A 131393-nucleotide genomic window follows, 5' to 3' on the forward strand; every position below is an offset into this window, starting at 1 on the left:
TGAACCATCTGATGAAAGATGTTCCCATCTGTGTATCTGTCTTCCCAATAAAAACACATCTTTAAAAAAAATATGCTTCTTTAGGCCCAATGCAATGGCCTAGCAGCTGAAGTCCTCACCTTGAATGCACCAGGATCCCATAAGGGCACCGGTTCTAATCCCAGAGGCCCTGATTCCCATCCAACTCCCTGCTTGTGGCCTGGGAAAGCAGTGGACAGCACAAAACCTTGGGACCCTGCACCTACATGGGAAACCCGGAAGAGGCTCCTGGCTTCTGGCTTGGCACAATTCCAGCTATTGGGGCCATTTGGAAAGTAAATCATTAGATGGAAAATCTTCCTCTGTCTCTCCCTCTCTGTATATCTGACTTTGCAATAAAAATAAATGAATGCTAAGACTAAAACGCTTCTTTAAAAGAAAATGTATAACCTTGAAGCTTCCCATCCAGCTCCGTTTGTGGCCTAGAAAAGCAGAACAGCCCAAAGCCTCCTAGGTCTTTACCGGCACAGCTCCATCTATTGCAGCCAACAGGAAGTGAATCAGTGGACAAAAGATCTTCCTCTCTCTCTCCTCTCTCTACATCTGCCTTTCTAACAAAAATAATTAAATCTTTAAAAAAATTAAAAGGAGGGGGAGGGCAAGCATGAGGATACACAAGAAGAAATTGTTCATCACCATTCAGTCATTATTTCTGGATAATTCAAAAAATTCTTTTGAGCATCTTTTCACTAGGATAGAAATGTCAGAAACAAAAAAGGCCCTTCCCAGTTGTATCCTTAGGATTCTCTATGTGTTGTTTTCTAAACATTCTGTACAAAATAAGGCATGGGAAGAATATATAGTGCAGAACTTCAGGAAATGACAAAAGGCAGTTTTATAATATTTTATTATCAATAACAAACAGCTGCTTCACTGTGTCTGTCCTGCAGCTGTTAGAGCATGGGTAGGACACCCTTAACCCTGACAAGGAAAACTCAAATTCAGCCTTTATGTACAAGCAAATTCAGAGCTCTTTTAAATGTCCAAAGCTGTTAGTTTAATTGAGCCATTAAGCTAATTCTGAATTAACATAGGTGAGAATAACCAGGAACTAAAATGTTCAAATTTTTTCTAGTACAAAAAATTAAATTTGCTTTAGTTATAAAAGAGCTCTGTCAATATACACAAACTATATACTTCAGACAGTCACAAAAATGTGAGCAGAAAGCTTATCAAAAGACATTTAATACAATTAGTTTTCAACAACCCCTCAGTGGTCCACATCTACAAAGATATCCAGCCCAACCCAACCCCCTCCAAAGCCCACCCCACAGAAAAGCACATACTTACCAGAATTTTTAGCAAGTATGGTTTGGGAATTTGTTTTTTTTTATAAAAGGCCCCCTGGGCAAGTTATTTACAGTTTAGTTGCCACTGTCAACTGATCTGGACCTGGACCTGGATCGAGACCGGGACCGGGACCTCTGGCGGTCCACAGATGCTGGAGACTTAGATCTACTTGAAGAACCACGTTTCTGGCTCTTCTCAGGCGCAGGAGACCTACTAACAGAACGAGACTTGCTCCGGCTCCGGCTCCGGCTCCGGCTCCTGCTTCTTGAACGGCTGTAAGACTTGCGACTGCGGGAACGGGAACGGGATCGGCTACGAGACCTAGAGGAACTCCTGGTCCGGGACCGAGACCTGCTTCTTGACCTACTATGAAGAGGAAGGAAAGAAAATCAAGAGCCACAACGTGACAAACTGTACAAATCCATTACAGGAAACTTTCGACTTAAAATCATTAAAGATACCTGTGCCTTTTGCTGCCTTCAATTAGCTTTATTTTTCTCCCATTTATTTCCTTTCCAGAAAGTTTTTCAATAGCATTCTTTAAGTCACCATAAGAGGCAAACTCAACTACCCTAAAATGAAGGGGAAAAGAGAAAAAAACCATTTTCAAAATGTATAATCCCACTGTCTTGCAAACTCTACAGCAATCTCAATGAATTGATTCTAGTTCACTATTGCTTTTCAAGCCTTATTTCTGCTGGACAGCCTTAACACTCATCAGAGTCAGGTTCCGGGACCAGGCAATTCTTTCTTGTGGGTTAATGGTTCTGCAGTGTGGGGTGTTGAACCACATGCTGGTTTCTGCTTGCTGCAAGCCAGCTTCTCCAGACACTGCCTCATGTTCTGAGTAGCAAAACTGGCCGCCCATGAAGAACCACTACATTCCAATGACAAATCTTCAGTCCTCAGAATGTTTCAAGTAAAATGCTTAGGGCATCTTAACAAGGGTTTCACCAACTCCAGCACTCACTCACCCTTCATTTAGTTTAGGTCGATGTGCATCCGCAAAGGTTACTTCCCCAGCTTGTCTCATGAAATCTTTGAGATCCTTAACACAAGATAATTGTGTTACGCGGAGCAGAGGAAAGGTGACACACAAACAACCACATGGTATAAAAACAAGACTACTGAAAGAGAAGATGTTAGATAAAGTACAAACATGGCATTTACCACACTTGTAGTCTATCAGAATTCAAAAATTATCTATGTCAGGGCACGAAATAAGCAAATAGCATATTGCTTTTAAGCAAAATGCTAAGGAAATTCATATTTTAACATTAAAGTAGTATTAGTCTATACTGAGTTCAGTACAAAGGGGAAAAAAACAAACAAAAAACAAACAAAAAAAACAAAAAGAAACAATACATTTTTAAAGACTAAAGCAGATTTATATTAAAAAAAAAAAAAAAACAGAACATTTACAAGACACCAGTTATTTTGTGCCCCAATGGATGTCATTAAAAAAGTTTACATTACCTTTATTAATATTTCCCTAGGCTAGTCAGGCAGCAAACCATTTATCGGTCGGAGAAACCTTCATGACATAGGCCCGACTGGCTCTTCGCCACCCACTCGAAGGATACTACCCACTCGATGGAAGCCTTTAATCGCACAGCCCTCCCTATCAGCGGACTATGGCGGATGCAGACATGTTCTACTCTTGAGCAGTTACCAAGGACCACTTTACTGCGATCAGGATTCCAACGAACACCTAAGTGCGTATCTTTCGACCAGGACCTCAGGACCTCTTATGCGGAAGCGTTACAGGAAGGCAGCTCTCAACTTAGGGATCAGATCACGTAACCAACGCTCTGGGATCGATCGCTGCAACCTGGCACTTCAAGCAAGTGCCCCGATTACGTCTAGACCGGCAAACACAGATCTAGAGCTGGCCAATTGATCACTGTAGGGGCTGACTGGCAAAGTCAACCAGGCCCAACCAAGAGTGACCAACACAACGATTAGGATAACCCACAGGCACTCCTCGTCAGAAGGCCAACGACACAGATAGGCTGGCAAATAAAGGGTTTAATATTTGGTTAAAATGGATGTTTAAAAAACAAGAAAAAATATCCTCAAAACATTTACATTTTATCAGTAATAATAAAATGTGAAATAGTCCCCCAATTACAATTAATTTAATTTTAAAATTACAATTTAATTAAAATAAGTTCATTTAATTAAAGATAAAGCTACTTTTAATTTTAAAATATCAATACAACATTAGCTACCCATTAACTTTAAAAAAACAAAATCCACAATAAAATAACGCAAAACTGCGTTTCAACAAACCTGCCAGCTGACTCTGGAGGATAAATTCTCAACTATAAGTCGATTTTCTGTTCTTACAGGTGGAGCATTTCTGAGGAAGAAAATGAGCATTCACAATGCAAGAAAGGGAGTGCCGGGCACATGTCTCGTGCTCAGCCCTGGACAAAACCTCGTAATGAGATGTGACAAGTCATCACGTGACCGTCAGCCACAGTTCTGTTATCGTCTGTGACTCGGTAACAGTGTGCTAACACACCAACCTAAGAGTCAACCCCAGAATCACTGCGCGGCTTATGCTTCCTCAGGCTTAAATCCTGCCCCGGCAGCCCCCCGCCCATCACCTACCGTCTATCACTGCGAGGTCTGCGACTACTGAAACGGTCAGAGTATCGTCCTCTACCCCGGCCTCCTCGAGACCGAGCCCGAGCATGCTCAATAGTCACTCTGCAGAAACACAGAAACAACCTCCTTTAGACACCTCCACTCCACAGGAGAGCTGCTGGGGAAAGTGCCCTCCCTGGGTCTACGTCACTTTGCGGAGTTAACCAGCCACAAAATGGAGATACTCACCTCTCACTGCAAAGTTCTTTCCCATCAAGTTCATATACAGCGTCATCTGCATCCCTGGGATCCTCAAATTCCTAAAACGCAAACATTGAGATGCTTAACACACGCTGGCCATGTGAATGCCACATACCGGGAAGCGAAGACACTTGCCGTTACGTGTCTACTCCCGAATAACAGGAGTCCCAATCGGTTAAGCACACCTTGGCAACAGGAGACTAGACTGTCTACCATTACTTATACCTACAATGCCATGACACACTTAGATTTGTAACTGTTGCTCAAGGACTACACTACTGTGATAATGGGGGGAAAGCAGAAAACGAGGAAAAGGAGGGGGATCCTTACATCCACAAAACCTTACCACGCAAAGCAATAATTAACAATTTAAAAAAAGTCTATGCTATAAGAGATTTCGGGCAGTAAAAACACCAGACAAGAATGGAAGCAGCACATCCTAGAGAAGTTTCCATACAGACACACCCGACCAAAGAGGGGGGCTGGCAGTGTGATCCAGTGAACGCATTCACTGGCCTACCCTCTCTGAAGACCATTAAAAAAAAAAAAAAAAAAGGATTGTACCTGGACACAATGCTGTTCATGCAAAGCTTAACCTACTCAACAACAGAGCGATGCACCTGCTTCTCAATGCTTACCACGAAACCAAACCCTCGTTTCAGATCAATATCCCTTATCCGTCCATAGCCCTTGAAGAACCTCTCCACGTCCTTCTCCCTGGCCGCTGGGTTTAGCCTCCCGATGAACACTCGACAGCCGCTCATGGCGTCGGGCTAGCGCGTCCTGTCGGAGGGGGTGGGGGTGCGGGGAGCAAACAACAACAAAAAAATTCAACCAGGGGAAGACGGTGAAGAAGGGCGCAGGGAGAGGCGACGGGGGACACCGTCCAGGACTTTTACCCCAGCCGCCGCCCGCCCAGGCCGGCCAGCGCACGACCCCCGCAGCCCGCAGCCACCGCAACGCCCACTGCCACCGCCCGCCACTGCGCAGCCGCGCGCCGCCGCCCCTCCCGTCTGCCGCAGTTCGGAAAGGCCGAGAAGCGCGGGTGGATCGCGGGTGGATCGCGGGTGGATCGCGGGTGGAGCCCGGCCCTGGGACCCCGCAGCCCTGCAGCCCCGCAGCCCCGCAGCCCCGCACGGCCGCCGCGTCAGCGCGGGGCACGGCGGCCGCAAGATGGCGGCGGGGCCCTCCAGGGCCTCCACGGCCGGCCTCCCCGGCCCTCCCGCCTCCGCGGGCTCCCGCACACGCCCCGGCTCACGGTTCCGAGGGGGCAGGCAGGGGCGCCCGCACCCCGGGGTTCACCAACGACCCACAGCCCCATCGCCCAGCTCGAGCCGACGCCGTCCTCCGCGAAGGGAGCGGCCCCGATCCCCCGCGCGCCGTGGAGAAGCCTCAAAGCGAAGCCACTCACCTACCGGACAGCAAGCTTGCGCAGCTGAGCCTCACGGAGGTCCGGAGTCTGCCGCCGAGTCGTCCAGCTGCCCACACACCCACAACTCCTCTCAGCCTCTCGACAACTGACGCACTTCGGAGCTCTGGCGTTCCACAAAATGGAGGGCGCGTCCTCGCGTCATTTCCGGACCCGCCTTCCCTGGGCCCCTGCAGGGTCACCCCGTTGGACCTGGAACCGGAAGTCTCCCTGAGTCAGGGCAGGGGTCCTTCCGTCCGCGACCCTGCGGGCGAGCCTCGGTCTGCAGGGCTGGGTGGGCCGGTGGCAGGCCGGGAGCAGCCGTTGGAGACGTTTGCATTCTGCCAGGGCGTGGAGTTCGCCTCATTGTCTTCCCTTTCGACCCGTTTCTAGATCCAGAGTTTTCTTTGGCTTACCCAGGAAGAGTAACAGAAATTCGAGCTCTGCAGTTTGGCGTAGCCCATAAGGTCGCACTCTGCGCAAGGGTGCTGGTTGCTCCTCAGGGACGAATGGTTTAGTTGTAGTGAGAAAATCAAAGGAGCAGAATCATTTTTCTTTTCTAACGGAAGGGGGTTTTTTGAATAATGATGTCTTTACATGGGCAGCAACGTGAAGAAAGCTTTTAATTGAGTTCGGAATCTAGTTTTCTGCCACTCTGCAACTGAAGCGCCTTGGAGAGCTTTCCGGCTGCTTTTCAAGCCCAGTGGCATTTGCTTAATCCTCCCTGTTGAGGTTTTTGGGATGAAACGCGAAAGCCGACAGATTTTCCGCGACACAGTTCATGTTCTGCATTTAAAGTGAGTGTACAAGATGGCACTCCACGTGTGTTAGCCCCAGCGATTTCCCAGTAAGGTTGATAGGCTTAGGTGTGAAGAAATCTTTTATTCAATCCCTTTAGGTGGAAACCAAGGCATTCCATTTTTTGAGAAAGGCATCTACTTGGGGAGTGAACCAGCAGATGGAAGATCTTTCTGTCCCTCCTTCTCTCCATCAATCTGCCTTTCCAATAAAAATAAATAAATCTTACACACACACACACACACACACACACACACAGCTAGCCCTGCCTCTCACTTTTGGGGTCCTCAGGAAATTGGGATGAGAGCATGGAGAATTTGTATGGGGCCAGCTCTTCAATTCACAGTTATATGTGGAGATTAAAGAATCTCATGGGGGATACAGCGGTGTTAGGAAGTAACATATGCTATCAGATATTAAGGATAGATTTCAAGATACATTTTTTAAAAATCCTGTTGCCATTCAACCAATATTGGCGTTTTGAAGTGTGCTTGTTACCTATGGTGCTGGTTTGCACAATACGTAGACCACCACCCCTGATGCCAGCATTGCATGTGGTTGCCAGTTCTAGTCCCAGCTGCTCCATTTCCAATCCAGCTTCATTCTGATCAGCTGAGAGAGCAGCAGATGATGGCCCAAGCTTGAGCCCCTGCCACTCAGAGAGGATGGACTTCTAGACTCTTGGCTTCCCACAGAGATATGCTGCTGTTGCAGTCATTTGTACAGCAAACCATCAAATGAAAGAATGATGTCTCTTTCCCTCCTTCTGTCCAAGTCTGGCTTTCAAATCTATAAAAACAAAAATAGGTGTGCCCTAAATTGGTTCCTTTTGGATTTGCATGGTTTCTGCATATAAAAAAGAAATTGACGTTTCAATTATTTTCTAAATTTTATAGTGGAAACCACCGGTCATCATTTGTGTTGCAACCAGTCATGTGAACAAGATTTATTGGAAAACAAGAGAGACAATGTACATCATTCAAAAAAGTTGTTACCCTCAACTTGCAGTAGTGTACTATTTTTCAGGACTAATTTTCTATAAACCCTTGTCAATAGAGTCATTTACTGTTTTGTGTTTTTTTTTTTTAAGATTTATTTTTATTGGAAAGGCAGATATACAGAGAAGAGAGAGAGAGAGGAAGATCCTCCGTCCGATGATTCACTCCCCAAGTGAGCACAACGGCCGATGCTATGCCGATCTGAAGCCAGGAGCCTCTTCCGGGTCTCCCACACGGGTGCAGGGTCCCAAAGCTTTGGGCCGTCCTCGACTGCTTTCCCGGGCCACAGGCAGGGAGCTGGAAGGGAAGCGGGGCTGCCGGGATTAGAACCGGCGCCCATATGGGATCCCAGGCATGCAAGGCGAGGACCTTAACCACTGCACCACCGTGCCGGGTCCCATTTACTGTTTAAAAAAAATATATTTTTTGGTGAGTTCCACAGAAGTAATTTCGCCATAATTGTGTTTAGTGATGCAATTTTAAAATAGTTGCCTTCTCTGATAGCTGTTGTTTCCTTCACTGCCTAATGTCTTGTCCCCAGCCTAGAGTGTTGCTTCCCGCTTTCTCCCATAAACGCAGTCATCATCACTCAGCAGAATTACTCTGCCTCTTATGTGATTCTACAATATTTATTCTCTCTCATCAATCCCTAATCTGTTTTATGTAAAAAAGTAACATTCATCTTTGCCATAAATACCAATAGTAGGGAAAAATAGATAATTTAGATTTATTTATTTTATTGGAAAGACAGATTTACAGAAAAACTCTTTTGTCAACTAATTCACTCGCCAGGTGGCCACAATGACCAGAGCTGAGCTGAATTGAAGCCGGGAGCCAGGAGCTTCTTTGGGTCTCCCACGTGGGTGCAGGGTCCCCAAAGCTTTGGACCATCCACATTGCTTTCCCAGGCCATGAGCAGAGAGCTGAATGGGAAGTGGAACAAAAAGGACACGAACTGGCACCCATGTGGGATCCCGGTGTGTGCAAGGCAAGGAGTTAGCCACTGGGCCCGAAAAAAATTTTTTTATAGATCTGGGTTTGCATAACCATTCTTTTCTCCAGGTCATTCTTTCTGACATTAAAGCTTCAGGAAAATGACTTGACCTCCTTTTCCTAAAGCATCCAAGTGAATAGCAAAACTTAAGGAAAAGAAGATACAGAGGAATCAAATTTTAAAATAAACACAAATGGACTGATCATCTCTGTCGGGGACTTTTAGCATAATTGTGATATGTTTCACTCACTAAAGTCCTGATTTCCTCTGACAAATTATGACCTACGTACCTCATCCAGCCTCTGTTAAGGGTATTTTTCTGGCCTGAGAAGGAGGAAGATCAAAAGAGGAAAAGTGCTTGGTGACACATGGAAATTATATAAAACCCAAAGAGCCGTATCCATAAATAAGGTTTTTGGTTAACAAACCCCCTCCTATTCATTTACTTATCCTCTATATATGTTGCATTATATACAAAGTGGGAGAGGGGTGGGGTTAACCTGATTGGGTCAGTCATGGGGAAGCATTTGAGACACCTTTATGAAGTTAAATTTAGAGCACCTAAGCTTTTTCTCCTTTCCATTCTTTTTTGCATTACTGAATACATAGCTTGAATATTTGTCCAGCCATTTTGTTCCCCTTAAGCCTCTAAACTCTTAGGTTAATGTTTCTAAGAGGATGGATGTTTTTAATCCAATTGTGATGCTTAGAGTTGCAACCTTTTGGGTACCCATTAGCATGGATTAGATCTTGAGGGTGGAGCCCTCATGATGTATTCCTGGTGGCTTTCTAAGGTACAAGCATCCTCACTGTTGGCATGGGAGGTCCTGCACCTCCTCTAGACTTTGCCGACAAGAATGCTAACACCAGAAATTTAACCAACAGGACTTGCCCAATCGTGGACTGCAAACCTCCAGAACCATTAGTCAGAATCCCTATTCTTTATAAATTAAGCTGCTTTAAATATTTCTGTGCCACCAGTTATGCCAATCACCAGTATAAATCCTTCCATGAAGGTATTAGCAAGTTTCTTAAGTGAGAAAATTGAGAACTAAAACTTGGAAAGACTATCTCTTTCTGCCCAAGCTATCCCCACTTTCTGATTTTCTCAAGTTCTCACTCACAGATATGCACATGGCTTTCCTGTGATGTCCACAGTGGCCTCCAGAAACCCCTAGGAGCAGGGGCTGACATTGCAGCAGAGCAGGTAAAGCCACCACCTGCAACACTGGCATCCCATGCAGGTCCTGGTTCATGCCCCTTCTGCTCCACTTTTTTTTTTTCTTAAAGAATTATTTTTATTGGAAAGACAGATTTACAGAGAGAAGGTGAGACAGAAAGATCTTCCATCCTCTGGTTCACACCCCAAGTGGCTGCAACAGCTAGACTTGTTGATCAGGAGCCGGGAGCTTCTTCAAGGTCTCCCACGTGGGTGCAGAGTCCCAAGGCTTTGGGCTATCTTCAACTGCTTTCCCAGGCCACAAGCAGGGAGCTGGCTGGGAAGAGGGGCTGTAAGGATTAGAACTAGTGCCCATGTGAGATTCCAGCATGTTCAAGGTGAGGACTTTTAGCTGCTAGACCATCACGCCGGGCCCAAGCTCTATCATCTTTCTTCTACTCTAAGCGGTGTTTCATGCTTCCAACCCAGAGCTTTCTCCACTAGATGCTTATCGCTCCAGAGCATGGTCACTCCTTACAACTCAAGCAAATTCAGACTTTCGCTGGGGTCGAGGTGGGGGGAGGTAACTTGCTGATTGTCTTGAAAACATAAGACTGTAGCACAAGCCAAAGGACATTACACGCAGAAAGAAATTCAAAAGACAGGAGAATGTCTGTGAGTGAGATGGAGTGACGTTGGTTTCAGGGCTGATTCAGACATTTTAATGATTCCACTGCTGAATCAATAGTTCCTTTTAAATACAAAAAGGCTTCTCCTTACAACTCCTTAACAGTTACTCTTTTTCAGTTCTGTGCAATGCTTCCCCACCCTGGAAACCCTGCTGCGTGACTTTCAAGTGAGTTATACAAAGAGGGGGAAAAAAAATCTCCCCTTCGCAAATGCAGAGCCAACAATTTCATCTTTGTACACACACAGTTTAGACTCACACACGAGATCCTCCCAGACAACTTTCTCACATTAGGCCTGCTCTCTGCTCCTCCCCAGCATCTTACCAGAACACTCCACTACTAAATTATGCACCACTTGGACGTGGAATGTCATAAATTTGCTGTCTGATAAATACAGCTGTGTGGGAGTAACTTTTCTGAAAGAGAGAGGCAACAACCGAAGAGCCGACTTGAGGCTCAGCCTTTGGGCTTCTGCATACTTGTAAGTAGGCAGGTATTTTTAAAGGGATGTCGCCCTTGTAGAGGAATTCAATATCTAGCTGCTTGATGTGGATCACTCAAATTCCCTTAGGAAAAAGTACCTATGAATTTTGATTTTAAAAGGGCTGACGGAAGTACTCCTTGCTGAAGCTGCTTGTCTTCACTGGCTATCGGGGTTGAGAACTTTATCACGTACTCAAGATCAAAGACAAGGGCATACAAGTTCATCAGCAGTTGTGTTCGTAAGGCCCATACTACTCGTACGAACGAAGTGATCATCAAACCAGATGTTGGACTTTCTCCTTAACAATGCCAGTATGTGCTAGCAAGGAACCACAAATGAGATCGAGCCATTTTAACATAAAATATTGGGAGGAGACCTGATGATAGAGGAGTCTGGGGAACTCGTTTTTCAGGATGCAGTCCTTGCAGATGAGTGCAAGAGCCAAGGTAAGGAGCAGCCCAGACCAGGCCAGGTTACATTATCCACCAGCTTACATATGGGTCAGATCTAGGGGCAGCCCAGACTGAGTCAGTTCGTAACATCCACTGGCAGACCTGAGAACCAGGATGGGGTGCAGGAGGGGCTGGATCAGGCCACAACATCAGCCAGTTCACATTAGGGCTGGGACTGGGGGCTGCTGGGCCTGGCTGGGCCGTAGCATCCACCAACATGAAATGGAACTGGGGGTAGGCTGGACTGAGTCAGGCTGCAGCACCCGCTGGTGGATGCTGAGGTGAGACAAGCCATGTCGGTCTGGGGGAGGAGGGTGCTGAGTCCATGAACCCCAGGGCCCGAGTTGCTTGGTGCAGGTCCCTGGCCTGCCTGTGCAGAGGGCACCAGGTCTGTGAATCTGGAAGCAGGAGGGTCAGGCAGGGCCTAGGTCTCCAGGCTTGGGTTTTTGGCCCGCATGCAAGAACTGGTCCTCCTCAGTGGAAAAGATGGAGTAGTGGACAGTGGACCTGATCCACGTGGAGGACATGGCAGCCCACTGAGGCCTGCAGAGGACATCTGTACCATGCCAGAGGAAGGAGGGCAGAACAAATTGGACAAGTTCTCCAGCCAAACTATGACAGCAAAGATCTGGGCAAATGGAGACTCTAAGGCCAACTGTGTCAGCCAATGGGCGTTGAGAGGATCCCCTCATCCTTGGATTGGCAAGATTGACATTTCAGGGGCCTGGCGCAGTGGCGCAAGTGGTTAAGGTCCTCGCCTTGCACGCCTGGGATCCCATATGGGTGCCGGTTCTATCCCGGCAGCCCTGCTTCCCTTCCAGCTCCCTGCCTGTGGCCTGGGAAAGCAGTCGAGGACAGCCCAAAGCTTTGGAACCCTGCACCCGCGTGGGAGACTCGGAAGAGGCTCCTGGCTTCGGATCGGCATAGTATCGGCCGTTGTGCTCACTTGGGGAGTGAATCATTGGACGGAAGATCTTCCTCTCTGTCTCTCCTCTCTCTGTATATCTGCCTTTCCAATAAAATAATAATAATAATAAATCTTAAAAAAAAAAAAGTTTGACATTTCAGAACTATTGAAACCACCTGAGCAGAACCGTCAGCTTGGGCGCCACGTTGAGGACCCTGGATTGACATCAGGTGGCTGTTCCCCATCCCTGGGTACTGGCGGTGGTTTGAAGGCCGTGTATGGCTTCTCCCTTTATCCCCCTATTTCTCCCCCAAGAAACAGGAAGACAGAAAATTTGGAAACAATGATCACACTTGCTTTTTCCTAACCTTTGCTACTTCCCACCCTGATCAACTTGTTAAAATCATCTAAAATTAAAAAAAAGTTCACATTAAAAATGTTCAACGTGCAAAAAGAAAAAAAAAAAACCTAGGCAAATAAGGGGAATGGAATTGGGCCTAACAAATATAGCATTTTCTTTTTTAAAATATTTATTTCTCATTGGAAAGGTAGAGTTACAGAGCGAAGGAGAGACAGAAAGATCTTCCATCCACTGGCTCACTTTCCAGGTGGCAGCAAAGGCTAGAGCTGAGTTAATCCGAAGCCAGGAGCTGGGGACGGGGGCAGTTTAAGCAATCGAGCCATTATGCCAGACCCACAAATACAGCATTTTCATCCAGGCTACACCACATACATTTTCACACGGTAAATTGCTGTACAGATTTGCCCTGTTTCACATCCTCTTCCATGTTTGCTAGCAGCCTGACTCCTGTAGCAGTCGATGGTGCCGAGGAGGGTGGAATGCCAAGGAAAGCCCCCTGGGACAGAAGCAGGCTCCTGGGTTGGAGCTGGCTTTTCCAGGACTGAGAAGTAGAACCTGCAGTGACGTTTGAGGGGTCACGCTTGGCCGGCCGCGGACGTCAGAACCCTGAATTAGAACTGCTAACTGCAGGAATAAACCTTCAGGGCTGTGGCACCAAGGAGATGCTCCCTTCTCAAGGGAGCGTTTGCAAGGAGCGACACTTTGCTGAGTTTGTGGTTTCAGAGAACGAGGCTTCGCAGCACTATGTCCCCGACGCTACGCGATGGAAGTGGCAGTTACAGCTCATGGGCAAGACAAGAGCGAGGTGGCCAGAATATACAGAAAATGCTGGCTCCACTGAAAGGGGAAGGCTGCTTGCTCTTGGTAGAACTGCCATTAGCATCAGTATGATTGTACTGGCTGGCCATGCCTTCCCTCGTGCTGCATGGGCTGTACTTGTGGGCCAGTTCCAAGTATATATATAGAGAGAGAAATATACTTGTATGTATTATATATTAAATATATATAATATATATTTCAAAATCAGTTGCAGCAAGAAAGAAACAGAGAAAGAAAGAGATCTTTCATACACCGGCTCACTCTTTAAATGATCACAACAGCCCAAGCTGAACTGGACAGGTCCAAAGCTGGGAACCAGGAGCTTTCTTTTTTTTTGGTCCCATGTGGGTGACAGGGACCCAGTCCCTCAAGCCATCATTTGCCCCCCAGGATCTGCACAGGCAGCAAACATGAGCTGGGGATAAAACTGAGAATCAGATCCTGGTACTCCACAATGAGACGCCAGTGTCTTCACTGCCAGGGCAAAGGTCGACTCTGGCAAAGCCACTCGAAAGCGAGTTGTCTTAACAGTAATGCTCCACGCCTACTCTCTTTAGCATGCTTCTTCCAAATAGAAAGGATGCTGTCCTGCACAACCACACCATCATCATCATCACATGCAAGAACATTAAAAACCATCCCTAGAGCAAGTGCTGGAGCAACAGCCAAGAGGAATGCCTGGATTCCAGTCCCGACCGCAGTGCCGGTTCCATGCGGTCAACCCTGACAGGTAGCAGATCAGTGACTTGGGTCTGGACCACTGTGTGGGAGACCTGGCTTCGACCTGGCTTACCCCTGGTTCTTCTGTGCATTTAGGAGTTGGAGCAGCAGATAAAAGACCTCTGCTTGCCAGATATAGAAAAATAAATCTAAATTACCAGCTATTCCAGAAACATCACCTTGTACCAGTCATATTCAATGTCTTCCTTTCCTCCACAAAATATCTGCTAGAATTGTTCTGCCCTGGGATCCGGGGGTCAACGAAGTGTCATGCATTATGCATGTTAAGTTTCTGTTAGCTGCTCCCTTGAAGAAGCCTCAGGGTTCAAGGCTTTCCAGTTCCTTCGCCGCCACACACACACACACACACACACACACACACACACACACCAGAATGTGCCTTCCTTATTTGTTATGGCTGCTGTAGACTTCTGAAGTCTTAAACATATTGACAAATAAGTGAATGTAAAACCTCTATCCAAAAGCACCTGGTAAAGATGTGGCACAGTCTAAGATTTCCCTCTCATCTCCAGGGGATCTGATTTTCAACTAGCTGCTATTTCTAACAAGAGATGTGACCTGGGTAAGTCCTTGGTGACATTCAGTAAACCCCGGATGGATGGTGTGACACAGACAGATGGGTGAATGGACAGAAGAATCAAAACTTATGTAACAGACCACACCTTCGCCTGTGGCACCAGCATCCCAAATGGATCTGGTTCAAGTCCCGGTTGCTCCACTTCCAATCCAACTCCCTGCCAATGTGTCTGGGAAAGCAACAGAAGACAGCCCGAGTTCCACATGGGAGACCTGGAAGACGCGCCTTGCCTCAGACCAGCCTAGCTCTGGCTGTCGTTGCCATCTGGGCAGTGAACCAGCAGATGGAAGATCTCTTCTCCCTCTTTTTCTCCTTTTTCTCTCTGTTGTAATTTTGCCTTTCAAATGAATTAAGTACAATTTTAAAAAACGTTTCGCCATTCTGGATTGACATTTCCATTTAAAAGAAAAGGAGAGACACGTCTGAGGTTCCGTGCCAATTCCTTCATGCTGTTACAGTCTTAGCCTTGGAGCACACACATTGTACTGAACCATTTTCCTTGACAATCCCTCAGCGCCTGGAATCTTATCAGGTGGCAGTCAGTGCTGTGTGCTTGGGGTGCCACCTGGTGGAAGAGCGGCGCGTTGCACGTCTCCATTACCACCAGAGTGGAGCACTTCCAATGTCCTCCACACAAGTGCCGCCCGTTCTGGCCAGTTCCATCTGCAGTGCCCAAGCACCACTTCGCTGTATTTCTTCAATGTTTTCGCTTGAAAGAAAACTAGATTCCTAAGCCACCCAGATGGGGCAAATGAGAACAAAGATTGAAAATAAAATGCACCAGGGCTGGCATGGTGCCCTCGCAGTTTAAAGCCGCCACCTGCAAGGTTGGCATGTCACATGCACACTGGTTGAGTAATGACTGATCCACTTTCTATGCATCTGCCTGATGATGCACCTGGCAGAGGCAACAGGAGATGGCCAAGTGTTCAGGCCCCCGCATGTGGCAGACCCAGGGGAAGCCCCCCATGCCTGGCTCAGCCCTGAGCGAACCAGTGGGTGCAACATCTCTCTTTCTCCTCTCCCCAAGACTCTGACTTTCAAATAAACATATAAATCTTTTCATGATGAAAGAAAATTCAAGCACACCAACACCTGACACGCTGTAGCATAAAGCTGGCGAGTCAGCCACTGCAACTTGAAGTATCCGTTCAGTCTGCTGCGGCCCGGCAGGGATGTCCCAAAGCAATAGAAATAAAATATATAAGGCTGAGCGAACAGCTACATAAATGCGCCGTACACATGGGGGAGAGAGGATGTATATTCTTTTTCAGAGGAGCAATATTTAAAACAATACAGGAAGAGGTAGATTTTTTTAAAAAAAGATTCTTTTTTTTTTTTAATTTGAAAGGCAGATTTACAGAAAGAGCTTCTATCCACTCCGCAGTTGGCCACAATGGTTAGAACTGAGATGATCCAAAGTCAGGAGCCAGGGGTTTTTTCCAGGTCTCCCACGTGGGTGCAGAGACCCAAGGACTTGAGCCAGCCTCCGCTGCTTTCCTGGTTCATGTAGCAGGGAGCTGGATCAGAACTGGAGCAGCGGGGACTAGAACTGGAGCCTGTAGGGGATGCTGGCACTGTAGGCAGAGGATTCATCTGCTGAGCCACCTTGCCAAATCCCAGGGGCATTTGTTTAACTTTATGATTGAGATATCCATGTCTCCAATCAGAGTGCCTGGGCTCGTTTCCCAGATGAATACCTGACTCCAGCTTCCTGCCAGTGCAGACTCAGAGGCAGCAGAGATGGTGTGAGTTCCTGCCATCCAGGTGGGACACCTGCACTGAGTCCCCACCCCCTGGCTTTGGTTCTGGCCCAGCCCTAGCCCTGTGGACATTTGGGAAGTGAACCAGCACATGGGAGCTGTGTGTGCATATAACTTACATGCTAAAAAGATGACCATATTTGATTTTGTTTTATAACTTTTCATCTAAGGGAATGTATAAAAGCTGCATGTTAGAGGTTGTCATATCCAGATGTGAAGATACAATGCAGTCTGCATCTCTACTTCCAAATCAAAGATGGATTCCCAATGAAATTGTTAAATATATCTTGACAATAGGATGCTGGACTCTTTGTCATTGTGTGTACCTACCATGTCAGGATACACTTACATAGCAGAAAGATGGACTTATGACTAATTATGAAGGACTGTACCTATTGTAATGATATAGGGGAAATCGGTTGCGGAGGGAGGGAACTTTGGAGGGGAGGAAAGGAAACCCCAGAGCCTATGGAACTGTAACAATAAATAAAAAAATAAACAAATAAATAAATCCAAAACTAATGAGATTGGTCAAGAATGAAGAATCAGGGGCGAGCACCACAGCACAGAGGGTTAAGCCATAGCTGGGGATGCCTGGATCCCATGCAAGTCCAGGAGCTCTGTACTTCCATTCCTGGCTCTTTGCTCCCTCCTCCAAGTCTGTCGCCTCCTTCCCAGACACACCTAACTCCCCCAGACCCCTTCAAACCCACCACCACTCCCCAACTAGCCAACAGCCATGCTGTCACCTCGGCCTAGAAAGGCTCGGGTCCCCCCCTCCATTGCCCATCTACAAAACCCACTCTCTGCACACCTTCCTAGCGTGGGCTCCCTCCTCGTCACTCCTGCGGTCCTCTCCCTTCTTCCTCTCCCAGGTCACCAACCCAGGAAGACTCTGGGCTCATCAGGACCCTGTTCAAGTACCAGAGAGAAGCCCAGCGGTGCACAGACAGCTCTGTGGGCCCATCCCAGCACAAGCTGGCCCTTTGCAGAGGACAAGGGACCCTCTGGTTAAATCATAGCCTGGGACCTGAGCTTGCCGACTTAGGGCACAGGCAGATGTGATGGAACAAAGATGAGCTCGGACTGCATTGGACGGGCCCTAATCCCGTAACTGGAGTCCTAACAGAAAGAGGGAAATTCCAGCCTAGGTCAACATAACAGGGTGCTTCCCAAAGTTTATGGGAAAGGGCTTAAACAAATTTTGGTGTGTAAACATTTGGAATTTATGCATAGCTTTTTCTCTAAACTCTTTGAAAACCCCTTATACTCCTTATATGCCCAACTTTTTTTAATTGCACCAAAGCATTTCTATTAATCTGATTTTCCATTGACTTTTTGTAGTCCTTTTACACAGTTTCTATAAAAAATTTTTTTAAGGGACTCATACTAACTCCCACATAGGATACGGTGTAGGTGGCAGCAGTATCCACCAGGACACCAAGTTTGGCCCCATCTGTGAACTTTGTAAAATCCCCTTGCGATGGAATTAAAGGGTAAGTTTCACCACCACCATCACCCCAACACACACAGCCAAGGACCAACCACCTGCTAGGCCAGTCTTAGAGGGGAGCTCCTCAAGGGACCCATTCCCGTGTAGACACTAGATGGCGCTAGCGGGCTGAGTCAGTCGGGCTGTGGGACTGCAGGTGGGTGAATACTGGACCAAACGCAGAACTCCAACTTTCTATGGCACTTTTCTGGGAAAGCGGCTTTTATAAGGGAATCGGGTAGTCCAGCGTGGCGTGGCGGCTCAGGGTCTGGGCTGCCCGCAGAGAGCGCATTCCATCTCGCGCTCCATGGCAGGAGCCCCTGTGTGCGGGACTCCACCGCCACTGCTCTGCCAAGTGTGCCAGCAGCACCTGGGAGTTTGCACAGCGCCTGACAGAGTGCATGGCTGTACACAGGCCTTCCAGCTTCCTCTTAAGGCTCGTCCGGGGAGGCAGCAGCCATGGCTCAAGTATTTGGGAAACACAGGTTAAGTTCTTCCAGCTCTTGTCTGATCCCAGCCCTGGCTATTGCGGGCATCTGGGGGGTGAACCAACAGATGCGAGTGAGCATGCTCTCGCTCTCTTTCAAACAAATAAATGTTTCTCAAAGCACAAGAAACGCAGAATCTCAGGCTACGGTAAACTCCCCGATAACTCCCTGCGCTTAGGCAGGGTCCAACTCCCTGGGCACCCGCTCTCCAGAATCTGCTCATTCTTCCCCTGTGGCCACTCGCTGCTTCCTACCACAGGGGTCCCGGGGAGCTGGACCTGTGCACTTTCATGTTTCTATTTCCATGTTATCCGAACGGAGACAGAGAGAGAAATGTTCGAGTTGCAGCAGTCAGGGCTGGACCAGGTGGAAGCCAGCACTCAGGAATTCCATCTGAGTCCTCCACATGGGTGACAGGGTCCCCAGCGACCAGAGCCATCCCACTGCCTCCCAGGGTGCATATTCGCAGAAAGCTGGAGGAAGGAGCAGAGCCAGGACTTGAACACAGGCCCGTTGATGTGGGATGCAGTTGTCCCAGGCAGCAGCCCAGCTGCGGAAGCAAACGCTGGGCCCCAAAGCATCAGTTTATTAAGGCAGCTGACAGCGGGAGATGCAGAGCCAAGATTTCACCACACAAGTGGCAACCTTGGCTTTGGACTTGTCAGCATCCACAGCAGTGAGAAATACTTTCCAGTTGTTTATAAAGTTCCTAAGATATCGTGTTAGGGCAGCAGAAAATGAATTCAGACAAAGAACTTTTCGAGTACATTGCCATATTGTTTTAAGTGGAGTAAAAAAATCTGCATTTAGAAATCATCTCAAACTTATAGGACATTTCCTGAATCATCTGATAAATTGTCCAATCCACTCCAAATATTTTAATAAATGTCATATATAAACCAGGGCATTCTCCTGTACATCCATGAGGTAATTATCTAATTGACAAATTAACATGGGACAGGTGCAAGGGGTGCGGGGGGGGCGGGTGGAGCACAACATTGTGGAACACCGAGTTAAGCTGCTACCTCTGACACCGGCATTGCATATGGGCATTGGTTCAAGACCCCAGTGCTCCACTTCTGATCCAGCTCCCTGCTAATGCGCCTAGGAAAGCAGCAGACAGCCCAAATTCTTGAGCTCCTGCGCGCATGTGGTAGACCTGGAAGAAACTACTGGCTCTTGGCTTTGCCCTGGTCCCTTTCTGACTATTTTGATCATTTGGGGAGTGAATCAACAGATGGAAGATCTCTCTCTCTCTCTCGTCTCCTTCTTCCCTCTTCCTGTCTCTCTTGTAACACTTTCAAATAAAGAAATAAATCTTTTTTTTAAAGATTTATTTTATTTTTTTCGGAAAGGCGGATATACAGAGAGGAGGAGAGACAGAGAGGAACCTTCCAAACATATCAGCTCCTCCTTCCCCCCAATAGCACCAGGCCTTTCTTTCTTTTTTAAGATTTATTATTTATTTTTATTGGAAAGGCAGATGTACAGAGAGAAGATCTTCTATCCACTGGTTCACTCCCCAGTTGACTGCAACAGCCAGAGCTGAGCCAATCCAAAGCCAGGAGCTTCTTCCGGGTCTCACATGCAGGTGCAGGGTCCCAAGGCTTTGGGCTGTCCTCTAGTGCTTTCCTAAGCCATAAGCAGGGAGCTGGAAGGAAAGTGGAGCAGCCGGGACAGGAACCGATGCTCACGTGGGATCCTGGTGTATGCAAGATGAGGATTTACCACTAGGCCGTCACGCTGGGCCCTGGCCCTGGGCCCTTCGATGAGGTGTCACAGCCTTGCTGAGACAGAACTGAGTGCTTGGCACAACAAGGGTTCCTCTAAACCACTTGGGGTCCTGGTTTTGAACATGCACAAATGTGGTTCCTGGCCAGTGCAGCACGTGTGGTAAGAGCAGGTGTGAGGCCAAAGGCAGTCCAGGGAGGAACTCTGGGGAGTAGAAGAGGTGAACTTGGGTGTAGGGGTGAAGTGTCAAGGCGAGCACAGCTGGGTTCGAATCCCAGCTCAACTGATCATTCATGACGTGCGTGATCTTGGTCCGCTCTCACTGAGACTTACCTGCCCTGGAGCAATGGGCAGTGGGTGCTCAGGGGGAAGATGGAGGCTAGGTTGGAACCAGGCTTGGAAGCCTGGCTGAGTGTGGTGAGATGGGGGCACATACACATTAGATCTGGGAAGGGGCCCAGGATTTCAACCCAGCCCAGGTCAACCAGTCATATGGCTCTGGAAAAAATCAACACGTAGCCTGCATGGCACTGGTTCAAGCTCCAGCTATTTCCAGCCCAGTGTCCTGCCAATGTGCTTAGGGTGAGAGTAGGAGACGGCCCTTGGGTCCCTACCACCTGTGTGGGAGATCTGGATGGAGCATACAAAGCAGTGACTTCATCCGAAAAACGGGATGTTTGTAGGGAATGGCCACTGAGAGTCTATGGCTTCTTTCCTGCTCTAACAGTCGGTCTCCTGGGGAAGGCCCTGAAGTCACCAGCAGGCCCAAGGTGTGCCAGGTGCTGTGGTCTCTGTTCCTCGAACGGAAGCAGGCTGAGTGCTGGCGGCAGAGGTGTTCTTCAAGGCAGACGTGAAGACACAGTCATCTGTGAATCCCAGTTCTCTTCATTTCAGAGCTGCGTGGCTTCCTAATGAAGTTTCACTTCACAATTTTGAGCCTGGCTCCCCATCCTGGTCCCCACAGGGCACCGGAGGACCGCAGGAGGCAGTGCAGGCCAACAGCGTGGGAAAGCAAGCACGAGACAGATACTGCTGTCACCCATGTGACCGAGGCACACTTGCACAGTAAGCAGGCCAGCCCTGACTTTGCCCTTCCCTAAAAGCCTTGCACTCTGTTCCCACCTGCCCGTTGCAATGCTTCTACCCACAGTGCCCACAAGTACATGGTTCTCCCAAGTAAGGAACATGCTTCTCTCATTGGAACTCAGCCCTCCTTCTTCCTAAGTGGGTTCTCAGAGCTCTCAGCCCTGCCCTCTCGCTCCAAGATCTCTTTCCTTTCCAGGAATACCATCCAAAGCCTTGCTTTTGTGGGCTCAGTTGAAAGTTCCTCTTACTAACCCTGAGATGTTGTGGCTTTCTGCCCAGTTTCCCTCCACTCTTGCGCCCTTCCTTGCCCAGCCACCCACACTCCACCCACACACATCCACTTCGGCCTGGGCGAGCACATCTCTTGTTTTCCAAATCGACTTCATTGTGTGGAGAAAATGTCTCAAGGCAGGAGCGAATGCTTTCTTCGTGCAGAACACGTGCTGCTTTGATCAAGTCAGAATGGAAATCTAGCAGGAAAACTTTGTTAGCAATTGGGTTCCAAGTTTCCCAGGGGTGGTAGGGGGCAGGGGACAGCTTCCTGATTCCTAAGAGGTTTCCAAGTTTCATTACACACTCATGTATATTTATGGGTGTGTGGCATGTACACAGGCTCCTTTGAAAAGGATGTGGAAAATGGAATTAAAAGTTAAGCTTACTTTGATGCAAATTTTTAAAAATCTGCACAACACTTGTATGCATGGATTTCAAAAATTATTTTAACAACATTTTGATATTTTTAAAAAGGTGTGTGTATTTATTTAAAAGGCAGAGTGAAGCCAGGCTAAAGGCAGGAGCCTGGAAAGCCATGATATCTTACACGGGCAGCAGGGACTCGTACTTGGATGATTATCGGCTGCCTGCCAGATGTGTCAGCAAGGAGCTGGATCAGAAGCTCGGAGTAGTTAGGGCTTACACCAGGCAATCTGGCTTGGGATACGGCAGTCCCAAGCAGCACATCATCGGCTGGCTGCCCCACATAGCCACTCTCCAAATGAATGTCCTTCAATGGCATTGAACGTGAGCTGTTTGAAGTATCCTCGTCGATTCTTGAGTTTGGAGCAGAAATGACTCTTTTCAGTTCTCACACATAAGGCTTTGGGATTTTCAAGATGCCTTGATTACAAAGACTAAACAGATTTTTTAAAAAAAGATTTAATTTATTTTTTATTGCAAAATCAGACATACAGAGAGGAGGAGAGACAGAGAGGAAGATCTTCCTTCCAATGATTCATTCCCCAAGTGGTCCCAACGACCAGAGCTGCTCCCATCCAAAGCCAGGAGCCCAGAGCCTCTTCCAGGTCTCCTATGTGGGTGCAGGGTCCCAAGGCTTTGGGCCGTCCTGCTTTCCCAGGCCACAAGCAGGGAGCTGGCTGGGAAGTGGAGCTGCCGGGATTAGAACTGGCGCCTATTTGGGATCCTGACGCATTCAAGGTGAGGACTTTAGCTGCTAGGCCACCATGCCTGGCCCAACTAAACCAATTTTTAAACTCAACTTCAGAAACAATGAAACAAATGTGGATGAAACATGGGGGGTGCGGGGCACAGGCACTTAATAAGACAGTTCAGATGTCACTTGGGCTATCTGCCTCCCATATCTCAATACTCTGGCTCTCCCGCCATGAAGAGCAGATGATGGCTCCTTGCCATCGTATGGGAGACACGAGTTGACTTCCAGCCCTGGCTGCTGCAGGCGTTTAGAGAGTAAACCAATGAGTTCGCTCCGTTATTCTCTTTCAAACCAATAAAGTAATTAAACATCTTAAGGATATCATGTTCTTACAACCGGCATTTTTGTGGCAAATAACAGTCCTAGTGATGGCAAGGTTGTGAGTGTAAGAGCATGATTTGCCCGTATTTCTTTTGGCCCACTAGTTTTATTTCTCGTACTTTATCCTAAGGAGAAAATTAAAAATGCTACCAAAGCATTCATCGTACATGTTTAAAGCCCACGTCTCGTTTTGAAGTGCCTGGGATCAAGTTCCATTTCTCTTTTCCTATCCAGCTTCCTGCTAATGCACTTGGAAAGACAACAGGCCCAATGACTTAGACGTTTGCCACCCCCATGGAGTTCCGGGCTCCTGGCTCAGCCTGGGCTGCCTTGGCCGTTACGGCCGCAAGAGGGGAGAACCAGCCGGTGAAAGGCATCCTTCTTTCTTCTCTGTCTCACTTTGCATTTCAAATACATTTTTTTTAAAAAAAAAAAAAAGTAAAATTAATATCGGTAAAAGCTAAGCTTATTTTGGTGCAAAAAAAAAAAAAAAAAAACCCTGAAATTGGTGTAGGTTTTTTGTAGTGTGATTTTTCCTGAACTTTTTGAAGGGTCCATATAATTTATGGATTTTGAAATCTGTACCAAAAGCAGCTTATGTTTTAGTTCCAATTTTCATGAATACTTTAGTGCTGTTAAAAAAAAATGATCTTTTCGAAGAGGAAGCTGTACTCAGGCAGGAATTGGTTTTAGGGTAACGTTAATCTTCTAGATGGCTTTGCGCGTAGGCACTTGGCAGCAGTTAGGTTGCTTCTTGTAGGAGCCCTGCATCCTAAAGGAGAATGCCTAGTTGTCACTCTGCTTCTAATCCAGCTTCTGGCTCACATGCACGCTTGGAGGCGACAGACAAAGGCCCAAGTACTTGGGTTCTTGCCTCTCACGTGGGAGACTCAGATCGGGTTCCAGGTTCCTGACTTTAGCTGGGCCCAAACCTGGCTTTCATAGACATTTAAGGCGTGAACTAGCAGATACAATCTCTCCATTTTTTTCCCTTTCTCTCTCTGCCTTTCAAATAAAACACGACCATGAGAGATTTCTAGTAGCAAGGAAGGCCCACCTGACAGCAAGTTCCTGTTGTAGCTGTTGTCTGAGGGATCGCAGCTTTCCACAGCGGGACTTGCAGCCAAGCCAGGCGTGCCTGTTCATGGTGCACACCTTTCCCACCTGGGGTGCCAGCTGCAGACAGTTATTTCCGCAGCGGCTGGCTGGTTGTATAGGTTTTGCCATCTTTATGCTGCCTCACCTACCACCAAGAGAAAAGCAACAACCCTTGAGTGACCCCACCTGGATATTCGTTGCTCATGTCCCATGGGGCCAGGCAGTCCTTACCTGTGGCAGGCGTGTGCAAGGATCACATCTCCCACAACCGCCTTCATAAGAACTTTTTATTATTATTATTTAGAAATGCAGTTATATACATAGAACAATTAAAATTAAATTAAACTTTGTACAAATATTAAAATACTATCTTCACACCCACCGCAATGTACAGGATACCAAAAAAATATATATATAGAATAAAATAAAGCAAACCCAAACTGATTGAGTGACATCCTGCACAGTCTGCAACCATTACGAGTACCATTCTGCAAAGGGTGCCTCAGTGGTGTCATAACCTTAAGAAGCCAGGGTAGGTGTGGGAGCTGCCATGCAACCTGGGTCCCTCCTCCTCCCTGCTTAGCAATCTGAGCGTTCCAACTCTGCATTCTCTCCAGTTTGCCTGGCTACTTGGCTGAGGGTTCAACACTGGGGGTGGGGGGGGGGTTCTCCTTCAAAGCTCCACCAGACTTCTACTGGAAATTAAGACTCATTTCCCAGAAGAGCTGAGCCTGCCACCTTCCCCTCTCTGGGGAATCAGCATTACTCAGCACCAACATCTTCCAAGCAAAATATTCCCCAAGCCCCTTCCTAGGGCCCCATGGATGCCTGTCCTCAGGCTGACCACAAGGAGACCCGGCAGGTCCCATAAGAGGGGCTCCCAGCCTCACCATGGTCCTTGGCCAGCACATCTGGAATTAAGCTGTAGCATCTGGCTGCCACTTCCCTTCTAGGTCTTTTGTGCCGGGGGTGGGGAGGGTGAGGTTATAGAAATGTTTGCAGCATATTCCATTCTCTACACAAGGATGTTCCTGGAAACAGGCCACATTGTCATGTGAGAAGCAAGTGGTAGGCCACTCCACTGGGACGGGGATGGGCAGGCCGAGGCCAAGTGCTGCCCATCCCTGGCCCACCACCATTGAAGCAGGAAGAGTATACCTTTGTCTCACCAGTGGCTTCTCCACACAACCTTAAAGCTGGGGGTGGTAGGAGGAGGGCTGGGTGAATCGGGAAAGGCAATCCTGAAGTTCTGTCTGCAAATGGAGTGCTTATCGGACATGCACTGAAATGCCTTATAAAACCAAACTCACAAAGTTGGCCAGGGCTTGGCCCATGTCACAGTTCGCACCCAGTGAAACCGCACAGGAAAGCACAGAAGTGGCAAAAGACAGAGCCTACCTGCTAAACTAAGGCATGAAGGGGATGGAGTTTTGAAGTGATTTTCATTGGATTCTGGCCCTGGAAATGCTGCGAGGATACGACTACGGCACAAGTGTGCAAAGAGAAACACCTAAACCCTCGTATCCAAGTCTTTCAGCACTGGCCACTGCTCTGGGACCAGGCTTCTGCCTGACTCTCCTGGAGGCGAACTCATGAAGGCAGGGCTCTGGGGATCGGTCCCTTCTACCTGCTCCAGGTGGCCTCCTGCCTAAGAGTGCCCTAGGCTCTCAGCCAGGCCCCATTTCAAGGCGGCAGTGGAGACCCTAATCCTTCAGCCAGCCACAGCTCAAGAAGCAGAACACAAGGCCCATAGTAAAGAAGTGGCGGGGGTCAGGGAGGGGGCTGCCACAGGGGTCAGCAGGAATGTGAGCCCAGTGCCTGCACCCACAGCCCTGGAGCCTCCAGGGGAACCCTGTTAAAGCCAGCGATGGGAGCGGGGCAAGGGAGCAGGGGTACACGCTGGTTCTGACTTTTCTCTCTTGCTCTCCAGGTGGGCAAGCTCGGGCATGTGGCCCGGCCACTTCCACGGCAGGAAGTGGAAAGCAGCTTCTCTGGAAGGCCAGCCTTTCATTTCATCAAGTGCTGAGCCAGCCAGTCACCCAAGAGGTTGAACAAACCCCCAAACAACCAGAGCAGTCTCTCCCAGTGGGGTGTCGGGGGGAACCCCAGAGGACAGAAATGGGAGAGACTTATGTTTAAAAAATAAGATAGGATAGAACTGGGGTTCCGGAGGACATACCCAGGCACCGCCCATTAGTCCGGGCTGTTTTTCTCCTCCCGGGGTTGGGGAGCTAGGCAAGGAGGGGAGGCCAGGTGCTGTTGCAGGCTGTGGTGTCTGTGTGCACTAAGGCAGTTGGGCCCGCCACACTCCCCCACCTTCAGCTCCTTGTCCAGTGGTGCCTCTGGTTGGACCACTCTGGCTGTGTAGGGGGAGGTATGGGGGGGGGGAGTTCTAGGGGCATAGCAGGTGCTGCCCTTACCCTGAGAGGAGGGGAAGACCAGCGAGTAAAGTGCGTGAATGTGAGTGGAGGCGGCAGGGCAGCGGGCTGGCAGAAGGCTGTTGCTCTCATCCTGAAGCGTCTGCCCATGCCTGCAGCTAACTCCATCAGCTCAGGCACATCTGTCTGTGGGGTTTTATGGATTTTCCCATCCCAAGCAGGAGAGAGGCTTGGGGCAGGAGCGGAGCGGGAGCACCGGGTCAGCTTCCAAGTTTCCCAGCCTCAGTGCTTTAGAGATTTCACCAAAAAAAAAAAAAAAAAAAAAAAAAAGGAAAGTCAACATTCCTTAATGCCACATCTATCTTCTGAAGATGGCTTGGGCTGGGCGGGGCCTTTCCACCTAGCCTCGTTAGCATTCGATGCAGGGCACAGGGCAAAGCGAGAGGCTCCCCTTGAAGAGCCCTGCACCCACCCCCTTCACCCCCAGGGTATCAGGGAAGCAAGGGGCCACCTGCCAGCCATGACATGCAGAGGGCTGGTAAGGAAGTGCAGGAGGAAAAGCAGCCGGCAGCAAGCCACTTCCTGGGCAGTTACTAAGGCACATGACCATGATGAGGAGCCTCAGGACTGGGCTGGAGCCGCCTGCAGCCACCCAGACACTTGGCGTGTGCCATTGCTCCATCACCATGAACCCAAGAGGGACAACCTGCCAGACTACCCGTGGCCAGGCAGTCCTCCTGAGGCCACTCGGCAACTCTTCCGCTGGAGGCCCTGTGGGCGGCAAGGAAGCCAGGGTGCCTGGGGATGGAGCCCAGGAGGTAGCCTCCCCTTACACTCCAGGGAAATGGAGAAAACCCAGGCCAGGAAGCTTGCTGTCCGAAGCAAGAAATAAGAATTTGCATATTCGGAAGACAATTGGTATCAGCCACCTTCCTTTCCACCCTCAGGATCTCCTGGGTGCTTCTTGGAATCTCTCTACTCAAATGGGACCACAGCCTGCATCTCTGAGCTGGGCAGCTGGTGCTGGGGAAAATTTAACATGATTCTCCAAGTTCTGCAGCCTCAGCCAGGGGGACTACACCACAGGAGTCAACCCAGGGCCAGCCCAGGGACCCACTCCTGCCCCAGTGGGAGCCACATGGCACTGGGAGAGCTTTCCCTCTTGGATCTGCTCCTGTCAAGGGCGGCGCCAGCCCTCGCAGGAGACACACCAGAGCCAGGCCTGGTCTCCTGGGGCAGGAGCAGTGGTGCAGCCACTAAGGCTTGTTGAGAGCAACAAGCCTGCACAGCAGGGGAACCGGAGAGGGATGGGGAAGGCACAAGTAAACATGGCGGCTCTCGGGCCCATGTGAGCTGTTGGGGCTGCCACCCCGGAGCTGGCTGGAGGGGGCTTAGAGGCTGGGGGGATGGGGGCGGGTGGGGGGTTTGGGGGGAGTGGCAGGGAGAGGGTGGGTTTGAGCCAGCACATTCAAATTATGTCCCCACAGGTGGCAGGGCTGGGCCAGGCAAAGGGCCTATTCCCCCAGTTGTGCAGCAGGCAGACAGCTGAGAGAGATCTTCCTGGAGTTTTCAGCAAGGTGGCCGCAGGCCCTCAGAGATACACAGGTGGCACTCAGCTATCCGAGCGGGGTGGCTGGAGAGTACGGAGTGCTCAAACCCACAGGACGGTGCTGGGGAGGGCAGGAAGGACCCTCGCAGTGGAGAGAGAGCTGGCAACCCTCACGCTTCTTTCAACAGTGGAATATCTGCAGCAAGACAGGGACGGGAAGCATATGGTTAGCTCAGGAGGCAACCTAGGTCGCTCCTGACCCACTCCCACTGCAGCTGACATGCAGCTTCAAGAAATCCTGCAACTTCCTTGCCATACACCTCTAAGAGGCCAGATGCAGCCTGCCTCTTTTCTGGGTCTTCCTGGCTCATCTTTCTCAATGTATGCACAGTGAGATGAGATGGCTCAGCCTGCTATTCCAACTCCTGGGGTTCCCACCAGGTTCCCTCCTCTCTGGCCAGCTCGCTTCCCCTTCTTTCCTCATTCTGCTTTTTCTGGGCTACAGAGCTGAGCTCCTGTCCCACCTCCTCCTGAGAGCTGTCCACCTGCTGTTTGCCCTCTCTGGATTCTAGTGTCTTCATGTCGGCGGCCTTATGCCTGACATTCCTGCCTCCCTGTGGTCCTGTGGCTCCCAGGCAGCTCAGCCATGTCCCACGAACCACTAACCTACATGGACTAACCTTCTGGACCCCTCTGAACTTTGGCACTGACCCTACAATTCCAAGTCCCACAATTTCTAGGGGACATCCCCCCTGCCCTCTGCTCCCGCCTTCTCCAACTTCCTAACCCACTAATGCTTCATGCATCAGAGACCATGTTTCCTATTTTCTCATCCTGGAAACCTAAAGAGCATCAGGCACAAAATGGGCTTGCCAAAAATGTTTGTTCAACACACGGAACAAAGCAAGGCTGCAAGGAAAAGCAGCGGAGTGGGAGGAGAAGGGCCGTGGACTGCACTGAGAAGCATCTTGCAGTGTGTGGTCAACGGTCCAGTGTGACGATCTCTAACACTGCAAACCCTCAAACCTCACAGCCTGCGGTGCTGCGCCCGACGGGGAGCTCACAGCCCTCCCTGGGACTTCAGGGGTCAAAGCTTGTTTTGTGGGCTACTACCCTTTGCCAAAAACACAGCAACGATTAGAGAGGCTCTTGATCTTTCCTCACCCACCAAGGGCCCCTTACCACTCACGGTCTGCTCAGCCCACCTACCATCTGTGTACTCCTCTGACGTGAGGGATAAAAGGCTTTGTATGTCGCTGTTTTCAGAATCCACGGCTTCTTTGTGTGCCAGTCGGCTGTTCCCTGAGCCGGCCACCCAGGAGGAGGTGGTCGCCTGGTGCACCATCACTGTCTCTGAGCCTCGGGAGCCCCGGGCTTCACACAGTCCAGACTGGCCTGGGGCCTCGTCCTCTCCACCTGAAGAGGAACAGGCCCCCTGGTCCTGCAGCTGATGCTCTCTCGGTGTGCTCCTCCCACTGGGCCCAGACCCTTCAGACAGCACAATCTGCACTCTGGGATCAGCCGGTGGCACGCAGTGGCCAGAGCTGCCGTACACGGCCTCCTCATACGACGGCAATGCAACTGGGACTCCATCCACCATGATGGAGACCTGTTCCCCGGAGACACCCTGGTCACGCCTGATGCAGGAGGAAAAGACAAAGGAAGAATTAAACACTCATACAGAAATATCACGGCCCGGTAGCAGCCTCCCTTTTTGTGCATATACTCCATGCCAGGCATGTGGTAATCAGGGCACTTGATCACACTGGGACTCTCAGCAGAGCCGGGTAGGGTAGGGATTCACCAGGAATTCACTTAAGGCCCAGAAAAGTTAAGTAATTTGCCCACAGTCCTACAGTTGGTAAAGAATGGAGCAGATAGGGCCTGGTGCGGTAGCCTAACAGCTAAAGTCCTTGCTTTGCATGCGCCGGGAGGCCATAGGGGTGTTGGTTTGTGTCCTGGTGGCCCTGCTTCCCATCCAGCTCCCTGCCTGTGACCTGGGAAAGCAGTTGAGGATGGCCCAAAGTCTTGGGTTCCTGCACCCACATGGAAGACCAGAAAGAAGTTCCTGGCTCCTGGCTTCGGATTGGCACAGCTCTGGCCGTTGCGGCCACTCCAGGAGTGAATCAATGGACAGAAGATCGTCCTCTCTGTCTTTCCTTCTCTCAGTATATACGCCTTTCCAATAAAAATAAATAAATCTCAAAAAGAAAAAAGAATGGAGCTGAGATTTGAATCCAATTACATCTGCCTCCAGAGATGGTTTCTAACTTCGGGGTGACACTACTTGCACCCCCGTCCTGTGCAAAAGCTAGGTGCCTGCAGACCTGGAAATGAACCCATTCATTCTTTCAGCAGAGCTGGACAAAAAAGTGAGATGTTGACGCTAGCTAGTACTTGGGAAAACACTAAACCACATCATTGTTCAAGTGGCTACCTTGCATGCTACAGAAATTAGATCTTCATAAAGGCATCAGACGGATAAACATTATGATCTTGAAACAGGGTACTGGACCAGAAACTAGAAGAATTTCATACTGATTCAACCACTTTGCTTGCCTATCTATCTCCTTTTTCAAAAACTGCTTGAACTATTACTGAGCCCAAGAGCCTGAATGCCTTGCTCCGTTCTCAGTCACTCCATTTTCTCATCAGCACAACTAACCATTGTTGTGACATTTATGGAAATCATGGTTTTTTGTTTTGTTTTACTAAGTTTACTACCTAAATATGAACCATTCAATACCATGTTATTTTTTTTAATCTTTATATAAGCTGAAAACACAGTAATGTGTGTCTTTTATGCTACACTGTAAAAATTTTTTCATGTGAGTACCTTGTTTTGCAATGACTATTGTTATATATATATACATATTACACTTTCTTTTGGTCCACTAGAAAACAAAATTAAGACTATTTAGTGTGATTCTCTTACACACTTCTGCTTTTACATAACTGCATGCTGAACATCCCTCATCTACAATGCTTGGGCCAAGCGTATTTCGGATTTCAGACTGTGTAATCCTTGCACATGCCCAACAAGACATCTACAGATGGGGCTCAAGTCTAAACACAAAATTCCTTTGTCTTATATATGCCTTACAGACCTAGCCTAGAGGTTAATTTTATCCAATTTTAGTGTTCTTACATGAGGTTAACATGGAATTTTCCACTGGTGGTGTCATGTTGGAATTTTGGATTCTGCATTTCCTGATTTGTGATGCTCAACCAGTGCAGCAACACATCCCAACACTACAGCACTAGTATAATATTATGATGCAATGTTTCCAGACAGACCAGAAAGCATATCCATTTCAGAAGTAATCCGTCTTCTTCTTGGGCCATCAAAGGCTCACCATTCCATTTTGTGGTCCTAACTCTTTCAGTTTCTTTAATCTGCAACAGTCCACAACAGTTTTTCTTTCAAGACACCGGCACTTCTCCTGGGACAGGCTAGGCCAGCTGTCTCACAGAATGCCTACAATCTGGGTTTGTCTAATTGCTTCCTCAGGATTGGACTCAGACCAAGTCTTGCCAAGAACCACATAGGTGAGGCTGCATCCTTTTAGCTCATTATAATGGCAGGTGCCACAATGGGTGGCCAGACTTTGTCATTGTCACAGGACTACTATTATTTTTTCTCAAATCCTCATCTGTACTTGGGAGATAAAAATCTGCACTTTCCAGTTCCAACACTATGCATGCTTTGCAGTGGGAAGAAGTTTTACCTGGCACAGTGCTTTCCCAGGCCATAAGCAGGGAGCTGGGTGGGAAGTGGAGTGGCTGGAATATGAACTGGCATTCATACAGGATGCCAGCACCGCAGGGTGAAGGATTAGCCTTGCACTGTCACAACAGCCATTCTATTTGGTAGAAATAACTTTCTTCCCCTGCCCCTGGCCACCTCCAAAAAAGCCAACGCACATACATACACACACACACACACACACACACACACACACACACACACACACACCTTCTACTGGGGCTGGCACTGTAGCACAGCAAGCAGAGCCATGGCCTGAGACACCAGTATACTATAATGGGTAGTGCTTTGAGTCCTGGCTGCTACACTTCTAATTCATCTCCCTACTATTGTGCCTAGTGAAGCAGTGAAAGATGGCCCAAGTACCTGGGCCTCTGTAGCCACGTGGGAGACCAAAATGAAGCTCATGGCTTCTGTCTCCAACTACATCCAGCTCTGAACGTCATAGCCAGAACTTCCATATTTCTCTCTGTAACTCTGCCTTTCAAATAAACAAGTGATTTTAAAATATTCTATTTAAAAATAACGGCTGCTCTCTTCCCCAAAGCAAAACAAAACGGAAGGAAGCCCAGTCACCACCAGCTGCAGATATTACAGGCAGCCAGGTCCTTGTCTGGGAGTCCTATACCCGAGAACACAGCTGAGTTTGGCTAGAGTGACAGCAGTGCTCAGAGAGGGGCTGTGATGCACAGGAAGGATGGACTGTGAGAGGGAACAGGGAGCCCTGGGGGCAGCCACTCTGCCCCACAGAAGCTGTGACAGCCTGAGAAAAAAAGTCCACCCACAGGGATTCCCAGGGGCCACTTAAAGCAGCTGTGGCTGTCTCCATGCAGGATGATTTGTGGCTAAAGCACGAAGAGAGATGTCACAGCCAGACAGGAAAAGCCACCTCTCCTCCGTGTTTTCAGTGGTGCAGTGCAGGTGTTCCCTTGAGAGAAATGCAAACGCTAGGGTCCCCCTCCAAAGCAAACCGACCAGCACTGCTGCCATTTGCTTTCAGCTCCTGGGAGGTGCCTTCTACCCCAGCCAGGAGAACAGGCAGCAAAGCGGGGCGTGTATACATCAGAATCACTGGGGAGGGCTTATCCAACCACAGCGTGGGCCCCAGTCCCAGAGCCTCTCATTCAACTTGTCGGAGTAAAGTCTGAAATTGTGTGTTCTCAACAAGTTCCAGCTGTTGCTGCTGCTGCTGGAGCCCCGTTCAGAGAAACGCTGACACACAGGAAAGGCTGTGAATAGAAGTGGGTTCAAGTCTCAGCCCTGTATCATCTAGACCAGCTATGACCTTGAGAGAATGGCCTAGAAATTCCTCTCAGCCACGGTTCCTATGAGGAGTGAAACAACGCAGGCACAGCAACAAGTGCAGTGCCCTAAGTTTAACACGGGGCAGGGTCTACCCTTTGCTGGGCACACACTGAGCAGCAGAGGCCAGCAGGCCACCCGCAATCCTGGCCGTCAAAAACGCTGCTCCCTCAGTAGCACTGGCACCAGACTCACCTACTGTGATGAAAAGACTTGAGCTTTGGCTGCAGCAGCACGAACAGCACCACGAGCAGGAGGATCAGGGCCACGGAGCTGGCGGTGGAAGCCACGATGGACAGTGTGGGGACCCCGAGGGACGCGTGGGTGTCTTTCTCTGTGGGAAAAGCCACCATTAGACTCCTTTTGCAACCCAAGGTCCTGCAGTTGATCCATCACCCAGAGACAGGCTACTGGGCTGCCTCAGGACGGACAGCGTGTTGCGGCAAGAACATTCAAGGAGTCCTTGAAGGGGACTGTCCCTTACCCTGGCTCGTGTAAGCCCAAACAGCCTCCCTTTGTAAACCACACTGGCACAGCCTCTGGAGCAGGCTGGAACATCACTCCCAGGGTCACATGCCCCCTCTACCTGCAGTCCTCTGTGCACTGCTCCCTGTGTGGCAGGCCAGGCCATGATAGGGCCCCGACCTCACACAGTTTCAGCTGGACACTTGGCCCAGTCACCACACTTCTCTGGGATGCCATGGGTTAAACTCATTCCAGGCTCCAAGTCGGAGTGTGAAGCACACAGGAAGCTCCAGGACACACTCTTTCCTGCAGGCAGCTGGACATTCCTGCCAGACAAGACAGGAGGAGGCAGAAGGAAGAGAGCGCTGCTGTCCAGCTGGCCTGTGGCTCCACAACAAAGCAGTCTGTCTCCATTCAAGGAAAAACAAAACCGCAGTGGCACCAGACAAGGTGTTGGCATTGTGCTCATTGTGTTAGCAGAACATGGTCAAGGGTCACCAGCACTCGGCGAGGCGAACAAGGGACCCTGAACATCAAAGGGGCTTTGCAGAGCAGGGCCGAGGCCTTACAAAGCCACGGACTCTCTTGGGCTCTGTGAAGCATAGCAGGACACGCACCAGCACCCCCAGAGACAGAGACCCTCAAAGGAGGAGGAGCTGCAGGAAGTCAAACAGGGCACAGGGTTGGGGAGTGGGGAGCACATGCCACACCCCGGGAGTAAAGGAACCAGAACCCTGCACCCCTTCTCTTCTGCCACACTGACCCTCATTGAGACGGCAGCTAATGTCCATGGCCGGCTTCCACTCGCCATTCTTACACGTCAGGTACTTGTAATCGCCCTTCAACATGTAGCCTTCAGCACACTGGTACTCGATGACGCTGCCTGCTGTCAGGAGCTCTCTGCAGGGCCGGGGGTGGCAGATGTAGCCTCCATTCTCTGGCTGCGGGGGCAGGGGGCACACTGCAAAGACAGAGAGAAGTGATACCGGAGGATTCCAGTGTCTCAGCAGCTCTGCACTGAAGGCCACGACGGGAAACGCATGAATGAGCAAAGGATCAGGCCCCTGGGAAGACTGGGGAGCAAACCCTGGGAATTCAAGATGTCACTGGCAAACAGGGAAGTGAGACTGGGCTGGTGTGCCACCTGCCACATACCTCCGTCGCCTTGCACCTGCCTGAAGAGAACAGCACCCAGAGCTGAGCACAGACTCTGACAAGTCTTAAACCTACAGTGATTGAGACACAATGTGGTTTCCACAAAACTTCCCAGCACAACCATGAACCTGAGAGAAGGGAGACCAGGTGCCACTGGCCTGCCAGCAGGAAATGTCCTCCTTGTTTTCAGTGTCTATGTCAGAGAGGACTCTGCGAGCCCTCAGCCCCTCAGGGGCCCTCCAGGGAACTCTGGAACCCCCACCCCACATCTTCCCTTCTCTGACCATCAGCCCTGCGTTGCTCACTCAGGGGGACAGCACAGTTCTAAAACTGCCCCAGCCAAGGGTGGCAGCTATCACCTCTTCCTTCTCATGGTGAGGACCCTGAGACATAGAACAGTGAAATGACCATGACCACACTTGGAGGGTCAGCGTCAGGCCTTCTGATTCTAACACCATGCTCTTTCTTCCAGCACATGCTGCTCCTACTCCAGGAGCTGAGTGGCTCTTAAGGGGTATAGCTCACAGGGTCACTTCTGCTCAAAATCAGTCTGTCTGGGAGATGACAAGCAGTACCCGGGACCCTGGTCTGGAGCAGCTGCAGCCATGCTAAGCTCAAGCAGCTGCAAGACCTCTTTATTATTAAGCCCCTCCCCTGGTCCCCTGCCAACCAGTTGCCCCACCCCAAGGGCAATATATAGGCTTCTTCCAGGTTCTTTCCCAGACACTTTGGGCTCAGACTGACTGAGTTCACACCAGCACAGGTGGCTCCCAGCAGCAGACATCGTGCCTGGGGGGGGGCCAGGAAAGGCGTTTCAGGAGGAAGTGGCATTTTGGAAGTGGCAGCCGAAGCAGATGCACTGCCACAGGAAAGTGCAGGTTGGTCAAGAGACATCCAGGAGCCCAGGAGAGTGGGATCCAACCCAGCTGTCACTCCAGACAGAATCTGTCCTAAGAAGTCATGTGGAAAGCCAAGGGACCATCTCACACAGAGCCCCGACTACAGGGAGTGACACATTCAACTCAAACGAGGAGCCACTGAAGGTTCTTGAGGAGAAACCATCACAGCAGTAAACCCCACAGCCCATGGAGCAAGGGGCGAAGGCCTCTCAGAGAGACCTCAAGAGCTCAGCTGCCCCGGCAGAGTCAAATAAACTCAGCACAAAAATTCTCTTGTGTTTATCTATAAAGCTCACACAAAGGAAATAAGCTGGCATGTCTGTTCAGCATCATGAGATGCTGCTGCAGGTTCATGAGAGCACATAAGGAGGCCTTACAAGGAAGCACTCAGGGCTGGTGTGGTACAGAGGGTCAAGCCATTGCCTGGGAGTGCTGGCTCCAGTTCTGGCTGACTACTTCCGATTCAGCTCCCTGCTAATGCTCCTGGGAAAACAGTGGAAGCTGGTCCAAGTGCTTGGATCCCTGCCACCCAAGTGGGAGACTTGGGATGAAGCTCCTGACTACTGGCTTTGGCCTGGCCCAGCCCCAACAACTGGGGCCATTTGGGGTGTGACCCAACAGATGGGAAAGCTGTCTGTCTCTCCAACTCAGAGCAATTCTGCATTTCAAATAAATAAAAATGATTAAGAAAAAAATTTTAAAAGAAGATGTGGGAGTAAGTAAGGTCATTTTAAAGCCCAGGAGCATACACATATATGCGTGCATGTTAACAGGAAAGGGAAGAACACTGGAACCCACACAGCCAATAAATCACCTGGTAGCTTCCAGAAGCCACTGTCGCGAGCCAGGGGCTGACATCATATGAACATGGGGTTCTCTCTGACAACTGCAGGCCTGGAGGAATTCCAGGCTCTGCTCTTAACCGGGAAGATACTGGGCTCATTTGATTACGCAGCGCTACATAATTTGAAAATGAGAGGAAGGCCAGGCAGATCACAATTTAATCAGTGTTCTTGAGCTTCCTGTCTGTGCGTCATTGTCTCCCCTACCACATGGGCCTCCACAGAGCTGAGGGCACAGCAAGGTGATGCTTGTGCCTGGAGAAGAGCCTGGCTCACAGAAGGCTCTCCATGAAGTCCATCTACACAGCTGGAGGGAATGCAGATGGCACAGAGGCAGAAGAGCTGGCAGGAGCTTGCACTGTAGGGTCACAGAAACAGGTGCTTAAGGAAAGCTCTGAAAGGAAGGATGGCCAAAGCTTTCCTGGGAATGCAGGGGAGAAGAGGGTCCCCCAAAACCAACATACTGAGGCAGCTGCAACCTCACAGCACCTCAAGGCAGGGTTGTAAGTGTTCTTAATAGTTATAATCCTACCAGTCACAGCAGGCCCTCTCCACAGAGGTCAAAGATTACAACACAGATGACACACACTGTACGACCCACTCTAACGAAGTAAGCATTACATACGACAAACTGCTCACATGAGCATTTTTCTATTAGCCTGAGGTGTCTCTTTGGGGCAGAGTTGATCTTATTCTTCTGACAACCAGAAAAGGGTGAGAGACCAGGATAAAGAAGAGAAATGGGGACAAATGGAAATCAAACACCTAGCACAGAGCTATTCAACAGAATCATAATGTGGCCACAGAAGGACATTAAAAGGGTAAAAAGAGGGGATTGTACTTGGCACAACAGGTTAAGTGGCATCCCATACGTGAATGCTTAGATCTGAGCCTGGGTTCTGCTCCTGATTTTAGCTTCATGGTAATAATGCACCTCCTGGGCAAGGTCCCTGCTACCCACACAGGAGACTTGGATAAGCTGCCAGCTCCTAACACTGCCCTGGCCTATTCCCAGCTGCCATGGATATTTGGGGAATAACAGTGGTGGAGATATCTGTCTCTCTACTTTTTAAGAAAACAAACTAATCTGTGTTAAAGCTGCTGCCTGACTCCCTCTGCAGCCACGGTGGATGTGATGTCAACACAGGGTGTGAGGGCTCAAGAAGAAGCATCCTGTCCTTGCAGAAGCCCCTGAGTTAAGGCAGCTTCAGCAGAAGCGGGAAAGCAGGCAAGATCCAGTTCCCTAGGAAAACACCAGGGCTGCTTGCATCCGTGACCCTCTGTCTTTCCAACGCCCCCACTCAGTCCAACATCTACAATAAGCTGCAGTGGGAGGGATATGAGATGGTTTCTCAGGCCACTTGCAACCTTCCTCTCCTATGAGACAAACCTTCCTAGCAGTCAGACAGGAAGCCCATTGTCCGGCCCCATCCCTTTTCTCATGAGAACTTCCCACAGACTGGGGGAGGGCTAGCCTGGCATTTTTTTCGGGGTGTGGTGCTGGAGCTGGGAGTGGGGAGAACACGCCAGTTGGATGCCCTTGTGACTCCTCTTCCCAATTAGGATCTAATCACCCACAGAGATGGGTCTGGGTGCCTGGCTCCCTCCTCCTCCTAGGAGAGGGGAAATGCCGGCTGGGAGCCTGGAAGCCAAACAGAGTTAACAGTTCCTCTATTAATCCAAACATGAAAACTCCTGTCACCTGGAGGCAGCCACAAGACGTCCTTAGTCATTCAGGAAGAGGCGTTCTTTCTCCCCGGGGCCTGGAAACTGCATAGGCAGTCAGCTGGGACCTCTTCCATGATGGTGCCAAAGTTCCTAGGTCCCAAGGTTACTGGGGCCCGCCTATTCCAGGAAACCAACCGCCTATTCCAGGAAACCTCCCCAGGCAGCACAAGAAAGAACAATTAGCAGTGGTTTACAGTGACCCAGCTGGGATCTAGAATCAACCCACCAGGGGTTGTGTGTAGCTCTGCCACCTGCTGCATAGCCTCTGGAAGATCCTTCTCTTCTCCTATTTCCCCAAAGGCATCCATCTCCCCACCAGTCTAGCAGGCAGTTCAATCACAGTGGCCGAGGTCAAGGACCTGGAGGGGGGGAGGCGGGGGGCGGTCCAGCACATACTTAGCACACGATAATCAGTCTTTATATTCCTCGTCTGTCGCCAGAAAAACATCATCTTCACTTTGCTCCCAACCTCATCGCCACCACCACAGAATATTCTTGCATCTGCAACACATTTCTCAGCGACTGGTCTTTTCCTCCTTTACTTACACCCACAAGCTGTTGGGGCAGGGATGTGTTCTGTTTGTAGCCCCAGCACTCAGCAAAGCAGGTGCTTTGTAGAAAACTGCCCCAATTTCCAATTTTCGGCTAATTGTCTTGTTTTTAAACCCTTCTTTGTGGCTTTTGGAACGAGGTAGGGCAAAGGATTTGGCAATGGGAAGAAAAAAGGCAGCTGGCCTGCTGCTGCAGCCTTAGTGGCTGAAGTCCTAGCCTTGAACGCGCCGGGATCCCATATGGGTGCCAGTTCTAATCCCGGCAGCCCCGTTTCCCATCCAACTCCCTGCTTGTGACCTGGGAAAGCAGTCAAGGATGGTCCAAAGCCTTGGAACCCTGCACCCGCCTGGGAGACCCAGAAGAGGCTCTAGGCTCCTGGCTTCGGATTGGCATAACTCTGGCCGTTGTAGCCACATAGGGAGTGAATCAATAGACAGAAGCTTTTCTTTGTCTTTCCTCCTCTCTCACTTTCTAATAAAAATAAAAATAAATCTAAAAAAGAAAAGGTTGTTGCTGTGGAGAAGCAGGCAGCAAGGCAGAGCAGGATGTGAGCATTGTGGGGGTGGGGGACTGTCTGCTCTCCCCATGCTCCAACTCCGGAATCGCCAGCCCCTTCCCCACTTCCCTTCTCAGATAAACAGCCTCCATATGGCCGGCCACCCTTTCACCTCCTCCTCCTGTCCTTGCTGCTCAGGGACCCAGGGAACAGGCTGGCAGCTCAGATGGGTCCTCCTCCCCCCACTGCTAGGACAGCTGCAGAAGGGGGCTGGCAGGAGACCCTCCTCCACTCAGCCACTCGATGCCAAAGCCACATGCCAGTAAAGTGACCTCTAGGACAGAACCCATAGCTGTCCCCACCTCCACAACGACGGGGTGATGGCAGAGCTTGCTCATGGATTAACCAATGTTACCATGTCTCCCTGGAGAGAGCACTGAAAGGTTCATTGAAAGTAGCTGTTTATTTTTCCCTCACCAGCAATCCCTCCTCCAGGTCTCCATCTTTCACCCTACCAACAGCCTGAACAGCTCAGTCATTCACTGCCTACCTGCTACTCTCCCCTCCCAGAATCCCCTGCCTCTGGGAGCCACAAGCAGGTGCTCTGAGAAGCCTGACCTGCTGCGCCAGGCACTGCCCACCCTCAGAGCGGTAGCTAATGAGCAAGTGGCATTCACTTGGGTCTGGTGTAGAGCTTAAAATAGAGTTGGATTTCCATGCGGCTTCATTTCAAATACTAACATGTAGTAGTAACTCGTCATGCCAGTCTGATGATTGGACACACAGTTAAGTCCTCAAGAAACACATCGCTAAATTTAAAACAAACTTGTGGCCTATGCTGTGGCTCAGCACGCTAATCTTCCACTTGCAAAAGCCAGCATCCCATCTGGACACCAGTTCATGTCTCAGCTGCTCTACTTCCAATCCAGCTCACTGCTTGTAGTCTTGGAAAGCAGTGAAGGATGGACCAAGTCCTTGGGACCCTGCACCCATAAGCAGCCATTGGGGGAGTGAACCAGATAATGGAAAATCTTTCTCCTTCCCTGTGTAAATAATCTTTCAAATAAAAATAAATTTTAAAAAGACAAAACTTATAACAAATGCAAAAATATTTGGGGTCCAACAGGGCAGAAGCAGAAAGAATGAACCTGTGTTATCGGTCCCTTTCCCATCAAACGCTCCTGTGCTTCGAGGAAGCTGCTGCTTACAAATTCTAGGAGGCTCTGAGGTCACATTGCCCTTAGCGGCTTGGACTCACCCTCTGGCTTGCCCTCTCCCTGGTACAAGGAGGCTGCTGGAGCTCAGTTGCCACAGAGGACCATGTGGTGGTGGGTGGTGTGGGGGTGAGAGCCACCACAATTTCCATCCGGGGAGGAAGATGGACTAGTACTGAGTTAACTGGTGGCCAACTGACTTAGTTTCTTCCTAACTCGAGTGGGGTCATGTTTTTCCAGAGGAATGGAGGCAAAAGGCAAGACAGAGTCTCCTTCACTTGTTTCAGGGTATGACAAACAATGGAACTACTGGAAGATTGTAGATGCCAAAGCTGCAAGTGGGAGATCTGGGGATCCAATCAACCGAGAACTCTAGCTTCCCAAGAGGGATCTGTGAAAGGAAGGGAGTTGCTACACGCAGCACGGGATATGGTCAGCAGACCCTCCTGAGTGTGGCTGTCCAGGGCCACGGCTGTGGGGCAGGAGGCGGACATCTTTACTGAAGCCTAAAACAGTCTCAGCCACGTATCTCCACAGCCTATCAGGCAGGCCTCTATTCCCGCAAGGAGCTCCAGCTTCTACACTGTTCTTGGGTCCTTCTCTGCCACCAACAAAAGCTGCAGTTCAGGCCTGCCTACCACTAGCATGGCATGGCACTGCAGGTCTCACAGAGCCACTTCGAGAAGCACGGGTGAGGACACGCCTAGATGATCTCCTAGGCCTTTCCTAAGAAAGGCATATGGGGTTAGAGGAAATTCTGCAGGAGGATTAATCCACCAGAGGAGAGAGCAGGAAAGAAAAAAGAAACGGTCGGACTGTAGGGATGTAGGACTGTGACACACCAGAGCAGAAAGGGCACAAAGGCAAAACATAAAACCTGGCACGGGAAGCCTGAGGACACTTACAAGGCTTGTGGAAGGTCTCTGAATGCAAGGCCAAAATACAGGAGACCCTGAAGTAAGATTTTAAGAACCCAATCCATCCTAAATCACATAGCCGTGCTGTTCCCAAGAAATCCCAAGTCTGCTCCACAGTGCCAATCCCACCAGAGGTGCCAGCCCCGCACATCTGCCTGGGAGCAATTTTCCGGTGCTGCTGCATGTGCTGGGGGAGGGGAGGGGAGGGAATAGAGGGGAGGAGGAACAGGGACAACTGTGACATTGCCAGGGCAGCAGTCACCATGTTTGCCAGGTGAAGGGCACCGGAAACACCTGGGCTGGAGGCGGGCTGGGAGGATACAAAGATGGCTTCTGTCCACTTCTCTTCCAGGGTTCTCTCCCAGGGCAGCAGATGGCCTATCCCTGGAGGACTGGACCCCAGAAACCAGCTGCTCCTGGGTCCTGCTTCTAACAGCTGGGGTCACAGGTCCTCTGTGTTCAAGCTGAATGCCAGAAATCAATGGATCCCATTGTGCCTGCATACACAGATCCCCGGGCCAGGCTCATGCCCTGTGCCTGCTTGGAACAAGAAGTAGGGGAAAATTAACACTGCATACTTTGAAAGACCGTCCTTGCAAATTCATGCAGAGTATTACAAAATCCACTTTTACTGAAGTCATCTGGACTTTGTTGGGAAACTATGTAAGCTGCAAATTATTTGGGAGATAAGCACATGCCCATAAGGGGATGTGGGAGTCAGAAGGGCACATCATGATCAGAGAAAAGGCACTATGTTTGCTGCCCACCTCTTCCTGCCCAAATTCCTACCTGCCAGCCCAGAAGCTGGCTACATGTTCCACATATTCTACAAAAATCCACACAATGACGTGTGTGCACACAGAGGAGTGCAAGTGTATGATTACATAATTAGGCGCATTAAAGCATTTGTACTGTCGAGTCTCCAAGCCTCTCCACATAGGCCCTCCACCAAAGTTGAAAGGGGAAAAGCGAAATAGAAAATAAAGCATCTAATTGCAAGCTCCCACAAAGCCAGACATCCCCAGCTGGTGCCACAGCTGAATGCTCTTAATTAACATGTTGTAACAGCAAGTATGAAAGACAGTGTACGCTTATCAACTCCGCGCCGTAGCCAGCCGGGCGTGGGGGAGGCCCATGATGTCCTGTCACCAGAGATGCTCTCTTTCCCCAGAGTAACAGTACCTTGGTGAGGATACTGCTTAGTTTTCCTAAAACTCTCTGTTGTTAATTACCAAGTGAGGAACTGAATGAAACTGGAGAAATTTGAGAAAAGTTCACACTCTAGGCTTACTTTGGGCTGGTTATTTTCCTTTCAAATTCCTCAAATCTGGGGCTAGCAAGGTTTGAGCATGGCAAATTTTTACATAAAAGCCCAACTGACAGCTTAAAACTATGTAAGTTAAAAGTACCTAAATGGAATAACGATGACAGGAATTAGCATATAAATGAGCCAACACAGGGGGAAGGGCATTAACACATAGAACGCTGAGGTCAACACACAATGTATTCCATAGAAACAGGCTCTGGCTGCCCTGGAAGGGCCTTTTTCACCAACAAAGATGTTTTTGTCTTTGCAAGGCCATAGTCACACCTGACCTGTTACAGGTAGTTCCCCCCCACAGGTCTGGATGGGGCCCTCGTGGTAAAATAATAGATTGACACGGTATAAGAAGGTTCTATTTCCAGAGACCCAAAAAAGATCACTAAATGCCCAAGTGTACCCCAACAATCTAATGAGGGCTTTGTGGGTTTTATTTGTGAGAGCTGCCAGTCAAGGGCTGTCCCGCCGACATCCTCACTTGTAGCACAACCTCGTATTTACACCGACTTTAGAGGCCCTGCCCTCTCTGTGACTACCATCCATGGTTTCATTATTCTATTTTTACCTCATCCTTGTAGATGGGCTCCCGCTCCAGTGTTTGTGGCCACCCACACCCTGTCCAGGATGTGCTGTTGCTTGGTACACAATTACACCTTACAACCTCTCAAGAGGTTCCTTCTCAGCTGCTGCAGGCGACCAGGGAGTCCTTTTTCAGTGCGCCAGACTCCAGGCTGTGCCTAAGATGAATGTTTAGAAGGACACTCCATGGCCTTGCTTCAGAACCACTTCACAGGATATTAAATCCAAATTCCTCATCCCTCACTCAACTAGCCCCAAAGTCCCAGAATCATTTTAGTAGACCCATAAGAAGTGACTAGAACAGCAACCTTGAGACTGACCCCACCATCCTGGACTCAGTGCCATCCTGAACGCCTAGTTACCCAGAACTACCTTCATTCCCTAGGTCTCAGTCCCCTAGAATACCTGCTTACCCAACACTACCATAAATCCCCTAGGTCTCGGCCCCCTTAAAGGCCCATTTGTCTAAGTAAGCTTAGTGACCTTCAGGTTCAAGCCTGAGGCGCTGCTCCACCAGTGCCCTGAGGCATTTATCCACCTCCAGCCGCACCTGCCAATCCCTGACCCCACATTCCCCACACCTCACCTTTAGGCTATAAAGATGCCTCTGCCCTTTGTTCTTTCCGTCTTCTCCTCCAGCTCTCTGCTCCCGACTTTCACCCAGCCCCCTGGCTATCTCCCCTGCTGAAATAAAGACCTCCTTGAGTGACTCATTGTGTCTGGCTTTTGGGTTTGGAGTGGGGGAGGGAGGGTAACAGAACCCAGAGGAGACACAGCTTAAGGTAGGCCCACATACACGTGAGCTATGTCCAGGCGCTCAGCAACAAACATCCAGTGGTCAGCATTGCATCCAGAGCCCAGAGGTTTGCACTGTACACACAGTGCGCAGTATAGCCCATCAGCACCTGCTGATGAAAGCTCCCCTGGGTTTTCCTGGCTTTGCTGCCTTATTGATGGAAAAGACTTGTCAAATAGGCAATCTGGGTCCTGAAGGATCTTTACAGGTGCATTCAGCCAGAACCTGCAGTATAATAATGAGCACAATAGCTACTTTCCCACTGGAGGCAACCCAGCCTACGGGACCAGTGTGCCTCACCTACAGACACATGGAGTTGACTGACACAAGCAGATGACCTGCTCCACACTGATCCAACTGCACCCCTTCACCTGCCAACCACCCACCCCACAGGATCCAAAAGCTGCAGCGCAACGCTGGGTGAGCTGCTGCCTCCATCAATGCTGGGTGAGCTGCTGCCTCCATCAAACCTCCCAGGGCCCTTCAGTGTTCCCATCTCAGAGGAACAGAAATAAGCAAAAGGGAAAACTTTTGTCGAATGGGCAGAGCCATTCAGCCCATCCTGTACTCTGGGTACCCCATCAACACAACCACAATACTTGATGCACCAGGAACTAAAAACAGAGGTCTCGGGAAAAGGGGAAGAAGGCCCCGATCTGAGAGCAGTATCTTGGGGTGAAAACTGCTGAAGACTCAAGGCTGCAAGCTCAGTGTTCCTCTTAACACTTCTGCCTCAAAAGGCCCCAAACTCCTTGATAGAGAGAGCCAGGACTGGCTACGGGACCTCAGTCTGGCCTGCATCGCACAGGCTGGGCTGATTCCCCAAAAAGGAACTGCTTACTTCACCAAGGCAGAAAGGCCAGGCCATGGCAGGTCTGCTGGGAGTGGCAGACTCAGCCCAGGCACAGCAGCTAGAATTGAAACCATTATTCATTCTATGAAGTGAACTGGGCAGTATCTCCTTTGGCAACCATCAACTTTCTCCACTTCTACTGGAAATTAAAATATCTTGGGATCAGCACAACATGCCTATGCTTGCTGGCTTCCATTGACACAATCTCTTTCAATAAAACTTCTTTTTGCTATTTCACCGAGTAACTACTACATTGATACACTATCAAGAATATTTTTTGAAGGATCATCTTTCCTTTTACTTAAAAATCTGAACTTATTCAGGATTTTTCCTTTACATTCTGTATAGGGGCACAGGGCACAGTGAAAAGCATTATACCCAACCCAGGGTTTGAGGAAATGGCCAATTAGATGTGTGGTGACTCTGTCACCTGACAATGATCCCTGGCCAACCTCCTTCTGAAATGACCAGCAGAGGCTTGACACTGCTGCACGCACTGACCCCACTGGGCCCTCCAGGGGACAGCACGTGCACTGGGAGCAGGCCCTGGTCAAAGCCTCATTCAGGGTGCTGCCTCTGATGGATCGTAATCAGCCAGCAATGTCCTCAGGTCCCAGGTATGTCTTCTGTGGGGGAGCTGCAGCAGGGGCCACCAGCCTTACCGGTGATAAAAGCACCGACCACTCCTCCTTGCCAGTCACTGGCTGCCTTCCAACCTCTAGACAGAGCTGGGGCTCCCTCCTGAGACACATCCCAGTTCACCCTCCTGGGCTGGTTCTTCCCTTCAAACATTTTTCCCCATGATTCTTTCTGGTTAAACAACTTCCGAAAGCTGCAACTTTCTTCCCACAAGTCTCACTGCTCCGCTTAGACAGACAAGTCTCCACACTTTGGCTTGTTCCACATCTCCCACATTTATATCCCACCAGGCTCCTGCTAGTCTCGCTCACCACGGTTTCAGCTCAGCCTCCGGGCTCATCTCAACTCCTGCTCCTTTCCATCTCCCTCAGCAGCCTGCAGACCCCCTCTCATCAACTCAACCCATGGTGGAAGCCGGCCTGACCTTAGCACTCTCTTCTCTGAACCCATGTCTATAGTTTCATATCACTTTGCTCAGTGTCCTTAAGTGGGAGTTGATCCTGCCCTCTGGGGTACCCTGACCTCCTCAAAAGCAGAAAGCACGCACCTTCACCGTTCCTGGCTCAGTAGGCACTAGACAATGATTTCTGAGTCAGCGGTCTGATACCTCCCACAACATGCACAAGCTAAATGCTTAAAACAGCCCCAGCAACTGCTTTCCCGGGAGATGCTCCTCCCCACACCGACTCCTGACCCGTCCTGGCAAACAGACTTTTGCCTGCAGCCAGCCAGCATTCCAGCTTGCATCAAAGCATCAAACAAAGGATTGCACAACACCCCCATGCCCCTGCAGGCTCTGAAGCTCTTCAAGGGCATGCTGTCTAAACAAGAGGTAAAGCCTATTTTGGGGAAGTGATGAAGCAATTTCCCATAAGAGACCCGAAAAAAAATTCCCTAAGTGCAATTAAAAAAAAAAAAAAGGCTTCTTGGAAACAATACAAAACAGCTTCCCCATCAGGACAGAGAAAAAGAGCCTACATATCCAGGCTCCTGAGTTCATATCCCAGCTGCTCCACTTCCCATCCAGTTCCCTGCTTGTGGCCTGGGAAAGCAGTGGAGGATGGCCCAAAGCCTTGGGACCCTGCACCTGTGAGGGAGACGTGGAGGAGGCTGCTGGCTCCTGACTTCAGATCAGCTTAGCTCTGACTGTTGCTGCCTCTTGGGAAGTGAACCAGTGGACGCAAGATCTTTTTTTCTGTTTCTCCTCTCTATAAATCTTTCCAATAAAAAATAAAATAAATATTAATAAATAAGTAAATAAAAAGAAACAGGGTTGTTATGGCATAGCTGGTAAAGCCTCTTCCTGCAACACTGACATTCCATATGGGTGCTGGTTTGAGTCCAGCAGGTCCAGTTCCAATCCAATTCCCCATATCCATGTGGGATACCTGGAAGAAGCTTGAGACTCCTGGAAGATCTCTAACTCTTTCAAATACATTTTTTAAAATCTTTCAAGAAAATGACAACAGTATCCAGGAGCAGACATTTATCCAGTAGTTAAGATTCCTGTATCCCACATTTGAGTACCTGAGTCTAATTTCTAACTCTAACAAGGGTGATGGCACAAGTACTCCAGTTTTCTGCCACCCAAGTGGGAGACCCTGTTCCTTGCACCTCAAATGTTATCCCATTTGTCTGCCCATGGCTTCAGGCACTGCAGACATGTGGGGAGTAAATTAATAGATGGGACTTCTTTAAAAAAAAAAGATTTATTTTTATTACAAAGTCAGATATATAGAGAGGAGGAGAGACAGAGAGGAAGATCTTCCATCCGATGATTCACTCCCCAAGTGAGCGCAACGGCCGGTGCTGCACTGTGGATGGGAGCTTTATCTCTCCACATTTCAGTCTATCTCCCAAACAAATGAAATTTTAAAAAGAAAAGTACGCTGCCTGGATTCACGTGCATGTCTAACAGGTCTCTGGAGAGAAGAGGAGGCAGGAGGCAGGTGTCCAAAATTCTCTCCCTGAGCAGCATGTCAGCAGGCAGCACTCCTGCAGGTCATGTGCCACTTTCCAAATGTGTCAGGTGTCAATTTATCACTTTCTAAGATGAACAATAAGTGAACCGCTGGGCAGGAGAGGAGGAACTAGGCGTTTCCCTCAATCGTTCAGGGCAGTCACTGTCTGAAGGCAAGATGCCACAAAGTACCCTTCTGTGGCCAGTAAGAACCGTGCTGCAAAATGGCAGGGGGCTTGTAAACAGAAGGGATGGAAATGTATTAGCTTTCTTTCTCTCACAAAGCCGCAAGGGAAACAGACCAACAGCAACTTGAGTCTTCATCTTAGCTGGAAAGGCTGAGTCACTCTGGAGACTAAAGGAATCTTCATTTCAGGACTCATACTTGCTGACATTTGTGGTCTCAGAGACAAAAAACTATCTCCTCCAGCAGACAAATGGGGAATAACATTTGAGGTGCAGGGAACAGGACATGCATGTTGCTGGGACACACACCATGGACAACCTACCAGGGAATGGTGAGGCACCCGGGGAGACTCCAGGACTGAGGAAAAAATAGGACAGGGAGTTGGTCCGAGGAAAAGCTAAAAGCACACAGCCCGAGTATGTCACTAAGGTATATGGACCTTACCAGCTGTCCTACAAAGAACCTTGAGTTCCTTTTGTCTGGTGTTAAGCAGAGTAGTAGTATTATGCCAAGTCTAAGATACTTAGGGTTACTCTGGCAGCAGAGTGGAAGACAGATTTGTGGGGAGAGGAATGAGACAACATCAGAGCCAGGTTTTCCAGGGGTCTGATGAGGGACTGATGAAGCCTGGGTTGCCAGCAGTGTGAGGGGCCATCACTTACACCAAGGGTGGGGAATATCCAGCTTGCGAGCCATGCATGGTTCTGACAAGGCAACCACAGGCAGGATTCAACATGCAATAACTCCATAGCAGGCTAACTTTTAAGTTGGCAATTGTGTTTGGCCTGCAAATGATGCTATAAATTTCCCAATGAACCATGGAAGAAGAAGAAGAAAAAAAAAAAAAAGATTCCTCATTCCTGATTTATAGCCTGGACTGCAATTGCCCAGCACGACTCCCCAGGACCAAGAGCACTAGTGCCTCTCTATGGCAAGTCTGCTGGGAATGGAATGTGTGCAGTGGAAGCCAGTAAAGTGGGGCGTGGGGTTGGAGGGGGATGGCTTTGCTTGTGGAATCCCTGTCACTGGTGGGTTCTAGGGTTATGCAAAGCCTGTGAACCCAAGGACCCAAGATCACAGTGTCCACTACTCCAGAGACACGGCTGCACTGTGCAAAGCCTTAGGAGGCGGTGTTGAATGGAGGGGTCTGGGGAAGGAAGGCTGCATCCCAACCTAGCCATCCCAGCTCCAAAGCAAGGAATCTATTATGAGGGCAGCTGTGGGAACTATTTCATTCAGGTTGTGTACGTGCTTGGGAGAAGGTGTAACATTTAAAAGCTATTCCTAGTAGCTGAAGGGCCTGGGAAATAGCAGACACTTCCCATAAAAATACATTCCAAAGCTGCTAGAAGAAAATGTGGAGCCCACCTTCATGAATTTTGGCTGAGAGAGAATGTCTCAGACAAGACAAAGAAAACCATTCCATAAAGGAAAACATATTAATAAAACTGACCCTGCAAAGCAGCTTCCCCAGCTCTGCCTTCCGGTTCTGTCACACACGAGCAAGTTTGTGTTAAGTCTATCAACTTCACCATACTGGAAACAGAACTCAAAGGCTTAAAAATACCTATGGAGTCTTTTTGAAAACAGCAAACTGGTTAACCTTAACATCAGAGAGGTCACAACAACATGTCAAGAATCCTCTCTCAAACGAAGGAAAGAATGAGGGCAGAAAAGCCGACATCATGTGGATATTACTAGGGCAACAGTTCTGACCTCATCCAGTCCTGCAGAGGACCTCACGATCCTGGGAGACTACCATAAGGAGAAAGCTTGAATCTTCTACAAATCAGGAGAAGAAAATAACATTTAAATCACATTTAATTTTTTTAAAATTTAATTTTGCTCATTTAGCAAAATCAAAGACCTGTGTCTATATTATTTCTAATTTAACAGATAGATGGTAGGTCCGCAATATCAGTAACTGAAAAGCAAATGGAAAAGCATGAATTTTCTTGCTACACTAATGGTATAAACTGATACAACCACTCCTGTGCCACTGCCAAGTGTGCACGCCAGAGAACTCTAGTACATGTGCTTACAGCACACATACCAGCATGTCCCTTGCAACACTGTTTATAACACTGAAAAAATGGTGTCACCCACTAGTGAGGGACTGTTTTACAAACATCTTATTACTAACAGAACTATAAATTAGGGCCTGGCGTGGTGGCCTAGTGGTTAAAGTCCTTGCTTTGAACACACAGGGATCCCTTATGGGCACAAGTTCTAGTCCCAGCAGCTCCACTTCCCATCCAGTTCCCTGCTTGTGGCCTGGGAAAGCAGTCAAGGATGGCCCAGAGCCTTGGGTTTCTGCACCTGTGTTGGAGACCCAGAGGAAGTTCCTGGCTCCTGGCTTCGGATCGGATCGGTTCCAGCCGTTGCAGTCACTTGGGGAGTAAATCATTAGACAGAAGATCTTCTTCTCTGTCTCTCCCCTTCTCTGCACATCTGACTTTGCAATAAAAATACATACATTTTTTTAAAAAAAGAACTATAAATTATAGCTGTAATTCCTCACTTACAGAATTTTACAATAGCTCAAAACTAAAGCATATAATTTTTTAACACAGTATTTGGAAATGTGATAACTATATTTTCAATCTTTACCACCACTGTAGATCTCATTTGGCCCCAAAATGCAGACAGAAATAGATTTGAGTTTGCCAAATCCTCGGGCAGCCCTGTCTCTACCCCCTCAATAATTGAATCCACCTCGAAAACAACTCACCTGAAAGCTACACTAATAAACAGAATCTGTAACAACACTTTTCTTAAAAGTCAGAGGGACACATGTAACTGCAAGCAGACCAACAACTTTTAGAAGCTTTTGGCTTCATTGCCCCCACTACCCCAAAGTCAAGTTGACAGTGCCTAGCGTAGTGGCTCAACTGGCTAATCCGTCCCCTTCAAACGCAGGGATTCCACATGGGCACAGCATGTTCCGGCTGCTCCACTTCCCATCAAGCTCACTGCTTGTAGCCTGGGAAAGCAGTGGAGAAGGGCCCAAACCCTTGGGACCCTGCATCTGTGTGGGAAACTCCAAAGAAACTTCTGGTTCTTGGCTTCAGATCAGATCAGATCAGATCATCTCTGATTGTTGCAGCCATTTGGGAGTGAACCAGAGGATGGAAGATCTTTCTCTGCTTCTTCTTCTCTCCATAAATCTGTCTTTTCAAGAAAAATAAACTGATCTTTTAAAAACAACAACAAAGTCAATCTGACAGTGTGACTGACATGGCTGCTCTCAGAATGAATTTAATTGATTGACAATATTTTACTATATGTTCCTCCAACTCCTCCTCAGTTTCAACCTAAATATTAAGCTCAAGGTAGAATTTATGTGATTTCCATTCCCAGATCCTAGACCCCCTCAACTTGGACAACAGCCACAATACTTTGGTTTACAGGATTCCCTAAAGTGTGGGTCACCCTCATCTTTGGTGAAGGAATAATGGGGCAGCAGAGTAAACACAGTGACTCTGGAAATGAACAAATGAAATCTGTACCTTTGGTTGCTTCTCCTCAAACAGAAAAACTGCCGGCTAGGAGGCTGGACACAGTATTGAAAAATATTTTCAAGGATGCAACTTGGAAGTAACACTTGATGCACTGATTAAGAGGTCACTTAGGCACGCATCCCATGCCACAGTGCCTGGGTTCAAGTCCTGGCTCCACTTCTGATTCTAGCTTCCTGCTAATGCACATCCTGGGAGGCAGAAAATGATGCCTAACGTACCTGGGTCCCTGGCACCCACCATCAAAGACCCAGAAGGAGTTCCAGGCTCCTGGCTTTGGCTTGGCCCAGCTATGGTAGTTGTGGGCATTTAGAGAATGAACCAATGGATGGAAGAGCTCTACTACCCACCACACACATCCTTCTTAACAAATACAAATACAAACAAAAACAAAACAAGGAGAATTCAGACTGCTGGGCTACCCAGTTTGGATCTACTAAACGGTCCTTTGTGGTTGGGGTATGGGACTTTTAAAAAGCACAGTTAATATTGGAGAAGTATCACACCACAGGATGCTGTGGGGCTAAGTATGATGATGAAACTAAACTTCATCACCTTTCTGTATTCCAATACTATGTCAAGTACTAAACCAAACCCCCTTCCCAGCTCTGCCTTGGTTAGGTTCCTGCCTTCCCATCAGGCTTCATATAAGTCTCCACTCTTTTGGAAACCTTCCTAGACAGACTAAGTACCTGAATCTCTGGAGGGCAATTAAGATATACTCTATCTTTTCCCCTAACTAGACTGTAAGGCTCTTGCTTCATGGAAGAGACCCAGTGCATACATAATGGGCTCCTAACACTTAAGTGGTTGAGCAATACTAAAGACCACAGCATTGGAAATCAGTGCTCAAAAAAAAAAAAAGTAGTACTGAAGAGAATTTGATCTGTAACATAAGGACTTGGATTCAAACCCTGGTTAGCTCTTCAGCAGCTACAACAGGTTGATCACAAGCAAGAACGCCAAATTAAGAAGGTAACTTCTGTCAAATGCCAGCAGTGATTAGCTGTCAGAGCCATTGCTATCTGTTACTTCTTTGATCTCAAGAGGTAATTTTATTATTTATTCTTCATCAGGGCAAACAACAGAAAAGCACAGGAACGGTAACCATAAAAGTACACAGAGAAAGAAAGTTTCAGAGCCTACAGGTCCCTAAGGTCTGCATGTAGTCACCATCTGCCCTGCTCAACTCCCCTCTCTCTGAGCCTCTGCACCTCCACCAGGGCTGGGAAGGGGTGCCAGGGACACACCTAGTCACTAAAGCAGCACCTGGCACAGTCCAGAAGCTCTATACATCTTGACAAATAGGAATGAGTAATGTGAAGTTTGCATACATATTGCCTGGAACAGGAGAACATTCTCCAGGGTACTCCCTCCCACTGCACACCAGGAACCAGGCAGTTTTACAGGTACAAGACGAGCAAGACTGAGGCCCCCAGATGGGTGTGAACTCAAACACAACAACAATTCCAGGTTCTGTAAATATGTCCAAGGTAGTCATTAAGATCATCTTCAAGCCTTTCCTCCAATAAATGAAAAAGCAGAGGGCAGCAGCCAGCTGCCTCACATTAAAGCAGTGGTGAGGAAATGAGAAACAGAGTCAGGATTTCCAATTACAACTAATAGGGGGGTGTTCAGAAGGGAGGAAATTAGTGGAATCATCAAAAGGCGGGTGATTTTTCTTGAAGCGAATTAAACCAACCTCAGTCTTTCTTTGTTTCAACAGGGGCCTGAGGCTAGTCAGTGCTTGAGCTGTCTGAACATGGCTCAGGCTGGCTCAGAGGGGCTAAGTGACAATTAACCAGGGTTGGGAACTGTCTCTTTTGCCCCTTCAGACAAGCTGGGAGGCCATACAAAGATTCTGAGGTAGGGTGTGCTGGTTCCTCTAGGCCAGAAGTCCTTTAGTTTTGCCAATAGAAGCACTGCCTGGCTAGAAACAGGGTGAAATGCAAGAACAGCAAACTCTCCAACTCTCTTGTGACAGTGGAAGCATTCTGTAACGCAAAGTTGGCCTCAACTAAGTGGGCAGACAACAGAAGGTGAGAAAACTGGGATGCCCTTGGAGGTGCACCTCGCCAAGCTCACCAAGGTCTTTGTGTACCCTCCAACTCCTAAACACTCAACACACAGGGCCAGCTCCACCAGAATGCTGAGCAGTTGCAATGAATACTACCCAGGGAAAGGGAAGTGAGGGAAAATGGAAGGGCAACAGCAGACAAAAACTACAAGACAAAGTTAAGAAGACAGGAGAAATGGAAGACAAGACAAAGTGGTACTTGGGATATGATACTCCATAGTGGTCCATCTACCCAGCACTTGAACAGCTCTGCCACAACTGCCACAAGCCAAGCACTGTGTCAGGTGGCAGGGAATAAAAGATAAAATTCTTAAACTGGAAACTGCCACCATCAGCCTACAGAGCCTGGGGGTGAGCAGGGATGATCTTGACGGCAGAGGTGCTGTGCCATTCCTGTTTGGAGCAGGTGTCAAAGAGGCACCACACCTGCAGAAAAGACTCCAAAAGTTACCCTTTCTGATGACCAAACTTGTAAATTTCACTTTGGGCAAACCAGACCTGGGATGGCATCCTGACTCACCATCGCCAACTGACAGAGTTCTCATACGCAGGAAAGCAATAACAAAACCAGAAAACTAGCAAACAAGCAAGCAAGCAAAAGAGCTCCTGAGCCTGGCTATTGAGCGAAGCACTGGAGGAAACAGGAAATCTAAGCTCCAGAAAGAGTCTGGACAGCTAATCCAGCCTTCACGCCACCCTTGAGCAAAGCAAGGTGTGCCTCTGGCTACAGATCCTAAGGAGCAGCAGGTCTAGGGCACTAGGACCTCAGAGGCCAGCCAAGGCAGGTGTCCTGCAATGCAGGCTCCTAGAGCTCATTGCCACCCCAGGGGACAAGCACAGAGAGAAGTGGAGTGGGGAGGAGTCCACAGCAGGGCCAGCCACTCTGCAGGATAGCCTCCACCCCAGCTTGGAGAAGGGAAGAGACTGACCTGCCAGCAGCCTCCCTTAGTCCTTTAACCTTCTGCCAATTTGAGAATTACCTGGATCCATCCATTGCAGTCTACGTCTGAATTACCTCTCCCCACGAAGGATTCAAGATCTCTACACTCCTCTTGCACCTGACCAAAATTTGCTCTAAAAAGGGTCAGAGGCAGACTTATTCACCCCAAGTACAAATTGGCATTCTCAATGCATGGTCTCCAGGCCAGCTGCCAAGGTTTTCTTTAAAGACTGTGAAACCTCCTACCGGAGCCACTGAGTCAGAAGCTCTAGGGGGCCAGTTCGGCCACCTGTGTTTCAGCCCTCCCAGGGACTCGAATGTCTGCTCAGAGGACCTGTGAGGTCTGGCCTGTTGGCTCCCTCCCAAGTATGCATCTCTTCAACGTGCCCTCCAGAATTTCATGTCTGGGAGTCCACAGAAGTTTCCACAGGTGAAGGAAGAGCTTTCCAGCTCAGCACATCCCAGGTTCATGGCCTTGAGAAGAGAGAACATAAACTAAAGCAGAACTGTTCCTTGAGGCCTGACTCAGGCAAGGAGGCACAGGCATGGGGTCCTGATGATGCCTCCCCCAGGAATGCAAACAAAACAGGACTTACCCATAGCAGCTTTCAGAGGGACCATGGCGGGCCTAGATGTCTCCCTGCATGGAAGCTTGGCACAAGACCAATCTGCCCAGATCCCATCCCACCAAGCTGAGCTGCAATTCTTGTTCTGCAGCAAAACTAGCCTGGGCAAGCCAGACACTTGGGTCTGTGGGAGGGGGTTCTGAAGCCTTCGCCAGGGGAGGGGAGTTCCCTGATAATTCCTGGTACATGTCCAAGCAGACAATGGACACAGAGTCACAAAGCTGAATGCGGCATGGCAGGTGCCCCAACCACAATCTAACATCACACAGTTAAGAAACCTGCCACCTCTCTCTGCCTGCCCCTGACTCACTCTTGGTTTTCTGCTGCTCTGGCTCCTGCTAAGCCTCAGTGCCTACCGGAACCTCCTCCGTGGCTTCTCAGAGGAAAAATGGATGTCAGACCTCTGGATTACTTAACATTCTGACTACAACACCCTTGTCTGACCTGACCAACAGCTCATCAAAAAACAACAACAAAACACACTTCTTTGGTAATGATCACTTTCTCCTCTCACCATTTTCACTTCTAAGAATGAGGCACCAGCCCTCTTGGGAAGTCCCAGTCCTCATATGAGGCCCCATAGACTGGAGTTTTAAACTTACTCAGGATCTGGGGCTCTATGGCCAGTGCTGTGGCACAGTAGATAAAGTCACCACCTGCAATACTGGCATCCCATATGGGTACCAGTTTGAATTCTGGCTGTTTCACTTCTGATCCAGCTCCCTGCTGATGTTCCTGGGAAAGTGGCAAAGGATGGGCTCAAGTCCTTGTGCCCCTGTACCCACGTGGGTGTCCCTGGACACGCTCGTGCCTTTAGACCAGCCACTGTGGTATGAATCAGTAGATGGAAGACTTCTCTCACTGTCTCTCACTCTCTAACTGTGCCTTTCAAATAAACAGAATAAACCCTTTAAAACAACAACAAGATCTGGTGTTTGATGGGGAACTTGAGTCTGACTTGTATATCAAGGGATATATCAGCAAGTGACAGCGTCCCACTCAGAGACAGACGGTGGATTACCCAGTGAGTGCGAACTCAGTGCTTTGAACAATTCAGAAAAAAAGATGCTGACTATGGGGCAGGTATTATTATAATAATCCCTTTCACTGGAATAGACTTTTATTGTTACTCAGCACTTTTACATATATTATCTCTAATCCTCTTATTCACCATCTTAACCATTCCTGCAAGGCCAGGTCTGCCACTACTGGGAACAGATTTGCTGAACACCAGGGAGAGGGGCCAGTTGCAGCACAAAGCCTCCCGGCTGCCTGACAACGAGGTGCTGAGAACAATAGCTTGGGCGCTGGCTCCTTTGTGGAAAGCCACATCTAAAGAAACCCATCTCTGCTGGCAGTCAGCTCAGTTCCCCACAGCTCTAACACATCAAATCCCAGGCAGGCCCCACCCTGGCTCCTCCAGTTACCCCCACCTGACCCAAGACAAGAAATCTTGGATGCCAATCCACATGGCCCCAGGTCAGCCACTCCTGCACACCCTTCCTTCCCCAGGGAAGAACCCCCACATCCTTCAGCTTCCCCTTGGAATTCATGATGCCAGCTAAGATCTACTCAGGACCCTGCACAGGCAGGGATATGAGAAGCCCTTGTCATACGTGCCTCCCCTAGCCTGTTGCTTCCTGTCCCGTGGGAAAAGAAAGTCATCAGCCATTCTTCTTCCACAATTTGGACCTAAAATTAGCATCCTCCTCCAGCCTTCTTTATTCTTCTGTTTAGACTCATTCAGTCCCTTGATCAGTTCACTGTTGTGTGTGTGTGTGTGTGTGTGTTTTAACCCTTTGATCTTCAGTATGTTCTAGCAGAGCCAGACTTCCTCCTCCTCCTCCTCAATCCACTCTAATGGCTCGGCCAGGAAAAGCACCTGGCCTCTGACAGTAGGCTCTCACCCCCAAATTGCTCTGGCTGATGTGCAGCCCTAAGTCCTGGGTCCTCAGGCTAAGGCTACGCTCCTTTTTTTTCCTTTCTTTTCTTTTTTTGTTTTTTTTTTTTATGAAACTCTCACTTTGAACACACTCCACACAGAGAGAGCCCCAGGTTTAAGGGCATAGCAGCTCAGGGGTTGTAATATACTAGAACACAAGTGACACAGCTGATTCCTCTAGATGCCCCACAAAATGCTGGCTCCCCTGCCACCTGTGACATGTCTCCTGATAGTAACGATGATAACAACAGCATGTGACCCTTGCAACAACTCTGTGGTAAGTGTATTCTCATCTCAACTTGACAGATATGAAGACAAGGCAGATATAAAGTCTGAGAAGCTTGCTCAAAATTATCAAACATGTTAGTGGCAAAACTAGGAATCAAATTAGCCCATGCGGCCCAAAAGAATTTCCTTTTAATTTCTTTTATTTGAAGCACAGAGACAAACAGAGCAAAATTTTTCACCCACGGGTTCACTCCCCAAATGGCCACAATGGCTAGAGCTGAGCTGATCCAAAGCAGGGAGGAAGGAGCTTCTTCCTGGTCTCCTACATGACAGCAGAGGCCCAATGACTTGGGCCATCTTCTACTGTTTTCCCAGGAGCATGGGCATGAAGCTGGATAAGAAGCAGAGCAACTATGACTCGAACTGGTGTCCATATGGTATGCCTGCCTAGTAGGCAAAGAAAGTGTTTATCTCACTGTACCACAACACACCTAGAAGATTTCTTTTTGCCCTTCCAGACCATGTTGCCTCCCCTGCCTGCTCACTCCCACTTGTCTTCAGTTCTTGGGACAGATGTCTTAGGACCATTCCACCTGCGTCAGGAGTCCCTGTTTACAGATATTCCAGCATGGTGCAACAATTTCCCTGATTCCTGCAGGTGCCACAGTCCTGGGAGTAGTTGTGGAGTAAAGCAGAGAGCTGACTAAACAGGAAGCTCTGCAGGCCTCCCTGGGTACAGCACACCCTCTGACTGCCACTGTCCTTCTCTCACAGGCTTCCCAGAAGCACTGGACTACCTCTGGCAGCTTCCCTTAAGAGGCAGTCCAGCATCTGGTCCCCAGAAGGCCTACAGGGCATCGCATACCTCCTGCCATCTTCCTCCCTGCCCATCACATGGCAACATGTTCTTGGTAAAGAATTTAGTGTGTTTATAAAAGTTCCAAACCCAAAACAGTCCCCACAGCAATCCAGCAACTCTGAAGCAAGTGTCTGGGGCATGTGTACCATAGACTGCCAGACAGGGATCAGGGTCCTCACATGTATCTTAGCAAGCAGTGCAAGATCAAACAAGTGGAGATGCTCAGAGTCGGAACCCTGCTCCTAGGAAAGCCGCTCCCACAGGAAGGACCCAGAAGACAGGCTCCTGTTTATTGAGCTAAACTAAAGAAATAGACATGAAGCCTATGTTGCTTCCTTCTATTAATTATTGTTTAATTAATTATGGTCAAAGATGCTGAGCAGTGCCTCACAACTGAGCTGGGAATAACAGGGGAGAGAGGAAGGAGCACTGCAGCCACAAGACCACAGGACAGGAACAGGTTTTAGGACAAGGGGTCTCCTTAGCCTTGACCTTTAGGGACATGGATTCAGAGAACTGTAGCTACAAAGACAGAAGCGAAGCCAAATACATCCCAGCGGCAGCGCCCCCTGTCTAATGCCGGGGTGTGTTTGCACTGGCCCAGTTTGTACCTCCTTTCCTCCTTCTGATCCTCACATCCCTCATAGGCTCTGCCGACCCACAGCGGTCATGAAGCTCCTCACACACAACTGTGTGTTAGCACATTCTGCAACCAACTTCTCTGGGTGGTCAGCCAGCGGCTTTCCCAGCAGAGGAGCCCCAGTACCTGGATCCCTGACACCAACATTGTCACTCACACACTTCTCGACTCTCACAAGAAGGCTGGAAACAATCTTTTTGGGGAACTACAGACACCTCAGAGTACTACTGCTTGCACCATCTGAATTCAGAGGACAAACCATGATTCTGCACAATCTATGTGTGGGCCGACCGCCCGTGGAGCACCTTCCCCAGAATGTAGTTGTGAGTCCATGTGGGACCATTGCTGGCTTGGTGACAACACAGGTGTGACAAGTAACACACCTGGCCCCAGGCCCAGCAAGGTAGCCTAGTGGTTAAAATCCTCACCTTTTATGCACTGGGATCCCATACGGGCACTCTTTCTAATCCTGGCAGCCCCGCTTCCCATCCAGCTCCCTGCTTGTGGCCTGGAAAAACAGTCGAGTATGGCCCAAAGTCTTGGGACCCTGCACCTGTGGGGAGACCCAGAAGAAGCTCCTGGCTCCTGGCTTTGGATCAGCTCAGTTCCAGCCTCTGCAGCCATTTTGAGAGTAAATCAGAGGATGGAAGATCTTTGTCTCTTTTTCTCCTTCTCTCTATATATCTGACTTTCCAGTTAAAAAATAAAGTAAATCTTAAAAAAGAAAACCACTTGGTCCCTGCCTTCAATGAGCTTATGTGTAAATACATACGAACCATGAGCAAAAACCAAGAACCGAGAACAAAGAGGCAGAGACATGTAAAGCAGATCTCAAAGTTCAGTGACTTCCAGGATCCTCTGTGTGAGAGGTACAGGTGGGGAGCCACACATCCCACTGGTGTCTCCAGTGAACTCCAAAGGCCACTCTACAACCCTGAGCATCCACACAGAGCAGTCTCAGCAGCGGTCGGCAAGACCAAGAAGATAGCATGCTAATCCTCCACCTGCGGCATCATTATCAAAATGGGTGTTCCTTCTAGTCTTAAGTGCTCCACTTCCAATCCAGTTTCCTGCTTATGGCCAGGGAAGGCAGTGGAGGATGGATCAAGTCCTGGGACCTCTGCAGCCATATGGGAAATCCAGAAGAAGCTTCTGGCTCCAGGATTTGAACCAGCCCAGATCCAGCCACTACGGCTACTCAGAGTAAATCTGCCTCTCCTTCTCTCTATATAAAATCTGCCTTTAAAATAAAAATAAATATACCTTTTAGAAAAAGAAGCTTCAGTGGAGCTGCACCTGTTCAAAACAGCACTGGGCCCAGCATCCAAAGTCTAGAGATCTGACGAGAAGAGCGAGCCAAGGCTGATCCTTGCCTGGCCTCAAGCCTCCCCATGCAGAGACCAGCACTCTGCAGGCTCCTTGGGCCTGCTCAGTCTCCTTCTGGTCCATAATAGTACCAAGGACATGTCTTGTGCTACCCATCACTGCCACAGTCCTACCACTGAACTGTCAGATCTCAAGCCCGTTCCCATAATCACTCAAGAGCCTGCCTCCTTCTCACAAGCTGACACGTGTCTCCTGCATGTGAAGACCTGGGGAAGGCCCTCCGCATTTCACAAAGTGTCCCTTGACGCTCAGCATAGCAAAGGCTACAAGCAGATTTATCATGGCCATAACTTCCAGAAGCATTCTGCACTCTCTTCCCTCAAGGCTGAAATGCCTAAAATACTTTTTGTGAATTTTAAAAGGGAAAACAAAGTGTTCTGCAAAGAAGAAATATTGAGGAGAATCTGTTTCTCCTCCCTACATGACTTGCAGGAATTCTGGATGATTAAACAACTGCACTTTAAAAGATCTGGTTACTGACAAAGTTAATAAGTTAAACAGGGAAAAAATCTCCAGGCCTGGGAAAGCAAATCAATCTAGGTAGAAAAAGGTTCTTAGGGCCCAGTGTGGTAGCCTGGTGGCTAAAGTCCTCGCCTTACACGAGCCAAGATCCCATATGGGTGCTGGCTCGCATCCTGGTTGCTCCATCTCCCATCCAGCTCCCTGCCTGTCGCCTGGGAAAGCAGTTGAGGAAGGCCCAAAGCCCTGGGACAATGTACCCACATGGAAGGCCCAGAAGATGCTCCAGGCTCCTGGCTTTGGATCAGCTCAGCTATGGCTGTTGTGGCCATCTGGGGAGTGAACCAGTGGAGGGAAGATCTTTATGTCTCTCCTTCTCTCTATAAATCTGACTTTCCAATAAAATATTTTAAAATATTTAAAAATAATAAAAAAGGAGGAGATGTTAGGGTGGGTGATGGACACACAGTTAAGACACCACTTGAGACGCCCGCACCTCCTAGCGGGGTGGCTAGGTTTGAGGCCCACTTTTGCTCCTGACTCCAGCTTCCTGCTAATGCACTCCCTGGGAGGCAGCCAATGATGGGCTCAAGTACTTGGGTCGCTGTCACCCAAATGAAGAACCTAGACTGGGTTCTGAGTTCCTGGATTCAGGCTGACCAACCATGTGGAAACATGTGAGGAGTGAATCAGCAGACGGGGAGATCTTTGCCTCATCTCTCCCCCTCACTATCTCTGCCTTCAGATAAATGAATTTAAAAAGAAAAATACTGTCAGATACAGCTAAGAAGAGGAGGAGGCACAGGGCATTTGGCTTTGTGGTTCAGCCACTGGGTGGGAAGCTGATTTCCCACATCAGAGTGTCTGCATTCCAGTGCCAGCTCCACTCCTGATCACAGCTCTCTATCAGTGCACCCTGGAAGGCCAGAGGTGATGGGTCTAGTTTCTGAGTCCTTACACCACTCCCATGAGTCACCTGCTCCTGATTCAGCCTGGCTCATCCCTGGCTGCTGCTGGGGGCATCTGGAAACTGATCCAGTGGCTGGGTATTCTGTCTGTCTCTGAAACTTTAAAAAAAAAAAAAAAAAGAAAGAAAGAAAGAAAAAGAAAAAAGAAAAACAGGGCCTGGCGTGGTAGCCTAGTGGCTGAAGTCCTTGCCTTACATGCACTGGGATCCCATATGGGTACCGGTTCTAATCCTGGTTGCTCTGCTTCCCAGCCAGCTCCCTCTTGTGGCCTGGGAAAGCAGTAGAGGACAACCCAAAGCCTTGGGATCCTGCACCCACATGGGAGACCAGGAAGAAGCTCCAGAATCCTGGCTTCAGATTGGCTCAGGACTGGCTGTTGTGGTCACTTGCGGGGTGAATCATTGGATGGAAGATCTTCCTCTCTGTCTCTTCTCCTCTCTGTATATCTGCTTTCCAATAAAACAACAAAACAACACACACACACAAAACAATATTTCTTATGTTTAAAATTCTAAAGCTATATTATCCCAGATGCGTTTGGATATCATTTAAAACAATCCTCTAGGCGCTGGAGTAGTGGCTCAACAAGCTAATCCTCTCTCTGTTAAGTGCCAGCATCCCATAGTGGGGATGTCAGTTCATGTCTTAGCAGTTCCACTTCCGATTCAGCTCCCTGCTTGTGGCCTGTGAAAGCAGTCGAGGATGGCGCAAGGCCTTGGAACCCTGCACCCACAAGGGAGACCTGGAGCAGGTTCCTGGCTCCTGGCTTCAAATGCTTTGGAATGGCTCCAGCTGTTGCAGCCATTGGGGAATGGACCAGTGGATGGAAGACCTTTGTCTCTCCTTCTCTCTGTAAATATGGCTTTCCAATAAAAATAAATAAACATTTAAAGCAAAAGAAAACAAAACAAACAACAAACAAAAAAACAATCCTTTGGGGCAGACACTGTGGTGCATCAGGTTAAGCTAACACTTGGTATCCAGCATCCCATATTAGAGTTCAGGTTTGAGCCCCAGCACCTTGGCTTTTGATCCAGCTTTCTGCTAATGCACACCCCAAGAGACAACAGGTTAAGGCTCACATATCTGTGTTCCTGCCACCCACATGGGAAACCCAGACAGAGCTCCAGACTCTGGCTTTGGCCTGGGGCAGATGTGGTTCAAGTGAGCATTCGGGGAGTAAGCCAGCAGAGGGAAAATCTCTCTCTTTCCTCCTCTACCATTCAAGTTGATGAAAATAAATATTCTTAAAGCTTTAACAGAAAAACAGAATTAAAAGCTGTATCCTAAAAATCAAATCCTTCAATTACATCATTCTGCTTGACCAACTCTGAGCCTTTTCAAATTCAATATGTAAAGATTTCAAAAATAGCTCCAAAAATTTTCAACTAAATTAGTGAGCTTTTCTGTTCCTGTAATGACTTCTTAGCAAGGAAAGGCCACAGTTCTGCAGGTTCACAGAAGATCAGGCTGGTCTCACTGGCTCAGGCTCTGGTGAAGTCCTGGCTGGTGGCAGAGTCCCAGGGTGGCACAGAACAACACACAGCACTAGACAGCACATGCTGTCTCCTTAGTCCATGTGTCTCCTTAGAAAACCACCAGGATTCAGTCATGGGACTCCACGGTAGCAATCCAACCACATCCCAGAGGCCCTAACTGGATTAGGTTCTCACCCTCTTCATTTCATTCATGTGAGACCTTGCGGACCAAACTGCCTTTGGAGGAGCATTCAACACCCAAAGCAACTTCCCCATCATGGCACATGGTTGCCCTGGAATGCCCACAAGATAGCCTCATGGAAGGGAACAGCTTCCAGGCAGTCCACCTCACAGCACCATACCCCTCCATTTTGCAGCAGCATCTTCACGTGCAGATGCCGCAAGCAGGTATCTGAGGAAAACCTCAAGAACATCAAGGATGTAGGTCTGCTCGGAAACTATGATCAGAACCCGAGAGTGCACAAAGAAAGAACTTCCAAGCCCACAGTCTCTCTGAACTGACTAATGGTAGGGTCACAAAAACCAAACAGACAGAATGGTATCAATGGGTGCTAGAATCTGACCTTCTAATAAGGGAATTACTTCTTTGTGTGCAAGACAAGGTTCCAAGTGCCATATGAGACATTTCTGTCATCTCCACTCTGGAGAAATAAACAGTAAGTTCAAGGCAATTATCCGAGGTAACACAGTTAGCAAGGAACAAAGGCGGTATTCAATTCTGCAAAACTGTACTCAGGCTGTGGTGCCTCTGAAAAAGGCAAGGAGCTGAAGCAGAACAGCCACAGACATCATATCACACTACACCAGCAATCTAGTGGTCCCAGGAGAGCAGCAGGTGCACGGCTGCTATTTTAAGCTATGTATGAATTCAGTCTCATTCTGCCTGACAAGAGACAGCTATGTGAAAAAAAATTCTAGGGAAATTTAAAAAATATATATTTATTTATTTTTATTACAGAGAGGAAGAACTTCCATCCAATGATTTACTCCCCAAGTGGCTGCAATGGCTGGAGCTGAGCCAATCGGAAGCCAGAAGCCCAGAGCCTCTTCCAGGTCTCCCACGTGGGTGCAGGGTCTCAAGGCTTTGGGTCGTCCTCAACTGCTTTCCCAGGCCACAAGCAGGGAGCTGTATGGGAAGCGGGGCTGCTGGGATTAGAAAGAGTGCCCACATGGGATCCTGGCACATGCAAGGTGAGAACTTTAGCCACTAGGCTACTGTGCCGGGCCCAGGAAAATTTTTTCCTTTTTTTTCCTTTATTTTTGAAAATCTTTACATAGTTAATTAGGACACAAAGGTTCAAAGGCTACAGGAAAGTGGGTAAGACTATTATTTCCACATTTTTTTCCTGTATCTGGGGTAAAGAGAGAGATAAAGGGAGAAGCCACACCCAGTCTCCCACCTACCCCAGGTCCCTGATGTGGGACACGCGCTGAGGGTCTTGCTCAAGTGATTTTGATAGTTCAGTAGTTACGACTTGTTCCTAATCTCACCACTCCAAGCTCGATATCTATTCAGAACCCACTGATTGACACAGTCCACCTTAGAGTCTCTGTTTGCCCAGTTTTTCACTGCCAACACATGGCTGGGGCAGTTGATTGATTTGTTCTGTCCTCCGTTGTGGTGCCAGGTGTCCTCTGCAGGTTCTGATAGACTGCCATATCCTCCATGAGCACCTGGTTATGCTCTCCACTGCTCCGTCTGAGCCTCTGAGGAGGCTCGGCTCTGCACTTCACCGAAGACCACGGAACCTGCACTTTTCCTCATGGTTAGGGTTCTGAGTTCGGCAGTCCAACTGGAGAAATCCCAAAAGAAACTTTGTCTGAGGTGTTCCCAGAGCAGATTCTTGTGTGTACTAGCAAGTACAGGGCCCGGTACAGTCCATCACCCCAATCAGCTGGTGGTTGCGATTGCTGGGTTGGTTCTGTTTCCAGCCTTGTCTTCCACTGGAACCAATGGGTGTTGCAGTCCAGCCTGATTCTTCCCAGCACACACTCAGCCCTCACATAATCCAGTGGGAGCTGCAGCCTAGTCAGAGCGACCCACAATAACCCCCACCAGGCCCGCCCCTATCCTGGTTCCTGTGCTTGCCAGTATGTGCAGCCAACTAGTCTGGTCTGTCCCATATCACATTCAGCTCTCATACATGTCAACGGGCACTGAAGCTCCCGCGCCGGGCCCGGGAAATTTTTTTAAAGTCATCATCTCAGGGCCAGCATTATTTCATAGCAGGGTTAAGCTGCCACTTGTAACACTGGCAATCCCACATTGGACTGCAAGTTCAAAGTCCATTTATTCCACTTCCAATCTAGCGTTCTGCTAATGTTTCTGGGGAGGGAGTAGATAATGGGTCCTTGCCACCGGTGGAGGAAAGCCACATGGAGTTCCTGGTTCCTGACTTTGGTCTGGCCCACACCTGGCTGGTACATTCAGGGTGTAAAGGGTCCATGTCTACCTCTGTGTGTCACTATCTCTTTGGATCCTTCTCTCGCTTGCTCTCTGCGCACACTCCCCTACACCTTCCTTTCCTGTCACTGTGCTTCAAATAAATAAATCTTTAAATCTTTTAAAGGAAATAAAAAGTTGTAACCTTACCCTCCTCTTGAGTGAATTCAGATTTCCATGCGCTAACATGGCTGAAAGTATGGCTGATAAACAGGCCTGGGGAGAAATCAGTAGCTAATACAGTCTTTATTCACAACACACCATAGAAAGATTGTCTCTGAACACTGCTGCCCCTCCGGGCCCCAACGCTAAACACGAAGCAGACCAAGGTCTCTGTTGACCTGGCCACATTGCTACCAGCCAGCCACATCAGCACAAGCCACGTCTACAGGCTCAGGCTCTCAAAGGGCAGGGTCTCCACTGGAAAGACGTCATAAATAAAGTTCCCTTTTAATCCTACCTAGTATCATTAAATTCTCCAAGTGCTAGACTTAGCTTTTTTATTAGCACCCTGTGATTCCCTTTGCAGAAAGCACTAGACAGGTAAAACCATCCTCGAGGGCCCGGCATGGTAGCCTAGTGGCTATAGTCATAGTTCTCACCTTGCAATGCGCTGGGATCCCATATGGGCACCGGTTCTAATCCTGGCTGCTCTGCTTCCCATCTAGCTCCCTGCTTGTGGCCTGGGAAAGCAGTTGAGGATGGCCCAAAGCCTTGAGACCCTGCACCCACATGGGAGACTTAGAGGGAGCCCCTGGCTCCTGGCTTCCGATTGGCTCAGTTCTGGCTGTTGTGGCCACTTGGGGAGTGAATCATCGGACGAAAGATCTTCCTGTCTGTTTTTCCTCCTCTATGTATATCTGACTTTGCAATAAAAATAAAATTAAAAAAAAAAAAAAAATAAGGCTAACCTCGGAGCTAACTGCCGTAGGGCAGGGCAGCGGGGCACCGCTGCTCACAGTGAGGTCTTCACCCAGGCAAGACGCAGTCAGGCAGCAGCCGGGGGAGCTCCGGGCTGCTCTTCCTAGGAGCACCCTGTGTTTGTAATGTTCTAAACATGGCACAACAATCAGTGTGCAGAGAGTAATTTCTCAATGTCTTTCATGACACCAGAGTTTAACAAGTCCTATAATGACCCATCACAGGCTCCTACCACAATCCCCAAGTCTTTTTATAGTCACAGGTAATTACACCATGGAGCAATTACATCACTTCTGTCAGCAGGGTCTGCAGCTGACAGGAAGATCCTCTGCGGATGTTTTGGGAACTACATCCTGATTTAGCAAACAATTTGCTATGGGTTCCTATTGTTCCTTTCTAAGAACAGAAGTGCTTTGGCAAACCTTGTGCCTAAACTGGACTCAAACAACCAAGGGCTACTGCGGATGAGGACAGAAAGCACCACAGAGGGAAGTAAGGCAACCCGGGCGCCTCACAACCTTTCTATAACACCATGGAGAGAGGACACAGGAGGCTCCTGTCTCCCTCCATCTGCATAACCTGAAGGCTGCACTTGGCATTTGCATCAGGAAACATTGAGAAATGAATCTAAAGGAAGCCTGCCCTGACCCCAGCCAAGACCATGAGCCACAGTCAGATGGACTGGGGACAAAGCCCAGCAAGCTACACTCACGATCACCTGCTTCAGAGCATTTATCGACCTAATCTCTGACGCAGTTTCTCTTTATGAATTGGTTACAGGACCACCTAACCCACAGGGCGTCTGACAGCTCTCCAACGGACAGTCATCAGACATGCAAATGATATGCTTCCTTTTCTGTCCTCTCCTCTCAGCTCGGGCACATTACCTCCAACGTCAGGTCCCTTCTGAGATGGTGAGGTCAGCCAGCACAGCCTGCCAGGCTCTTTCTGCCATGGCAAGGCTGAGGGCCAAAGCCACGTCATCTCCCAGAGAAAATGGCTCTCAACATCTTCTATCTGCGACAAAAACAGACAGCCTGGCCTTCTCACGGTGCTACAGAAATGAAGATGGCTGCTTCGGTTGCCATTCAAATTGCCCTGGGCAACTGTGCTGCTCAACACCCCTGCATGTGTCATAGTAACGCTTTCAGGGGAGGGCAAAAATCAGAATAGAGGAAAACACTGTGTGCTCAGGAAAGGGGGAGAATGTAGGCCAAAGGCTTTCTGGATGAGTCAGCAGGCCAGGCCAACACTGAGCTCTCTCGGAGGCAATGCGCTTGCCCTGGGGAGATTCTTGAAGTCAACAACCTCCCGTGGGTCAGGTCAGACAACTTCCCTCCAACCCACACCTGACTCCGCACCTTCAGGTCTTCGTGAAGTCTCCTGCACGGTGTGACTCAACAGTGGGTCACCCACCAGTTCTGTTGTTGGCATTATTTGGGAATTACACGGCACGTTTTACATGCCACGTGCCCTCCAATTGTTATTTATTAGTCCACATCAACACCATTCCAACCACTCTGAGGCATTGTCATTTCTGCTTTACAGGACACACAGGGGTCAAGTGATTCAATGAAGGCCACACAGTAAGTCTGCCAACATTACAGTGCCGTGTGACCTGGGAGCCTGTGCCACACAGCTGGGACCCCAAGTCCTCTAATCCGAGAAAGGCTACAGGACTTTGGTCTTCTCCCTGCATGGTGTGGCTGCGAAGAAGAAGATGCAATTCCACCACTTATAACAAAGAAACTGTTCCTTAATTCTTTTTTAAAGAAACGACCGAAGGAAAGCAGGATGTGTGGCCAATGCCGCTCTGAGACCTTCGCTACTAGCTACAGACACGACAGACAGTATGCAGCCCCACACACCATTCTCAAGCACTTCTTCTTCTAAGATTCTCCCTTACCAAACCTGATTTTACGGTCAAGACTAGAAGGTGACAGCAGTATTTACGACCAGACACTCTGCAGGCAAACTGTCCCCGGGATGCCTACTCAACTCTGCTGATGTATATGACAGGGCCACCGGAGCCCACTGGGAAACAAAGCTGTGTATTTCACAAACACCCCATTTTCAAATGGCTCTGAGCAGCAGCCATAGGAAGGAAATACAAAAGGGGAAGAAGGGCCTTTGCCTGGACTGACTTGCCTACCCCTGGCTTCAGGGCATCTCAGAATCTTGGTTTCTTGGCCACCCTGACTGGCATACTGCTCATGGCAGGTAGGCACAGCCATACAGGTGTACTTTGGGTTTCAGGCCAAGAAGCAGGCTCCCCCAGAAGCTGCTAGAAGGAGGAAAGCAGGGAAGCTGAAACATCGGCAACAACTTGGTGCACTGGATCTAAGTGAAGGTGAAACCCCTTCCCCAGCCTGCCAGTACATACATTTTATGGGAAGTAGAAAAGACTTGGGGGTTGGAATAGCCAGGGAGGGACGATTCTTTGAAGATGGGGGAAGGGAAGGAAAACAGGGAGCCAACTTTCCCACCCTGGTCCTAGCCCACACTACAAACAGACACATTTTTCCATATTGGAGAATAATAATCCCTTTATGCAGCCAGTCTGGAACCCTGATAATTGATTTCAGACCTTGGGTCTGAAAAGCTGGGAAGGTGTGGGTAGATGGAAAATGGCAATGACTTAGGAAATGGGAGGAGAGAGAGGCAGCTAACAAAAAGTAGGGTGGGGGTAGGGGTGGGCTTAATGACACTAACGAGCAGGAGGCCTGGAAACATTCTGCCACTAACACCACTGTGTAACACCCCTGGGTGACTTCCATGAGAAGCCCTGGAAGAGACAGACCAGCAGGACCCCAGGTACAGGTCAGGCTCTGGTCCTAGCCCTACCACTAGTGCCAAAATCCTGGACAAGTTCAGAGCCTCGAAAGGCCCACCTGGCTCTGGGGGTCCTGCTCGGACAGGCATTCCAGCCAGGCATATACCTCCTGGGGCCATGGATTCTGGGGTGGCAGAAAGTGTGACTCTCTTGTACAAAGTACCAGGTAATTTAAGGTCCGAATACCTTAGAGTTGGCTTCTAGCTCTGGTTATAACCCAGGCCTTTGCAGGCATCTAGGGAGAGAACCAGCAAATAGGAGTGTATTCTCTGTTTCTCTCTCTCTCTATTAAATAATAATTTTTAAAAATCAGTAATTGCGCCCAGCACACTGGTTCAGTGGCTAAATCCTTGCCTTGCAACTGCTGGGATCCCATATGGGTGACAGTTTGTGTCCCCACTGCTCCACATCCCTTCCAGCTCCCTGTTTGTGGCCTGGGAAAAGCAGTAAACGATTGTTCAAAGCCTAGGGACTCTGCATCTGCATGGGAGACCTGGAGGAGGCCCTTGGCTCCTGGCTCCCAGATCAGCTCAGCTTCAGCTGTTGTGGCCACTTGGAGCATACGTAAACCAGCAGATGGAAGATTTTTCTCATTGTTTCTCCTGCTCTCAAGTCCTTGGGCTCCTGAACCCAAATAGGAGGCTAGGAAGAAACTCCTGACTCCTGGCTTTGGAGCAGCCCTGCTCTAGCCTTTTCAGTTACCTAGGGAGCAAACAAGTGGATGGAAAGCCAATCAATGAGTTTCTCTCTCCTTCCCTCCCTCACTCTTTCTCAAGCATGCGCCATCTATGGAAACTGCTCCACACATCCTTATAACAGAATTGGGAAGGGTGCTGGTGAGCTCAATGCTAACAGCGCTTGTACTGACAAAGGCAGGCTCTGGTACGTCACCCACAGGTCTGCTGCACATACTCAAATACCTCCTTCCTTAAGGGGTACCAGGTCTCCTGGGTCTTCAGAACACTGCTAAAGGCAACAAGAACTGAATAAACTCTAACAGGCTCACTGCAGCCTTTCCAGCCCCAGCTCGAGCCAGCCCCTCCCAGCTCATCCTCTTCCACAGAAAAGCCTTAGAATCTTGAGTGTAAACTCAAGGAGGAACCATTGTAAATTCTGTTCCCTCCCACTGGCAGGAGGCAGGCCGGGGCTTACCAGAAGCAAGCCCGTCTCCAAACAGGCTACTCAGGATCACCAGCAGAAGGAAGACTCCATGCCTGACCGAGGCCAAGGCCAACGCTGAGCTGCTCTTTGGTGCTATCCTGCCATGGCACATCTTTTATCCGTCCAAGTTGTTTTTTTTTTAAAAGAAAAAAAAAAGTAAAATCCAGAAGTGAGAATCCTTATGCCAGCTGGAGGGTAGATTCACCTAGAACAACAACAAAAAAATAAATAAATAAATAAGAAACAAGAACTTAAGTAAGGTGAAAACTTCAGTCATAAGTCAGTGAAAAGCAAACACTTGGGTAAGGAAGACATGATCAAATAAAAAGTTGGAAGAATCCCTGCTGCCAACCCAGACAGACAAGCACAGAATGGCTTTTCAATTTCTCCCTGGGGAAACGCCAAGGCCTGCAACAAGCTGCCACCAGCGTTCAGAAACCAGACCCTTGCAGGTGGGGCCAAGAGCAGGGCTTGGTATCACCTGGACATCCGTCAGTACAGCATAGCTCTGACAGGCCACCAGCTCGGTGCCACCGTCGATCGTAGGGGTTCCGGACAGAGAGAAAGGCGGCTATTAACACGGAGTTCTGCCTTTGCTATTTGGACTCAGAACAAGTCCAACTAACCGAAACGAAAAAGAGAGAACACGTGTCTTCAAGGGAGAAACGCACCGCCTAGAGAAGGAATGCAGCAGCAGGAGCCAACCCCCGCTGGCCTGCTGGTCCGCCAAGGGCTGGATGAGCCTGGGAGGATCTGACACCCGGGTCGTGAATCTCAAAAATGGACTAATTAATCAAGGCTGGCCTGACACACCTGTGACTGGAGAGACCACATTCTGTGGCTGTCCTTGACAATGAGGGAGGGCAGAAGACTGGCTGGGGTTGTCAATTAGCCCTCACCACTCACTCTAGTTTAGACAGACTTCAGAAGGGTGGGAATCAGTATCTTAAAAGTACATATAGCCAGAGGTCAAGACTTCCAAGATTACCTTCTGCATATCTTTAGGGAGGCCACTGGAGGATAACATGATGCCTGCCCATTAGACTTCAGTGCATTCATTTTATTTGTTCTAATTTTTAACAAGTTTTCCAAGCAATAAGATTAGACTGCCTTTGCACTTCTGCATACGCTGACTTTTCCAGCCGTAGGGCTTTGTATGTATAGATAAGGCAGTCTGCGATTACAGCCCTGGAACTCAGAGGTTCCTCCCAGCCTAGTCATAAACCATGTCCAAAGCCTTGGCTCAGGCCTGTGTTCCCTGGCTATAAAGGGCACAGCACACGGCAACCCGAGTTGTCTTGGTCCAAGGGAAGAGCCATTTTGGGAATCTTCGATAAACATTAGCCAGGGTTTCCAGAATACCACCAGCCTCTGGTCCTCAATCAGCTTTCTGTCTCCAGCTCTCTGTGGAACAGGGACAGTTCTGAGAGGGAGTCGGTGACTGTCCTCAAACAAACTGCAGACATGTGTGATGGGGGTGCATTTCTGTGCCCAAGAAAGGCAAAGTCAGAGTGCCTGAACTTACATCTGCTTCCTCCACTATGCACAAGTACATAACTCGTCCATCACAGTTTCCTCAACCATAAAATGGAGATAGTAGCCATACTGCCTTCAAAAGGCTGATGCCAGGATTAGGCTCAAAGTGCCTGGTACAGGGTCTGGTCTTATGTAAGCCCTTAATGAACACTATCACTGCTATTGTAATCATTAGTAAGGCCTGAGCCACAGGGACCTTGGAGCTCATCCAGTTCCACCTTCATATTTGACAGACACTAAAGCCAGGGCCCAAAGAGATTAAATGATATGCCGCCACAGTTGATGACTGACAGGGGTAGCCATGGGCCCTGTGGTGCAGGAGGCTCGGAAGCAGCAACACCAGGGAATCATACCGGGCAGTCAGCAGTCCCTCAAGGCAACAAGCTCATCACAAATGATATCCACAGGTGTGACATCAGAGCATGTGTACAACAAATACTTAGTCAGTGAGTGTATGAGGCTGCACAGGCAGGTGCTTAGGTGTCCATGCAAGAGAAGTTGGGAAGACTCTCAACTGAGTCCCAATGAATACGTCCACACAAAGAAGGAAGTACTCAACACAAACAGGTCAGAGTACTACAGGAGCACAGTACTCCTGGTAGAAGCTGAGCTCAAGAGTTTGAACTTTACCCTGAACACCATGTGATGCTTACGAGGACCATAAACAGATAAACAGCAAAACCATCCAAGCAGGGACTTTCAGAGGTTTGGCAGGCAAAAAGAGAGCTGTGCTGGCCTAGCGGTAAGGACCTTAGATTTTCTATTTTACGATCAATGTAGGACTCTTTGGATTGTAACTTGATAAAATCTGTCAAAAGGGGGACATACTCTATAACCCATCCATTCTACTTAATAAAATCAATCTGTTCTCAAAAACTCTAAGTGTGAGGCAACCACTGGGGTGCAGGGTGGCAAGCCACTGCCTGAGACACCAGTGTCCCATACGGGCTCCTGTTTTAAGTCCCAGCTGTTTTACTTTCAATCCAGCTCCTGAATAATGTACCCGTGAAAGCAGCACTAGGTGGCACGTGTTACCTACATGGGAGACCTGGATGGTGTTCTAGGCTCCTGGCTTTGGCCTGGATAGCTATTAAGGTTATCTGAAGAATAAACAAGTAGATACAAGACTCCCCTCTCTAACCCTGCCTTTTAAATAAATAGATCTTTTTTTTTTTTTAAAGATTGCCCAAATGCTTAGACCCCTGTACCCACTAAGGAACTCTCAAAGAAGGCTCTGGCTCTTTTCTCTGGCCTGGTTTCCCCTTACCCCATGGCTGTTGCAGCCATCTGGGCAGCAAAACAGTAGGTTTAGGCTGCACTGAACACAAGAGCCCAGAACTCAATCCATGTCTCCCTTGTGGGTGGGAGAGACCAGACCACTCCGGTGATCGCCTGCTGCCTCCCAGCGTACACATTAGCAGGAAGCTGGAATCAGAGGTGGAGCTACCATTCCAACTCAGGAACTCACCATGGGATGTGGGCATCGTAAGCACTGAGCCAAATGCCTGTTCCCCACTGCATTGTTTATAGTGGCAAAAGCCTAGTGTTCATTAAAAGGGACTTGTTAAATAAGTTACAATAAACTCCACAGAACTAAATACTCATTAGCAGTTTCAAAAGAACAAGGTAGTCTTCTGTGTGCTAATAGAGCCCATGAAGAAAACCACTTGAATGTATGCTTGTCTTTTTAGAGCAGGCATACACCTGTCCCTGTGTGAAATCCTGTGAATAAGAGACAGGTAACTAAGACTGCCTTCAAGAAGGGAAATTGAGTGGCTAATGCAAGGGAACACTTTTCACTGCATATATTCCCTCTAAACTCCTTGAGTACTGTGCCTGATAAACATATTATCTATTCAGACAGAAAAAAATATAAAATAATATTGCAGGGCCTCTCATGTACATAATTGTCTGTCTCCTGTCTCAACAAATCCATCCACATTAAAATAAACTTCCAGATCTGAAAGGTTCCCTTGACCAGCACGAGTTGCGTGAGGACTCAGCAACCAGTCACCTCCACAAGGAATTCTGTCTGACACCTCCCACCACGCCCACCCCAGTGGAGCTGACCCCTTCTTACCAGGCCATGGCTATACCTTCAGCAGACTATTATGCTTATTTGTTTATTCGCAGACAAAGGACTGTGGATTACTCAACTTGGAATTCTCAACAGCCAGCATGGGGCCTGCCACCTCACAGGCAGGCAGGCAATGTTTGCCATACTCACGAACAGTGTGTGGGGAGAACCAGGAAGGGACTGGGAAGGGGAAGAGGCACTAGGTAGGAGTTCCTGGTTCTTCTGTGCTTTGCTTTGTTTTGTTCTGTTTGTTTTTTTAAAGAAACAGGTGGCCACTCCCTTACTGATTCAGGAGCCAACAGACCTAAGGGGTCAACTCCACCACCAAGCTAAGACTGAGTGCAGAATGTTTGAGATAACAGAAATGGAAGCTTTGCAAGAAAGAAATAGAGGATAGTCAAAGACTGCTTATATCCAAGGCTGGGCCAGCAGTTACTGCTCCAGAACAGGAAGAAAAAGAACCCCTAAGTTCCCCCTACAACAGGAGGCCCTGTTCTGCTGTACATAAAAGGTCACCATCAATGACCTGCTTAGCACACAAAACTTTTTTAATGGGGTGAGGGGTGTGACAGCTTATAGGAAGGAAGGTTAAGCTATCACTTGGAACACCAGCATCCTATTTCAGCACCAATTATAGTCCTGGTTCTTTCATACCCAATCAAGCTCCCTGCTAATGTGCCTGAGAAGGCAGCAGAAGATGGTCCGAGTACTTATACCCCTATCACCCACACGGGAGACCAGGTAGGATGGAGGTCCAGGTTCCTGTCCTCAGACAGCCCAGCCATGGTCATTGAGGGCACTGGGAGAATAAAGCAGTGATGGGAAACCTCTTCCTCCTCCTCCCTCTGTAACTGTGCCTTCCAAATAAATAATTCTTAAAAAATAAACCTGCTCTTGTATTGCAGACAAAGTTTAAAGAAAAACATTTCATAACCAATGAAGATCACGTTTTCATTATCCCTGAAGAAATATCAAGGTTAAAACTTTGTTCAGTGCAATGGCTTAGCACCTTGCATGTGCCAGGATCCCATATGGGCACTGCTTCTAATTGTGGCGGCCCCACATCCCTTCCAGATCTCTGCTTGTGATCTGGGAAAGCAGTTGAGATGGCTCAAAGAATTGGAGCCCTGTACCCGTGTGGAAGACTCAGAAGAAACCCCTGGCTCCGGGCTTTGGATCAGCTCAGCTCCGGCTGTTGTGGCCTCTTGGGGAATGAACCAGTAAGCAGATGGAAGATCTTTCTCTCTCTCTCTTTCTCTCTGTAAATCTTTCAAGTAAAAATAAATAAATCTTAAAAAAAAAAAATCTTTGTTCATAAAGATGGGTGCATATATTGGTGGGAGATCCATGTCACATTGTTTTTTTTAGTATCATATTTTGTCTTTTTCAGTTTTTTAGTGATCATTTCCTTTAATTAAAAAAAAAAAAATCACTGAAAAGGAACCTAGAACAAAGCCTCAATTCCAAAGCTCAGAAGGAACATGGTATCTGAACTGAGAAGTGAGCAGAGAGCAGAGGGCCTGGGGGTGGCTCAGCCGGCCAACAGGGCACAGTGGGTCTGTAGCCTCAGATTTCACGTCTCTGCTCTTTCATGAGTGTGTCCATCTCTTCCTCTACCAGCCAGTACCCTCTTCCAAAACTCGGGGTCCGGAGGGGTCATGGAAAGCCAGCCTCCACCCAATTTCCTTTCTTGGGAACTGGTGTTGCCGCCCAACAGCAAGTAGGAGGAGGCCCCATGAGTTAGACGGTCAGCCCCCAAGGGCAAGGCCCACTTAGTCTTCCTGCCTCCGTGAACCCAAAACATCATAAGCTGGGTGGCTTTGCCTTGCTGAATGTGACAGCGTCCAGGAAACCCTCTAAGGAGGAAGAGGCACTGCCCTTGATCCATGGCTCTGACCTTGAGGAAGCCACATTAACTCATTTCTTTCTCTGCTTCCTCATTTGTGAAATGGGGCTACTGCTGGCTTTAACTATTTTACTAGGCTTTGGTTAGGCATGAAGGGAACAAAAAGCAAGGAAACCAGAAAGACCGAGAGCTTTTACTTAGAAGCCAAGAGAGCAGCAGGGGTGGGATTGGAGGTGGGGGGCTACCTGAGATGCAGGGACAGCACAGCGGGCTTCCGGAGTGAAGAACAGGCCACACAGACACCAAGTTTACACGATTTGCTCTCTTGGTGCCACAGGTGCTGCCAGGTTGGCCCGTGTGCCCTGGAGTCACCTTCATAGCTGACTCCAGGCCTGGGACAAAGGCAGCCACAGCAGGTAGGGCTGGCCCTTGGTAGCCGGTGCCCTCCCCCTGTGAGAATGCCACAGTCCTGCTGGAGGTGCAGGGCCACATGCCACTGAGCTCCCCTTCATGGAAGAAGGGGCCAGCCAGTCCTGTGTGGCTTTCAGGTTCTGAGTGGGTAAGGTCAGTCTCATTTACAGGTAATTTCTGGGACAAATTATTTCCTAAAGTATGGCTCATCTGTCCACTAGTAAAGAAGGGGAACTGGGAAGAATAAACAAACATAAATCTTATTTTTGACTCGGGCTAATCTGCAAAGGTGGCAGTGGTGGCAAGTAGCCAGAACACTGTATCCCTTTAACCAGCTATCTCCACCAGCCCAAGTGCTGATCTGTGATTTACAGAGGACAAAGACTGTTCCAGAAGCAAGAACACAGTTAAGTACAGTGATAATCTGAAGTCCAAAGTTCCCCAACAGGGTGTGGTGAGAGAAATGGCCAACAGGGCCATGGCTCCTCAAGCCCTTCCTTACCTCCTCCTTTCCCTTAAACCATCTTCCCTCTCCTGCTCCACTCCCCCAGAAGTGGCGAGGCTACAGCAGGCAAGCTAGCTACACACCTACTTCCCATCCCAACAAAACGAAACTTAAATTACTTAAGGATGACTTTTGCTTTTTCCTCCTGTGAACCACGGCTCCTTTCCCTCCTCCTTTTATTTCCTTTGTGTGGGGAACACTTGAGTGCCTCAAAAGCTGCACATTCCTCTACTGGACTTGGAGATTCTTGCCAAAATGTTACTGTGTTTCCTTTTCACACAGAGCTCCTAATCCAAATGGCACCAAGCTAAATTCCTGTTACAATTTCACCTCTAAATCACAAAAGCTACCTTCTGCTTGCCACTTGGCAACTAAGTCACCAAGGGGGTCGGAGGTGTCTGTGAACAGCTGGAAGAGCCATGTCTAACTCCCCCACCATCATTTACCACATATCCTTGGACAATCTCCCAATTCATCCTCAAATTTCAAACAGCAAGAATACCAGCAGACACGCCCCTGCCCATCCATAAGCTTTCTCTCTGCAGTCTCCAGCATCTCTCTTCTAGAACCCAAAAGCAGCATGACCAGAGCAGGGTCTTGAGGGCAGGAGGCAGTGCCAGGGAGCAGCCAAGCAGGGGTCTAGCCTCAAGCAGGCCAGCTGGTCTCCCTGGTGCCAGACAGACCAGGGTGATTCCAAAGGTCCTTTCAGTTCTAAAGATCTGGATTATCTTCTTGGGGAATAGGAGGGGCCCAGAAGTCTTTCCTCTGCAGATGGAAGTCAACAAAAGCTCTGGCTGGCGGGAACAAACGGTAAATCTGTCGGGCATTGTTCAGCAGGAGCAGCCTCCTCCCACCCCCTTGCATCTTCCAAGGCCAGTTTCTGAGCCTCTAACTGCATTGCAGCAAATCCAGGAGAGTCCACTTTTCCACTTAGAGCTTAATCAATCCATCAGCACATTTGCAGGGCCCATCCGTACACAGTGTTCCTAAAGTGCTTTCCAAAAATAACAAACGTCTAGTGAAAAAAAAAAAAAAATCCCAGCCTCCACACACGCAAGCATCCCATGGCAGAGCATTTGGGACTGGGGACAAAGAGAAAAGATGCATAAAGAAAGAAAGGCAGAAGATGGCAGAGAAAGGAGACAGAGAGGCCAAACCAGGCAGAGTGCCTGACTGTGGGGAAGTGGGCTGCCATGAATCCTGACCTGAAGGCAGGAAACCAATTTGCTGGTCGCACCCTTGCGGATGATCGATGTTCTGCAACCCAGGACAAACACTTGCTTCTCGTGTCTGTTTCCTCATCAGTCAAAAGAAACACTCCAGAACTCAGTCTCTCTCGGGGAGGCTGAGAACCTATAAGCCTGTAAACCTCTGGACTTGAATACCATTCACAAGGCGCCCTGGGGTGCATCCACCTCAGTACACCTCTGTGACCTGGACAGACATGGCTGCCTCATAGTACTGCCATGGGCTGGAATAGGTGTGAGAGCTCAGGGCTGTGTCTCAGCCATCAGACACCCACGTGAGCTTAAGTCCTGTGCTGGCAGCCTGTGGCTGACCCCACAAGACTCCCAAAGGGCTCTCTCTGATTCAAAAGAAAACTCAGTTTACACAGAATAGCAGCCAACAGATTAAACCAAGGAACCTCACAGCTTCTTTCCCACTAAACTATTGTTAAAGTTACTTTATTAGTATTGCCCACCTGCAAATAAAATAACTATTTGTAACTTAAGGTAATAATACTGTTTCAAGCCTGTGTACACGCACACATATATAAACAAAGGTATTCAGAAAGGTCATGGGAAATTGAATTAATATTTATTTTGGGATACCCTTTGAAATTGTGCATTTTCATAATATATCTTTTTAAGATTTCTCATGTGCCAGATTTTTTTAAATTTACTTTTATTGGAAAGGCAGATTTACAGATAGAAGAAAAGACAGAGAAAAAGACCTTCCATCTGCTGGTTCACTCCTCAAGTGGCCACAACGGCCATAGCTCAGCTGACTCAAAGCCAGGAGCCAAGAACCAGGAACTTCTTCCAGGTCTCCCACACATGTGCAGGATCCTAAGGCTTTGGGGCTGTCCTCTACTGCTTTCCCAGGCCACAAGCAGGGAGCTAGATGGGAAGTGGAGTAGGCAGGACTAGAAGTAGCACCCATGTGGGATCCCAGCACCTAAAAAGTGAGGATTTAGCCACTGAGTCATTGCACTGGGCCCTGCTTAACAGTTTTGTAGGTTGTGCTCAGCACAGGTAATATGCCCATTTTACATCCCCAACTCTTCTTCTCTCTGTGCCCCCAAAGTGCTCAGCACAAGCCTGTTGAAGGAGCGGAAAAACGTTAACCCAGAAGACATCATCTGTGTAGGACGAAATGGCAAAGCAGCAGCAGATATGAAACAGAAGGAGAAAGAGTAGAAACCGTCTCATTTTGGCAATGTGCAAGGCAAACAGGTGCTTGACAGAAGTGGAAGTAACTGAATCTTGTGTGTCATTACAACCCCCTGCTTGGTTCCCATCAGAGCTGAGTGGGAGATGCCCGAGTACCCACTGGACAAATAAAACTCGGGGGGTGGACGTGCTATATCTGACTTTTTGGGTTCTGTGTCCACTGCCTCTACCACAGGTCAGCAAATATTTGCTTGCTGTCTTCTGTGCAATGCTTGGGTGATCACAGACATGAAGTGGGACACAGCTCTTACCCAAGGAATTCACAACCTACTGGGAAGAATTAGTGTGTTTATCTACAAACACTCTCAAATTGTTCCTAGGGTCCAAGAGAAGACTTCTTTAAAAAAAAAAAAAGTTTGAGATCACTGGAGGTCCAAAGCTCAGAACAAAGGTTTCAAATGGCAGAAGTGCAACAGAAAGCTTTGGGCTGCACCTTGCACTCAGGCACAGTTCTGGTGAGAGCCTCAGCACAGTGTTTTGCATGCATAGTGCTACTGACAAAGAGAAAGAAAAGGAAGAACAAGTCAACAATTCACCAAAAGCATGGAGGGGATGACACCTGCCCAGCCTGGAGGGGCAGCTGCTGCCTCTTTGCACTAGGGATCATTTAGGAGCTGGATTTTTGGCTTTCAAAACAGCTGTGCAGAGAACACCTCCTCTAGGTCAAAAATAGCAAACCCCAAAGAAGTGGCTGATGTGGTTGTCTGTTTACTTTTTACCATGCCTGCAGATCCTTTCCAAAGGCCCCCAAGTGGGATGGGATAAACAGGTCTGTGTCACTTCCTGGTTCTCAGGCCACCCGCTACATTCCTGGTCTGGGAAGGCTGCCTATTTAAAAATAAACTTTAAAAATTCACCCAAAACCCCAAGCCCAAACCACTCTTCCCTCTATTTCATTCAATTTCACTGAAATTAAAAGGGAATAAAGAACAAAAAAAGACCCAAAAAATGGCCATAAAGAATGAGCCCTCAGGTCAAAATACAAAATACATGTTCAAGGTTAACAGATTGGTATCCTAAGAAAGATGACCTGCAGCAAGCAAGATGCTTCAACTCTGCATGACAGTTGCTCCAACATGGTCTTACTTTGTGTGCCTTTCCGGGTCTCAGTTTCCACATCTACAAAATGGCGCTCTTAAATCCCTATCTCATAGGACTATTGGTAAGTGCAGACTGATCTCCCACATCTGAAATGATGCAGACCAGAAGCATTCTGGAATTCAGACTTTGGAATAGTTGCATATCCATACTTAGGGTTGGGGCCCAACTACACAAAGAAATTCATTTATGTTTCATATGTACTATAGACACATAGCCTGAAACTAATTTTACATATTTTTTTACATTGTATTATTATTAGTATTATTATCATCATTTTATGATACAGTTCCATAGGCTCCTGGCATTTCCCTTATCCCCTCCCCAACTCCCTCCCTCCCACCTGGTTCCTCTATATCATTACTAAAATATAGTTCTTCATACTCAGTCATATGTCCATCATTGTGGGCATGGACAATGGCAGAGAGTCCAGCATCCTATTGTCAAGATATAGTAAACAGTTTCATTGTAAGTCCATCTTTGGAAGTAGAAATGCATACTACATTGTATCTTCACATCTGGATGTTAGTCTCTATTTCACAGCTACTGTACAGCCCCTCAAATGAAAAGTCATGATACAAAATCAACAATAGAAAGAAAAATAGAAATTTACAATACCATGAAGTTAAATGACATTACCAGCTATGACAGTCTCCATTACACACTACTATACATCCCCTTAAATGAAAAGCCACAAAACAAAATCAACATCAGGGAGAAAAAAAGAAATTAAGAACACCATGAAGTTAAATAACATGCAACTAATGTGTAGCTGAAGAAATGAAAATCAAGAAGCTTCTTGAAGAAAATGATGCTATATATTTTTAATAGATTTGTACACGAGACAAGTTTCACAGCAAGGAATGTTTCATTGGTGGCATCAAACTCAAAAGTTTCAAATTTGGAAGTCTTTTTTTATTTCAGAGTAGGGATGTTTAATCTGTATTATATGATATGAAGAAATGCCAAGCACTTAGTCATCAAAACTAGTAGCAACTAAAATAGCCATCAGCAGCTCTGATTACCATCACCATCATCTGAAAATGCAGGTTTGGGCTAGGCAACCTGTACTTGAAGAGCTATTTTGGCTCCACATCCTAAGACTTTGAAACCAATTTCTCCTTTTTGTTTATTATAGGAGGCTGAACCACAAAAGAAGGAAGAAAATGCTGGCAAAGCATTAGCAATCATACATGTATCTGCATACACTTTTCCTTAATTTTTATTTATTTTTATTTGGAAAGGAGAGAGAGTATGACTGGTTTCTGCTGGTTTACTCCCCCAAATGTCTGCAACAGCCAGTGCTGCACCAGGCTGAAGCCAAGAACCAGAAACTCAATGAGGCTCTCATGTGTAAGTGGCAAGGACTTAGCTTCTTAAGCCATCCATCACCTTCTGCCTCCCACAATGAGGAAGCTGGAATTAGGAACCACTCAGCCTGGAACCCAGTCATACCAATATGGGATGTGAATACCAAGCAGCATCTTCACTGCTGCTTGACAAACGATTCCCCAATCCTCAATCTTTATATTAAAACCTCAGGTTGTGACTAGGAAATCGATGAAAAGCTGCAGCACTAGGGGAATGCCCTGCCTCTACTCCCAGGAACTGGAGGGACAATGCCTCCCTCAGCCAGGACAACCTGGTTTTACCTACCTTATTCTGAGCTGTATAAATTCTCACAGCAGTGCCTACTGCAACCTCCAAAGACAGGACAGTGGTGGATCCACCGATTTCTAATAATGACTAATTGTAAGGAGCAACTCAAACAGTGACCCCAAGATTGACTCCACCATCCTGGATCCAACAGCCAGCTAGAATACCTGCTTACCCAACACTACCATAAATCCCCTAGGTCTCGGCCCCCTTAAGGCCCATTTGTCTAAGTAAGCTTAGTGACCTTCAGGTTCAAACCTGAGGCCCTGCTCCACCAATGCCCTGAGGCATTTATCCACCTCCAGCTGCACCTGCCAATCCCTGACCCCAAATTCCCCACACCCACCTCTATCAACATGCCTCTGCTCTTTGTTCTCCTTCTTCTCTTCATCCTCTACTCTGTCGTTCTCTTTCTGTCTCTCTCTCTCTCTGCTCCCACTCTCTCTCTGCCCCACAGCTATCTCTCCCACCGAAATAAAAGACCTCTCTTATCCTGTCTGGCATCTTGTGGCAAAATTAGCTAACACTAATCCCTTCACAAATTATTTTTGTTTAGAAAAAAGGGTCATTTTCTTGATATAAGGGCCAAAAATCAAATGCCCTTCCCCAAGTCAAGAGGATTTCATTTTATTGAAGCCAAAGTACTGAACTGTAATTCAATCCAGATAAAACAGATGTTTTCATCGATGGGGCCGGCATAGTAGTATAGCAAGTTAATTCCCTGCTTACACTGCTGGCATCCCAGATGGGCACCGGTTCATATCCCGGCTGTTCCACTCTGACCCAGCTCCCTACTTGTGGCCTGGGAAAACAGCAGAAAATGGCTCATGACCTTCAGTCCCCGCAACCATGTGGGAGATCTAGAAGAAGCTCCTGGCTCCTGGCTTCAGATCAGTTCAGCTCTGGCCACTGCAGGCATTTGGGGAGTGTACCAGAGAACGAAATCTCTCTCTCTCTCTCTCTCTCCCCTTATCTCTGTAAATCTTTTTTTTTTTTCAAATAAAAATAACATAAGAATCTTTTAAAAAAAAAAAAAGTCTTCATTCACTCAGTGTTCATGACATTGCAAATGTTGTCATCCCAGGGAAGAGACTGAACAGCAAAGGCTGATGCCATGGTTTCTGGCCTTGCTGGGCAGGTACAAGCTAGGGCAGGAGAAAAAGGACACAGCTGACCAAGCTGGGGAATGGAAGCTTAGTTCAGCTTACTTTTGGATATGTTGAGTTCAAGGCACCCGAAAGACGTTCAATGCAAAAGTCTAACAAACTGCAAACGAATATAAAGTCCCAGAGAGCACTCTGACCTTAGGGCACGCCCTGTAGTTACTTGTCCTCAGGGTGACGGCTGAAAGCATGCCCAGCAGATGACAGAGACAAGAAACTGGGTGAGCAGGGATCAGGACAGAGCCCAGCGGGAACACTTAGTGTACGCACAGAGGAAGGAGAGCCTGAGAAAGATGCACCAAGACATGAAGAAATCAGACGTCAAAGCAGGGAAAGAAAAGGTCAAGGAGGATGCAAGGAGGAGTGGGATACAGAAGTTCCAGTAAAATGAAAGCTAAAAACACCCCGTGGGATCTGACCACTAGGAGGTCATCGAAAACAGTTTCAAATGACGTCACCAAAAGCAGTTGCATCAGAGTCAGAACACAAAACATCCTGACTCTACCAAAAATTCAAAATGAGAAAGTGGACTTAGTAAGGACTAGATAATTTGGATGAGTAGTCGGGAAAGAAGGGAGAAGACAGAATACAGGAGGGCTAGACAGGATCTGTGCTGAAAGTTCCCTGTTGAGGCTTCCTGAGCTGACCAGATGGCTCAGCAACAACACGCCCACCCACCCACACTCCATGGTCAATAACAGCTAAGGAGAAGCTGGTGGTGCATTTTAGAGAGTTGCCTGCTTCCTTAGAGGTCAACAAAAATTTTAGGCCCTCACTTGCAATTGATACCTTTTCTGTAGAATTCATGAGAGGGAAAAAAGCAAATTAGTAACAGCACCAAAGAAATGACCTTCCCTAGGGCTTTCCACAAATAAGGTCAGAGTTCCTATCATTCAATGTCAGCTGAGTCTTTTCCCCCTGAGGATCAGGTTTAGTTTTCTAGGAACATGCAGTTTACCTCTCTCTACTGAAGCTTAACAGCTCCAACAAAGTGCATGTTCAAACCAAGCAAGACCCTGTTTTCTGGCTCGAAACACCCCCCCCCCATCTCACATGAGTTTCAGAAAGCTTCACAGTTCATAACCAAACCATTATTCTTCTTGCCCACTTCCGCACAAATCATTCAAACTTCCTCTAAGTCCTCAAGGGTGGACTGTGAGGCCCAAGTAAAAACAAGAAGGAGGAACTTGCACACTGTTCTTCCCTTCCACTAGCCTATGCCCCTGCAGCCACCTGTGCCTCGCAGGATCTTCAAAGTGTCCCAAGTCCTTCTACCAGGCCTCCATGTTTCCACTTTGGCCCCACTCACAATATGACTTCCAGTTTCTTCCATGTGGGGCCCTAAATCAAAACCCAAGAAAGTATATAATTAAGCTAATTCACATTAAGGGATAGTTTCTTCAGTCTCCGACTGAAGACTCTCCAAAAGTAACCTCAACGTTCAGGAAAAAGTACCATGTGAAGAACTTTATAAAATCCGGTAACATCCTAGAAGAAGTTAAGAAGGATTATGACAAACAAAGCAGATGAGAAAGAAACATAAATGAATAACAGAGCTTTGTTATTCCCTCCTGGCAGGCAGGGCTTCTGGACTCATTCCTAACGTTTTGTTTGTTTTTAAGAAAAGTAGAAGTTTTCCATATGCTGGTTCACTCCCCAAATGCCTGTAACAGCTAGGGTTGGACAAGACCATAACCAGGGGCAGGGAGCTCAATCTAGATGGCTCCCAAGGTGGCGAGGACCCAAGGGCCTGAGCCACCACCTGCGGAGTCCTGAGGTGTACATCAGCAGGCAGCTAGAATCAAGGGCAGAACCAGAAATTGAATCCAGGCGCTTTGACTGGGTACCCCAAGCTGAGACCCTACTTCTGCACTGAACGCCCAACCTATTCTCTCTGAAGGAACCCTTCTAACTTTATTCAACACACTGAGTTCCCACGTGTAGATTCCATGAAAATGTGGGCATTTAGAGGAAAGCACAGGCTCTGTCAACAGCTAACAGAATTCTGTCTGTCGTGGCATGCATTTGAGATACAAACACAATAGTCAAGTATCAAATACAAAACAGAAAGGGAAGATGGAAAGCCCAAAAAGGGAAGTGAAATAGATAACTGTAGTGTCTTCTGATGAATACTGCCAAGATTTCAGAGTCACACAATGCTGGGTTCAGACTCGGATCCTGTCTCTTCTCTTAGGTACCCTGCTCTACCGCTGTGAGCCTACTGTGCCACACATAAAACTGGGGTAACAGGGATGGGTGTTTGACACAGGGGTGAAAATGCTGTTTGAGACAACCATATCCTGTGTCAGAGTGCTTGGGTTCCAGTCCCAGCTTCCTGCTACTGTGCACCCTGGGGAGGCAGTGGTGATGACTCCTGTAGCTGAGTGCTTGGCTGACTCAGAATATCCCATGCTCCTAGCTTAGGCCTGGCCTCGCCCTGGCTCTTGTGGGCTGCTTGGAAGTGAATCAAAATAGAAGGAGCCATCTCTCTCCTCTCTCTGTCTGTCTTTATCATTTGCCTGTTAAATAAACAAAATATTTGTGATCGTTAGGAGAAGGGGTGGGCATTTGTACCGCAGTAAGATTAAACCACCACTTAAGACATGCATACCTCAGGGACCAGTGCTGAGTCACAATGCTAGCATTCCATATGAGTCTCATTCAATTTCTAACTGTTCCACTTCTGATCCAACTCCACAATAATGTGCCCGAAGAGGACCCATGTTTGGACTCTTACCACCCATGGGGGAGACCTGGAAGGAGTTCCTGACTCCTGGCTTGAGCTCACTTAGCCTCAACCATCATGGCTATTTGGGAAGTGAACAAGTAGATGGAAAAGTTCTTTCTCCCTTCCCTATATGTGTATATATGGGTGTGTAAGGAAGATACGCACTTACGATGTCCAAAGGTCTGTTACTCTACGTTTGATCCAACTTTCTGCTATTGCACCTTAGAAGCAGCTGATGCTGGCTCCTGACTTTGTCTTGGCCCAGCCCCAGTTGTTGTTGCAGGCATTTAGGGAGTGAACCAGCAGATGGAAAAAAAAAGATCTTTGTTTTTCCTTGCTATTCTATCTTTCAAATCAATCACTTTTTAAGCCTGCTGCATGCTCATCAACTGTAACTAGCTAGGTCAGTTACCCAGGTTAAAGGGTCCATACTCAGGAGGCACATGAAGGAGGCTGAAGTGTACATACGCCACATTCAAACAAGGGTAATGCCTGAAAACATATCCGATCTGGCTCGAGAGTTCAGCAGCAGAATATTGTATAAAATTACAGGTTATACCATAGGGAGGATGATACAGTTCTTCCAGACATAGCAGGGGCTCAGTAAATATTTTGCTAACTGACAAGGGCTGGTTGAATTCTCAGTCAAATCTACCCACACAATCCATGTTTCAGCAAGTGAACACAGGAGGAAACCTAGCCTGAGGGGACCTGAGGGCTGTTTCCTCTAATATGAGGAGACTACTCTTTCAGAAAATAGACACTGCCCAAGAGCGAGCACAGGAGAGCAATCTCCTAAAAGGGAAGAAATTCTGTGCACCCACTAGTGCCCCACCTAATTCACTGGAGGGATCCCAGGTCACAGGCTGGGCAGTGAAGGACCACAGGAGCAGCCAAATCAGCGGACTCTGCAAGGCCAAGTAGTAGAGGAAGGGGCTGCAGAGGGAAAGAGGTGCAGAGGCTTGCAGAAGGGTGCTTCTGCACCCTTGGCATAGCACTGATCTGGGTGTGCCTGTGGGGGAGTCAGCAAGGCCAAGCAAGTAACCACCGGAAAGAAGTGGGTGGCCCCACCTCCAGAGCTAACTCCGAGCCACCAATACTTCAGCCAAAGTGGAAACAAGTCCACAGTGGATGCAACATTCACAAGGGCTTGCCTCAAGGGACTGTCTCAGCTCCAGACCAAAGGCTGTCCTGGCTGGCCCCTAACAAAACTTAAAGAAAAGCAAGGCTTGAAAGGATCAAATCAGAGTAAAGCCCACATAAGGCTCAAAATTGCACATTTAAAGGAATACAACAGGCCAATGCAATGTACGAGGCCAGTGCAATGGCCCAACTGGCTAATTCTCACCTGAAAACACCAGCATCCAATATGGATGTCAGTTCAACCCCACTTCCCGTGCAGTTTCCTGTTTGTGACCTGGGAAAGCAGTAGAGGATGGCCCAAAGCCTTGGGACCCTGAATCCGCATGGCAGACCTGAGAGAGGCTCCTGACTTCAGATCGTCTCAGTTCTGGCTGTTGCAGCCATTTGGGGAGTGAAGTAGCAGATGGAAAATCTTTTTGTCTTTATACCTGTAAATCTGCCTTTCCAATTAAAGCAAAAATCTTTAAAAAGTAATACTAAAGGAACAAAAAGTTCTAGCACCCAGCAATGTAAAACTCAATCTGGCTCCTAATCAACAGACAGGCAAAGAAACTCAACACTGGAACCGAAAACTAGATGAATACTCAAGCAACAGAAGCAGACCAAGAAATGAGAAGATGACAGAAGGATACACACTAGACAAGGAGATTAACAGCTCTAAACATAACTGCATCTGCTTAGGAGTGAGCGTCAGAAGAGCAGGGCTTGAAGCACAAAGCTAAATTAGGGCCCTGGGGGGTGGTGTCCACCCACCTCTGCTGCTCAGAGACACCCCCAGAAGAAATGGAAAATAGGTGGTGAACTTAAAGGTGCAAACTCTGACGGACACAGACCCATAATTTGCATCTAAATAGAGATCACAGGGGTCCAGTTTCATTTCTAAAGTTTTTTTTTTTCCCCTGCTGCTATCTTGCATTATATAAAGATTCTTGGGAGCTTGGGCAAAAGGGCAAAGCACACACACAGTGCAAACAAAAGCCCAGCAAGAGTGTGAGCAGAGTTGGGGAAGGGGGCAGCAGCTGGAACAAAACTAACAGAGCTGGGGAACAGAAGATTCTATCGTGGAGAGAAGGGGGGGTCTGAACTCTGGCAGGGGGTCAAGCACAGCCAGGCCGCGAGGCCAAGCCCGTGCCACTCACAACATGCTCCCCTCCTCCCTGCACAGGTCTCTCACCCCACCTGCTGTCATAAGCAGCAGATGGCCCAGCCCTGGGCAGCTGGCAGAGGACAGCAATCTGCCCAAGCCTGCCAGCCCCTCCCCCGGGGCTGGAGCTGAAGAGGAGCAGAACCAAGGCTCAGCTGTTTGGGCAATCCACCCCCTGCGCTTTGCCCCAAGGGCACACACCTCAGAAACAACTCTCAGTACAGTCCCGGGTCCCCCAGTACCACATACACAGCTCAGTAAAAGAGCCTGGGGACATCTGGGGGAGGGAATGTGGTTAGGTAATAACCAGGACAGCTCCCAGTGTGCAACAGGAGCACGCTGGACCAGGAAGAGGTCATTTACTCATTCAGCATTTACTGCATACATGCACCAGTAGCAACAAAAACAGACTCTGCCTCCAGGAAGCTCACAGCAAGGTCAGGGCCCAGTCAGTAATCTGACAAGGTAAGTGCTACGCACAGGGTGATGTGGCAGTACAGATCAGGGCACCCTCACCAAGAAGCAGCAGTGTAGGTTGATACAGGCTTTTGGGAGGAGTTGGCTCAGCAGAGCAAATGGAGACCAATGGGAGAGGAGGACAGGGCATTCCAAGGAGAAGAAACAGCACAGGCAAAGGCTGGAGGACAAAACAGAACTGGGAGTCACTCTGTCCCCAGTCAGCTGCCTCTGGTCCAGTCCCCAACTCCTGTGTGTAACACCTAAAGGACCTGAAGGATCAGCTTGCAAAGCACCATTTATCCATTTTAGGGGACAATTTTGCTCCAGAGAGAGTGTGTGACTGCAAATGGCCATGCCAGAACCCAGGTCTCTGATTCTCATTAAAACCTACTTCCCTCAAACACCTCCCACCAAAATCCAGCACTAAGGGCCTTCCTGGATGGAGTGCCTGCTCTGAGATTGCCCTCCACCGAGCCAGGTCTGCTCTGAGCACCCAGCTGAAGGGTGCCTCTGTGGGCCAGTGGGCCCGTGCCAGGTGAGAAGGCTGCCTGCGTTGGCCTCCAGGAACTCAGACGCGGCAAGAAAGCAGAGTGGCTACCTGTCCCTTCCAGGAATGAGGCAGAGGCACACACTGCAGACTGGCTGTGTCTGTGAATTAGCAAAAATGGATCCCTCTGGGGAATGGAGAAGGGTTGTTCTAAGAGCGGAAGGAAACTCTGAGCCAACCCTGAAACAGGAGGCAGGGCTGAGGTTCTGCCAAACCAGGCAGGCTGAAATAGACCTCTCCCACTCCCTCTCCCAAGAGCATACCCCTCCCCCGACCTCTAGTGGGTCACAGTAACCCAGCTGTGCTGGGCAAGGCTGTCATTTCAGGGAAGCTGATGGCCTCTTTCTTCGCCTACCCTTGGCGGGGATGGACTAAGGGAGCTGAGGGTGAGACGCCCCTAAAGCCACAGAGCCCAGCTACCCTCACTGTCACCTCAACGCCCACCTTCAACAGCACTCGCTCTATTGTGGTCTCCCAAGCCTTCTGCCTACCACCCACTCCAGAGCGCAAGAAAGCTCTCATTAGCTTTTCCAGGGTAACTCTCGGTAGAATCTAAATAGAGGGCACAGTTACTCAACTGCCAAAGCAGAATCCCTCTTCAGAACAAAACAAAGATGCACATCAACATCCAGCTAACTGAGCAGCTGTGGCAGGCCCAAGGGTGCCTAGGTTAAACCGGGGCACTAGTCTCATCCTGTGACCTTGAAACATGGGTGTGGTGTCAACATCCTGGCAAGTCAGAAATCCCTGCCGACCACACTCAAGGTCAACCACCAAGACTCACCCCAGCACGGGGGGCCAAGCCTGCCCTCGGCTCTATACACAGACACTCACAGGCAGAAAATGGCCTGCCAGGACAACAAACTGAGGGACTGAAAAGTCCCATTGCCATTTGCTCTACTACAATAAAGGGGGTAGGGAGGCCACAATAAGCACTCGGTGCCCTAAACTCCTTTCCCCCTGCCACAGGTACCTACCTACGGGACAGGTGAACCTGTGCCTGCGTGTGTGTGCGTGAGTGTGTATGTGTGTGTGTGTGTGCATGTGCGCCCAGACCTCCTCCTCTTCCACCCCAATAACAATCCTTTAGAACTCACCCTTTCCAACAGGCAAAGGCAGTTCTGATTTGCGAACCTCCCACCTAAGAGGATGACTTCTTGTTTTCTCCCTGTTTTTTGAAAACAGATGACTGCTCCCCTAAGGGAAAGCTGCTGTAAATACCAGGAGAGGGTGGGAAAAAGAATCCCGCTACGAGTGCCAGAGGAGCCACTGTGCTGTGGTAAAAGAAGTTCTTGAAGGAAGCAACACGCCCTCTTGCAAAATAGAGAACACACAACTTTGTTCTCAGCTGTCCTCTGAAGTGAACCTCTGGGCAGAGGATTCACCTTCTTCACCCATCCTGGGCACCTTGGGCAAAGACCTAGTCCCCAACTCCAGCTGTGCACCGCTACAAAGTGCCTCTCATCATCACTATCACAGGACTGAAAACAAACTGAAGCCATTGTCGTTTAGTCCTTACTGGCTGAGAACTGAATGGGAAGAGGGTAAAATGTGACACAGGTGGCCTGATTTCTGCACTCACTACCTTCCAAAACCAGCAGTGGTTCTAGAAGTCTCAGCATTCTGCCAAGTCACCCACACACTTGCTCTAACCCTCCATCACAGCGCTAATGGGGCTACCAGCCTAAAACCCATTTGCCTAAGACAAAGAAAGACTCAAAGAGGTGTTTTAGAGTCAGTTTATGAGAAGCAAATTTTAACTGGCTTTATTTTCACACAAGCTATAATTTAATGTGGGGTTTTTTTTTTTTTTTTTTTGGCCTTTTCAACCACACTTCCTATAATTCCAGTAAATTTATATGTGCTCTACAGATTTACACTGGATAACAGGGAACTGAGGTGGCTGAAATGGCCACAGCCCACAAAGGTAACCATCATGTGGCACAGTTCTGCGTGGATCTAAGAAATCAGTGGGAATAGGGGGCAGTGGGCGTGATGCTTAGAACTCAGCTCAACCCAGAAGGGGAAGACACTGCTTTTAATTTCATACAAGACTGTTTCCATTATGCAAGGAGAAAATGAAACTTAAGCCTGTAAGCCCCATCAAAGCACAGAATGTCTGCCTTAGCAGGATGCACTGAAACTTCCAAGCTTCCCAGAGAACTCAACACACAGGCCAACCTCAAACCTCAAGCTGCTGGCTCTGTTCCCTGTGGCCCCTAACTATCCATTCCCTCCTACAGTAAGCTTCCCTGTGGCCAATCAATTCTCACACCTTTCTTTTGGGGTGATTCCCCACACACAGAACCTGGGTCAAACAGAGGCAGCTAGCCTCACCACCTTTTCCCCAAGAACCTTCATCATCACCTACGAGACTCTCAGAGCAGAATAAATACTAGGACACAGCACAGGCTCCTTCTGTCCTGTCCTGTCTCAGGTCCTGGATTCCACAGTCCTACAACTCCTGATGGGTCCCAGCCTTCAGCCCCTGCCCTGTTCCAAGGCACCTCAAACAAGCTCCCAAACCTCTATCAAACTGTCCTGACATCCACAGGCTAGCCTCTGCGTACCCCGTGCATGATCACCTCCTGACCGTCTTTTCCACACAGCTTCCAAAGTGTGAGAAAGGCACAGGCCCCAACTACCAGGAGCTTTCACTGGAGTTAGGGAGGCTGCAATCCGCAGGCAGCAAATACGCCCAAATCAGAAAGGCAGGAGTAACTACCTCATACTACTCTTTGTGGGTGCAACACAAGGCTAAATCATGAGGTATGAATAAAACTAGGAAATAAAAACATGCAGCAGTTCCTCCTGAGTTTCACGAAATAGTGAAAATTAGGGAAGAAGCTGACCTGAACCAAGAATCATCCAGAAGGGCCTTAAAAAGGAGGGAAGGGAGATCTGGCCTGAAACCCTTCAGGGCTGAATAAGAAAAAGAGGGAAGATGAACCCTGGGTGGAATGCTAAAGCAAGCTGGGGAGAAGGGAGCCAAGCATCCAGATAACAAATCTCAATCAGAAGTCCTTCAAGCAAGGACCAACTCTTTCAACATTCCAGTACACCTGGTTGTTTACCAAGCACAGAGAGCTAGCTGACTAAGTCAATCTCTGCACAGACTTAAAAACCAGCTACAGAGCCCAGTGCGATGGCCTAGTGGCTAAAGTCCTCTCCTTGAGCACACCAGGATCCCATATGAGCGCCAGTTCTAATCCCGGCATACCCCCTTCCCAGCCAGCTCCCTGCTTGCGGCCTGGGAAAGCAGTAGAGGATGGCCCCAAAGCCTCAGACCCTGCACTCGCCTGGGAGACCTGGAGGAGGTTCTTGGCTCCTGGCTCCAGATCAGCACAGCACCAGCCGTTGCAGTCACTTGGGGAATGAACCATCGGGTAGAAGACCTTCCTCTCTGTCTCTCCTCCTCTCTGTATGCCTGATTTTGCAATAAAAATAAAATAAATCTTAAAAAAAAAAAAAAAAAAAAAACAGTACAGAAGCAGCTTTGGCCCACCAGCTATCGGGGAGCCAATGCTTATTCCTGAGTAGAAATCCAACCTAACCCAGTCCTAGCAGCATCAACTCCTCCAGGCCTCAAGGAATGCTCCCACTATGGGAAGGTGTGGCACCTAATCCAGTCCTCACAACATCAACTCCTCCAGGCCTCAAGGAATGCTCCCATTATGGGAAGGTGTGGGAAGGCGTGGCAGCACTGTATCCCACAGACTTTTATCTTCCTACCATGGCCTCAAGACCAGAAGTACCTGGCAAGATGAACAGATTCAGCATGGAAGGCCAAGCAGGACTATGGGGTACGGTCAGGGTGATGGTAACGGGCGCATGGAGGAAGAGGAGCAAGCAGAGCTGCTCCTTGACTAAACAAGAGAGGCCCAGGAGATGAGACCCAGGTTTGGATTCCCAGATGGCGCTGTCAGACACAGCGACCTCCAAAGGTAAAGGTCAGTCTGTTGGTCCAGTCTGCCTGTTTCTGGGAGTGGGGGTTACAGGGTCCATCTTCCCCAAATGCCCACGGGATTTGTTTCATTCTGGTTGTGATTTCCTATAATTCTCCTCTGTCAGGGACATCAATGAAAAGATCCAGAAAGGAATGTGATGGGTCCATCACCTTGGGTTAAATATACCTCAAGAGTCATCACTGAGGTTTTACTGGCAGCTTTTATTCTAGGAAGAAGGCAAAAGGGGAAGGAAGCATCACACACTGTCAGAGCCATTAGGGAAGTGCTCTTCTTGCACAATGGGAGAATTTTCCCTTCTAGCCTCCTCCCCAGGCTCAGTGAGGGAGAAGGAACAGACCAGAGGAACCCATTCCAAGAGCCAGGATTCCTTACCACCTGCCACAAGAGAAATGAACACAAAACTAGGAGAGCAGAGTGAGCCTGAACCAACCCGAAGGGCTTGAGTGCACAGCACCACTGCAAAACAGCGACTGTTTCGATGAGGAGAGAGCACACAGGGACACGGGCACTGCCACAAGCCTGTCCCCAAGTGGGGCTGTCCCGGGGCAGTGGCCACGCTGCCCTCCCTGACATCCTGGAGTACAGTTGGGGTACACAGCGCCATCTCCAGAAAGCTCACCATTAGCCTGTAATTCCCATGAGGAAACAACGATAGCTTGTGGCTGGCTAAAATGCTTCAGCAACAAGACCTATTGCTGGGGCAAATGAATCTGAGTTGTGCATATACACAGGTAAAAAGTGCAGTGCAACCCTCTTTCCTAAACGGCTAAACAGGCAAAAGAGTATGTAATAGGACCCAGACTGAACAAGGAACAAATCTTCACTGGCCCTTACAATGTGGTGAATGCTCTGACATCTTCTAAGGAATTCTAAGGAATGCTTCCTTCCCACCTGTGACAGATTCTGGCCACCCCAGAACCATACGCTTGGCCTCAGAAAATCAAAACCAGGACATGTCCCAAGAATATCTCTTCTCACAAGCTGTGTCACGCTTCAGAGGGACAGCAAGCGCTTAACATCTCATATCAGATACAAGCATCACAAGAATCTTGCAAGGCAGGGACTATCTACTATCTCCACTTTGAGGCAAGGAGTCACACAGAAAGTGATGAAGCAGGGTCACGTGTTATGGCAAAGCAGGTAAAACTACCGCCCACAATGCTGGAAACCATATGGGCGTCAGTTCATGTGCTGGCTGCTCCACTTCCTTATTTTTTTTCTTAAACATATATTTATTCCATTTGCGAGTTTACTCACCAATAAGCCACAACCAAGGAGCTGGGCCAGCCATTCTTCCAGGTCTCCTGTGAAGGTGTAGTGGCCCAGGGATATGAAGCCATCTTCTGCTTGTTTTCCTAGGCCATTGGCAGAAAGCTGGGTCAGAAGTAGCGCGCAAGGACTCAAACCAGTGCCCATATAAGATGCCAGTACTGAAGTGCCAGCTCCACTGGGTCACTTCTCACCCAACTCCTTGCTAATCTACCTGGGAAAGCAGCAGAATATGGTAGAGTGTTTGGGCCCTGCCACCCACGTGGGAGACCCAAGGGAAGCTCCTGGCTTCAGCCTGGCCCCATGCTGGCTTTGTGGCCATCTGAGGAGTGAACCAGCAGATAGAAAAACTCTCTTGATCTCTCTCTCTCTCTCTCCCTCTTTTCCCCCCTCTCCTTTCTTCTGTCCCTCTCTCTTTCTTCTTTCTCCTCTCCCTCCCGCCTCCTCTAATTGTAACTATGACTTTTTTTTATAAGAAATCTAAGGTCATTTGCTTCTTTTTACAGATTTATCTATTTTTATTGAAAAGTCATATATACAAAGAGGAGAGACAGAGAGGAAGATCTTCTATCTGATGATTCACTCCTCAAGTGATTGCAACGGCCAGTGCTGTGCCGATCCAAAGCAGGAGTCCAGATCCTCTTCTGGGTCTCCCACATGGGTGCAGGGTCCCACAGCTTTGGGCCATCCTCAACTGCTTTCCCAGGCCACAAACAGGGAGCTGGATGGGAAGTGGAGCTGCTGGGATTAGAACCGGCGCCCATATGGATCTTGGCGTTTTCAAATCAAGGACTTTAGCCACTAGGCCACAGTGCTAGGACCAATACCTATGACTTTCTTTAAAAGATATGATGAGGCTAAGATTTCAAACTAAGCAGTCTAATCCCAAAGCATGCATCCTTGCTTAGAAGTTCAAAAGTGCTCCAAGTGATACAATAAAAAGTGTGAAAATCATCCTGAAGTACCACAGATGAAGAGGCATCTTTATAAAAGGCAGGCAGGATGTGCTGCGGGATCATTCAGCTGCTTCTCCCTTCTCTGTACCCTCTGGAGGCAGGGTAGCGGTAGCTTCCCGGCTCTGGCTGAGAATCCAGGCAGAGGAAATCTTGTTGAAGGCTTTCACTGCCAGGGCTCCACGCATGAGGGGGCTGACTAGGGTGGTCTAGGGTGGGTCACTGCTTTGGGGCACTCTAGAAGACTGTCAAAGCCATGGAACAATTGGTGGACAGATCTCTAGATCTCAGTTAATTTCCCTAAACGATCCATAATGAAGCACCACCAGCTACGAGTCACAGGCACGGGAGGCTAAGAGAGCTGCTGACAGAATGGAGTGGGACAAAGTGGGACTTGGAAGTATCAAGTCCAAGAGCTCTTTACAGATACACCACAGAGATGGACTTCCCATCATCCACACATTTATTTCTCTCTCTAAGATTCCTTTATTTTCTATTGGAAAGGCAGAGTTAGAGGAGAGAAATCTTCCATCTGCTGGTTCACTTCCAAAATGGCTATAATGGCTGGTGCTCGGTGGGTGTGAAGCTAGAAGCCAGGAGCTTCTTCTGGCTCTCCTGTGGGTACACGGTCCCAAGGACTTAGGCCATCCTCCATTGCTTTCCCAGGCAACCAGCAGAGAGCTGGACCAGAAGTGGAGCAACCAGGACTCAAATCTGCACCTATATGGGATGGTTGTCACATATGGAGGCTTGGCTTGCTAAAAGCACAGTGCCAGCCCCATCCACATGCATTTTTGCCTCCACATCTGGTAGACAATGAAATCCAAAAAATGAACTTAATTTCTTGGGTATATAAGGTTAGCCTAAAACGGATGCAACACACAGGAATGGAAAAATTCAGATAGTCTTAATAATAATAATAATAATAATAATTACCACAAAAAAGATCGGGAGGAGAGTACTATTCTTTTTAAATGTGTGTTCAGTGTCCAAACCCAAGACATGCTGCCTGGGACCCAGCACGTGCTTGTGAAATCAAATAAAGATGCATTCACTTCCAACTTTTCCCTCTGTGTTTTAGTCAAAGTCAGTGAGTGTCCATCTACATATGTGAGCTTACCAAATTTTTCCTTCCTTCTTGGCATCCATTATCTGCTTCAATTACATTACTCTCCAAGAAAGACAGCTCTACGCTAGGAAACAGTTTCAGTAATTTGATTAAGCTGTACAGAAACACTGATGTTTTCTTGGCACCAGCCTGACCTTTCTCTGCTACTTGGTGGGAGGGGAGTGGGTCTCTGCAGGTTAAGTCTGGGCTACTGTCTCCCCTGGGGATGGAACCACCACTCCTCCTTAAGACACACATTGTGGCCAATAGTTTCCAGTGTCTGACTCTGCTGTTTACCAGCCATGCCACCCCAGGCAAGAATTTTTTTTTTCAATCTCTTTTAGCTCTAAAGTAGACACAAATAAGCAACCTACTTCAAAGTTGGTGTGAAACTTGAATTACCACATACAGAGCAGTTAGGATACTGCCTGACACATAGAAAGCATTCAGTATATCTTTATTTTATTTCTTATTTAAGACATACAGATTTGAAAGGCAAAGTTTCAGAGAGAGGGAGAGAAATGGAAACCAAGAGCTTCCATTTGTTGGGTTTCTCCCTAAATGGTCCCCATGGCCAGAAAAGGGCCAGACAGGAGCCAGATGTATAAAACTCCATTCAGATCCCACCGCCCGCCCGACCCCCGTGGGGGTGGCAGGAACTCAACAAGCACTTGGCCCATCTCCCGTTGCCTTCCAAGGTGCATTGGCAGGGAGCTGGACAGGAAGCAGAGCAGCCATGACTTTGAATTGGCACTCCTATGGTCTACAGCACAGCTCCAATATGCATGTTCTTTTATGATCAGCCTATGTTGCAATCTTTAAAGTTTTGCAGGAATCTATAGCTTCTTCCTTTTCAAAGAAGTTTCAATTCATTATTAGTACATTTTCTCACAGTACACAACACTGCAAATTTGAAGACACTCAGAAGGAAATGGAACTAACCTGACCCTTTGTTCATCAGTCTCCTGTATTAGAGAAGAGACCTGCCTCATTCTTATCTACACACACACACACAAACACATGTCTGCTGAAAGCTTGGTCAAGCTCCCCAGGCTCAAGGTGAGAAACAGCTGGGCATCCATGGCCAGCCTGAAGCGACATGAGAAGCCTACCTTCCCCAGGCCTGGCTCCAAGGCGTCTGTAAAAGGAAAGAGACCATCTGCAGGAGGGAGCAGCCAGAGGTCACCGAGAGGGAAATGGTAAAACTGTCCCTGCATGACCTCCGAGGCAGTAAGGAATCTGAGAACCTAACAGGGCATTACCCACCCCTCCTACCAGGCCAAATGGGGACCCATAAATGTAGTGTTTCAAAGGCAGACAATGCTGAGCCTTCCCTGGGGTGGGGGTTGTCTTTCAGAATACAGGCCATTCTATAAATACCAGAGATTAAAAGCCTTCCTGGGGAGGAGAGGGGGGCAAAGGCCACTTACTTATGTATGGAGTCTGCCTGCACCCTCCAGGCCCAAGCAAGTCCAGGGAGAACTGCCACCACTCGCCACCCACCACCCACCACCCACCCTTAGCTCCCACCTTTTGCCTGCTGGGACCCATCTTGGCTAATCAACCTCTCCTTCCCACGCCTTTCACCAGGCCTTGTGCTGGCAGTTCCCACACAGCCTTTCCCACCTCTCCCCAGGCCCTTGTTCTGTCCCCCTCAGTATCTAACCCTCCATCCCACATACACTTGATCTGCCATGAAAGAGCAGAGGCTTTGGAATCAGCTCAACCTTGGTGTGAGCTCCAAGAGAGAAAACTGCAGGCAGTAAATGCTTCAGCATGGGGCTTCCTGATCTTGGCAATGAAGACAGGTCCACCGGAGAAAGCTTCTAGCACATGTTCTGCACTTCTGCCTTGGCCCCGCCCCACGGCCTCGGCCTCCTTTCTTTTCTGGGCCACTCCAATAGAGTCACTCTTTCTATATATGATACCTGCTAAATCCAAACGTCTTAACCCACGGGTGACGCAAACAACGAGTGCTTTAGTCACCAACAATATCTCTTCGCAGGCATATGGTACATTAGCAGCCTTCAAGTTACAAAAAGAGAGGACTGGTTTCTTTTACCGCATATCACAAATAACCAATTTGGTGAGAAGCAATCGGGGGGATGGGAAAATACAAGATTAAGAGTTTCTAAATCTCTGTGAGGCAAGGGCAGCACCCTCACCTTCATCCAAAACCTTGCACTCATTTTTACATGTAAAATTTTTTAATTAATTCTGACATCAAGAACATCTGCCAGCTTTACTAGAAATACCATCTGGTTCCTTTCTGATAAGGCTCAGGCACAATTTCATGTATACCAGGGACTATCTATAATATGGTCCCCAAAAGGTGGCATCCTAGATGCCAGCTCTCCAGCTGTGTGCCATGCTTCTCTCCCTGGTCTTCTGGAGTACCCCTGCAAATGCCTATTGGCCGGAAAGAACCCAGAGCTTTTGCCACCAGCACCTCCTTTACACATTCACTCATTACTCCAAAAACTGCAATCATCAAAGTGAGCCTTTCATCAGAAACAAGGCAAATACTAAATAACTAAATAAATAAAGATGCTGGACACTTGTTTCAGAGGGCTTTCACTAAGGCTGAGGGGAGGGGGCTTCTTATTTTTCAATTGGCTCGGAATAAGAGGGTCTTATTTATAAGTTTATAAGCTCTTCCCAGGATCTCCCTGTTGCCAAACAAGTGGGAATCAGAGCACGCTAAGTCAGTGGCTGTTGGAAGCACGGAGCAGTAGGTGCCTCAAGTGTAGATCCCTTCTATTTTTCTAATGCTGATAGAGAATTTTTAAATATGAACCCAATTCACTCATTATGGAGATGTTCCAAAGAAAGGTAGACTACAGCACTTGCTAGTCACCACTAAATGCAAATGTGGAAAAGCTGTGTTTGAAAAATATGTCAACAATGCAAAACCAATCAACTACAAGTCTGTAAAGAAATGCATGCTTCTTCCTCCAGGCCAATATGTAAAACTGGTTTGCTAAAACTGCTGGCACAATACTGGAGAGTCATGGGACTAAGAGAGAAAAAAGCAAATACAGTAAGGTCTGAGAAGCAGAGAACAGAGAAAAGGATGAGGGTAAGAAGTGTGTGTAAAAACCCAGGGCTTAATGAGCCCTGGCCCAAGACTGAGCTTGGGAAAGACAATCTCCCTCCCACGTCCCTCCATCTCTTTCAACAGTACTGGACTGAACACATTCAGGGTTTTTTTCCCCCTAATATATGAATACACAAAACCCCCATATCAAAGCTCAGAACCCACTTCCCACCAGGACTAGCTTCAGCTCCATCCTCAGTCCCACAGTAGAACAGGCAGCCATGCAAGTAGTTTGGTTGTCCTGAGCATGGAAAGCTAGGTGTTCCCCTGGAACAGCTGAGCCCACCCCTGTACAACAGGACTTGCAATGAAGGAGGGCAACATGAACAAAACCCAAGCCATGTCACTGGGCAGCTTCCAACAGCAAGGACAGTTTCACAGGCAAGGCCAGACCTGAATTTTCCCAGCCTGGTTGACTTCAGAGAACACACAACAGTAGTGATTGGGAGTCTGCCATCTTCCAGGGCCAGAAGGATGCTGAGGAAAAGGGAGAGAAGACACAAGCATCTCCCTCTGCCCATTCTGACCACTTAATCTCTAGCAAGTGGCGAAAGGACATGTTCTTAAACCAGCCTTTCCCACATCACTCACCCTCTCAGTCCACACCAGCAGTGCTTTGCTGCTCTCTGCACCTGCAGCCCTGCCCAGCACTTCCTGTCTGTGCACCTGCAAGGCCGCTGGAGGCCTGCTGCTGCCCACTCTTCCAAGGCAAACCCTGAAACACGGAGGGGTCCATGCAGACATCAGCACCGTTTCTGTCGCTAACCCAACATCTGATCGCAAGCCAAGTCACCAAATTACTCTGGGCTTCACTTTCCACAACTTGAAAAGGAGTGCAGTGCCCATCTCACCTCAAACACAGCTGTGAAGATAAGAGCTGAAAACAGCAAATACTGTGTTAAGCACATAGGATGTGCCAGACAGCGAGCCTAACGGATTTACATGTCTTATCTAATCTTCGAAATCTCCCACCACAGTAGATACTGCCATTAATTTACTTGCAGTTGAAGAAGTTGACAACAAAGTTAAGAGACTTACCCACAGCCACACAGCCAGTCAGAAAATTAAGCACTAGAAAAACACGGGTTGGCTACTAATTAATATCACTTCTTCCCGAAACTGTCATTTGAATATCTTTTTATAGCTATCAGGAAATATGCTCACTGTTTCAAACAGCCCGTTTCTTTCGATTTCCATAACAATTCTATGGGAGGAGTACTTTGAAAGGTAATTTTAATAAATCATTCAAGCTGGGGAGGGGCAGGCACTGTGGTGCAGCAGGTGACAGTCACTTGGGACACCCAGTTTGAGCTCCAGCTACTTCATTTTCCAGTACAGCTTTCTGATAATTCATCCTTAAGCAGGTGATGGCTCAAACGCTTAGGGACCCCCCATAGAGTTCTGGTCTTCTGCAGCCATGTATGTTGTAGGAATTCAGGAATGAATCAACAAATAGAAGACCTGTCTCTGCCTTTCAAATAAATAAAAATAAATTTCGTCCATCCCTAAAGAACTGAGAGTTCTAAGAATGTATCCATATTGATAGTGTTTTTTCTTTTTTTTTTTTTTTACATTATTAATTGAAAAAAAAAACCAGATACGCTTTTTAAAGACATTAAGACAAAGAAACATGGGGCCTGCATCATGGCTCAACCAGCTAACTCTCAACCTGGAGGCGCCGGCATCCCAGATGGGTACCAATTGTGTCCCATCTGTCCACTTGTTCCATCCAGCTCCCTGCTTGTGGACTGGGAAAGCAGTCAAGGATGGACCAAACCCTTGGGACCCTGCACCTGAATGGGAGGCCTGGATGAAGTTCCTGGCTCCTAAAAGGCACGAACATCAAATCAATGAATGGAAGATGTGTGTGTGTGTGTCTTCTCTGTCACTCTGCCTTTCAAACAGAAATAAATCTTTAAAAAAAACCAATTTCCCAGGCCCGGCAAGATAGCTAGCCACTAAAGTCCTTGTCTACACGTGCTGGGATCCCATATGAGCACCAGTTCTAATCCCAGCATGCCCGCATCCCATCCTGCTCCGTGCTTGTAGCCTGGAAAGCAGTCGAGGACAGCCCAAAGCCTTGGGACCCTGTCCCCGCATGTGAGGTCTGGAAGAGGCTCTGGGCTCCTGGCTTCAGATCAGCTCAGCTCCAGCCATTGCAGCCACTTGGGGAGTAAATCAACAGACAGAAAAATCTTCCTCTCTGTGTATTTGACTTTGCAATAAAAATAAATCTTTTTTTAAAAATGAGAACAAGCCAAGTTGGGACAGTAAGGTTGATGCCTAACGATTTCCTGTCAAAACTCTCACACAACTGCCCCATTTGACAACAGGAAAGCAGCAGCTTCGTCATGATAAAGAAAAGCACTTGCATGAAGCAATCCGGTGTTTTTCTGCTAAAGCCTTGCCTACTTTCCTGGAAGGACTCGTAATAAGCAGATGTGATCAACTCTTAGGCCCTTCAAAAAGTCAAAGGAAAATGTCCTGAGCAACCCAAAAACCCGCTGTCCTGCCCTTTGCTCTTGATCAGTCTTACTGGCTGCAACAGGAGCACTGCCTCCCCTTGGTAGTCACTGTTCATCCTGTGCCTCATGTGCAGGATTGCACTGGTCAAGGTAGGTTTCACCTTCTGCTCCAATTCTTTGAGGAAATGCTTCTGGACCTCAAGCCCACTTGTTCACACTTCCAGGGCAAGCCCTGCTCTGGTTTGTATATACAGCCTGGGTGCCACAGCTGTAACATTCATCAGGCAGAAAGCTCGCTCCACTTAAATTTTCCAATCGGAATTGTGTAAGATGAACCAACAGACTTCTGTGGTGTTGGCTATTGTTTCTACTGCTGATGTTTGGTCCTTAGGGCACAGACAAGATGAATCAATATGGAAAGTCTTCTGCTATGGGTTTCATCTTCAATATCACCACATCGCTTCCAAATTATTCATCTATAAACTGCTGATTTCCTTGGGCTCGTTGCTCCATAAACTTTTCACAAAGCCGCATCATCAACTTGATGTTTGCTCTTGATTTAAGTTTAGCACAATCCATGTTGTTCTGATTGAAACTCTTTTTGTTGTTGTTTGTTGTAAATGACCTTACTTACTTACTTGAAAGGCAGAAACAGAGAGAGGCACATAGAGAGAGGGGTGTTGGAACAGGGAGAATCAGCTATCCACTGGTTCACTCCTGAAACAGCCACAAGGATTGAAGTTGGGCCAGGTTGAACTCAGGAGCCAGGAGTTGTATCTGGAATTATGTCTGGGCCTCCAACATCAGTGATGGGCCCAAGTACCTGGGATTTCTGCTGCTTTCCAAAGCACATTAGTAAACAGCTAGATTGGAAACTGAGCAGATAAGACTCAAACTGGCATTCATACAGGATGCTGGCAATACAGGCAGTGACTTAACCTGTTGCACTGCAATATCAGCCCCCAGGCACCGTATAAATGATGAAAATTAATTATTACATTTATTTATATATATGTAAATATAAAATATTTATTTAAAAATAAATAAAAATACAATATGGCCCCCAGATGCCTTACAAATTATAAAAATAAATACTTCAAACCAGATCCTATTCAGATATATTGTAACAAGTTAGTATGAGTTTATTTGAGGGCCAAACAACTTTGAAATCCGTGCATTGCTAATCATTTTGAAGAACCATCTTGTCCCCCAAAAACCACATCAGCATTTGTATAGAACAACCCTTATTTCAAAAGCCTACTTTAAAAAGGAATGCACAGTCCTTCAAATGAGATGGCCCACACATTTGTATTTCACAGCTCTGGTAATAACAGAGCTGTCCCCAGAAGAGCTCAATATTGCAGCACAAAGAAAAGCCAATCCTTTCTACAACCTGATTCACACTGGATGCTAAATATACTTATCTCTCCTAACTGCAAAGGCAAATGTGTATGCCGGGCGTGGGGCACGCTGATGCTTCTCAAGCAAGAATTTCCCTGATCTTCAACCAGCGAATTCTGTGGTTTGGTTCTCCCTGGCATTACCGAAACATTCTGGACAACCTGCCAACACCCTGAGCTGTCTTCCTTCCTTGTCACAATCAGTGCGAACTTGGTGAACATTAACAGCTTATTTGGGGCTGTACAACGGCTCAACTTGCTAATCCTCCACCTTGCAGCACACCAACATCCCATATGGGTGTCCTAGATGTTCCAGCTCCCAGCTTATGGACTGGGAAAGTAGCAGGGGCTAGATCAAACCCTTGGGCCCCTGCACCTATATGGGAAACCTGGAAGAGGCTCCTGGCTTCAGACAAACTCAGCTCCAGCCATTGTGGTGACATGGGGAGTGAACCAGCAGATGGAAGGTATTTCCTCTGTCTTTCCTCTCTGTAAATCTACTTTTCTAATAAAAATAGATAATCGTGTTTTTTTAAAGTTATTTATTATCTTTCTTATTTGCTTTTCCTAGACTTTCATTTCCATTTTTAGAATTTCTTCATGCCACTGAATATACTACTCTTCCACACCTTGTCACCAAGGCATATGGCTTCAAAGTCACCCTGCACTCCCACCTGCTTCATTTTAATCACCCACACCTGGCCAATCACTTATCAATCAACCAACTAATCCATGAGTGGGTAGAAAAAAGGACACCAGACAATCACTGATCTCAGGAAACTTCTAACGTCAGCCTAGAACCTGCGCTTACACAGGAAGCCAAACCACAGGGCCACCAGGACGCATGACCTCTACCACCTGCAGCAGCCTACAAAATCTCAAATTCCACTATCAGAGGGAGAGTCACACAAATCCACATTCCTATCTAAAATCATGACCAGGGAGAAACAAACGGGAGAAGAAAAAGGATTCCGTAGGAAACCTAGGTCCCTGATACAGGCTTATGTTCAATTTCTCCCACTGTTTCACTGTTGAACCCAATCTGATTTTCATCTACAATGCAAAAATATTATTTCAGGGTCCAAAAGCAGCCTCAGATTAAAAACTGCTTGGTTAAGTCAAGTCAAAAAGCCAGGAGTCCTTATCTGAGACCAAACTCCTACAACCAGCTCACTTGGCAAGCAAAGGCACATTGCAACTGCTGCTTGGGAGAGGATCAGGCAAGGTCCTTTCTGGTCGTCCTCCCCTCCAATGACTGCTGGTGTGGGACACAGAAGTCATGGACAAAGTGAGAGCAGTGAGGCTGAAAAGTCCACTGTATGTAGCAGATTTGTTCAATACTGCTCTCAAATAAATCCTGGGTGAGCATCCCCTGCACTGCTAACTCCACGTGGGCAAGGCCTGTCTCCACTTGTTCTTTGTTCACAACTTTATGCTAAGCACCAACATCCACCAGATTCTTGGCAAACAATGACTAGATCTATTTCCTTTTGGTTTCTGCAGCAACCATCTACCCACCTTGCACCAGCTGCCATCACAGCCCAACCAGATCAACTCACAAATTACAATGACTTGAGGGTGCAGGTAAAGGGAAGAACAAGATGGGCCCATGAACTCTTATGAAACCCAGGGCCTGTTTTTCTTGCTGTGCTGCAGCACAAGCAAAAACCCCCATAGGACTGAAACAGGAGGTAAATGGCCTTTCCATGTCAGAGTTTCTACCTGGAGGTGAATGGGAAAGTAAGGATTGATAAAGGCGTGGGGCCAGCCAACACACCATTCGTTCATTCTCTAGAAATGTCTGGAGTGTGCCAAGTGAAACAGCAACACCCACTGAACACAAAACTCCCCTCCCCGGCTGTGTGTGAGTGAGGAATGCCAGCCTATCTGACCAGTTTCCTTCCAAGCTGGTTAGAGACAGAGCTGACAGAAGTGTGTTCGCACTGCATCCTGATGGGTGGCTGATGCCATACAAAGTCTGCTCCGGAAGTCAGAATCACACTGTGTGGGGTTTTGATCTGCTAATGGGACGGAGTGGAATAGAGGTGGGGAAGTGAGATCAGCTAGCTCTTCCAGACTCACGTGTTCCCAGTTTCAGGCAATCCTGCACACCTACAATGCTAACAGCACCTGCCGCTTGTCTGACCTGGGCAAGAAGCCCAAAGTGAAAAAATGACAGAGAACACATCTCACCAACCTAGGGTCAGCTGGTGTTTCCGAAGTGCGAAGCAGCACAGCACAGACCGAATCATTCAGCAGGCACACACTCAAGACAACTAACCGCACCCTTTTGGAAACCTGCTCTGTCTCAAAAGCACGGGACTTCAAGACGTGTTCCCCATGCTTATGTCACCAACCACACTCAGAGAAAGGACAATCAAACAATACAAACCTCTTTCCGGGGAACTTCCAGGTGACAAGGGAGAGAAATAAAGAGGTGAACCCAGTGGGATGGAAGAAGCCTTCAAACAGAATCCAGAACTCCAGCTTCTCTTTTCAGAACTCAAGGCGGGTCAGGCTAGCATTCACTTCCCATTTTTCCCTTCTACGAAGACGGCACCCAAAGTTCCAGCCATCCAACTCTAGCATTTCTTAAGCCTACAGTTTCTCTTTCACAGACTGGGTTTATTGCAAGAGGAGTTCTGGTAGCATCTACACACCTCAAGTGAGGAATTCAAATCTTGACATGCTAGTTTATCTCACTTCACACAGCCTTTTGAAACTCCCAGGACTTGGGACAGAGACATTCCACATCAGAGTGCCTGGGTTTGAGTTCCAGCTCAGGTCCAAATTCCTGCACACTAGGGCAGGTAGCACGTGATGGCTCAGGCATCTGGGTCCCAGCCACCTAACTGGGTGACCTGAGTTCTCAGTTCCCAGGTCTGGCCTGGTCCCAGCTGATGCGGGCATTTGGGACGTAAACCAGAAGGATAAGAGATTTCTGTCTGCCTACCTCTCCATATATACATATATACACATATATATGCATTTATTTATTCTTCAGGCATAAAGTGACAGAGAAATACAAAAAACAGAATGGGCTTCTATCCCCAAATGTCCACAAGAGCTGGGGAGGGGTCAGACTGAAGCCAGAAGCCAAGAATTCCACCCTTTAATCCCATATGGCTGGCAGGGACCCGAGCACTTGCACTGCCTTCTGCTGCTTTCCCAGCACCTTAGCAGGAAACTGTATCAGAAGCAGAGTAATCGGAACTGCCACAAGCAGTAACTTAGTCCAGTGTTCCGTAACACCAGTCCCTCTCCCTGCTTTTCAAACAAACATACAAAATTTAAAAAAAAAAAAAAATCTAAGTTACACTGCATGTGCATGTGCACACAGGAGGGAACTTTCTGGAAAGATGGATCCTGGAATATGACTCCAAACTTAAGAACCCAGAGATCACTCAAGGTCCTAGCTTTAGTCTGTTTTCTAGGACAAAGGCTTTGTGCACAAATCCCATGATTCTCTGAGACGAAAATATCTTGACTCTCAAATTTTAAAAACTGGGGATCCTGTACCTGCACACCTTTCGGAGTTTTAAGAAGGAATGCAACAGCAGATACTGATCACGAATGCTGGTGTTCCAAGTAGGGCAAGGGCAAAAGGAGACATGCTGCTGGCTTATTCCAGTAACGTGGCTGGCATGATATAAAACCACGAGGGCTAGATCCTGGAGAGGAAATGACACTCCCAGCTGCACCATCTGCTCCTCTGCGGGTCTGGCCCAATCTGTATTTTTAACCTCGGTTTCTCCAAGGCCCACCTCTAAGAGCCCTGTGAGAGCTGTTTTAAAGAGCCTTCTTTCTCATTTTCACCACCCTCACAGCCCCACTCCCTGCTTCCCACCTGGCTAGCTGGCTCTTTGTGCAGTTACCATCCCATTTCCCAGCCAAGCAGAAACTGCACAGCTTGAATGCTCCACAAGGACAGGAAAAACTTTGGAAAACAGATACAGAAGATTCAGTGGCGGTTCACAGTGAACTTCTCTATATAAAACACAGTGACCTGGGCCCAGAGCAAGGGTTCAATTGACTAATCTTCTCTTGCAAGTGCCAGGATCCCATAGGAGTGGTGGTTTATGTCCTGGCTGCTCTACTTCTCATCCAGCTCCCTGCTTATGGCCTGGCAGAGCAGTGGAGGGTGGCCCAAGTGCTTGGGACCCTGCACCCACATGGGAAACCTGGAAGAAGCTCCTGGTTCCTGGGTTTGAATTGGCTCAGCTCCAGCTGCTGTGGCCACCTGGGGAGTGAACCAGCAGATGGAAGATCTTCCTCTCTGTCTCTCCTTCTTTGTATATATCTGCCTTTCCTAAATTAAAAAAAAAAAAAAAAAAAAAACTTGGTAGAGTTAAAAGTAGAAATACCAGGGCTGGCATTCTGGCACAGCAGGTAAAGCCACAGTGTGTGACGCTGGCATTCCATATGAGCACTGATTTATGTCTTGGCTGCTCCAATCCAGCTTCCTACTAATAGCCTGGGAAAGCAGTGGAAGATGGCCCAGGTGCTTGGGCCCCTGTCACTCATGTGGGAGACCCAGATGAAGCTCTGGCCTGGCCCAGCCCTGGCAGTTATGGCCATCTGGGGAGTGAATGAGCAAATGGAAGATCTCTCTTTTTCTGTCTTTTCCTGTCAGTCCCATCAGTCTTTCAAATAAATTAATAAACCTTTAAAGAATATAGAAATATTAAAATATCATCCTAAAAAACCCAAAGTTATCTGTCTACAGAAAAACATAAACATGGATGTCCTTGGCAAAATTACTCATTACTAAAAGAATGAAAATCCAAAGACCCATCAGCTGGTGAACAGATGAGCAAACAAGCACGGCACACCTACACAATGGACCGCTGTTCAGCCATAAAAAGGAGCGAAGTGCTCACACCTGTCACAATAGGAACAGACCTTAAAAGCATGATGCTAAGTGAAAGACACCAGTCATCAGAGACCATGTACCACGTGATTCCATTGATACGAAACGCCCAGCCTGGAGGGACAGCTGGGGGAGGGGGGCACCACAGAGGAACAAGGACTACTGGCACGCTTCCTTTTGCAGCAATAAAATGCTCTAAAACTAGATTGTGTCTTCCGTCTTTTCTCCAGAATTTCTGTCTCTGTAACCCCTTCAGATAAATTTTTTTTTAAATTTCTTTTAAATTCTCTTCCGTGAATGGTTTAGGCTACCACATTTAAAATGCAACATAAGCAAAACCACATTTTTCTTTTTTTCAGATTCCATGCACTTCACTTATGCAGACTGAGAACAAATCGAAGATGGAAGAATTGGACAAACAGGCTGCTATCCCAACCCTGAAGGCACCGTACTGGCTTGGCCAGTCTACGTGAAGAGCAAGCCCATGCATCCCGCGGTGAGGGAAGTCACTGCTGGCGGCAGATGGCGTGTGGAAAGGTCATCATTTCCTCTCCACGAGGAAAAAGAGGTGGGGGAAGCGGCCCTGCTTTCTCTCTCCTCTACCTTTTGGTTTCCAGCTTCCAACGGCAGCAGAAAAGAATCCTGGTGATTTTTCACCATAAAAACTGTCTTCTGGATAAGAAAGAACCATCAGTCGCCACCTCTGTCGGCAAATGCCCTGGGAACCTGTTACTGGCACCAGGAACCCCAAGCTCACTTCTTGCAAGTCAAGCCTTGGGACTCTGTAAAATAAGAAATCCAACACTGGGCCAGAGAGTGTATCTCAGGGCCCCTCCCGCCAGTGCTACAGGGTGAGCTCAGGAATCTGCTAACTCTGATGACAGGAGCAGAGGACTCCAGCTGCGGCTGCCCAAGAAGCCACGGCAACAATGCAGTGTGCCAGCAAGCCCGCCCAGCGAGCAGCCTTCAGATGCTCCACGGGTGGCTATTCTCCTTTGTGGCCATCTGAGCTCTCAGGACACAGGGCACAGCGGGGCACAGGGCACAGCAGGGCACAGGACACAGGGCACAGCAGGGTCTCTGAAGCCTGTTCCGGTTCTCACCGCAGCTGTAGCACTTCCTGCTGTCACTATACCCAGTACCTTCAGAGAGACTCAACCCCCAAAGAGTGGCACAGGTGGCCTTTCACGGCTTAGCTAGACCGACTCAGTGCCACTGCTAGGTCTCCACAGTGGAGACTTCGCAGTCAAGGTAAGACAGGGGCACCCTGCCGGCTTCTAGGCCACAGAACCAGAAAGCACAGGAAAATGACAGACCCTTGTGAGCAGTGACCCATACTGTTTCAGACAAGAGCACTTCTTTTTGAACTTTCTCTTAGTCTCTATTTCTTTTTTAAGATTTTATTTATCTGGAAGGCAGAGAGGCAGAGCCATCTTTCACCTGTCAGCGTGCTCCCCCAAATCCCCACAGGAGCAGAGCCTAGCCCAAGCCTAAGCCAGGAGCCCGGAACTCTCACATGCCTATGGAGATCCAGCCACTGGTACCCCAACTTACCGCTTCCCAGGAGCTTGGAATTGGACCTGAGTATCCCAAGCTGTGTCTTAACCACTAAGCCAAACGCTGACCCCTAAATAAAAGATTTTTATAGGGGTCTGGTGCAATGGCCTAGTGGCTAAAATCCTCGCCTTGAATGCACCAAGATTCCAAATGGGCACCGGTTCTAATCCTGGCAGCTCCACTTCCCATCTCTGCTCATGGCCTGGGAAGGCAGTCGAAGATGGCCCAAAGCCTTGGGACCCTGCACCCACGTGGGAGACCTGGAGGAAGTTCCTGGCTCCTGGCTCCAGATCGGCACAGCACTGGCCGTTGTGGTTACTTGGGGAGTGAATCATCGGACGGAAGATCTTCCTCTCTCTCTCTCTCTCTCTCTCTCCTCTCTGTATATCTGACTTTCCAATAAGATAAATAATTCACTGGTGAGTGACACACCAGGGTGGTCCCCCAAGGTACATCTGGGTCCTCAAATCCAGAGCTTACCACAGCTCCAAAGACCCCTCACAAAGCCTAGAGCCTCAGCCTCAAACTGTATACCTTTCTCTCATCAACAGGGATGTAAAAACCAGCATTGTGGCATAGTTGGTAAAGCTAGTATCATAGGAGATGGGCACTGGTTCAACTCCTGGCTGCTCCACTTCCAATCCAGCTTCCTACTAACGGCATGGGAAAGCAGCAGAGGGTGGTCTAAGTGCTCAGGCTTCTGCATCGAGTGGGAGACCTGGCAAAGCTCATAGCCTTGCCCTGGCTCCGCCCTGCTCATGCAGCCATTTGGGGAGTGAACTAGCAAATGGAAGATCTCCTTTTCTCTCTCTGAAGCTCTGTCATTCAAATAAATAAATAACTCTTTTAAAAACAAACAAAACCACAAAGGTATAGCCCTGCCACATTATAAGTAGTGTTTCTCACTGTTCCAATTTCCAAATTTCCTGAAAGATACAGCATAACTTAAAAACACTGCCTTTAAAAAAATAATTCTGGGGGCCCAGAGCAGTAGCCTGGCGACTAAAGTCCTCACCTTGCATGCCATATGGGTACCAGTTCATATCCTGACGACCTTGATTCCCACCCCCGCTCCCTACTTGTGGCCTGGGAAAGCAGTCAAGGAGGCCCAAGGGGACTCTGCACACGTGTGGGAGACCCAGAAGAGACTCCAGTTTCATGGCTTCAGATCAGATCAGCTCCAGCCATTGCAGCCACTTGAGGAGTGAATCAGAGGATGGAAGATATCTCTCTCTCTCTCTCTCTCTCTGTCTCCTTCTCAATATACATCTGATTTACCAATAAAAGTAAAATATTAAAAAAATAATAATTCTGGGGTTGGCATGTTGACTCAGCAAGCTAATCTAATCCTCTATCCGCAGCACTAGCATCCCATATGTGTGCTGGTTCTAGTCCCAACTGCTCCACTTCCAATCCAGCACCCTGCTTATGGGAAAGCAGGGGAGGATGGCCCAAAACCTTGGGACCACACACCCATCCGGGGGACCCAGAAGCTCCTGGCTCCTGGCTTTGGATTGGTTCCGTTTTGGCAGTTGTAGCAGCTTGGGGAGCAAACCAGCAGATGGAAGATCTTTCTGTTTATCCTCTCTGTAAATGCCTTTCAAATAAAAATAAATAAATCTTTTTAGAAAATTCCACTAAATGAACTTTTATTATGTAGGATATGTGAGTTCTGTAGTTTGAATGTAGCCTCAAAAATTCACGTGTTGAAACTGAATGCCCAAACTCATATGCTAGTATCTGAAGGTGAGACCTTTGGGGAAGAATTAAGAATGGATAAGGACAGCAGGGCGGGGCCTCAGGAAGCCTTCGAGGCTTTAGAAAAAGTGGAGGAGAGACACCTGCCATCTCCATAAGGTGGCCCTCTATTGGGCTGTCATGCAGCAAGCAGGCCCTCACCAGATGTCCCATTGGATGTAAGCAGCACGGTCCCGTGTTTTCCATCTTCCCAGCCTCCAGAACCCTAAACCAAACAATGTTTCTGACATTACCGTCTCAGGTATCCTGTAAAAGCAAAAGAAAGCCAACTGTGCCAACAGGTGACCTTAGCTCAATGCGATCTTGAGTCTCTATCACACACAAGCAGGCAAGCTGATGCTGACCCTTACCCTCCACGTCCTGAGCCTCAACACTCGAGCCTGCAGCACAGCCATGCTTGCTTCCCAAGCAAAAAAAAAAAAAACAGGATTGATGTTTGCTCTCTCAGTTCTCCTTATCTTCCTCTTCCTGTCTGAGGGGATGCCCCCTAAACAAGATGTTCCTAATGTCCAGGCAAACGGAATTCCACTTGTCAGCTACAACTAGGAGAGTCCATGTCAGCTCAGGAACTAGGTTGCTTCCTGGAGGACAGAACACACCCAACCCTGCAAACCTTACAAGTACACACTGTGGTGGCCCTGGGCCTGCCTCTCGAGAACTGTCCCCTGGTAAATGGGGAACAGGACAGACAAGCACCCGTGCTCTCTAACTGTGCCTCTTCTCTCTTCACTCTTCACCTATCCTGGAACTGAACCGAGAAAGACTATGTACCTCACTCATAGGGGCCAGCACAGGGACACAGCAAGTTAAGCCTCCACCTGTAATGCCAGCATCGCATATGGATGTCAGCTGGGGATCCATCCAGTTGTTCCACTTCTGATTCAGCTCTGGGAAAGCAGTGGAAGATGGCTCAAGTGCCTGGGCCTCTGAACCCATATGGAAGACCTAGAAGAAGCTTCTGGTTTCAGACCACCCCAGCTCTGGCAGTTGTGACCATATGAGGAGTGAACCAATGGATGGAAAACCTCTCTGTCTCTCCCTGTCTCTCTTTCTCTCTGCAACTCTGCCTTCCAAAAAAATAAATCAATCTCTTGAAACTTGTCTAAATATACAACATTACTTTAAGGCCACAGATCACTGTCAATAGTGACCAGGTTGCCAGAACATAACTAGAGATATGGAATGACATAAACAAAATCCAGTTTTCATCTGGGAGATGGACAAGTGTGGAAAGACGTCAACAATGCTTGGTGGCAATAAACCTGAAGAAGTTCTTACTTTTAAAAAGCCAGGTGAATCATTACCTTGGCAGCATTCACAGGGGCAGGGCGAGAGTGGGGGAGGGAGCAACAGGACGTGTTGCCCTAACAACAGCAAAGGAGGAAATCCCCTACCACAAGATGCACCAAGAAATGAGGGCACAAGTTCAATCACCAGACCCCCAGGACAAGCCAGGAAACCAGACCAAGTTCTGAGACCTCTCCCTCCACACCTGTCCTAGCTCATTCTTCCATCCTTCTCTATCAACCCAAAGCAGGGGCTCTAAGAAGGCCAGTGTAAGCAGCTAAGTCAAACTCTATCCTCTGACCACTAATTAGCTCCCAGAATCGAAATACAGAGGAGCAGGCACTTGACTTAGGGGGCCAGACACCTGCTTCCCCTTTTGGGGTATCTGTGTTTGAGTCCTGGCTCAGCTTCCTATCCCAGGATTCCTGCTAATGCGGGCCCGGGGAGGCAGCAGGTGGTGACAAGTCAGGTGCACGGGCTCCACTGCCATCCTCCTGGAACTCAGCTTTGATTCCTACCTTCACACTGGAATTAAACCGATGGATAGGAACGCTCCTGTCTCAGACACAAATCCAAATTAAGTGTTTATTAGCATGCCCTGAGCACCAGAAGCCTGTCTCCAGGTGGGCATTCATTTCCTGTGTACTCCACCATCTCCTCTGCACGGGCTTCAGATCCACACCATCTTCTAACCCACCAGGCGCCAAATTCCTCAAACAATAAAGACTGTGAGCCCATAAGGGCACGGTTAGGCTCCATGTTCCTCCTCCATGCTGCAGCCCCAGCACTTCGCACAGTGTCTGGCATACATCTTGCAACGCATAAGTGCTTGTTGCTGCATGAAAACAAGAAGGAATAAACCAACGCTGTACAGACAGGAAGTATGTACCCTGGAAAGTTAGGCTCGCTCCTGACCTGAGGACACAGCCCCAAGCGGGGGATCCTTGAAGAAGGTTCTAAAGGGCTCCAGTTTCGGTTTTACCAAAAGGCAAACAAACTGGAAACGGGTACAACAACCTCCTGGTTCAGACTGTGGGCTCCCCGGCAAGCCATGCAGTGACCCTGGGCAAGCTTTCTCACGTATCTGGCTGGTCTGAAGGGGAAGAGTGGGGACTGTAACAATATCTCATTCAGATGTCTGTTTATGAAATGAAACCAAGACAGTCAGGCCCTTAGCACAATGGTTCCTGCTCAGTAAATGCTCAAGGATTTTGTCTCAATACCACCATTCTCCTTTATGAAATACCGCCTCCACTGAGGTGTAGCCCTCAGCAACTCTGGGAAAACATGTCTGCTTGAATATGCATGTAACTAAAAACGCAAAGCCTAGAAACCCAGGAACTTAGTGCCAGGCACAAGTCCCTACTTGCCTCCACTAGATGGTGACAATTTGGGTGTGGAATTTCCAAAACAGAGAGAGAGAGAGAGAGAATCACTCATCCATAGATTTCTTTTTTTAAGCTAAAGAAATCCAAACAGCAAGAAATGGATCAATCTCCAAGAAGAATACGAAGACACTTCCCATCTCCGCCGAGCTCATTTAAACCCAAGGCTGATCCCACTGCACTTCTGAACAGGGGCACGGGGACACACGGGGACACACGGGCCCCGGTGAGCAACAAAAGCCAGCCCGCTGCCGGCCACCCGGAGAAAACTCCCTGCGCACAACAATATTGCAAGCCTCCCTGCGCCCGCTCAGAAACTTCCCCCTTACCCGCGGGAGCCTGGCCCCTAACGCCGCTTTCCTTCCAGATCCTGCTGCCCCTTCTCCTCCCCGCCTCCTTCTCGGCCCAGGTAACTTTTTCCACTTCCGCAGCTGCACAGCCACAAGCCATGCGGGCCGAGCAGACCCACAAAGAGTATGTGGGCATGCAAGGAAAGAACAGGAAGTGGTTTCCGCAAGTTTCGGCCCGGATAATAAAAGTTTTTCAAGACGGAGGCGCACACCAGGCGCAGGGGCTCCGGGCAGCTTCAATGCGCACGGACGCACACGCCGGCCTCTGACTTCCTCAGGAAATGCACCTTAGCCGAGCCGGCCCTGCCCCAGCGCTGCACCCGCCGCTCAGCTCGGCTGGCTCGGCTTTGAGAACAGCAATCAAGGGCCTCCTGCCCGCCGCCTCTGCATCCAACTCGCCGAGGGTCCCGACTCCCGTTCGGCACGCGAGCAGCGACGCGCCCCGCAGCACCAGACACCAAGTTGCCGGCGGCAAGCCCGGGATCAGGTGTCCTCCCCGGTCCCCCACACAGCTCACCCGCCGCCTCGCCAGCCCTACCCGGCCGGGACACGCCAGCGCGGGGCTCCCGGCGGCGGGGTGACAAGCGGGCCGGCGCGCAAAGCAACCGGCCCAGACTGCGACGAGCCGTCCCACCCGGACCGTGCGCTCCCAAGCTCCTAGCCCTGACAACCGGCCGGGCGCACCGAGTGACACAATGCCGGCCTCGCCAACCACCCAAGCCCGGGCCGCGGTGACAACTCACCGGCAGAACGGGGCGCGGAGACCTGAGGGAAGAAGGGGAAGGAGGCGCTCGCAGCTGCCGCGCTGCAGGATCCTCTCCGCCGCCCGCGCGCACCCGCAGCCCTCCGGGATCGAGGCGAGGCCCCCCGCGCGCCCTTGTCCGGCCGGCGGTGAGGGAGGAGGAGGAGGAGGAGGCGGCGGGCGGGAGACGGCCAGGCGGTCGCCGGCTTCGGAGAATGGAACGCGGCGGCGGCGGAGCCAGCGTCACTGGCCCAGCTGTACCGGGCGGCTGGGCGGGAGGAGTCCCCGCGCCGGGGCGGGGCGGGGCGGGGCCAGGGGCCACGCAACAAGCGCCGGCGTCGCCCCACTGGGAGCCCCGCACGCACGCGCGCCGCAGGCCGCGCTGGACGCCCCACGGGAGACCAGACAGAGCTGGGAGGTGGCGGGGCGGCCTTAAAGGGACAGTCGCGCTGGCCGCGCTAGAGTGGACGGGGCGGTGTGCGCTCTCCAGTGCGTTCCACTGTTACTAGTATTTGGAGGTTATTTGGGTTATTGCATGATGATTATTTGCAAAGAACTGGACTGCTGTCAGGTTTACAAGGCTCTTTCACGCGTGTTGCCTTGTTAGCGCCTGAATGGCCCGTCTGACCTATCTTGGAAGCAGGTTATTATCTCGCTATTAAGCAGTGATGTGTAGCCTACCAACCTTAAAATCACCCTGAGGGTGGGTGGCCGAGTGAGTGAGTGGAAAGGTTCCAGGGCCCCCACCTGCAGCCACTCGGAGTCGGGTACAGCAAGGGTTGGGCTGGCGCGGGTGTTTTAATGAGCATTCCCCAGTGATGGCTCAACACTCGGGAAGTACCCACAAGTCTCAAGGTTCAAATGCTCAAGTTCAGAGCGAGGACTGGCAGAGGCAGACACGGAGTCCTGCCGCGCTCCCAGCATTGCCTCGGGCTGATCGTTCCAAGTGAGCAGTCAGTGCACCCGGCCACCCAAGCCTATCTGTGGCTTATGGCTTCTGTGTTTACAGAGCTCAAGGCCCCTCCACGGCGGGACTGTGGCTTTTTATCTTTGTGCCCCAGGGCCTTGAGTCAAGTGCTTGTCTCAGAGGTGCTTGGTTAATGGAAAGCCAATGATAGAGACCCTGGACGCACAGTCCTGCCTGCTCCACCTTGTTCTAGGCAGGTGGGATAAGGACACCCCGCCCCACTTCCACCTCGAATCCTGCTTCTAATAGGTTTTCAGCAAAAGTACGCCCAAGAACAGGACAAGTCTGAAACATCTCAAAGGAGGCCAGCCCAGCTGCCCTCCCCATCTGCGCACACCCTTGTGGGGTGCAGGACGGGGAGGGGAGGGTCACCGCCATCTGCAGCTGGCGTCTTACGCTGTCTTCCTTGTTCCACCAGGTTTCTCTCTTGCCCCCTCGTGTTCAGGCTCACTGGGCATGGTACTGCCCCCTCTCTTCTTGCTCGTTGTCTCCCACGCGGAGAAGGAACTGGAAAAGCAAACACTGCCTCCGCAGCAGAGCCCCTGTGTGGGCGGCTGCAATGGCAACACCGCAGGCCGACCCAGGGCTCTGCAAGGGGCCAAGGGGGGAGGAAAACTAGGGCAAAGGGAGAAGGAAGGAAGGGTGGGGAGGAGAAAGACAAGAGCGAATGGGAAGAAAGCAGACACCTCTAGGTAAGTCATGGCGCAGGCACCACCCTCCCCATGGCCTTCCTGAAGACCCAACGCCCGTCACATCATACAAGGACTTCTGTGTAGCTGTGTTCAGCGCTAAGACCCCCACCCCGAAATCCCTAGGAGTCACCCATTGGAGACCACCTGAGAGCTCCTCACCGTCTGTGACATTGCTCTGCCCCTGCACGCAGGCCTCCCCACCGCACCTGTTGGTCTCGCTGCAGTCCCGGCTCAGAGCCCTTGGCCCTGCGGTCCTCCCAACCTGGAATGGCCTCCCCACTGAGCCATAACAACCTTTCCGGGGCTGCTCCTTCCACTGCATTGTGGCACTGTGACTGAGCCTCGGTTGGGCGTTCACTTCCTGCTGCTTCGGGTCTCTCCTCCCTTGGTACATGCTTCTCCTCTTCCCCCAGCTTCTCCTCTTCCCTTCTGCCCTCCTACCTGACACTCCACTGGCCTGTCCTATCAGAGCTGAGCAAAAGCTGCTACGTTCTGCTCTTTGTACATAACAAAATGAAGATGGTACTTGTTGGCTTGGGATACAACTTGTTTTCAATGCCACTGAAGGTATTTCCCAGAGGAGGCTAGGAGGGGCACGGGACACGGTAGTGAACACACTGCGTGGGACACTGTGTCCCATAGTGGAGAGTCTGGCTTTGAGTCCCAGTTCTGCTTCCACTCAGGCTTCCTGCTAACGCAGCCCAGGGCTCCAGAGCGTGGGTTCCTGCAACCCATATGGGAGTCAGCAGTTGAACTCCAGTCTCTGTCTCCCACTTGGACCAGCCTGGCCCTTGGTGTCCCTTGGAGAGCAAATCTGCAAACCAAGGATCTCTTTCTCATTTTTTCCTCTCTATCAATCTTTCCTCTCAAATCAATCTTCATTTCTTTCTTCCTTTCTTTTTCTTTTTTAAAGATTTATTTTATTTCTATTGCAAAGTCAGATATACGGAGAGGAAGAGAGACACAGGGGAAGATCTTCCATCTGATGATTCACTCCCCAAGTGACCACAACGGCTGGAGCTGAGCCAATCCAAAGCCAGGAGCCCAGAGCCTCTTCCAGGTCTCCCACACAAGTGCAGGGTCCCAAGGCTTTGGGCTGTCCTCCACTGCTTTCCCAGGCCACAAGCAAGGAGCTGGATGGGAAGCGGGGCTGCCGGGACTAGAACCGATGCCCATAAGGGATCCTGGCACATTCAACGGAAGGACTTTAGCTTCTAGGCCACCGCACCGGGCCCTCTTCCTTTGTTTTTCTTTTTTCCTCCTTCCTTGCTCTTTTTTTTTTCTTCCTTCCTCTTTTTCTTCTTTTTCTCTCTTTGTCTTTCTTTCTTGCTTGCTTGCTTTCTTCTTTTTCCTCTTTTCTGTTTTTCTGCCACCATTGTTGCACAGCCAGTTAAGGCACTCCTTGCATCCCGTATGGGCACCAGGTCAAATCCCTGCTAATGCACTTAGAAAGCAGTGGAAGATAACCCAAATGCTTGTGCCCTTGCGCCTGCATGGGTGACCCAGAAAACATTCCTGGCTTCTGCCTTTGTGTGGGCTTCACCTCCTTTGCCACCATTTGAGGAGCAAACAAGTGGATGGAAGACCGCCTTGTCTCTGGCACGTTCTCTTGCACTCATTCTGCCTTTCAGATAAATAGGTAAATAAAATATTTTAAAACATTGTCTTAAAAAATTTCGGGCCTGGTATGGCAACCTACCAGTTAAAGTCCTTGCCTTGAACATGCCAGGATCTCATAAGAGCGCCAGTTCTAATCCCAACAGCCCCGCTTCCCATCCAGCTCCCTGCTGGTGGCCTGGGAAAGCAGTGTAGGATCACCCAGAACCTTGTGGCCCTGCACTTGCATGGAGATCCAGAAAAGGCTCCTGGCTTCAGATCGGCACAACTCCAGTCGTTGCAGCCTCTTGGGGAGCGAACCAGTGGACAAAAGATCTTGCTCTCTGTCTCTCCTCCTCTCTGACTTTCCAATAAATTAACAGCCTTGCAGAGACATGGCTCACAGACCACCAGTTCGCAGCTAAAATGCGCAATCACACAGTTAAGGTATAAAAGTATAAATTTAGAGGGAGTGGCACATGCTGTAGTGGAGGGGGACTGCAACCCGGATACAACACACTTAGGATCCAGCTTCCTGCTCAAGGTCCCTGGGAGCAGCGAGTGCTGGTCCAAGTGCTTCGGTTCCTGCCGCTTTCCCAGGCCATTAGCAGGGAGCTGGATTGGAAGTAGAGCAGCTGGGACTCAAACCAGTGCCCAGAGGGGATATCAATGCCAAAGACAGAAGCTTAGCTTGCTGCGTCACAGCCCAGTTCCAGTAGTTCTTCTTTTTTTTTTTTTTCAAAAGGCGTTACTGCGCACCAGTTCATTTTATCCTCGCAACAGTCCTGGAAAATGGAAAAAACATTATCATCCCTCACTTTGAACTGTAAGGAAGCTAAGGCCGCAAGCAGATAACGGGCTTGTTTTATCTCCTGCAGGAGTTAACTGAAGTTTCATGTTTCTTTTCAAGATTCCTCGGACAGCGAGTGACAGGCTTTGGCACAGCAGTGAAAAATGCCACTTGGAACATCCGCAGTGTCAGATACACTTTTTTTTTTTAAATTGTTATTGTTGTTTTTTGGATACAATTTAGTTGGTGCTGGGTTCTCCCTCCCCCCTTGCCCAAGTTCCCTCCCCTCTCCCTCTGTTCTCCCCTCCAGTTTCACAATGTGTGTCTTTTGTTAATTTTTCCAAGGTCAGTTGCACTTTAAAAAAATATATTTATTTTGTTTTATTTGAAAGGCACAGTTTCAGAGAGACAGGGAGAGACAGAGGCACAGACAGGCTTTTCCATCTGCTGATTCACTCTTTAAATAGCCATACTGGGCAGGGCTGGGACAGACCCAAACCAAGGGCTGCTTCTGGCTCTTCCTTATGGGTACAGGGGCCCAAGGAACTGGATCGTCTTCTTCTGCTTCTCCTAGGCACATTTAGCAGGGAGCTGGATCAGAAATGGACCAGCCAGGACTCAAAGCAGTGCCCATATGGGACGCCACAGACCACAGTAATACCCACAATGCTCCTGCACTCCCCAGCTCCATTTTTTATCTGTATTCTGCTGATGTACACCTGGAAGGCAGGAAGTAAAGTGGCTTCCTACCACCCGTGTGGGAGATTTAGGTTGAGATTTGGGCTCCTAACTTCAGCTTGGCTAGCTAACTAGCTATTGTAAGAGTGAACCAGTGGATGGTTCTCTCTCTCTCTCCATCTTTTTTGCTTTTCAAAAATTTTGAAAATTTTGACGAAAAAAATTTTGAAGCTTAAAAAAGATTCACTAAGCAGCCTTGAAAGCCCATGGAAGGGTAAACCCACTTGAACCCAGGGGAGGTAGAGGTATTCAGAGTGCCCCTCCCATATACAGTCAACATCCAGCACAGGTGGCCTGGGTGGGACAAGGCCAGTGTGAGCTGGAAGAGGAAGTCCTAAGTGTCAGCGTTATCTGATGACATGGGCCTGCACTGTGACCCAGGGCATCCCGCTCAGAGCTTGTCAGAACTTGAGAGTCAGGCATGGTTAGCCAATCCCTGCTGGCTATTGGCTAGGAGGGTCCCCACTGGTTAGCCAATCCCTGCTGGCTATTGGTTGGGAGGGTCCCCACTGGTTAGCCAATCCCTGCTGGCTATTGGTTGGGAGGGTCCCCACTGGTGAGCCAATCCCTGCTGGCTATTGGTTGGGAGGGTCCCCACACACATCGGAGCTCGGAGCAGCACAGAGGAATCCCTACCTGCCCCAGCTATAGGAACTGCTTCCTGCAGGCTGCCCGCTCAGCAGTTGTGTGAGGAGGGCAACCCAGTCCCAGCTGACTCTCCACAGTACTAACAGTTCTTCCTGGACCTTATCAACCCAGACACACACCAGGCAAGCAACAAAAATGCAACTTTTTTTTTTTCTCACACAGGAAGAAGCCAGAGTAGGAAGGGAGACTCTGTGTCTCATACAGGTTCCAGACCCAGACAGGAGCTCAGAGGAGGAAGGTCAGCTCATCTGATCCTTACCGCTGCTACGAGGCTGGGCACTGCCTCTGCCAGGCAGGCACAGGAAGGAGGAAGAGCCCTGGGATCTGCTCAGGCCTGAGGCCCTTCTGACCTGCTACAGATCATATGCCACTACCTTCCCCCGATGACTGCTTGGATAGGCAGAAGGGGAGGAGGGAAAGCAAGAGACAGAGAAAGATCCCTTCCGCCGGTTCACTCCGTAAATGCACTTAGCCAGGACTGCACCGAGACCAAATCCAGGAACAGTTGGAGAGAGATTTACCTTCGCCATTTCTCTCCCAAAGGCCCGCAAGAGCCAGACCTGGGTCAGGCCAAAACCAGAATCCTGGAATGAACTGAACCCAGGTCTGCCACATGGGTGGCAGGACCCAGAAGCACCACAAGCATCTGATACAGAGTACGAAGTGCTGACTTAGCTGTTGTACCAAATGCCTACCTGTACCCGCCTACCTGACAAGCTTTTTGAAACTTCGGGGGCAGACCTCGTGACACAGCTGGTGGGATACCTGCCTCTCATGATGGAGTGCTGGGATCCCATCCCAGTCGCTCCGCTTTGGATGCAGTTTCCAGCTAACACACCTGGGAGTGCAGTGGGCAATGGCCCAAGTGCTGGGCTCCCTGCCACCCATGTGCAAAACCCAGATCCTGGCTCCAGCTTGACCCAAGCCCTGTTGTATTTGAGGAATGAACCAACAGATGGAAAAATCTCTCTTGGCACTCTCTTTTTCAAATAAATTTTAAAGTGAGTACACAAATAATTTTTGAAAAATTTTAAACATTGTTTTATTTGAAAGCCAGTTACACACAGGGAGAAGGAAATACAGAGCTCCTCCATCCGCTGCTTCTCCTCAAATGGCCACAACTGCTAGAGCTGAGCTGATTCCAAACCGGGAGATTCTTCTGGATCTCCCACATGGGTCTCCAAGAACTTGAGCCAACCTCCACTGTTTTCCCAGGCCATAGGCAGGGAGTTGGGTGGGAAGTGGTGCAGCCAGGATTCGAACTGGTGACCCTATGGGACATCAGCACTACAGATAGAATCCCAGCCCACTGCATCATGGCGCCAGCCCAATAAACATATTTTTGTTTGTTTGTTTGTTTTTAAAACTTCTCAGGTCTAGGCATAGGGACATATCCTTAATGCTGACAGCTGCAGGATCTTCTCCCAGGGTCTAGCCCATTTCTGGCTCACACATGGGAAGACTCGATGAATCTTTTGGTTTCACCGGGGTGTTGGTCTCAGGGTTTGGGTAAATGGTGCTTTGTGTGTGCTTTCTGGTTATTTATGTCTGTTCTACTGGCTAGTAGGAATGCTGTCCAGATTCATAATTTACTACTTAGTGCCTCTTCCTGACCCCACATTCAGAGACAACATACTGATGGTTTGACAGTCACACGAAAAGTTTTACAGTGGGAGTTAGTGATTCTCTCCCAAACAGCCCCTACCCTGAGAGCGAGCTGCTAAACACTGACAATAGTGTGACGTATTTTCCACTAAAACCAGGCAGGAGTAGCGGAGGAGCTGACCCCAGCTGGTGGGGTGGGAGCGCCAGTGCTAATGAGGTCACCAGCCCGGTGGGGATCCAGAAGCCAGGGACACCATGTAACAGCGAAGACGGTTCTGATGCCCAGGAAGCGTGTGTGTCCCACCTGCCACCGCTGACATAGACATCAGGATTTTTATCCCCGTTTCTCACAACGGAGTCGGATTCCTAGTTACCAAGGGAAATGGAGCAGCCCTGGCTTGACAAAAGCCAACCTTGAAGAGGCCGCTGGTCCTCAACCCTTTGTGAAACACTGCCCTCTAGTGGACTGAGCCAGAATGCTGTCTTTCTAAAAAAACATATAGATATATAAATACTCATTCATCTACTAGAAAGGCAGTTACAGAGGGCGGCAGGGACAAGAGAGAGAGAAAGAGAGATCTTCCATCCAATAGTTCACACTCTAAATGGCCCCAACAACCTGGCCAGGAGACTAGAACTCCATCCCGTTCTCCCACATGAGTGCTGGAACCCAAGTACTTACGCCGTCCTTTGCTGATTTCCCAGCTGCATTCACACATGAGCTCCAGTGGAAGTGGAGCAGCTGAGACTCGAACCTGCACCCATATGGAATCCCATCTGGGATGCTGGTATCCCAAGTGGTGGCCTAACTGGTGCTGTGCCCCTATCTTAGCAATCACTAGCAGGTCTGGGGTAACTAAAAGCAGGGGGAGCTTTGGCAGGAGGGCAGTGTGAATACTCGTTGTTTTGAGGTGCGTTGGGGTTGCCAGTCGAGAAGATGCACATGAAACACACACTGATGGGACCTGGGATTTTGGGTGAGTTTCAAAGCACATTCCAGGGACGCAGAGTGGTTGTCTGTCGGTTTTAGCCTGGAGTTTCAAACTAATTAAGCCCCTTAACTCTTTCCTCTTCTGCCCTTTGACCTTTGTCATTAAACATAGAAACTGTGAGAATTTTACTTTTATCAGAAATCAGGAGTGGAGTTTCCAAAGGAGGCTGTGTGCTTCCAGGCAGTCAGTAGCACTACCAGCTTTGAAATTTCCTCAAAGAGTGAACCATAGTAAGGTGTATTTTCTTTTATAAATAAACATGTTCTATCTGCAAATTATGTGTTAAATGAAAATTATAAAGACCATTGTTCTGGTTTAATCTCATGGACTGGGCCCTGAGAGATCAGGCTAAAAGTTACAATGGAGAAAATGAATTCACTTGTGCTAAACTTCCAAGCCAGTAAGTTGAAATTAAGCTGTTTATTTGAACGTCCAAGAAATTGGAGTGAAAGAGACAAGAGTCAAATGTCCCCATAATAGACCAATTCAATTAGAATAATAATTTTCTCTGTGCTTTCATACTTACACACACACACCCTGGAAGCAGGTCTTGAACCTAATGCTTAAGATACCTGCTTCCCACATTGGAGTGCCTGGGTTCAATTCCTGGCTCCAGTTCCTGACTCCAGCTTCCTGCTAAGGGAGACCCTGGGAAGCACCTGCCTGATAGACTTGAGAGTACTCCTAACCAGGCCCAGCCCAGCCCTGGGCACTGTGAGCATTTGGGGGGTGAACCTCTCTCTCTCTCTGCCTCTCTAATTGATTACTTGCCCATTTTTCAAAAGGTAACTGTGTGGTTGGTGTTGTGAAACAGTCATACCGGGTAAGCCAGGCATACAGCGTCCATCTGTTCCTCCTCTGGCCCTCCGGGGCATGTGACAAGCAGGCCAAGCACTAAGGCACGGTGAGCTATGTCCCCCAGCACTCCAGCCCTGGAACTCACCCTGGTTTTGAACTTGCACCTCTGAGAGGCAAGCACACAGAGGAAACATGTTGTGGAAGCTGGGACGTGAAAGTATGTTGTGTCTCCGGCTGTCCCAGGTGCACCAGCAGGGATCTGGGTCAGAAGTGGAGTAGCCAAGTCTTCAACAACCAGCATTCACATGGGTTGTCAGCGCTGCAGACCCTGCTTGACCCCCACCCCCGACACTGCGGCACTGGCCCCACCTCTTCATGCTTGAGTCTGCACTTTAGTTTTGCCGCAAATAAATCCTGCTTTCCTGTACGTCTTTCTGCCCCACCTTTGAATTCTTTCTCCCGTGCAGGGAAGGACCTGCTGTAGGTCCTGCTGAGAGCCCACAGCTCTCCCACCGGTCTGAACTCCAGCAGGAGAGAGATTTGCATCCCTAGTTTCAGGCTAGTCAAGCTATGTGCAGAGGAATCACCTGGAGATCTGGCTTTAATACAAGTTGTGGTTTAGTGGATCTGGGATGGAGCCTGTATGCCGTAGGCAAACAACCTGTCTGGGATACTGCCGTGTTGTGCAAAGATCGCACTTGGAGTGACAGGGCTCTGTGCTCAATGGCAGCCCTGTTGGCATTTTGTGCTGGATGAGCCCCTGCTGCAGGTGCCTGACCTGGGCCTTGGAAGATGCTTTACATGGCTTTGATCTCTACCCACTAGAAGCCAATAGTGGCATTCAAATTTCAGCAACTAAAAATGCCTCTCAAACTTGCCCCATGTCCCTGTGAGAGGGGCAAAAACCTCAGCTAAGAGACCTTAGAAGGGGCCCAGCTTGGTAGCCTAGTGGTTTCCCACTATCCAGATGATAAACCTGGATTGCAATCCCCCAGCTCCTGGTTTTGTCCCCCGCCGAGCTTCCACACTACAGGCATTGGCCTGGGAACCATCAGCTAGCTGCTCTGTTTCTCTCTACCTCTGAAATAAGTCACGTTTTGAAAAATACAATACCTTTGTTCAAAAAGCAGGAAGTAGTTGCTGTCAACATACTAGAGTATAAAGCTTTTGTCTTTCAAAATATTTTATTCTCTGTAAAATGTCACAAAGGTAATGGTGATAAAAGAGTAACTATCATTTCATAAATTGCAAAAATGCACTTTCAGTGTAATATTTTATATGCTGCAATGCATTTAGATATTTTATTCATGTTACAGTTTGATTAATCAGAAGATTCTTTTGGCTTACTTTTCTGCAAATTCATTTATTAATGGTAGTTAGAATTTATAATTTTAGCAACTTTAGTTTCAGTCAATATAATTGAAAGCGACGTTAGTTACCCTTGGCAAATGAAAGATGGCAAATAGTTCCTGTGCTGTCCATGGAGGGGGACCGTATGGGCCAGGCCAAAACTAGAAGCCTCAAACTCCAACCAGGCCTCCCACAGGGGTGGCAGGGGCTCAAGTAGTTGGGTCATTTTTTGCTGCTTTCCCAACTCCTTTAGCAGGGAGCTGGATCAGAAACAGAGCAGCTGGGACTTGGATTGGCACTCTGAAATGGGATGCCAACTTGCAAGAGCCTGAACTGCTGCTGCACGATGCCAGCCCCCCCTCCAGTGTTCCATAAAGGGAAGCCTTCACAACGTCCTGCAAATGAAGGAGAAATCCTCCAGTTCCTTGCAGCATGAGGCCGCCTCGAGGGCACCACCATTATCCTCCAAATGGAAACAGGGCAGCTACAAAAGGCAAAGTGTATGTTTACGTTGTAAATTTGCTTTTAAACTCCATTGCTGAGGCCAAAAAAAAAAAAATGGACATGAGGTTGATGAAACATAAAACCAGTTTCTTTTTGAAACAAAATACAGGAAGAAAAACAGACTTATGTGTGCAACAGCCTGGGTTTCCTGTGTGGGTGGCAGGAACTGAGTCATGTGAACCATCAGCTCTGCTTCTCAGGGTCTGCTTTGGCAGGAAGCTGCAGCCGGGAGCCGGAGGTGGGACTCAAACTCTGGCACTCCTATGAGTGGGGCAGGCGTCCTAACTGGTGTCCTAACTGCCTTCCTGATCTCCAAGCCAATTGCCCACCTCACAGGTGATTTTTAAGGTTCTTAAGTTTGAGGCGTAATTAATGGAACTGTTACTTTACACTTTTATAAGTTGTGATGGCATTGGAATGTGGGTAAATTATTTCCCCCAAATCATGATAAATTATTTCAGAATATAAATGTTGGTGCACTTAGAGCTGATGACTCTCATGGAACAATTTTTCCCAACAATTTTAGTTCTTCACACAAATCAATTTCATACCAGTCTGAAATTTAATTTTTGATGTAGGTTTATACAATGACCTTTTAATGTTTCTGTGACATTTCCTGTAACTTGTGGAAGTTCATGCAAGAAGTGGAAAGCAGGGCCCAGCGCAGTAGCTCAGCAGCTAACATCCTCGCCTTGCATGCGCCAGGTTCCCATATGGGCACCGGTTCTAATCCCAGCAACCCCACTTCCCATCCAGCTCCCTGCCTGTAACCTGGGAAAATGGTCAAGAACGGCCCAAAGCTTTGGAACCCTGCACCCACATGGGAGACCCGGAAGAGGCTCCAGGACTTTGGATTGGCTCAGTTCCAGCTATTGCGGTCGCTTAGTGAGTGAACCATAGGACAGAAGGTCTTCCTCTTTGTCTCTCCTCCTCTCTGTATAGCTGACTTTGCAATAAGAATAAATAAATAAAGAATAAAGAAATGAGAATGCTCCTAGTGGAGAAAAGGAATATTTTTACAAAACCAATTTATTTCCAAGTTTCATCTGTGTTTGATGTGAATCAAAACATACCATTGGCCATGTAGTAGCAAGAGAGAAAAAAAAGAAAAATGCTATATGCTGTGCACATGCATTAGTTATTTCATGTACAATAAAGGAATGAAGGAAGAGGAAAAGACAAGAATAAAGAAAACTATACTGTGGTAGTCAGGAGGTGATGGGGTCAAATTGCAGCTTTCTAATTGAGAATTTGTTCTGGGTCTGTAAGAACAGAGCTCTGGGGGCAAGGCAGCAGGTGGCGTTTTAGTAGACACGTCCCACTCGCCCCTGGACACATCCGTTCTATCTTCATTCTCCATTTCCAGCTACTGCGCACGTATGTCTGGTTCATCGATTGGTCCGCATCAGCTTAGAATCCTGCCTCATTGACACACCCTGTCATTCACAACAGGCTTTCATCAGTTTACTAATCCTACACTGCACCCCAGAACCATCCTGCCTCACCACCTTCAAATTCATAGGATGATTGCTCTCTGTCTTAACCCCTTCCTTGGGATTTTGACTGACTGTGGAGAGCCGGGGTCTCCTTAGCTGCTGCTTCTCAGTGGGGAGGCGGGCACCAGGTCTGCACAGAATGAGCACATAGGCAACCCCAGGAGCAGCAGCAGATGCACAGCGGTGCATCAACTAGTTACTTATTTTACTTATTTTTTGAGAAGAAGAGAGAGACAGAGAGTAAGCACCCATCTACTGGTTCATTCCCCCCCCCACCCCCAGGTGCCTGTAAGCCAAGCCAGGAACTCAGAACACAATCCAGGTCTCCCGGGTACATGGCAGAAGCCCAGGCACCTGCACCATCGCACCACTTGCATTAGCAAGAACCTGAAGGCAGGAGCTGGACCTGGGAGTCAAATCCAGGTGCTCTGATGTGGCATGCGAGCTTGGTAAGCAGCCTCTTAACCATCACTGCCTGTGCCTGACCTTCAGGGAGAGCCCTAGGTCTTCTGAGTGAGTCCAGCTCCCTTTAAGTTAGATCTTCCCCAAGCAGTACAGGGAGGAGCATTTCCCAGTAACCAAGTCCCCCTCCCACCCCACCAGGGACTATCATTCTTAATTAATCTTTGCATGCCTCTGTAGAAATAGCATAGCTGTGCGCTGATCTTTTAATCTTGGATGCACTAATTAACCGAAGTTACAGTGGATTGGTATAAACCAGAGCTCAATTCAGCTGAACAAGTCCTAGATAGGCATGAAACATCTTTTTTTTTTTCTTTAAGATTTATTTATTGTTATTGGAAAGGCAGATATACAGAAAGAAGAGAGATAGAGAGAAAGCTCCTTATCCACTGGTTCACTCTCCAAGTGGTTGCAAAGACTGCAGCTGAGCCAATCGGAAGCCAGGAACTTCTTCTGGATCTCCCATGCAGGTGGAGGGTTCCAAGGCTTTGGACCATCCTCGACTGCTTTCCCAGGCCACAAACAGGGAGCTGGATGGGAAGTGGAGCAGCCAGGATATGAACCAATGCCCCTAGGATCCCAACACATGCTAGGTGAGTGATTTAGACACTAGGCTATCGTGCAGGACCTGATATGAAACATCTTTAAAGCTACTAGTTATGTCTGTAGGAATGCTACGCAATTATTGAAATGAATGAGAAAGCTCTTTGTAGAATGACGAGAAATGTTTTTGAGATACATCAGGGTACTTCCAAATGTGTGTGGAAAAAATACATTGATGTTACTGCAAAAATTGTTTAAAACCCATGCATAACTTTTTTGCATGTGATATGCATTGTCAACTTTGTAAAGATCCATTGCATGCATGGATTACCAAATGCTGCCGTAATACTTATCTTTTTAAAATTATTTCATTTTATCGAGAAAGAAGAGAGACAGGGACAAAGAGAGCCTAGTCTGGTGGTTTGCCTGCCAAATGGCTTACCAGCCGGTGCTGAGTCAGGCCGAAGCTGGGAGCCTGGAGTCCACTCGGAGTCTCTCGCGTGGGCAGCCATCACCTGCTGTCTCTTGGGGCAGGGAGGGAGCTGGGTAGGAAGGGAAGGAGGCAGGACTCTAGTCAGATCCTCTAACAGGAGATACAGACAGCCCAACAGGTATCTAAGTGCCAGACCAACCAACCATCGCTAAAATTTATCTTGTCACCTTATTTTCCGTGAACTTTTTGAAGTACCTGCTTATTTTGGCACAAAAACTATATGAATTCTTTACAGAGTGTGTTTTTTTTTTTCATAATAGGAATTTTCCATGTATTATGAAAAACAATGGGGTCCCAAAGTAAACTTCTATTTTTTTATGGTCTTTCCATGAATTTTGTCAGGTCTCCTCATTCAGTGAGAAGCACAGACATGCTCGCCATGTGTCAGTTTCTGATGTTTGTAATCAAAGAGGGGTCGTCGTCCTTTTAATTGTGTTTACGGTTTGGAAGCATAAACAGTTGTGCCTCTGAGTGGGAAACTGGAAGGCAAGAGTTGCAAAAAGTTTTCCTCCTCACTGTTTATCCTTTGGAATCTTACCATTTGAGTATCTTACCATTTCTATGTTTTGCCTATCTAGAAATGCAAGATTTATTTATTTGAAAGAGTTGCAAAAAGACCTCCCAACTGCTGATTTACCCCTACGTGGTTCCAATAGCCAGGGCTTAGCCAGTCCAAAGCCAGGAACAAGGGACTTCAGTTGGGTTTCCCATGTTGGCAGCAGGGACCCAAGCACTTAAGCCATCTTGGGCTGCTTTCCCAGGACGTTAGCAGGGAGCAGGATCAGAAGTGGAATAGTTGGTATATGAACTAGTGCTCACACGGCATGCCAGCACCACAGGTAGTGGCTTTACCCACTGAGCCACTGCACTGGGCCCTAGAAATAAATTTTTATGTTAGAAAAGAAAAAGAGGCTGATCACTTGGCTTCAGGGTTAAGACTCTGATTAGGAATGCCTGGGTTCAATTCCTGGCTCTAGCTCCTGATTCCACTGCTGAGAATACGGAAACTGGGAGACCCGAGTGATGACTCAGACAGCTGTGTCTGCTGTCATGTCTGTGGGAGGCGTGCCTTCTGGCCACCCAGCCCTGGTCATTCTGGACATTTGTGGAGTGAACCCCTGGAAGCAAATTCTGTCTCTTTGTCTCATTTTGTCTTTCTAGTTCTCAAAAGAATTAATTACTGAGTTATCACCAGCTGGAAATGTAGACCAAATGATTGGCATGAGATGAGCACCGCCTGTACCCCCTATAAATCGTGAAACATGAGATCTAAACCATGTCTCCCATTAGGGGGACATTGAAGGGAACCACCATCATACTAGAGGAAGAGATATATCAAGGCTTGGGAGGGATGCTTCTGTAAAGTTCTCCATGTTACCAGGAGGCAGTTACAGATGTTGTCACAGTAAACAGGGGTGGAAGACTTCCCCAACACAGACCAGCAGGCACAGCAGAGCTGGAGTGGAGGGCCAGAGGAGTTTATCCATCAACGGGCTCAGCCAAGTTCTCTCCAAAAGGCCTGTGCCCTGAAAGAAGGCTTCCTATGGTATTTGCTTCCTACAGCATTGATGGGTTCACATTGCAGCGCACGTGACTTAGGACCACACAGAAGGGACCACAAGGTCAGTTGGCCAAGCAGCTTGATGGAAGGAGGTACCGAGAGCAGATGTCAGGATGTTTTTCTTCTGTTGACAGAATGGTGGCAGGCAGCTGTGTCAGCAGATAGTAGAGACGCAGGCATATTCCCAGATGTCTCGGGTTCTTTGCTTCCTCCCAGATAGGAGGCTACGTGGTTATCAAACACAGCTTAGGTTTGCACAGGTGATGCTTTTAGTGTGCACCAATATTTGTAGCTCATTTACTGCTCAGACACCTCGAGGTGCTAGCTACAAGTCTAATTCTGAGTTTTCAGAGAAGAAGCCTGAAAGAGGAGAGATAGAGTACCTTGTCATGGTCACACAGGGACTAAGAGGCAATGCCAGGATGAGCCCTATCTTCCAGCCACCATCCTAAACTGCCTCTCTAGGCACAAGCCCACTCACATGCATTAACAAAACGGTGTACATGTCCACCTTTTAAAGCCGGAAGGAAGTGTGCCAAATGTGCTCGGGGATTTCTTCTGGATAATGGGGCTAAAAGAGATTTCTTGGGATGGACATTTGGCTTAGTAGCTAAGATGGCAGCTAAGATGTCCATATGCTGTGTAGGAGTGGCTGGGTCCCACTCCTCATTCCAGCTTCTTACTGTTGCAGATCCTGGGAAGCAGGAGGAGATGGTTCAAGTGCTGAGTCCCTGCTAACCATATGGGAGACCTGGCCTGAGTCCCTGGCTCCCAGCTTTAAGTTGGTCCAGTCCTGGTCACAGTGGGCATTTAAGAGTGAACCAGTGGATCAGAACTCCCAGTGTCTGCTTCTCTCACTCTGCGCTTTGAGTTAATTGTTAAAATGCTTTCTTTCCTTCTTTTTCAATACCTTTTTTTCTACTTTAGGAATTGCTTGCACAGATTTTTTTTTTTTCCAAAGAAAAGGAAAGGAAAAAAAAGGCTATGTTCCTTCTAACTCCTTCGCTTGGACCCTAGATAATTCTGGAGCTAACTCTCCTACCTTCCCACAACTCCTGTTCCTGGAGTAAGTGCTTTTGCTGACCCA

At 48.5% G+C, this 131393-nt stretch overlaps 2 protein-coding genes across 11 annotated transcripts; both read right to left on the reverse strand.

The window, feature by feature from the left end:
• Positions 1-869: 869 nt before the first annotated feature.
• SRSF5 (serine and arginine rich splicing factor 5) lies at positions 870-5727 on the reverse strand. Of its 7 annotated transcripts, none has more exons than XM_040975379.1 (8): positions 5594-5727; positions 4821-4965; positions 4171-4241; positions 3946-4044; positions 3622-3691; positions 2304-2377; positions 1791-1901; positions 870-1692 (listed from the first exon to the last, which is right to left on the reverse strand). In XM_040975379.1, the coding sequence occupies exons 2-8, from the start codon at positions 4944-4946 to the stop codon at positions 1404-1406; spliced, it is 840 nt and encodes a 279-aa protein (XP_040831313.1). In that variant the 5' UTR covers positions 4947-4965; positions 5594-5727; the 3' UTR covers positions 870-1403. The 7 variants fall into 7 exon arrangements, with proteins under 7 accessions (XP_040831313.1, XP_040831314.1, XP_040831310.1 ...); XM_040975380.1 differs by having other exon boundaries at positions 4821-4968; XM_040975376.1 differs by having other exon boundaries at positions 870-1695; positions 5598-5726.
• An 18548-nt stretch (positions 5728-24275) lies between these two features.
• SUSD6 (sushi domain containing 6) lies at positions 24276-115298 on the reverse strand. 4 transcript variants are annotated; one of them, XM_040975384.1, is made up of 6 exons: positions 115073-115298; positions 70088-70301; positions 34222-34419; positions 33189-33327; positions 29135-29562; positions 24276-28121 (listed from the first exon to the last, which is right to left on the reverse strand). In XM_040975384.1, exons 2-6 carry the CDS (start codon positions 70206-70208, stop codon positions 28096-28098), a joined length of 912 nt encoding a protein of 303 aa, XP_040831318.1. In that variant the 5' UTR covers positions 70209-70301; positions 115073-115298; the 3' UTR covers positions 24276-28095. The 4 variants fall into 4 exon arrangements, with proteins under 4 accessions (XP_040831318.1, XP_040831315.1, XP_040831316.1 ...); XM_040975381.1 differs by lacking the exon at positions 24276-28121 and having other exon boundaries at positions 28147-29562; XM_040975382.1 differs by lacking the exon at positions 24276-28121 and having other exon boundaries at positions 28147-29562; positions 114309-115298.
• Between the last annotated feature and the right edge of the window lie 16095 nt (positions 115299-131393).

The sequence above is a fragment of the Ochotona curzoniae genome, unplaced genomic scaffold (assembly GCF_017591425.1).
Source record: "Ochotona curzoniae isolate NIBS_2020 unplaced genomic scaffold, NIBS_Ocur_1.0 contig_2688, whole genome shotgun sequence".
Classification (NCBI taxonomy): Eukaryota; Metazoa; Chordata; class Mammalia; order Lagomorpha; family Ochotonidae; genus Ochotona; species Ochotona curzoniae.

Coding starts and splice junctions, on each gene's coding strand:
- SRSF5 (XM_040975376.1), bottom strand. CDS start 4,946: ATGAGCGGCTGTCGAGTGTTCATCGGGAGGCTAAACCCAGCGGCCAGG. Junction 4,045..4,170: donor AAAGAACTTTGCAGTGAGAG/GTGAGTATCTCC, acceptor GTGTTTCTGCAG/AGTGACTATTGAGCATGCTC. Junction 2,378..3,621: donor CCTCCAGAGTCAGCTGGCAG/GTTTGTTGAAAC, acceptor TCTTGTGTTAAG/GATCTCAAAGATTTCATGAG.
- SUSD6 (XM_040975381.1), bottom strand. CDS start 70,208: ATGTGCCATGGCAGGATAGCACCAAAGAGCAGCTCAGCGTTGGCCTTG. Junction 34,420..70,087: donor TGGAGACGGGCTTGCTTCTG/GTAAGCCCCGGC, acceptor CTGTCTTTGCAG/TGTGCCCCCTGCCCCCGCAG. Junction 33,328..34,221: donor TAGCTGCCGTCTCAATGAGG/GTCAGTGTGGCA, acceptor CTTTTCCCACAG/AGAAAGACACCCACGCGTCC.